Source organism: Mytilus californianus, unplaced genomic scaffold, assembly GCF_021869535.1.
Source record: "Mytilus californianus isolate M0D057914Y unplaced genomic scaffold, xbMytCali1.0.p SCAF_6, whole genome shotgun sequence".
Lineage (NCBI taxonomy): Eukaryota > Metazoa > Mollusca > Bivalvia > Mytilida > Mytilidae > Mytilus > Mytilus californianus.
This window is the reverse complement of record NW_026262712.1, coordinates 17,468,307-17,612,485: the sequence shown is the minus strand read 5'-3', so window position 1 is coordinate 17,612,485 and position 144,179 is coordinate 17,468,307. Positions and strand designations below refer to the sequence as shown.

At 32.4% G+C, this 144,179-nt stretch overlaps 1 protein-coding gene across 1 annotated transcript; it reads right to left on the bottom strand.

Moving 5' to 3' along the window:
* Nucleotides 1-38,926: 38,926 nt before the first annotated feature.
* On the bottom strand, nt 38,927-143,586 carry LOC127705763 (uncharacterized). Its single transcript, XM_052210123.1, has 5 exons — nt 143,559-143,586; nt 62,292-62,533; nt 61,103-61,244; nt 57,719-57,885; nt 38,927-39,242 (listed from the first exon to the last, which is right to left on the bottom strand). Exons 2-5 carry the CDS (start codon nt 62,497-62,499, stop codon nt 38,995-38,997), a joined length of 765 nt encoding a protein of 254 aa, XP_052066083.1. The 5' UTR covers nt 62,500-62,533; nt 143,559-143,586; the 3' UTR covers nt 38,927-38,994.
* Nucleotides 143,587-144,179: the final 593 nt, after the last annotated feature.

The following is a 144,179-nucleotide window of genomic DNA, read 5'->3' as shown; positions in this document are numbered from 1 at the left end:
GGGTCTTCAACGAGGAAAAGAACCATTCATACCCTGAAAACAACAGCCACACACTTGGCTATGTGGATTACAATGTTTTGCTTTATCCTACACCCTGGATTTTTTCTCCAGAAGACCTCAGGTACCCAGCTTCCCTTTACACCTAGTGCGGACAAAAGTATTCCCGTAGATTTTTTTATTAACTTTTCGGTAATGGTGTGGTAGGGTGGGTAGCTGAGGTCTACTTGAGAAAAAATCCAGAGTGATGTTCGGCTTAGTCTTTTTTTATAATAATAAGCTGGCAAATTATGAAAGCTCATGTCTTAACTGATAGGCATAGAAATAAAAAGAAAACGTATGAAACCAATAACATTCTACCGGAGACAAAATAACGTTGGTTTAGGCAACTAGTATGATGGTCTGGATGCGTATTTCTTCATTTCTGTATTCTTTGATATTCTATTCCATTTTTCTCTATTCTTTAATCAGTGTTTCAGTCCATTTTTCTCTATTCTTTATTATGTTTATTTCTTCATACTTTTTGCAAATTATTCTATTCTTTTTATATTTTAACACATCATTATTCTATTTTTTTTTAATTTCTTGGTCCATTGTCTCTATAAATTATATTTTTTGCCCACTATTCTCTATTCCGTAAACCCCCATCCACACCCAGGCTCTAGTTAAGGTCACCATATAGCTTTCAAAAATAAGCAAAACTAATACCGAAGTAGTCTCCGAATGGCAAAATGATTGAATGCTAATCCCGGTTTGAATTGTGAAATTACGGAAATTTGTTTTTCAATCAACTGATCAAGCAAAACACATTATCGTCCTGAATGTTCGTATAATGGACCTGGGTCATGAATTCCAATCATCTGAGATCAACCTTTCTAAATTTAAAAGTAAAGATCACGCACTCTTATTGTTCAGATTGATAAAGCCTTTTGCATCCGTCGACATTATCTTCGATTAAAGATCTGATAATCACAGTGACTGTGCATGTACATTTTAACGACCGGGGTAGTATTCTTCTAAGTTTTTAAAAAGTAGTAACCTCCCTTGTTAATGTGATGTTGTAATCAATCTATTTATTTGTACCATCTTTATAAAATATTATATTGTACAATTTAAATTTATGATTCGTTTAATATTTAAATATAATAATTTATTTTTTATTAAAGATATAAACAAGGTACTATTATTTGTCTATTTGTCTTTTTATTTTTGGCCATGATGTTGTCAGTTTGTTTTCGATCTATGAGTTTGACTGTCCCTCTGGTATCTTTTGTCCCTCTTCAGTAACATGACAGTTGTTTTTCCTTTTGGTCAGTTGGTTGTTATAGTCTTGAGAAATGAAACGGGGAATGTGTCAAAGCAACAACAACCCGACCAAAGAGCAGAAAACAGCCCAAGGCCACCAATGGGTCTGCAACACAGCGAGAAAATCGCACACCCGGAGGCGGGCTTCAAATGGCCCCTACACAATGATGTATACTAGTTCAGCAAAAATGGACGCCACATTCAACTCCAAAACATATAAATAAACCAAAATAAAAAAACATACAAGACTAACAAAGGTCAGAGGTTCCGTACTCCAAAAATGTGGCGCGGTTAAACATGTTTTGTGAGATCTCAACTTTCCCTCTATAACTTTAGCAAATGTGGAATAAACAAACACACAGCAATACGCACAGTAAATAATATAAAAAAGTCCGAGTCCGATGATAGAATAGGTAACAGAAGAAACTAAGTAAAATGCAATGATCAACATGAATTAACAAAGGACTACTAGCAATTACTGACATGCCAGCTCAAGACCTCAATTAAACTGATCGAAAGATTATGTCTTCATCATATGAAAATCAAGTACAATCCCTCCCGTTAGGGGTTTAGTATCATACCATCATAAAATATACGAGAAGAACATAACCTGTTTCATGCCAATAACTGGATTTAGAATAAATGTGTATATTTCCGATACAAAGATCCTATAAGTGAATCAATATTAATTCCAAAAAATGCCATCTTTAATGACTGAAAACAGTATCGTAACTATATCCCTGCTAAATAAGTCTGTTTGAAGGTTTGGTTAGCTTTTGAGGTGAATGACGACATTTTTGTGCTTTGTATAGAATATTACCGTAAAAGATTGGATGTGAAATACCTGAACGTATAAATAAACTCATCATAGATACAAGGATTGAAATTTTATATTTACGCCAGACGCGCGTTTCGTCTACAAAAGACTCATCAGTGACGCTCGAATCAAAAAATGATAAAATGCCAAATAAAGTACGAAGATGAAGAGCATTGAGGACCAAATATTCCTAAAAGTTTTGCCAAATACAGCTAAGGTAATCTATTCCTGAGGTAGAAAAGCCTTAGTATTTCAAAAATTCAAAGTTTTGTTAACAGTAAATTTCTGTACGTTGATTTATATTTACGAATGATGTCCTTGTCCGATGATAAAATTTAGTAAATGTTTTGACAAGTTTGTGATATCGAAAATCCTGGTGTAGTAATTTTTCAGTTATACAGAGATTACTTTCGTTAAAATCAAATACGTTGTTACATACACTAGCGAATCGAACAAGTTCAGATACATAAACACCATAAGATGGTGAGAAGGGAACGTCACTATCTAAAAATGGATAATTAACAATAGGAAATGAAAAAAATTATCCTTATAATGTGTCCACTAACAACTGTTGCCATGTTGACTTATAAGAAGATCTTATCTAGGTAATGAATTTGCTGTTTAAAGTTTCTCTTTACCTATCATAGTTTTCAAGATTATAGTCAAACACAAAGAGTTGGGTTAATATTGTCATTTTCGTGCATTAATTTCTATAAGGAATCAACGGATGATTTTTTTTTAATTTTACTTATTTGTAGATATTGTTTTGCAGATAATTTTTGCTAGTCAAATTTTCTACTTTATCTGTCACAGTTTTGAAGATAATAGGCAAAAAAGCAAAAATTGGTAAACATAATCGTCATTAAAGAGCAATAAAGGCAACAGTAGTATACCGCTATACGAAATACATAAATCGATTGAGAAAAAAACAAATTGGGGTTACAAACTAAAACTGAGGGAAACACATCAAATATAAGAGGAGAACAACGACACAACAGAACTCAACACTAAAATGCAACATACACAGAAACGAACTATAATATAACAATGGCAATTTTCCTGACTTGGTACAGGACATTTTAAGAAAAAATGGTGGGTTGAACCTGGTTAGTTTTTTCCTCTATTGAAATAATTTTCATGCTGTGATGCCGGGGCTTTTCAATTGTAACTTATTATACGGTATATGTTGTGCTCGTCGTTGAATACTGTGATCTATTTTTTTCCTCCTCTTCCTTTGTTTCTAATGGATTAAGTTGTCTCATTATAATAATAATATATAATATATATAATAATAATAATAATAATAAATTCTTTATTTAAAGAGGGTAAACTCAGTTAGTTACAATAAACTAATCTTCCCTGAGGTCCTCATTGGCAATATTACTATATCTTCAGATCCTTTTAAGGTAGGAATATACCGATGACACATGTTTTCGAAATGACCTTCAACTCTAGACCAAAACTGTCTAAAGTAAACTTATCTTGAATAAGTAGCAACCATAGATTTTGCATAACAACATATATCACTAGCAAACGAAACAGTCATTTTAATCTGAACAGCTCTTAAAAGACTAAACAATAAGTTATTAAGTCATTTTCAGCTTTTCAGTCAATTTTCAGACGTATTCACTGCAGTGAATTCAGTAATGTTCAGACCATTTGCTTGCAGTCAATTAAGATCTGTCCAGTCAGTCTATGTTGAACTGTTCTGTTCAGTAGTGGTTATTCAATTGGACAGATTAACAACATACTGAATTGTCTGAAAAACCATTGAAAAGTACTGAATTGACTGCAAGCGAATTGTTTACACAGTACTGAATTTACCGCAGTCAATAAATCTGAATATTGACTTAATGACTGGACATGACTAAATAATATATTGTTCACACTTTGCAGATGATGTTGAGATCAAAATGACCGTTTCAGACTGAAATTCGTTTACTAGTGAAATGTTTATGAACAATGAAGCGAAATATTTCCACAGTATTTTACAGTATTTCTTTCTTGCCAAACAAAAATTTAAGGATCATAGTGTTCCCCTTACACCCACAAAACCAAACCTGATTACTTCAACGATAATACCACATCTGTCATTGCATATGCCTACATCAGAACCCATTGTAATCAAGATTTTCAACTAAAAGGGGAACATAAAAATCATTTCCTCATTTCATCGTCCCCATATCAATATAGTCACGTTGGCCATGTTATAACAGATGACTTTGCTATCGTCAACAATGTAAACTTGAGAGTTGTTAGTCAAAGGCCCAACATATCGATTTCACTACCCATCAAATGGAAAAAGAACTTCAGGATACTGATGGATGCAGGTGAGGACTATGCAAGCCAGATGAACCAAAACTGGATACTTCTGAATGGACAAAAGCTGTTTGGTCATGCATTTATAAGTTCATTCGAAATCAAAGATGTACAATGAACAAAAGATTTCTATCCAAAAAAATACCTTATTCTTGAAGGATATAAAATTAACACCGTAGTGAGATCTTTACATATTGTTTTTTGTCGGTACTAGTATTGATTTTGTTTTTGGTAAATTGAAACATAAATAAAATGTATTGCTAAACAGTATTGAAAATAGTGAAGTAATAACTTTTGGAGTGTCAAAAATTCATTGGAAGTACTTGATAAATTGCATGCTCATATTGGTGATTTCGAATCTGTTCAGTTTTTATTTTCTACCCTATATATCACTTTGCCTCAGGTTTTCACGAACTTGTCAAAATATTTAATAAATTTTATCATCGCTACAAGGACAACAATCGTAAATATAAATCATCTTATACGTTCAGGTATTTCACATCCAATCTTTTATGGTAATATTCTATACAAAGCACAAAAATGTCGTCATTTACCTCAAAAGCTAACAAAACCTTTAAACAGACTTATTCAGAAGGGACATAGTTACGATACTGTTGTCAGGTCATTAAAGATGGCATTTTTTTGAATTAATACCGATTCACTCAAAAGGTATTTGCATTGGAAATAAACACATTTATTCTAAAACCAGTAATTGGCATGAAACGGGTTATGTTCTTCTTGTATATTTAATGATGGTATGATACTAAACCCCTAACGGGAGGGATTGTACTTGATTTTCATATGATGAAGACATGAACTTTCAATCAGTTTAATTGAGGTCTTGATCTGGCATGTCAGTAACTGCTAGTAGTCCTTTGTTAGTCTATGTATCATTGTCATTTTGCTTAGTTTCTTCTGTTACCTATTCTGACATCGGACTCGGACTTCTTTTAAAACTGAGTTTTATTGTGCGTATTGCTGTGTGTTTGTTTATTCTACATTGGATACAGGTACAGGGGAAGAGTTGAGATCTCACAAAACATGTTTAACCCTGCCGCATTTTGCGCCTGTCCCAAGTGAAGAGCCTCTGGCCTTTGTTAGTCTTGTATGTTTTTTTTTAAATTTTGGTTCATTTATATGTTTCGGAGTTTAGTGTGACGTCCATTTTCGCTGAACTAGTACACATTTTTGTTTAGGGGCCAGTTGAAGCCCGCCTCCGGGTGCGGGATTTCCTCGCTGTGTTGAAGACCCATTGGTGACCTTGGGCAGTTTTCTGTTCTTTGGTGGGGTTGTTTTCGCTTTGACACATTCCCAGTTTCCATTCTCAATTTTAGTTATAAAACATTACAGTCCTACATCCTGTGGATATTACATACTTATTTTTTGGGCATTATTTCAGACTGTCTGTGACGTCTTTACACTAAATCCGTTGGATGTGTACAAATTGGTACTTACGATTTTATTTATTAGTTGTTATTTGCTTTGAACTAGCTTTCAGTTTTCTAAGATCGGTACTTTAGGTCTTTAGTCGTTATGTAGTAATTGATTTTTGGTGCTACGTGCCGATCTAATGCGTCAAGCTAATTCCAACATATTTTTACATTTATTTTTGTTGTTTTTTTTTGCGGTTATACCACTTGAGCGCTCACAAACATATCAAATCCCGCTACATTCTATATGTGCCTGTCCCAAGTCAGTGGTTGTCGTTGGTTGTTGTCAGTTTTTGTTTGTTAATGGTTTTTTTTGTTAATAAGGTTGTTGTTTTGGTTTTTTTTACTTTTCATTTGAACTTTTTCACATTTTGTCATATCGGCGTCATTAACAACTGACTGTACGGTATGGGTATCGTTCATTTTTCATTGTTAGAGGCCCTCCGATAACGTATAGTAAATCAACGCCATTTGGACACTGGTGGATAGTTGTTTCATTGGCCTTCATTTTACACGCGATAATATTGAAACTGCTCATTAATGCAACCAATTATCTGTACGTGGTTTCAAACTAATTCTACACATAGTTCGTATATTTTGGCAAACTGAAAAAAATAAAGAAAACAAAACATATTTAAGGAATAACCATTTAGGTTAAGCTAGCTTTAAAACAAATTTAACCCACAATTTTCTTCGGAAAATGCATGAATCAAATCAGGAATATTCCAGGTGCTTTTCACTCGTTCCGTTGATTTTGTCTGTTTTTATGGACTTCCCCTTTTCAATTTGCCTTGGAGTTTGATATTTTTGTTATACTTTTTTATATATACACTGTCTAGGAATATTCATATACCTTCAGATGTATACATAAATAGAGGCAATTGTATACTAGTAGTCTTATACTTGAAAATCAAAGATATACTGATCGTATGAGTCTTCTGTATGACCGCATGATTCAAATGTGAAAAAAAAATAATTCAGTCAAAAGGGAGATAATGATTTTTTCCGTTGTCCAGAGCTGTTTTTCACAAACAAATCTTATGCATTGAATATATAATACTGTAAATTCAGAAATTATTGCGTGCATTTATTATTTCGATATTGTCATTTTAGACTAAAATGCGATTCTAATTTTTGCGATATTGAGAACAATCCTGTTTAAATAATTCATATAAAATATTTCAAAATGCGAGTTAAAATTATTGCGATTATAACGGTCCGTGTATATTTGCGTCCATTTGTTTTTCATTTTGAAATATCAAAAACAAAAAACAAAAAACGAGAGTGTTTTCATTTTTCGTTTTTTATTTCTCAAAAAACCAAAATGAAAAACAAAAATGTTTTCGTTTTTCGTTTTTGATTTCTCTAAAACCAAAACGGAAAACGAAAGTGTTTTCATTTTTTGTTTTTGATTTCTTTAAAACCAAAATGAAAATCAAAAGTGTTTCCGTTTTTCGTTTTTGAATTCACTAAAGAAGAGTTTTGTATTTAATTTTAATTATTTCTCGTTTTATAATGTACAATGTTTTTCCTTTCTTGTTTCACAGTCATTGATAGTAAATATTGCCAATGTAAACACCCCGGTGTTCTTTCAACATAATGTAGACAAAATAGACCGCCTGACTTCTGAATTGATCTACGGTGATAAATGAATCAAAGACTTTCAAATTACCTTGTTTATATCTGTGATAAAAAATAAATGGTTATATCTAAATATTAAACGAATCCAAAATTTAAATTGTACAATTTAATATTATATACTAAAAGATGGTACAAATAAATAGATTGATTACAACATCATGCTAACAAGGGAGGTTACTACTTTTAAACCTGATAAGAAAACTAGCCAGGTCGTTAAAGTATACATTCATAGCGGTTATCAGATCAATAGTATTCAAATCGAAGATAAAGTCGAAGGATGCAAAAGACTTTATCAATCTGAAAAATAAGGGTGCGTCATCTTTACTTTTAAGTTTAAAAAAGTTGATCTAAGATGATAAGACAGGGCCGTAACAAGCCTCTGTTGCAAGAGAAGCAAAAAATACTTTTGGCGAGGGGTCTAGGGCTCAAGGCCCCCAGAAGATCGGAAGAAATGACGCATAATCGTACATTCTTAACGTTTCTTTCAGACCCCTTCTAATACGCAAGTTTTGTTTTATTTTTTGTTTGACAATGTTTTGGTCTCAGAGCAAAATACATAGATTCAGTGTAAGACTTTTAGTATTTAGGGACAACATCAAAAGACATATGTAGGATAAAGCAAAATATTGTAATCCACATAGTCAAGTGTGTGGCTGTTGTTTTTAGGGTATGAATGATTCGTTTCCTCGTTGAAGACCCTCCAGCTACTTTCAAGATGAAGAACAGGAATAAAAGCCCTGTTCATTGATAATTTGTATTTTTTCTATGTATTGTGTGCGATTTTGTCCCATGCACATTTACTCCACATCTCTTTATTTTCTATTTAGGGTCTGAACACGACTCAATGCAAGTTTAGCCCTTCAATGTTAAAGGTCATATGGTTATTTTAAAAGATTTGATGTCGGGAGATTGGGATTTCTAACTTTAATTTAACCCAAGTCAGCTTTTTATTTATATTTACAGACCAGTATTTACAGCAAAGAGCCTGTTTTGTGTTCTGTGATATACTGTAAAAGTTTAATATTCGTTGAAAAAAGGACACTTTTTTCTATGTCCGTTAGTATCGTACCTTCTCAAAACATTTTTCGAACAATATCTGGACATCGGTGGGCATGTACAATTGCCAAACCACACATGACCGTTCATTAGTGATGTTAGATCTATTCTAAGTCTTATTAAGTCTACGCAAAGCAGAAAATGAACTTTTACAACATGGAATATTAGACAACTGAAGCCATAGTCATAAAGATCGATTGCTTGATTGATGTTACTTAAACGTCGCCGCATATCAAAAAGGCGAGAGCAACTTTCGAACATTTCTACAATTTAAAGTAGTTTTTGAATTTAAATAAAAGGTCCTTATATATAATAAAACTCGAAATTTACTAATTATATAATTAACAAATGAAATTCAGCACTAGGAGAATAGTCATATAGAAGGGCAATCAATCAATGAACAAAAGACAATTTCAGGAACTGATATTAGAGAGCATAACGAAAACAATAGACAATCAACACTGAAAACTAAAAAGAAATAAGAAAAATATATTCGGAAAAAACAGGGGTGACGTCATAGGAGGAACAGAACTTGCTACTTGCAAGACACTTGCCGTTAAACAATTTGATATGAAGACAAGCTTTTGTTTCAATTTCTAAATTCCAACATGAGGCATTTGCCTCATTTACCTCAATGTAGTAAGAATTGATGACCAGAGTCCATCTGCCAGTATTATACAAACATCCAGGACGATAATGTGTTTTGCTTATTAACATCAATTGATTAAAAAATAAATTTCTGCAAGTTCACATTTCAAACCGGGATTAGCATTCAATCATTTTGCCATTCGGAGCCTATTCGGTATGAGTTTTGCTCATTTGTGAAGGCTATATGGTGACCTATACTAGAAGGTGTGGATAGGATTTTAAGGAAAAGAGAATAGCGGGGAAAATATAAATAATAGAGACAATGGACAAAAAAATGAATAAAATAGAATAATGAGGTGTTAAAATATAAAGAGAATAATTGGCAAAAAATATAAAGAACAGAGAAAATGGCCAACAATATTAACAAGTATATAGAGAAAAAACGACCTAACATATTAAGGAATACAGAAACGAAAATCCCCATCATACTAGTTGCTTAAAGCAACGTTATTTTGTCTCTGGTAGATTGTTATTGGTTATCATACGTTTTTTCATTATTTCTATGCCTATCAATTAACACGTGAGCTTTCATAATTTGCCAGCATGTGATTACTTAACTTCTTTTGCTTCCTTGTTACAAAATGGAACTTTCCTAAGAAATACAAAAGTCCCCCCCCCCCTCCCCCTCAACTTTTTAATAAGGAGATGTGGTATGATTGCCAATGAGACAACTATCCCCCAAAGTTCAAATGAAGTGGATGTAAGCAATTATATATAGGCAACCGTATAACCTTCAACAATGAGAAAAAACCATACTGTATAGTCGGCTATAAAAGGCCCTAACATGAAAAATATGAAATAGTTCAATTGAGAAAAATAACGGCCTAATTTATAACACAATAATTAACGAAAAACAAAAATCAACAAACGACAACCATTGATCGAACTACAGGCTCCTGACTTGGGGCAGGCACAAGCAGTATGTGGCGGGGTTTAACATGTTTGTGAGCGCTCAACCCTCCCCTTAACCTGGGACAGTTACGACACAACATAAAAAAAAAAACTATAAAAATCAGATCGATACAAAACAGTAAAAAAAACATCTAACAAAAACACATACTGGATGTAGCGGGGTATTTATACATCCTTAACAAACTAAAAAAGACAAAAAGTACAGACCCGAGAGTAATCACAGTTACTGACAGCTAGTTCAAAGCCAATAAAAACTAATACAAAAATCATGTATCTAAGACTAAAATATCAATCAGAACACATCCAACATCCAATGAATTAAGTTTAAAGACGTCATTACCAGTAAGAGAAAGACATGACCTTGTGCAATGCCAAATCATAGGTGTCAACAGATTGTAGTACCTTGATGTGTATAACAATAATATTTAGTATGATTTTAAGTTACTGATAACAAAATTAATATTTATGCCAATAAAAACAATATTCAAAGATATATTTACAGTGTTCAATTGGTAACCTTTTAAAATAAGTTTAATTAAAGGATTGACAAGTTTACCCTGATCATTGTTGATTTACATGCATACAATTTCTATTTTTATTATTATTGATAAATACAATATTGCAGAAGTAGTGGAAATAGATCTTCAAGTGAGGGAAGTTGTTTGTGACTTCTGGGAACTTTATTTGGATATGCCTGTTATAGTCTCATTGAGATTTACCAAACCTTCATTCAATTTCTGCACATTTTTTATGTCCTATTTATGGGCATTATGTTTTTTGGTCTGTGCGTCCGTTTGTTCTACCGTTCATCCGTCTATCCCACTTCAGGTTAAAGTTTTTGGTCAATGTAGCTTTTGATGAAGTTGAAGTCCAATCAACTTGAAACTCAGTACACATATTCCATATGATATGATCGTTCTAATTTTAATGCAAAATTAGAATTCTGACCCCAATTTCACGGTCATTCATGTACTGTGGACACATTCTTGTTCAAATCCTTTATTCAAAAAGTTAGTAAATTTACTTCAGATAAAAATATAACATTTGTAAATTAGACGAACCAATCTTATTAAAAGATATATAAGTAATCACATAATCAAAAACCCCACGAAGAGTCTCATTAAAGATGGCATATTTTGGTATTACTATTGATCCACTTATAGGGTCTTTGTATCGGAAATAAACAAATTAATTCTAAAACCAGTTGTTAGCATGATACGGGTTATTTTCTTCTCATATATTTTATGATGGTATGATACTAAACCCCTCACGGTAGGGATAGTGCTTGATATTCATGTGATGAAGACATCTGATGTTCAATAGTTGTCGTTTGTTGATGCGATTCATATTTGTTTCTCGTTTCTCGTTTTTTATATAGATTAGACCGTTGGTTATTCCGTTTGAATGGTTTTACACTAGCCATTTTTGGGGCCCTTCATAGCTTGCTGTTCGGTATGAGCCAATGCTCCGTGTTGAAGACCGTACTTTGACCTATAATGGTTTACTTTTACAAATTGTGACTTGGATGGACAGTTGTCTCATTGGCACTCATACCACATCTTCTTATATCTTTATAATCTTTCGATCGGTTTAATTGAGGTCTGGAGCTGGCATGTCAGTAACTGTTAGTAGTTCTTTGTTAATTTAAGAATCGTTGTCATTTTGCTTAGTTGCTTTTGTTACCTATTCTGACATCAGACTCGGACTTTTTTTAAACTGAGTTTTACTGTGCGTATTGTTGTGTGTTTGTTTATTCTATATTGGCTAGCTATAGTGGTATAGTGGGAGGGTTTAGATCTCACAAAACATGTTTAACCCCGCCGCATTTTTGCGCCTGTCCAAAGTCAGGAGACTCTGGCCTTTGTTAGTCTTGTATGTTTTTTTTATTTTATTTTAGTGTGACGTCCATTTTCACTGAACTAGTATACATTTTTATTTTGGGGCCAGCTGAAGCCCGCCTCTTGATCGGGATTTCCTTGTTGTGTTGAAGACTCATCGGTGGCCTTCAGGCTGTTTTCTGCTCTTTGGTTGGATTGTTGTCTCTTTGACACATTCTTTATTTCCATTCTCAATTTTATTGCTTGATTAATTGATTAATTGGTTTGTTAATTGATTGATTGATTGATTGTAAAGGGATTTGCTCATGTTCCTTCAAACAAAAGTCATGATCATTTGAGAATCCTTTGTTTATTGTTGTTATAATAATAATTATTTGTATTGCCGTCTTAATTAATTTCACCAATGAAACTTTACATTAATTTTTGACTTCGTATTAAATTAATTTGTAAACTTCTTGGAACTCTACAATGAACGTCTGATTACAACTAGATCCGCAAGAATGTGAAATATGAAAACTTATTTGGCCTCAATGCCTCAACCTTTTTTAATGTGGGTAACTTCTTTGTTCAGTTAGATGTCGATTTTGACATTTATTTTGCAAACTACCATAGATTTCCGGTAGTTGTTCTGTCTGAAAGCCCATGGGAAAGCACATTGACAATTTTCTAAACGTTTATTGGAACCCAATAATTTGGCAAGGTGTTGCAACCTGTAATGTGAAACGTTAATGAAAATGCGGAGTTTGTGAGACCAGGCTCAAGCAAGCAGCCACTAGATAGCAGCCACTTAGCTAACAGCCAGTTTTTAGATATTTCAATAAACCCAATGTTGCATAAGATTCAAACGTACTTCAAGCCGAACAACACCCTGGATTTTTTTCTAATTTAGACCTCAGCTACCCAGCTTCCTTTTGCACCTAGTGCGGACATTAGTATTGCAGTAGATTTTTTTTTATTGAATTTTCGGTAAGGGTGGGGTTGGGTATCCGACCCCAACTTTGGACCTAGTACTTAAAAAAAACTAAGCCCGAACAACAACCTGGATTGATTCCAGTAGACCTCAGCTACCGAGCTTCGAATTCCCTTTGCACATAGTGCGGACAAAAGTATTGCCGTAGAAATTTTTTTATTAACGTTTCGGTAATGGTGGGGTAGGGTGGGTAGCTGAGGTCTACTCGAGAAAAAATCCAGGGTGATGTTCGGCTTAGTCTTTTTTTATAATGTAATATGTAATATGCTGGCATATTATGAAAGCTCAGGCCTTAATTGATAGACTTAGACATGAATAGAAAACGTATGATAACCAAAACAATCTACCAGAGACAAAATAACGTTGGTTAAGGCAACTAGTATGATGGTCTGGATGCGGGATTCTTCATTTCTGTATTCTTTGATATTTTAGGCCATTTGTCTCTATTCTTTATACTTTTTGCCAATTATAAATCTCTTCTCTTTATATTTTAACACCATTATTCTATTTTATTTATTTCTTGGTCCATTGTCTCTATTATTTATATTTTTACCCACTATTCTCTATTCCGTAAACCCCCATCCAGGCCCTCTAGTTAAGGTCACCATATAGCCTTCACAATGCAAATAAGCAAAACTAATACCGAATAGGCTCTGAATGGCAAAAAGATTAAATGCTAATCCCGGTTTGAATTGTGAAATTGCGGAAATTTGTTTTTTAACAATTAATCAAGCAAAGCACATTATCGTCCTGAATGTTCGTATAATACAGGCAGATGGACCTTGGTGATCAATTCTAATCATCTTAGATCGGCCTTTCTAAACTTAAAAGTAAAGATCACGCACCGTTATTTTTTCAGATTGAGTGTTTTGCATCCGTCGACATTATCTTCGATTTGATAACCGCTGTGAATGGCATGTATACTTCTTAACAACCAACAACCGGGTTTAGTTTTCTTATTAGTTTTAAAAGTAGTAACCACCCTTATAATAGCCACGGTGTGATGTTGTAATCAATCTATTTATTTGTACCATCTTTATATAATATTATATTGTACAATTTATATTTGTGATTCGTTTAATATTTAAATATAATAATTTGTTTTTATCAAAGATATAAACAAGGTAATTTGAAAGTCTTTGATTCATTTATCACCGTAGATCAATTCATAAGTCAGGCGGTCTAATATTTTGTCTACTTTATGTTGAAAGAACACCGGAATGTTTACATTGGCATTATTTACTATCAATGACTGTGAAACAAGAAATAAAAACATTGTACATTATAAAACGAGAAATAATTAAAATTAAATACAAAACTCATCTTTAGTTAATACAAAAACGAAAAACGGAAACACTTTTGATTTTCATTTTGGATTTCGAGAAATCAAAAACAAAAAATGAAAACACTTTCGTTTTCCGTTTTGGTTTTAGAGAAATCAAAAACGAAAAACGAAAACATTTTTGTTTTTCATTTTGGTTTTTTGAGAAATCAAAAACGAAAAATGAAAACACTCTCGTTTTTTGTTTTTTGTTTTTGATATTTCAAAATGAAAAACGAATGAACGCAAATATACACGGACCCATAACACTGTCGCATTTTTCGCAAAAATAAAAACATAGCAATAATTTCTGAATTTACAGTAAGTTACTCTTAAATGTTAAAAACGTGGAAGAATTGTTTCTCATAAGAAATTTTTTATATCACCATATAAACTTAAATTTGCTTTAACAACGATAATCGAAATGTGATAATATATTTCACGATTATTTAATGATTCAATCTCTGAACATTAATTATTCTATAGATGAAACTGATGGTGTGATAATATAAAGAATATTTAAAACAAATTCCATAAAGTTTTGTGAAAAGAAAGATTTATATGTGTAACAAGTGATTATTTACCTCCCAACTGACAGACTGCGATTGCGTAAAACGATCGATAGCCGATGACAAATAAGTTAAAAGAAACTGATTCGGTTTTATTGATAAAATACAGGCTACGATTATCCACGCTTTTAAGATATTTTTTTCTATAAAATGGTTTTTGTACAAGGCTTAGAAACAAATAAAAATACGTGACTTTCAAGCATTCCCCTCCTGCTTCGTGCCGAGTACAAATATTTTTTACATCCGAGACAAAGTAGGATTGTTCCCTAAATACTGCAACGCTCAAAACTGAATATTTTAATAGAGAATTTTTGTTTGTTTTATACTTTCAATCATGAGATATCTTCTAGGCAATCTTATCAATAACAGTATTCAGTATTTAAAGGATCTTCACATTGTTAAATATATTCTCTTATCTAGATTCACATTTCAATAGATTAAGAGGAAGACGCCAAACCATCCATATGTAAATGTTCATGAGCGAATTATCTAAAATATATAGAGTTTAAACCAACAAATAAGTTGAATCATCCAACAATCTTTCAATAAAGAGCGTTTATTAAAGCAAACGGTTACGATTTTCATAAAGTTGAGGGCACTTCATTACATATAAAAACCAAACATTTAATTTGGCTGCATGTTTTTGCACGACTAAAGACAATCAATCATTTAGTGAATCTGGTGGTGAAGTCAGATCTTTGATTGTCTCTTTTAACTGTATTCATGACTTTTGAACAGTCGGGAGCTTGATGGAGACTTGCAGAATGGATTTACGGTTACAATTCTTTCATCTAAAGTATCCTTGAAATATTTGTCACTGGACGATGGGCAACTGACAATCAATTGATCGTTAAGTTTCTTATGATTCGTGTGGCTCTTTGATTATACTTAGGAAATTATGATCTCTTATCTGCGACTTAAATTGAATTATTTTCGAAAGGGTACAAATTGCTCTAGTTAGTGATAGTAAACAATCATAATTAACTTTTCTCTTTCTCGTGAGGGGCTTCGATGACAGAGTGGTCTAAATAGTCCTTCAACAGTATTCACTAGCATGTCAACAATGATGTTGTGAGTTCGAACCCCGCTTGTGGCAGGTGCATTCGACTTCTATCTTTATTGACAAAGATTGTCAGTTTATGTGTGGAAGTTATGTGGTTCACCTGCAGAGTACTCCGGTTTTCTAAATAAAAATTGGCTCCTACGATGTAGCCAAGAATGCTGAAAGTGGGGTAAAATTTCATTAATCACTCACTCATCATTCCTTCTCGTGTATTTTACAAATGTTTTTGCTGAATGTACTAATTATCACATTCAAGAAGTTTGTGTTAATATTGTATATGATCATAAAACTTCGCTTAAACAAAAATACAAAAAAAAATCAATGAATTTACAGAACACTGTGTCTAACTGCATCAAAAAGAGACGCCCAATTAATTTAGACTAAAATGTTTTTCTTTAGTATGTATTTATCATTTTTCTTTACTCAAACTTTAACGGTTACCTCTGATTTCTAAGTATGTAAGATTTTTTCCAACAGATAAAAGGTCTTTAGATTAAAAGGAAACATATTAGTATACTTTTAATACTTAAAATCTAAACCGCGCATACGTATTGCTGACTGTTAGAAACTTTATCAAATGAGCTTTTATACATTTCAAAAGTTTTTTTTTTCTTGCGAAATGCATTAGATGACACCATGAAACGAACATTTTAATGCGATATAAATTCCTGCATGTTGTCATGTCCACTTCATTAGAAAATTAAGGCAAAGCATAACAAATAAATAAGAAATGTGGTGAAAGAGCAGCCACAGTTCATTGGGAATGACGAGATCTGACATAGTTAATAGCAGAATGGCGTAATTAACTGAATTGACATGTCTGTGCACCATTCGTGACAATGAATGCTCAAGTTCCTCAGAGTTAATTCTAGAGAGAATGAATTCCAAATACGTCGACTCATATTCGCATCACCCAATGGTTAAGTTTTTCAGGGGAGAAAAGAGAGAAGAGGACAGTTAGATCGAACTGGTACCAATTCAGAACCAATCACTCATGGTTGACATTAGATGATCTCAACCGAATATTCCGCGTCCAAACCAGTGTGAGTAAGCCCCTCTGATTCAAAGACCAAGGTTCGGGCCCTTGTATTTTGATTTTGTGTTTTTCTGTGCTCGGAAAATAATTGATGATCCAATGAACCGGATCGCTATTGAACCTAAAATGAATATTATAATATAAAACGAAAGTAGTGCATTCGTGAGCTTTTATAAAAGAAAAAGTAAAATAACAAAAATACCGAACTCAAAGAAAAAATTAAAACGGAAAGTCCTTTATCAAATGGCAATATCAAAAGCTCAAACACATCAAACGAATGAAAAACAACTGTCGAATTCCTGACTCCTAATGTTAAAAATGGTGTATCAAACCTGGTTTTATACCTAGCCAAATATCTCACTTGTTTGAGTCATATGGAATTCCACCATATTGACAACACTATGTGACCAAAACAAATACACATAATAGGTAAAATGTCAAAAATTAGGGTACAGCAGTCAACCTTGTGTTATACTTTTAATCACTATGTGTAAATAACATTACAATTCAGCGAAAGTCTGCAATGGCCTATATCTGTACTCGACTGTACTAATTTTTACTCGACCAGTCTGAATTGGTCTGAATTTTACTTGATATTACTCGATCCTATTCTTAACCATACTCGACTGTAATGAATTGTACTTGACCATTTTCTTTGCCATTGAAAAAAGTCTGAACTATTATTCGACCAGTCTGAAACAGTCTTAACCCATTTTCGACCTGTTTTATTCAGTCTGAACCATACTTGACCAAAGGTCTGAACCAAACTCGACCAACGTCTGAACAATACTCGATCAGTCTAAACCATACTTGACCAAATAACCTCTTCTTATTTAATTTTAACTTTTTATATAACTATCTTTTTAACTGATATGACAACAGCCACAATAAAGTAAAGATACATTTACAAATTTTTATATTTTTGCTTGTTAAGGTGCTTCTTGTTTGCCGTGTGTTTTTTTAAACAAAACTTAATTCACCTAAATTCTTAAATAAAACTACATAGGTTTCATGGTTGCATACAATAGTTATATAACTATCTTTTTAACTAACGTAACAACAGCCAACAAAATCACTGAAATTATTTAACTCTATATCAGAAATATGTCTATTCTTATTATAATTTAGTTATATATATATAAACAAGTCTAAATTGAAAACAATATATATATTTAACATTGTTGTGCTGATATTTAGAGTAGTTATGGATATAAAATGTGTTTTCAGCCGTGTATCACCTTCACTGGTGATCCAATGGATGGATCTGTCGTAGAGTTGTCACTTGTTTAGACGTAATATCAAAATAATTATTTCTGTGACTGTATCATACGATCCTTTACGATAAATATTTAGCTAATATGCAATCAATTCCATCTTCATGCCTAATAGATCATGTACTGTGTTACAACTCTAGATTCTACTGACGAGGAAAAATAACACTAGGCCACCGAAAGCTGAATTAATAGTTCAGTCTAGGTGGCCGAGTGGTCTAGAGCTCTGGACACAGTGCAGACGGTGTTGTCTCGATATCCCAATAGCATGAGTTCGAATCCCGGCGAGGGAAAAACAAAAATTTGCTTCCGCAAATTTGCAGATTTAACATTGTTGTGCTGATATTTAGAGTTGTTATGAATATAAAATGTGTTTTCAGTCGTGTATCACCTTCACTGGTAATCCAGTGCATGGATCTGTCGTAGAGTTGTCACTTGTTTAAACGTACTGTGACTGTATCATACGATCCTTTTTTGATAAGACTGTCGTACAAGTGAGAGGTTTAGCGCTATAAAACCAGGTTCAATCCACCATTTTCTACATTTGAAAATGCCTGTACCAAGTCAGGAATATGACAGTTGTTGTCTATTCGTTTGATGTGTTTTGTCATTTGATTTTGCCATGTGATTAGGGACTTTCCGATTGAATTTTCCTCGGAGTTCAGTATTTTTGTGATTTTACTTTTTACGATATATGTTTAGCTAATCTGCAATCAATTTCATCTTCATGCCTAATATATCATGTACTGTGTTACAACTCTAGATTCTACTGATGAGGTGTTGTCTCGATATCCCAGTAGCATGAGTTCGAATCCCGGAGAGGGAAAACAAAAATTTGCTTTCGCAAATTTGCATATTTAACATTGTTGTGCTTATATTTAGAGTAGTTATTATGTATATATATAGACATTAATTATCGAAATCCGGTTATGGTGTACTAATATTTGCACCTATTATTGCGGTATACCATCAAGTCTGTTTTCTGTTTGGTAATAAAATAATAGTTAAGATCCATTTTGTTACATCATGTGATCCGTTTATTTGGCAATCGCCAATGGCATTCAGCAGGGTTTAAGAACATCCGTTGTTCGACCTGCTAGTCAAATGCATGAAGATGGAATATTATAGATCAGCTGAATTGTCTATCGTAGAGGAGACGATATATGTATACAGAATGTGTTTTCAGCCTTGTATCACCATCACTGGTGATCCGATGGATAAAATCTGTCGTAGAGTTGTCACTGGTTCAGACGTACTTATATATATATATAAACAAGTCTAAATAGGAAACAACGTTGAAACCTATGATTGCAAATTTTTATACGTGTGCATGCAAAACAAATATCTTGGTAGAGGGGTTTAAATACAGCACAAACAACATTTTCCAAAAGACCAAAAAAGTGAAAAAGTATATTTTTACATATATAAACGCCTAAAAAGTGAACAAAACAACACCAATACTAGAAAAAGGAAACATTAAATGTAATTATCTATAACTATTTCGGATAACAGATATCCTTTATCAGTATGATATCCCGTAGTCTTGCATTCGTAGTCGCTATGATGTAAGATGAATCATATCAATCTATTCTGATTAAACTATAACAATCTTGAAATTTATACAATAAAACAGTTAAAACCGAACATCATAGAGACGCTTGTACAATTCTAAAATTTCAAAAATGACTTAAGTTATATAGCTATTTATAACAGAGACTGCAGAGATATGCTTCAAATAAAAATAGTAATGTGTGATATGAATTGGTACAATTCTAAAATTTCACAGGTGACGACAGTTAAGATGTTACAACAACGAAGGGAGGAAATACATTTCCAATAAACAGCACTGACTGATCTAAGCTGGTATACTATTTCAAATTTGACAACAGTAGAGTAGTTACAACAGAGGCTGCGTATTTAAACATCCAAAATGAATAGCAGTTTGATAATGATTAAAACAATAATAATAAATTTTTGGCAAAGGTTAAATAATTGAACGTGACTGCGTACTTGTTTATCCCTCCAAAATGAATAGAACCAAGCAAATTTAAACTGGTATAATTACAAAAAATTAAGGAGTTGACAAAGGTAAAGAAATAGAAACAGAGACTGTGTAGTAATAAATAATATAACCCAAATGTAAAGCACTACGCGAATTCGAACTACAACTTTTCATTTATCCCATTTGGTGTCAAAGTTTTTAATTTTCCGAGTGAGTTGTCAAATTTGGGATGGTAAGTCAACACAAAAGGCACCCTCTTTTTGACCTTTTTGTCTTTATATTGTAAAAGTTTTGACAAGGCTTCTCTCGTGCTAACAACATCAGAAGATATGAACTTTTACAATATAAAGACAAGAGGATGCCTTTGTGTTGACTTACCATCCCAAATTTGACATCTTATCACACCTAATCCTCGAAAATTAGAAAGAAATCGAAAAACATTCTTAACTATCCAAGATCTTTCCCGAACCACCTGTACTGGCTTTCCGTAGGCCCAAAAGCCTTAAAGACTTGCTGGTGAGAGCTGATTTATCCTCTAAAGCAGGCTCTTCGTCTGTGGGCTCTTGCAAGGGTTGTGGAAACAAACGATGTCTGACTTGCAAACAAATACTGAATACCCAAACTTTTAACAGTCACTCCACTGGTACAGACTACACCATATTTTGCAATGTTAATTGCAAGACTACAAATGCTGTGTATCTTCTACAGTGTAAATGTGGTAAACAGTATGTTGGCGAGTCAGAACAGCCATTTCACAAACGAATGAACGGCCATCGTAACGACTACGAATGCAAGCCATACCTCCCTCTCAGTCGACATTTGAGATCCCCTGGACACACTAAGGCAGATCTCAATCGACTGACCATTGCAATCATAGACCACAACACTGCTTGGTCTAGGGAGGATAGACTCACTCGGGAAAGATTTTGGATAAGAAAATTAAAAACTTTGACACCAAATGGGATAAATGAAAAGATGTAGTTCGAATTCGCGCAGTGCTTTACATTTAGGTTATATTACTTATTACTACACAGTCTCTGTTTCTATTTCTTTACCTTTGTCAACTCCTTAATTTTTTGTAATTATACCAGTTTAAATTTGCTTGGTTCTATTCATTTTTGAGGGAAGAACAAGTACGCAGTCACGTTCAATTATTTAACCTTTGCCAAAATTTATTATTATTGTTTTAATCATTATCGAACTGCTATTCATTTTGGATGTTTAAATACGCAGCCTCTGTTGTAACTACTCTACTGTTGTCAAATTTGAAATAGTATACCAGCGTTGATCAGTCAGTGCTGTTTATTGGAAATAATCTCTATAGGATGGAGTATACAAATAACCTTGAAATGACTGATGATTACTTTTCGTTACTGACGGAATCTGAATACAAAACCTCTCTAACGCAGGCATAACAATTTCGTTTTACATTATTAAAAATGTACTTGCATCCTCCATTTAAAATGTTGTAAAAAAGGCCTGATTTAATTGGTCAATTAGTATTCTCCAGCAGACGAGTTCATTGTGCATAGAGTATAAAGGTTATTCCGCATACGTGAACAAATAGTTACGAGTACTTCTAGGGTACGTGAACAAAAAGTTACGCGTAACTCTAAGGTACGTGAACAAAGTGTTACGTGTACCTCTATGGTACGTGAACAAAGTTTAACGTGTACCTCTAGGGTACGTTAATGACCTGTTACGTGTACCTCTAGGGTACGTGAACGACCTGTTACGTGTACCTTTAGGGTCCGTAAACGACCTGTTACGCGTACCTCTAGCGTACGTGTAACATTATGAATAATGACCCGAACGGCCCTTCATAAAACCAAGCCCTTTAGTTTTTAAGATCGACAAGCTGTGAAAGGGTGACATCAATTACGAGCATTTATGAACATATTTTTAGTTCTTGTCAGATGTACAATCACCCTTTTAAATGCATTGGATGTAAAGGTGTAAAGATGTCCTAGTGCCTACATTGTGACCCATAGCCCAAATTATAGAAGAATTGCCACTGTGTAAAGGTTGGTTATTTTCATTTGAAAGTCCTGTATTAAAAGAGGGACCAACAGTAGGAGTAGAAATACATAAAATCCACAGGTCCATATTAACACCTCCTCATGAAAAATAGGAAAAGAGAGCTATCCGTAATCGAAACTTCTCATCATATTGAACCGAGCCTTCTGAGCAACCTCTTGAGTCTGCCATATGACTGTTTGAATGTATTTGAGGAACTCAAGACTTTTATTAGGCCATTTTTCTAACATATAACACTTCCGTGAATCATGAAGACGGAAGTCCATACATGCGATTGGACTTCTCTTTTGATTCACTATGGACGTTTTGATGGTAGACCAACCTGTAAATGTGGCTCCTTAACAATGTAAAGAGTAGATTAAAAAGTATATTCAGGTCAAGGAACTCACCACTCCATATTTTGTTTTTTAATTTTGACCAGAATGTGAGATGAATTGGATCGACAACGCTTGAAATATATAAAGGGAATTAGTCCACTTGTAAACGAGTATCAACAGAACAAAAAATGTTCCCGACGTATCTTGTGTATTATGTAGATACCTTTCACATACCATCTGCAAACTGGTAACACCAGGTTGTGAAATTACTGGATCATCCCCTTGAACTTTGAAGGATAACAATGCCTTTTCGGCGGTTTCATTTTTTTTAAAGAAAAACAGATGGCGTAGATTTTGTTTCTTTCAACTAATCTACAAGGTTGGCCAGATCAATGAAAGGGTAAAGTGTCACATGCTATTAATGGGGAAAAGAAGAAACGGATCCGAATGACGCAAGAGTTACATTTACGGAAAATGAAAATATCATTAAATTGGTTGATCTTATAAATGAGATATACAGCATTATTTTGACACTTGTTCAGAAAAATAGACTAATATCAATTATAAACTGATGAACAACAAATATATGTTTATTCGAAATCCCAATAGATTTAGCGATGAATAACAAAATAAAAGTGTGCCTTTTGTAGCAATCTTATTTCTTATCCAATTGATTAGCGATACCTTAGCCATCAGTTGAAGCAACGTTTAACAAATATTGCCAAAATACTCCCATGTGATCAATCCAAACACTCTAATATAATTGCACGGTGTAGGAGTAAGGTCACTCGTGTCGACTTTTATGACTTTGAAAAAAATTACGGAAATCAGCAGTTTTGGCATATAAGACAAAAGGGAAAGGATATCGATCCTAAAAAGAATGAAGTTATAAGTAAATTAAAGATATTTGTTTAGCTGATTAAATCCTAGAGAATAGTTGTTTATCGCTCTTGTGAATCATTTTCTGTTATAACGTCAATATTAAGTATTTATGTAAAAGGAATTATATATATGACAAGTTTAATAGCATCAGACATGATATATACAAAGAAAGTACAGATTATATCAGAATGTCTGGACATTAAGTCTGGTAAAATGCAAACATTTATAGCTTGAAAAGTCAAACAATGACTAAACACTTTACAAACAACACAATTTTTCGAAAAGTCACAAAAATGTAAAACGATAAATCTGAATATCATATCATACATGTACTCGAAGGCTTACGCAAAAAAAAAACACCGATAAAACAGAGGTACATGCAATAAATTAGAAAAAGGTACTAAAAATTGATAATGAACACAAAATTGATAATTTATTATAGGTACAATTTTAAGTCTTGGTAATCAAATTTCTTAAGAGTTCCTTTTTTCGATCTGATTTGACACAGTTCTTTTGAATTTTAAGATAAAACCATAAACTGATTAACGGGAACTATAAAGATACTGGACTGCATTGTACTCAATTGCACAAAAAACCAAAAACAAAAAAAAACAAAAAAAAATCAATCAAAAGCGCTCATCATTTCAGTTATGATAAAACAACCTTATATCTATATTTCAAACATTCAACTTTAAACATTACATAAATTTAAGCAATTAACCTCTGAAGCCACTTGTTCCTCCACCAATGGTTTATTATTTCAGTTTCTCACCAAGCAGGGATTGCATATACTCGGGTTTTAAAGGAGTCTTATTCTTCTTTAAACATCTCAGTCGTTTTACAACGATGACGGTACTGCACGTAAGATTACGATTATAACCTCCGATTAGAAATGACCTAAACATAAATCTAATGTTATGCCCTACTTTCAATTTGTACATACAGTCCGATAGAATGTAAGGTGCAAGTGGGTGAAGTCACAGTTAAACGAAACTTTGAACGGCGCTGTGGAAGAAAGTTTTGCTCTCTAGGAAATTAAATGCTAGTAAGATCATTCAAAAAGTGACTATACATGCATCTGCAGATTTACACTTATTTACCGTGAAACGGTTCGTTTTCTAGAACAGTATTGTTTCATCAAATAAAAATGGCTATCTTTGCAACGTGTCGTATCGGTCCCCTTCGATGTACAAAAGTTCTAAATGTAATCGAAATAATCTCATACTAGTGCAAATTGTAAAGATAGTGGCAACGGCTAAGACCTGCTTCTGCTCATATTTTATTAATTCTAAATGTTTCATAAAACATAGTTATGATATATATGTAAAATTTTTGAAAGCTGTAAAATACGAAATTTTAAGTGCAACAATTTCAAAATTGATGAGAACATGAATAAAATAGACTTATCATTTTTTTGTACATATACTATGAGGAAACATGAGTCACAGAAGTGATATTATTTTTGCGTTCATTTGATTTAAAATAATGATTTTTTTGGCAACCCCAGACAAGATTTGCACAGAAAACCAAAAGATCTTTTAACAGGGATTTTAGTTGTAACATTTGGAAAATAAATAGACTACTCGTGTGTTTGCACAAAAAAAGTAAAATAACAAAAATACCGAACGCCAAGGAAAATTCAAAATGGAAAGTCCCTTATCAAATGGCAAAATCAAAAACTCAAACACATCAAACGAATGGAAAACAACTGTCATATTCCTGACTTGGCACAGACATTTCCTTATGTAGAAAATGGTGGATTAAACCTATTAATGCGATTGTTTTTGTTTACAGACGCTTAACTACCTTTATAGTCAAACCAACTTCGTCGTAGTCTCTTTAGTTGACCACACACTAACAGATGTTCTTGAATTTTGTCCATATTTGTACATGTTTTAACATATTGTAAAATAAAACCATTCCAAGGCTACTATTGGCTTTACATGCAAAACTCTTTATTGATTTAGTACAAAATCAAAATTTGGGAGTACAGTAGGAAACGTAGATTTTCTGTAAAATTCCCGTATGATTGATATTGACACAAAAAGGTGTACAAAATCCTTAAGTAAGACATGGCTTAAGACATAACATTTAGTTCCTGCGACTTAAAAACATTGTTATGTCATTTATTGCTACATGTGACACATTGTACATATTGAAGCATGCTACTAATACAAGAAATCACACTATTACAAGTTTTAATGACTTCATGAGTTACTCCTCCTTCTTGAACAGGCAACGTACACCAGAATCTGAAGTTAATTTTTCTTACGCTGTATCGCTCACTTATCAATGTACAATAATTGTCTTTGCAATCATGTCATTCACTGCCATTGTACATACGACAGATAGACGCGACTACTCTCAGGTGAACATACAAGGTATATCAATAACAGGAAAACTCTGCTTAATCAATTTTGAGTTCTAATATAATTTTACATAATATTACACCAGCATAACTAAGTAACCTTGGCAACACTTATATTAAAGCAAAACAGATATCCATCTTCTTTTTCTTAGGGCTTCGGTGGCTGAGTGGTCTAAGTACTTCATCTACAGTATCATTAGCCAGTAAACACTGATGTTGTGAGTTCCAATGCCCTCAAAGTGGAGTAACCCATATATTTATCAAGGATCTCAGGGGAAAAGGCCCATTGACTCATATTGATAGCAACAGATATCAAGTTACCAGAACAAAAAATCCAAAACCTTTATGAAAAGATAAAATAATCGAAGAAAAAATATATGAAGGGTAATTCAGACATGTATTACATAGTTTAGCTGACAAAGATTGTCGACCCATATTACTATACTCAGGGCAAAATATTGAATTCGGATATTGCTCATTTAAGCAAAAAAATAAAACATAAAATAAAATAGATTTATCTTCTTAAAAATTGCGAAAAATACAAAAATGCAGTATGCCTAACTGAAAATTTTAAACAAAATTAACAGCATTTTTGTGATTGTCTTCTTGTCATTAAAAGGTCACGTCATCTTCACTTCCGGTCACAATCTTAAAAAAAAAACCTTAATAACAGTAAAAAAATCAATGAAAACAAAAATTCGGTGTTAAAATCAATATACTAATGAATCAAAATGGTTACCTTTTTTCAGCCTTCTGCAATTGCGCAGATATCCTTTTGATATCGTTTCTCCTATCGGTTCCGTTTCTCCCTTTCGGTATCGTTTCTGAGCGGAATTTGCGTAAAACGCCATAAAGAAAAATACGATTTTCTGCAATATTGTATCTGATTACATTATAAAGGACATACAATTTGTCGCAATTTTGAAAATAAAGTAGATACAATGGATAAGCGTTGGTTCGTTAAAAAGATACCACGAACCCACAGGGTAAGTGCTATCTTTTAAACGATCCAACGCTTATCCATTGTGTCTATAACTAATAACTATTGTTGAGACGTCTTTTCAAATTTACGGTTCTTTCATGTCCCTTTCATTAATTAGACCCTTTTGTCAGTGACTTTAAATAGCCACTTTATTATCTTGAACTATTGACAAGAAACAATCAATAATTAGAAGTATACAGGTAGTGGATTTAAATCATGAAATAATATCAAAAATAAAATGGCATTCAGTATAATGTACTGAAATTTCTATTGCACTATTATGAATCTGACTGATATTATCCGTATTTCACAAAATCAGGCACATTCGAATTAGTTTCGAAGTGAAAATAATATGTTTGTTACCGAAACTACATCACGCTTTTCTCTCATATAGATTTGCGCATATGCATTTGTAAAGATATGTTTTAAAACAGGTGAAATCATCTCTATATATATTTTTTTTAAATTGGACAAACTGGATGTAATCATTTCCTTTTAAAATAGTGAAATAGCCGATAATAAACCAAAAATAAACGGGATTAATACAAAACATATCAAAAATAAAATACTTAATCAGAAAAACGGAAAAACGAAAGAAAATTGACAACAAAGAGAATCAGGCATTCGAACCTTAACCATTCGGACAATATCCACTAACTTTGACTCTTCAATTCATTCATCTGAACCTCGCGGCTGCCAACTCATACTGTACGATTGTCTATTATGTATATTACTATAAATGTGTCCATTGTACTTGTGTGTATCATATTTTAAAATTAATTTATGTTCATTAATATATATATTATTTATATTATGGTGTTAGCCCTGTATAACCACGTTTTATCCGATGGAGAATGTCTGTCATAAAATTGTCACATGTTTAGACGTGAATAACTAGAGGCTCTCAAGAGCCTGTGTCGCTCACCTGATTCTACTTTGGTTTTGGAAATCATGTGAAATAGATTAAAATCATAACAGATACCCTAATAATGAGTGAGGCCAAATTCGGTTTAATATTGGTCCTGTAATTTAATAAAAAATCCTGGTGGTCATCTTGAACAGTAAATCGGCAACAAAGTAGCAACACTTAATCAGCACCTCATAAGAAACATGTATGCCATGTTTTGGTTTCATTCCATTCAGTGCACCTCTAGAAGAAGCATTTGTATGTATTTCCCATAGGGTCTTATGTTAAAGGAAGTCCCCCCATTGGCCGCCATCATGGATGAAGGATCAGCTTCAAAGTAACAAAACTTAGTCAGCACCTCATAAGGAACATTCATGCCATGTTTGGTATCAATCCATTCAGTATGTGGTTCTCTAAAAGAAGACTTTTGTATGTATTGTCCATAGGGTCCTATGTTAAACTAAGTCCTCCGCTGGCGGCCATCTTAGATTATGGATCGGCTTCATAGAAACAACACTTGGTCAACACCTCATAAGGAACATTCATGCCATGTTTGGTTTCATTGCATTCAGTGGTTCTCTAAAAGAAGCCATTTGTATGTATTTCTCATAGGGTCCCATGTTAAACTAAGTCCCCTGCAGGCGGCCATCTTGGATTATGGATCGGCTTCAAAGTAACAACACTCGGTCAGCACCTCATAAGAAACATTCATGCCATGTTTGGTTTCATTACATTCAGTGGTTCTCTAAATGAAGACATTTGTATGTATTTCCCATAGGGTCCTATGTTAAACTAGGTCCCCTGCTGGCGGCCATCTTGGATTATGGATCAGCTTCATAGTAACAACACTTGGTCAGCACCTCATAAGGAACATTCATGCCATGTTTGGTTTCATTCCATTCAGTGGTTCTCTAAAAGAAGACATTTGTATGTATTTCCCATAGGGTCCTATGTTAAACTAGGTCCCCTGCTGGCGGCCATCTTGGATTATGGATCAGCTTCATAGTAACAACACTCGGTCAGCACCTCATAAGGAAAATTCATACCATGTTTGGTTTCATTCCATTCAGTGGTTCTCTAAAAGAAGACATTTGTATGTATTTCCCATAGAGTCCTATGTTAAACTAAGTCCCCCGCTGGCGGCCATCTTGGATGATGGATCCGCTACAAAGTAACAACACTTGGTCAGCACCTCATAAGGAACATTCATGCCATGTTTTGTTTCATTCCATTCAGTGGTTCTCTAGAAGAAGTTCAAAATGTGAAAAGTTAACGCCGACGACGGACGACGCCGGACGACGACGGACGACGGACGCCAAGTGATGAGAAAAGTTCACTTGGCCCTTAGGGCCAGGTGAGCTAATAAAATTAAAATGTGATGTGGCGGCATGGTAATTAACATTGTCATCGTTTAAGACAGACAAAATAGCTGATCTGAAAGGTACACCATCTACTTGCAACTATACATCATGTACTGTGTTACATTCCTAGATAAAGCTGACGAGGAAAGGCATTACATCGACCACCGAAAGCTGTATTTTTATGTAGCCTAGGTGGACGAGTGATCTAGGGCGCTGGACACGGTGCAGGTGGTGTCGCCACGATGTCACAGAAGGAAGGGTTCGAATCCCGCTGAGGGAAGAACAAAAATTTGCTAACGCAAATTTGAAGATCTAACATTGTTGGGCTAAATTTGAGACGAATTATATATATATATATATATATATATATATATATATATATATGCAATTACTTTGTACACAAAAAGTGTGTACATGTATTATGAAACCTTGTGAAGGAAAATGATCATAAATGCAACTTGACGATGATTTTTTTTTTAAACTTTCTTAAGGAATTTGATCCATTTGATCATGAAAATTAAGCATAGCTTTAGTTTTACTGTGTGTTTTCAAAACGTGCAAATCTCTAACTGCGATTTAATCATATATGCCTGCTTTGGTCAATTTATATCAAAGTGGAGTAACCCATATATTTATCAAGGATCTCAGGGGAAAAGGCCCATTGACTCATATTGATAGCAACAGATATCAAGTTACCAGAACAAAAAATCCAAAACCTTTATGAAAAGATAAAATAATCGAAGAAAAAATATATGAAGGGTAATTCAGACATGTTTCACATAGTTTAGCTGACAAAGATTGTCGACCCATATTACTATACTCAGGGCAAAATATTAAAATCGGATATTGTTCATTTAAGCAAAAAAATAAAACATAAAATAAAATAGATTTATCTTCTTAAAAATTGCGAAAAATACAAAAATGCAGTATGCTTAACTGAAAATTTTAAACAAAATTAACAGCATTTTTGTGATTGTCTTCTTGTCATTAAAAGGTCACGTCATCTTCACTTCCGGTCACAATCTTCAAAAAAAAAATCCTTAATAACAGTAAAAAAATCAATGAAAACAAAAATTCGGTGTTAAAATCAATATACTAATGAATCAAAATGGTTACCTTTTTTCAGCCTTCTGCAATTGCGCAGATATCCTTTTGATATCGTTTCTCCTATCGGTTCCGTTTCTCCCTTTCGGTATCGTTTCTGAGCGGAATTTGCGTAAAACGCCATAAAGAAAAATACGATTTTCTGCTATATTGTATCTGATTACATTATAAAGGACATACAATTTGTCGCAATTTTGAAAATAAAGTAGATACAATGGATAAGCGTTGGTTCGTTAAAACGATACCACGAACCCACAGGGTAAGTGCTATCTTTTTAACGATCCAGCGCTTATCCATTGTGTCTATAACTAATAACCATTGTTGAGACGTCTTTTCAAATTTACGGTTCTTTTATGTCCCTTTCATTAATTAGACCCTTTTGTCAGTGACTTTAAATAGCCACTTTATTATCTTGAACTATTGACAAGAAACAATCAATAATTAGAAGTATACAGGTAGTGGATTTAAATCATGAAATAATATCAAAAATAAAATGGCATTCAGTATAATGTACTGAAATTTCTATTGCACTATTATGAATCTGACTGATATTATCCGTATTTCACAAAATAAGGCACATTCGAATTAATTTCGAAGTGAAAATAATATGTTTGTTACCGAAACTACATCACGCTTTTCTCTCATATAGATTTGCGCATATGCATTTGTAAAGATATGTTTTAAAACAGGTGAAATCATCTCTATATATTTTTTTTTAAATTGGACAAACTGGATGTAATCATTTTCTTTTAAAATACGTGAAATAGCCGATAATAAACCAAAAATAAACGGGATTAATACAAAACATATCAATAATAAAATACTTAATCAGAAAAACGGAAAAACGAAAGAAAATTGACAACAAAGAGAATCAGGAATTCGAACCTTAACCATCCGGACAATATCTACTAACTTTAACTCTTCAACTCATTCATCTGAACCTCGCGGCTGCCAACTCATACTGTACGATTGTCTATTATGTATATTACTATAAATGTGCCCATTGTACTTGTGTGTATCATATTTTAAAATTAATTTATGTTCATTAATATATATGTTATTTATATTATGGTGTTAGCCCTAAAAAACCACGTTTTATCCGATGGAGAATGTCTGTCATAAAATTGTCACATGTTTGGACGTGTATAATGAAATTAAAATGTGATGTGGCGGCATGGTATTTAACATTGTCATCGTTTAAGACAGACAAAATAGCTGATCTGAAAGGTACACCATCTACTTGCAACTATACATCATGTACTGTGTTACATTCCAAAAAAAGCTGACGAGGAAATGCATTACATCGACCACCGAAAGCTGTATTTTTATGTAGCCTAGGTGGACGAGGGATCTAGGGCGCTGGACACGGTGCAGGTGGTGTCGCCACGATGTCACAGAAGGAAGGGTTCGAATCCCGCTGACGGAAGAACAAAAATTTGCTAACGCAAATTTGAAGATCCAACATTGTTGGGCTAAATTTGGGACGAATTATATATATATATATTATAAATATATATATATATATATAATATATACTTTTTATTTCTAACTTCTACGACAACACAGCCTAGCATTGCGCAGACGCCTTATCCCCTCCTCTAACTATAGCTAAACAACACCGCCTAGCATTGCGCAGACGCCTTATCCCCTCCTCTAACTATAGCTGATAGTTAGAGGAGGGGATGCTAGGCGGTGTTGTCGTAGAAGTTAGAAATAAAAAGTCCAGGTTCCAGCCCCGCTCGGGGAGGAAGTAAAGAATCAGATCTACTCTAACATCGTTAGGTTGATTTTTAGGCACTTTATATATAATATATACATATATATATATAAAAAATAGACATCTAAATTGCAACCTATTGGTAGCTGAGAGAGGTAGTCGATGTGTTTGATATCTGTCATACATAACAGAATTCAAGGAGGAGTTCACTTCCCAGTGAAAAAAAATAAAAATCGTAATCAAGATTTTTAAACAAAAATTGCCACTGACTATTTTGGAATAAAATGCTGTGTCCCAAATTGAAAAAAAATATTATGTTTGTAATTAGTTTTCAAATTGATGTTTATATATCCTGCTATTAAAATCTTTGGTTTTAAAAAATATTTTTGACAATTGCAAGTTTCTTTTATTTAAATAAAGAATAACAAATATGGTCCTTAATATCTTGATGATTAAAAGTAAAACGCTATCTTATATTTGTGGTAATTTATCATCCATGCAATTACTTTGTACACAAAAAGTGTGTACATGTATTATGAAACCTTGTGATGGAAAATGATCATAAATGCAACTTGACGATGATTTTTTTTTAAACTTTCTTAAGGAATTGGATCCATTTGATCATGAAAATTAAGTATAGCTTTAGTTTTACTGTGTGTTTTCAAAACGTGCAAATCAAACTGCGATTTAATCATATATGCCTGCTTTGATCAATTTATTTGACATTTTATCATGTGAAGAAATACATGTAGTAAAAGACCAATTTATATCAAGTACATACTTACACAAGCAGTTACCATCTTTTCATTCTGGTGTCAAAGGCCCTTTGAAAAAACATAAAAAAGCCAAATAGCAGGAAGTTAAATAGCATTGAAAACCCAAAATTCCGAAAGGTAAAGGAGCAAGATTGGTTACGTCGACAGGGAAAGAGTTTTCCTGCTTAGCATTTATCACCAGCCATGCGAATGAACACTCATTCAAATTGTTACAATCAGGAACAGGACACAATGGGTAAAATTACAGTTCAGAGGACTATTCTAGTATCTAACAAAAGATCTAAGACTGCATAATATCGCTAGTAAGCTAAGACACGGGCACATAAAATCGGCCAACCAATTCGTGATGTTGACCGTAAAACCTATGAAGTTTCGATTTCAGTCATTCTTTCTCATAACTTTATAGGAGCAGTTTTTTTGTGTAAAGAGCACAATCCTGTTCGTTTAGTTTGAATGTAAGTTATCGTATATAATTGTTTACTCACCAAGTATTGTCATTCTGTGGTTTATTCTTAGGACCTGATTATATATTGTGTTTTAATATTATGTCTTCGTTTATTTTGTTTATCTTAGTTTTTGATTTTTTCCGATGCTCCTCTAGTTTGTTCATAATATTATGCCTATATGTTAAAATTGTAATTGCTGAAAGTAACATTTGTATATGATACATATGTAATTTCAAATTGATTATTTTAAAACATAAACAAACAACATAAGATATAACTATACCAAAGCATCATGATTCTGGAGACATGATAACAAAAATATAGCCGTGTTTGCGAGATGAAAAATGAAAATATTGTTGTTGTTTAAAGATTTAAAGGTATAACTATGCAACTATCTATACGGTCAATCGAGTGTAGCAAATAGAAAACTGTCAAATATGCATGTACAAAATAGGCCCAGACCTAAATAAATTAACCCATGCATTAACACTTACTTTTATCTTTTCGACTTTTGTCTGATCAATGAAGGATTTTCTTGGAACATTTCATATTGCACTGTTGTGTTAAAGCAAATGTGCACAAACTACCATATTTACTGCGATCTTGCTGTTTATTGTTTAATTGTAAGCTGATCTAAAGCTTTAATCGAAGGATAACCAAATGGACCTTACAACCGTCAAGTAAAAGAAAGCGACAACTAAAATATTTATTATACTGAGTTTTCTTGTGTTTTAATTCATCTTGACTTTACTGTTGCTTTACTTTGATTGTCCTATCAAAAATTTGCAATCGTTAATCATAAAAAGGAATCATAGAGATAATCAAATTCACATTTTGTCTGTCTTTCAATCCTGATGGTGTGAAACAAGAAAACTATAAAAATGTAAATAGTCGCTTAAGTCCTATCAACCATTGTCATTAACATTGTTCGACCAATCAATCTAGAAACGTCATGGGAACAGGAGTGCTATGTGAATGTGTGACGTCATATTTTATGAAGGTATTTGATACTGCTGGTACAAATTAGACTTGACATTGATGTTTTTTATTTAAATAAATACATTTCAAGAATACACTAGACGTATTAATGCGTCTCGTGTGGTCATATGCGTCTCCACTTAAGAATACATTTATTAGGAAAACGTGGATGAATATTTATTTGAGTGAATCATCACTTCCTCGTGTTTTTCAGACAGAATATGTTTGTACTAAAATAGAAACAGAAATATTTATCAATAGAATAACTTGAAAAGAAGAAAAAATATAAATGATAAGAAGAGCAATGAAAAAGAAAAAAATTAACATAGAATTCAACACTACTTAACACAAAGGGGGAGGCATGGTAAGCCATTATACGGACGTTGAAATAGCGAACATTTGACCGTTATTGAATATCTGTGTCACAGATAACGACGGATATGTTCCAATTGTCGTAACAATTTTTCCCCAAATATGACCTACCGAATTACCGGATTTGTATTAACATGAGCAACACGAATATAGCCACACGTGGAGCAGGATATGCTTATCCTCCGGAGCACCTGAGATCACCCCCGGTTTTTGGTAGGGTTCGTGTTGCTAATTTAGTTGTCTATGTTGTGTTTTGAGAACTGTTGCTTGTCGTTTGACCTTTTTTTCAGTTTACGTTCAACTTATGAGTTTGAATGTTCCTTTAGTATCTTTCTCTTTTATATTTTTTTTGAATGGCGTTATCTGTGTGCAAGCACATGTATTTGCATAGTATATATGATATTGCTTATACATTTTACCATAATTTCTGTCGTCGGTTTAATGACATTTCACTTTACAAATCATTTAACATGTATATTATGCATCTTATTGATACTATACATCTTGTAATACAGTCCCATTGTTAAAATATATTCCATATACAAAAGTAAATGAGATGCGGTACTATCATTTTTAACTTAACAGACACCACGGTCCCATTGAAAATGTTGTCATAAACGGTAGATATTTCTTCAAGACTAACATTTAAATCTATGACAGTGCTGTTTATTATAGTTATTGTGGTTATGCTTCAACTTGCAGAGTATTCGCTGCAGTTCGTGTATAAACAACTAAGAGGATGTCGTATAATTGCAAATGAGACGACAATCTACCAAAGACCAAATGACGTAAAATATGCTAACTATAGGTCACCGTACGTTCCTTAAAAATGTGCAAAACAAATACCGTATAGAAAGCTATAAAAAGTTTCTCCTTAGCATCACTTAAAAGCACGAAGAAAAAATAAGCTGGCATATCAAATTACAACAGTTTAATGGCAACAAACTGTCAAGAAATAAAGTTAACCGTATATCTATGGAAATAGAATAGAGAATAGAAACGTGGAATGTGTCATAGAGACAGCAACCCCACCAAAGAGCAGAAAACAGCCAAAGGCTACCAATGGGGTTTCAACGCAAAGGGAAAAGCCTGCTTCCGAAGAAGGGTTTTAGCTGGTACCAAACAATAATGTATATTAGTTCAGCGAAACTGTGGTCACACTTTACTCCGAAACATACAAATAAACCACACACTATTAACAAAGGTTAAGGTTTCTGATTTAGGACAGGCGCAAAAATGCGACGGGGTTAATTAAGTTTTGTGAGATCTCAACCCTCCCCTTTAACTATAGCCAATGTGGAACAAACAAACACACAGCAAAACGTACAGTAAAAAGTAAAATAACAAAAATACGGAACTCCAAGGAAAATTCAAAACAGAAAGTCCCTTATCAAATGGCAAAATCAAAATCTAAAAACACATCAAACGAATGGAAAACAATTGTCATATTCATTCCTGACTCGGTACAGGTGTAGAAAATGGTGGATTACACATTTTTTAAATTCAGTTTAAAAGAAGTCCGAGTCCGATGTTCGAAAAGGTAACAGAAGAAACCAAGCAAAATGACAATGATCAACATAAATTATCAAAGGATTACTAGCAGTTACTGAGATGCCAGCTCCAGACTTAAATTAAACTGGTTGAAAGATTATGTCTTCATCATATGAAATCAATAACAATCCCTGTCGTTAGGTATTTAGTATCATGCTATCACAAATTATACGAGAAGAACATAACCCGTATCATGCCAATAACTGGTTTTAGAATAAATGTGTTTATTTCCGACGCAAAGACCCTATGAATGAATCAATATTATTTCCCAAAAATGATGTCCCCTTTAAAGACCTGACAACAGTATCGTCACCATAAAAGCAACTAACATAAAAACAATAGACACAAATCACTGGTCTAAAAGTATTCGCAGTTACTGAAAGCTAGTCTAAAGCCAACAACAACTATAAATAAATTATGTTCTTCCAGACTAAAGTATCAATCAGTACTCTCATTTCGGTGCTTTGTGTATATTGTTTTATGTTAGTTGTTTTTGTTTCTCGTACCGATCCTTTAAGTTAAGCCCATTGAAACTGGTCTCTACAGTTTTTCTTATGTTGTGCTGTAACACCACTGTCCCAGGTTAGGGGAAGTGTTGAGCTCTCAAAAACATGTTTAACCCCGCTTCATTATTTATGTGCCGTTCCCAAGTCAGGAGTCTGTTGTTCAGTGGTTGTTTGTTTATACCTGTCATACTTGATTTTTTTGTAAATTGTTTTGTTGTAAATTAGGCCGCTAGTTTTTTGAATTGAATTATTTTCACATTTTTTAATGTCGGGGCCTTTTGTAGCCGACTATACGATATGGGTTATGCTCCTTGTCGAAGGCCGTACGGCTGCCTATAATTGCTTACGTCCATTCCATTTGAACCTTAGTGGAAAGTTGTCTCATTGGCAATCATACCACATCTCCTCATTTTTGTAGTAACGATAGGATGTAGGATCATGATAACTCATAACTGTCCATATATATTTAGTTATATTTGAATTTTTAAAAATAAGATCGATGTAAGTACCGATAGCACAATATTGGAAGATTTAACTACGGTGTGAAATTGATAACTTCTAAGAATAAGTTTATTCAAAGAGTCAATGAGTTTACATGGAACGTCACCGTTAAAAATAGGACACGTAATCCTGCTTTTAATAAGAATTCTACAGGTACAACCAAACGTTCAAACAAAATCTTTGTATCTATAAAAGAATTTTGTAAAAGGATGAATTAATTTGTGGTAATGAAATCCTTGACTTGATTATTTACCTGTGATGAATAAATTATATTAATTAAAATCTAAAACGTCGTTACAGACACGGGCATAGCAAACAAGTTGTGACACACATAAGATGGGGTCAAAAGGAACATCACCGTCCAAAAAGGGAAAATTAACAATAGGGAATAGCAGTCCAATACTTTTTGTCGAATTATAGAAAAAAAATAAGTACATATATTAAATGTACCTTCATAGTATTACACAACGGAGGTACAAAACTGCGGTATAATTTTGATACTCAAATAGAACAATAATTTGGGACTAGTACATCTACAACATTTAGGTATATTTTCAGTACTTGGAAATTATAGTACTAAAAAAGTAGACATGCAAAATTAGCTGTGTCACAATAGCAGAACAAGTCTGCTTATAAAGGGGAAAAAGTATACCATGCATACTGCTCTTGTTAAGCGATAAGAATTGCGTGCATAGTATTAAAGGCAGTTCGCTAAAGCTGATAAAGTGATTCTTTTTGCTTTTTGTAAGCCGCGTTGGAGTCAATGAAGTGATACTTAGTCGGAATAAATCTGCATTAGTGTCATCATGACTAAGATCACAAATGTCGACAGAAAGAGGGGGTCTGCTTAACAATCAGTTACTACGATGACCAATCATATATTTATAAATGGATGTTCTGCACATGTGAAGTTGGAGGTATAAGGTGAATGTGCATTCGTTCGTTCGTCCTTCCATCCCGCTTTTATATCAGCAAAAAACTGCTTGAGATCATTTTGTGAAACTTTTGTAGAAGTTTACTCACATTATATTCTTTTGGACTGCCAATTTCATTTCTTTATACCAAAGGTTTTTGGGGTTTTGTGGTTTACTTTGGCACAATTGATGCTATTATGCACTTCTTAATTCGATAAATGATTCGAAAAGGTTCACTGAGCAATTCATGGACTTCGCAATTGCTTTATTGTTTGTATCCTTAGCTCTTCCTTAACCCCTTAATAAGATTTATTGAAAATTTCTCAGTGACCTGATAATACTTATAGTGCCATTGCGAATATCTATCTCGTTATTTATTCTATGTTTTGCCTTTTAATATGGGAGCGGGGGTTTCATTTTTTATAACTATTCCAACAGCAGTTGTTGCTTATCTTTTGTAAAATATACTGCAATTATACATGTATTTTGAATGTTATATATATATATATATATGTTCAGATAACAGTGCACACATTGAAATGGTTGACATGCTTAGGTAAGGTTTAACTACAGATAACAAATACGCCTCACATTATCCATTATCTATGAAATGACGTCTAGATCAGATGAAACCTGTCAAATGAATGTATACCTTAAAATCATTACATTTACCAAATGTAGTTTAAAAATTGTTCAAAGTAACTTATAAACGGACCTGGGGATTTTTTGGCGGAAGAACTTTTTTTTAACTTTTTACTTTGCCGGCTTATTTATTTTGCGCTGCAAAGCTGTGGGAATTTTTCCCCCCTCACTTTTGTCAACAATAACTTCCTGCATTTAATTGGACAGAATATTAACTTTCATCTTGTCTTGGGCAAGGTGAACCCCTTTCCTATATTTTGAACGGTCTCCCTTAAAAAATTCTCCAGTAATTTATTCAAAACAGTAGCATAACATATCTTTTTATTCGCATAATTTCTTCTTCGTAAATATTTTAATACTCCTAATTTATAGTTGATACAACGGCTCACTCTTAATCATGTTTCCTTCACTTTGCTTTACGTTTCTCGTCTTTAAAAGTTATACTCCAAGGTAATAGCTAATGCCACCACCAGATTGAAACATGCAGTTCATATCTCCTCTATAAACCTCTTGTATAGGCTGGTGAATTGTATTATACGTTACAATAAAAGTAGTATATGCTCCAAATGTTTCTGTGGTATAACTAGTTAAAATAATATATTCAAAGTTTGCAATATCACCTCTTATCGTACATTTCTTGCTTGTCTTTATTACCGTTACGTTGTTGACCTTTGTAATATCAAAGTCTGCAAAAGATGTATAATACAAAATGTATTCTAAAAGCTCAGAGTTATAAGTTATAAGTATGAAATGCAACGTAGATCGCTTATTATACAACTTTTTAAGATTAATAAAGGTATTTTTAGTGATAATGGTGAAGTGATGAAGGATACCTTTGTTCAGTTTACGTTTATACTTCAATTACTCTTTAATTTGATAGAATTGGTTATGAACAACAAAAAACTTCGTGCAAATGTCAATGAGACGACAACATAAGTAAACAGAAAGATATCAAAAGGTAAACAACCGGTTTTCAATTAAATTCTACATTTGTGGTGAATGGATTACAGCGGCTATTTTTAGAAAATAACAATCACTGAAAAAAAAATGTTACTGTGAGGTGAGTCAGAGTGTGGCGAAGTGAGGAAAAGTAATATATGGCGAGGATAAGCAAAATAATATGTGGCGAGGTAAAACAATGTCTACATCAATAACTTATTTTTCTCTCATTTATTGATCAATATAATGACAAAATATGTAGAAAAACATTAAAAATCGCTTCAGAAAAAGTATTTAATGAATAAACCATTAAAACCACATCCAACTGAAAAAAAAGACAACTGTAGAAAAAAAATGACAAAATAATATCGATGTAGCTGGTAAAAAACTAGAGGCTCTAAAGAGCCTGTGTCGCTCACCTTGGTCTATTTGCATATTCAATGAAGGACACTTTCCAACATTGTAGACGTGAATAGAATTCATGACAAAAATCTGTTTTGTTGATCTTGTGTTGCTGATCAATTAGTCTGTTTAGTTTCTCTCTATCTTCTTTAGTTTTTGCGCAAAACACAAAACGGTAATAAAAAATCCTCATTTAAGGACAATCACTCCTATAAAGAGTGAAAGTCTACTTACTTTATTTGACTTCTTAGTGAATCTTACCTTCCTGGTCATTTTTGTGATTTAAAGTGTCTAGTTATCTATTATAATTTTTATCATATAAGGCAAAACGCAAAAAATTAGTAAAATACTCATTAAAGGGCAATAACTCCAAAAAGGAGTCGTCAGACGATTGTCTCCATTTGTTTTAATTGTAGATCTTGTCTTGCTGATCATTTTTGCTTATTTAAGTTTCTTTCTATTTACTATAATTATTAAGATATAAAGCAAAAGCGCAAAAATTTGTAAAAATCGTCATCAAAGGGCAATAACTCTATAAGGAATCGACTGACGATTTCGATCATTCAGACTTATTTGTATATCTTGTCTTGCTGATCATTTTTGCGATTTAATGTTACTCTCTATCTATTATACTTTTCAAGATAATTGGCAAAAATGAAAACTAGAGGCTCTCAATAGCCTGTGTCGCTCACCTGTATCTTCTGTGGTTTTGGATATCATGTAAAATAAGATTTAAATCATAATAAATAGTATTAGATACCCTAATAATGATTGAGGCTAAGTTTGGTTTAATTTGGCCCAGTAGTTAAATTAAAAGCAGGTCATCCCACTAGTAACTAGACTTACAATAGTTACTGAAGACCCCTTATCATTTTTTAAAGTAGTTTTCAAGTTGTGAACATTTGAAATTGTTTTTTTTACAATTTTCCCTTAGACTTCTATAGTAAATCCCTATGTTCTATTTTTAGCCATGGCGGCCATGTTGGTTGGATGACAGGGTCTTCGGATACATTTTTCAAACCAGATACCCTATTGAAAATTGTGGCTAAGTTTAATTCTATTTGTCCCAGTAAATTCAATGGAGAAGATTTTTGTAAAAGGTTAAAACAATTTACGAAAAAAATTGTTAAAAATTTGACTATAAAGGGCAATAACTCATTAAGGGGTCAATTGAAAATTTTGGTCATTTGACTTATTTATAGATCGTACTTTGCTGAACATTATTAATGTTTACAGTTTATCTCTATCTATAATAATATTTAAGATAATAAACAAAAACTGCAAAATTTCCTTAAAATTACCAATATTAAGAGGCAGCAACCCAACAGGTTGTCTGATTCGTCTAAAAATTTCAGGGCAGATAGATCTAAACCTGCTGAACATTTTTACCCCTGTCAGATTTGCTCTAAATGCTTTAGTTTCAGAGATATAAGCCAAAGACTGCATTTTACCCATATGTCCTATTTTTAGCCATGCGGCCACCTTGGTTGGCAGGCGGGGTCATCGGACACATTTTTTAAACTAAATACCCTAATGATGATTGTGGCCAAGTTTGGATAAATTTGGCCTAATAGTTTCAGAGGTGAAGATTTTTGTAAAAGTTAACAGACGACGACGACGGACAACGACGACGACGGACGATGGACGACGGACGCCAAGTGATGAGAAAAGCTCACTTGGCCTTTTGGGCCAGGTGAGCTAAAAAGCACAGATAGGAAGTTAACAAAAATAAAATTGATTCAAAATACAGCTAGCTTAATGTACTTAACTTTTGAAGTATAATTTCATACAGTCTAATAACAGGCATTGTATTTTTAAAAAGATATTAAACATCTTTCTTTCTTGACTTCAAATCTTAACATTTTGATTGCACCTGTGTAAGTTCTCCATTCATTTATTTTCCGGCTAGCCACGTTATAACGTGGAAATTTTCAACAACACTTTCATGCGAAGTGTGTTAATTAAAGGGTTGAAATACAACGAGTCTAAATCCATAAACTGGAAACACAACTTTAAAATACCAATGGCTTCAGTTATGCTAGGTGAGGGCAAACGTGAAAAAGGAGACATAGATACGGTCTGTAAGGACGTTGATACAATCCAGAATTTGAACAATTATTGGGTCTGTGAACACATTTATTCTGAAAAATTCAAATGATGTTGGTCAGAACATGTCATACCTCTATTAAAATATGTTGTCGTCCCTGCCGACAAAGCCCCCAACAATATAGTTTTTGTCTGTAAATCACATTAAATTAACTGCTAATAAAGGAATTGGGTATTAACAATTCACTTGAAACCTAACATGTACGTCCATGACACTTACCAAATAGGAAATTCTAAACAATTGTAGGTCTGTTCTAAATTCCCTAGAATTTCAACCAAAGATGAAGAAACTGGATATTGATTCACTGTAATGGATGCCTAAATTACAAACGAAGTTATATTGCTGGGTCTGTTTAATGCTCAACAAAACCTCTTTCCAAATTATAAACAAATATTTAACTAGAAATCAAACTTGGCTTAAGAGTAACTGTGAAACTGCCTACTCTAGGTGTTAAATTAAAAGATATACAAGAGAACATCGAATTGTAGGTAACATTACAATCATAAAATAAATGTTCTATTGTTTCCATTTCCTCATTACAGAAGGTACATAGACTTGTTTCCTTTTGCTTAATAGTCTAGGGATGTCAACGAGTACTCGAGTATTCCAGTATCGCTCGGTAGTACCGAGTATCGATTACCAAAACGATACTCGACAAATCGGTTTCCTGTTAGAATATTGCTGTCTTCTTTATATAAAATTGATCTTTATGAGAACCTCTTTCGGAAAATTAAATAGGTCGTTTCGGCCAAAACTGTCTATAAAAAACTCTTTGTTTAACTGATTAATCAGATTAGTAAATAAAATACATTTTGTTTCGAATGCTTGTGTAAAATTGCCATTTAAAATGCCGAAAATACGTGGGCTATACCTAGCCTAACACTTTAAACTAGAGTAAATATTTTCGTCTGCAAGACTGTAATTTACAAAGTTGCAAAACAGACTGTCCCCAATAATAGTTGACAAGAAAATGTTTCCAAATAAAATAAATTCGTTGCATCCTCTGGTGACTCTCAGTGAATAGTTAAACTTCTAATCCTTACGCCTTTGTAAACATTAAATGTGTTTTCTGAACGATTACCAAATACTATTGTTTGATATGGCTTTTCCTTGTTATAATTTTTAAATTAAGTTATATTGATTAGATTATTGTTTTTTTTTTTACTTAATTAGAAATTGTAGGTAATGAGCTATTAATTATGGTATGTAATTCCTTCTCCCAGATACTTATGTAGATGGTTTTTCGTCTGTTAAACAACAAACCACAAAATGTAAAGTACGTGTTTTTGTGTTTCCGTATTGTAGATATATTCCCGAGCGAGTATCGCTCGATAAAACCAACGAGTACTCGATTAGTCATTGTTCACCGATTTGACATCCCTACTTAATACTATATAAAAATATATTTGTAGGTATAATTCTATGTTATACTTTATACTGGAAATTCTTTAAATATGTATCTCTACAACATCTTTTCAGAAGAGAAAAATACTTAGACCATTCAGAATTTGTTACTTCCTCCCATTTAAAAAAAAATTCTCATTTGGGAGTATGCATATTTTATCTACAAGATCTCTGTACACGAATTTCAACTTCTTATTTTCCATGATCTTTTTTAGAAAATGCTTCAAAAGGAACAGAAATTCCTAAGTTCAAATCACAATAATCTTTATTGTATCTTTTGATATATTTTGGAATATTTCAATATTAAGTTTTTGTCTTACTTGTTGGAATGTTAACAATGATTTGCTTTGACTATCTACAATATCCTTTATAAATTGTATACCATATAACTTCAATTTCATATAAAAAGAATATTCAGACACTGGTATAAAGTTTAAAATTTACAATGATAAAATTTCTGGAACACATAACTTTGTAAAGGTTTGGCCATGTGTAAACAACAAAATATGTCTTTCAAAAATGTTTTTTTAAGCAATTAGAAATTTCTTTAATCTTATCCTTTTGTAATGTAAAGACTCTGTCACCACCTAACTGTTTTAGTTCTGCAAGTACTAAATTCTGTCAAGTACCGTCTGAATTTAATAAAAATCTTTTTACCCAAGATAATTTAAGATATGAACAGAAAGACTGCAAATGCGCCATATTTAATCCTCCCTGCGGAAAATCTCCAATAGAGTACTACGCTTGACTCTATCAGTCTTACCATTCTATATGAAATTAAAAAAAAATAGTATTTAGTTCATTAAATTGTGAATGAGGTACATTCGGCAGAGCAGTCAACAAATGACCCATTCTTGGCAATACCAGAGTCTTAATTACAGTGATTTAAGCTAGTAATGTTAATTTTCTATGTTGCCAGCTTTTTAATATAGCTGAAACCTCTTTGATCTTTCTTCTAAAATTAATACCGAGAATAATTTTAAATAAAGAGAAACATCTATTCCTAAAAGTCTAAAGTTGGTATGTGACCACATAAGAATATTTTTTGGTACCAATCCAAACAGCTCTTTGATTTGTTCATTTTTAATCCAGATAACATGTAAAAAGAATAAAAAAAATATGAAACATGCCACGGAGGCACTCCACCCCGAGACTATCACATACCCAGTAGTCAGTACTTCTGTGTTGACATGAATCATTATTGATATGGTCATAATTATAAATTAACTGTTTTCGAAATACTTAGGATTTTCTACCACAGGAATAGATTACCTTTGCTGTATTTGGCAAAACTTTTCGGAATTTTATGTCTTAAATGCTCTTGAACTTCGTATTTTATTTTATCTGTATTATTGATGCGTCTTTTGTGGACAAACGCGCGTCTGGCGTACAAATATGTAACTCTGGTATCTTCTTAAGAGTTTATTTACCGAGGATTTGGCGCAAAAAAAAAATGGTAGGTACTGATAATTCTATATCTAAACCAATCAACAATATGATATTTACAATGGGTTAATTAAATGTTCATATATAGAGAGTTCGTCCTTATGAAAGAGTAAAAAACTAGTATAGTCCGCAGAAATAGGGATGGCATTATATACAATGTTATAAGTGTAGCTCACGCTGTAGTTACGCACAAATTGTGCCCAAGAAGTCGGTACTCCTACAATAGTATTTTCTCAGTGTTACTTGTGAAACTTGAAATAAAAGGAACCGCAGAGACGAAGGGGATTTCAGCTTCAAATTTATTTCCATTTCAATGTAGCAGCATTCTAGCAGCGCATGTATATGAAGTATATACCTCAAAGAGCTTGCGTTTCCTATCATGATTTCCTTAATAGACGGCTGATGCTTACAAGGAAGCGATTGGACCATGGGTTACAAGTGGTTAAGTTAAAGCTATCCCTGTGAAAGATTTATGTACGCCATCACGAGTTGGGTAACCGTTATGAAATATCTCTTTCACATATGAACACGTTTTGTTCCAATGTTCGCTACTACAATTCCGAAATCTTTTCCTAGTTTGTGACATCATCGATTTAGACTGACACTTGTCACAGTATTTGTAGCATAACGGGGGTCACTAGAGGAGCCAAATATGTGCAATCTTCAATAGCACCGTAGATCACCCATAGTTTTGGTAAGGGTTCGTGTTGCTTAGTCCTTGGGATTCGAAATTGTGTTTTCAATAGCTTTATTTCAGTAAAGGTAATGTGATCCATCGCACTTAGTCCTACTCTGTACTTTAGAGCCCATCTAGTTTATGATTCATCATTGTCAAAGATTCCCTAAACTCTAAATAAAAGAAATTCATCTAGTTGCCCTGAAATGTTTCTTAGATTGTAGAAAGAGACTCATTAATGACCTCTTTAGTTGACAAATCTAATAACGATCGCATCTTCCTATACCCGATTCATTCATCTCGGGATTCAGTTCGGCTCTTAGAAATTGTTATTTAACGTAATTTTAATTAACGGAAACGCTTACAATTATCATATTGTGACAGACTAAACTTAGACATTTTAAATACTAATAACTGTCCTTGGCACTTGCAGTACCTTAAAATTGCCTGGTTACCTTTAAATCTTACATGGTATAGGAATTTAAAGGGACACCCGACAATGTCGCAGTAGGATACAGTCTTTGTCTATTGTATTGAAACAAATATGTCCTTCCCACGACAGTAAACTTAAAACGTTTGTTTATGTGTATGGCCTCGAATAGGTTTACTATACCCGTAAATTTGCTAATTATTAACTGATGATTCTACCAGTAAACAAAAACTCCAATTTGTTTTAACTACGGGCTAACTTGGGTATTAAGTAGTTGGTCCTATTTCAAAGTTTGATATTTGCAATCAATTCAAATTATAAAATTGGAAGAACACTAGACATGACATACTTATGTACTAAGAACGATAACTCTAATCTATTTCAAAGATAAATAAAAGTGAATGATAGTTTAACCATGAGCCCGGAGGGCGAATGGTTTGTTTTTCATGAATCAACGTTTATCCATTATGTATTGCTGCATTTCATTTACACATTGTTGATACATTTTTTTCAACTTATTGTTTGTTCCTGGGACATATACAAAAAGTAAATATATTGATCAAGGTTCCGCGCTGATACATTTAGAATCGCGATTCACAATTCTAAACTATTTTTCACATATCTTCTGTAGCTGTTCTCTTGGTTTGTTATATCACCAGGAAAATTAAAACATTTATATGATAACGCTGTGTTTACTCTGATTTTGTTTATATCATAACGGTTATATTCTCGCCATAATCAACGTATATACAAAATGTAGTCCTACTTTGGCATATTTTCGAATATCTGACCCAATTTCAATACCGCTATATGTAGTCCTACTGAGACACAATCCAGATGCAACCTGTCAGATTGGCGTTATACTTTCAAATAACCCTTATATCTTGTATTGTTGTTCTACCTGGTTTCATATTAACTAAGGAACTGTAGTAAAAAAGCAAAAATCTAAGTATGACTACGATAATAAGGTTTTGGATGCTATAAATATTTCCACCAAGAATCTGTAGAGAAAATGATACCTGACTACTTCAAAATTACACCTGTCATTTCCTATACCTTCACCTACACAAGAACACTTGCATCCTAGACTTTCAACTAAACAAGAGGCTCATGAGAGCCTGATATCGCTCAACCGTAATTTCAGTTTCAGGCATTTGACTTATTTGTAGATTATGTCATTTACACTTTCTCTCATTCTATAATAATATTAAAGATAATACATAACCCAAAACTGTAAAATTTCCTAAAAATTAACTATTTCTGAACAGTAACCCAACAATAAGTTGTCCTATTGGTCTGAAGATTACTTGACAGATAGATCTTAACCTATATAACACTTTCGCCTATGTCAGTTTTGCTCTTACTGCTTTAGTTTTTGAGATGAAAGCCAAACACTTCATTTGACCCCTATGTTCTATTTTTACAAACTGCCGCTATGTTTTTGAATGGATCAAATCCCCGAAGACAGTCTATAAACTAGATACCCTAACAACATTCAATTAAAGTTTTTAAGTATTTGGCCAAGTAGTTTCAGAGAAGAAGATTCTTGAAAAAGTTATTAGACTTTCACAAAAATTTTAAAAAAAATAACGTTTTAAGGGCAATAACTCCTTAAGGGTTCAATTGACTATTTTGACTATGTTGACTTATTTGTAGATCTCAGTTAGCTGAACATTTATTGCCATTTACACTTTCTCTCTATCTATTATAATATTAAAGAAAATAACAAAAAAACAGTTAAATTTAATAAAAATAACTATTTCCAACAGTAACCAAACAATGGGTTGTCGAACTTGTCTGAAAATTTCATAACTGATAGATCATGACCCATTTATCACTTAAACACCCTTTCACTTTTGCTCTAACTGCTGTAGTTTTTGAGATATAAGCCAAAAACTGCTTTTGTCCCCCATGTTCCATTTTTAGCCATGGCGGCCATGTTTGTTGATGGATCAAAACTTCAGATATAATTCACAAACTAAATACCCTAAGGAACATCGAGTGCAAGTTTGGAAGTATTTGTCCAAGTTTTTTCAGAGAAGAAGATTTTTGAAAAAGGAATAGACTTGCACGAAAAAATGTAAAAAATTAAACGTTTCAAGGGCAATAACTCCTTGAGGAGTCAATTGACTATTTTGATCATTTAACTTATTTGTAGATCCTACTTAGCTGAATATTTTTACCGTCTACACTTTTCTCTATCTATCACAATATTAAAGATAATAACCAAAAACAGTAAAATTTCATAAAAATAAACTATTTCGGACAGTAACCTTACAATGGGTGGTCCAATTGATCTGAAAATTTCACAGCAGATAGATTTTGACTTATTGACCACTTTAACTCCGTCACTTTTGCTCTAACTGCTATTGTGTTTGAGAAAAAAAGCCAAAAACTGCATCTGACCCCTATGTTCTATTTTTAGCCATGACGGCCATGTTTGTTAATGGTTAAAAACTTCGGATACAATTTATAAACCAGTTACCCTAAGGAACATTCAGCTAAAGTTTAGAAGTATTAGGCTCAGTAGTTTCAGAGGAGAAGGTTTTTAAATGTTAGCAAACATGATGAACAAATTGTGTAAAATTGTATTTTAAGGGCAATAACTCCTTAAGGGGTCAATTGAAATTTTTGGTCATTTAACTTTTTTGTAGTTCTTACGTTGCTGAACATGTTTGTTGTTTACAGTTTATCTTTATCTTCAATAATATTCAAGATAATAACCAAAAACAGCAAAATTTCCTTAAAATTACCAATTTAGTGGCAGCAACCCAACAATGGGTTGTTCGGTTCGTCTGAAAATGTCAGGGCTTATAGACCTATTGAACATTTTGTACCCCTGTACGATTTGCTCTAAATGCTTTAAGTTTTGAGATATAAGCCAAAAACTGCATTTCACCCTTATGTTCTATTTATAGCCATGGCGGTTATGTTTGTTGATGGATCAAAACTTCGGATACAATTTACAAACTAGATATCTTAAGGAACATTCAGTTAAAGTTTGAAGGTATTCGGTTCAGTAGTTTCAGAGGAAAAGATTCTTGAAATAGATTACGACGACGACGACGGACGCCAAGTGATGGCATAAGCTCACATTGCCCTTTGGGCCAGATGAGCTAAAAAGCGAATACTAATGACATCTACCCTTTAAGAAGTAACCTACCTTTTGCTCTTGTTAATCGTTCCGATACAAATGCTGGACTTGTTAATCGACAACATATCGTTGAATTTGATGGATCGATATGGCAACAATTCTAATTGGTACTAATTGTGCACCCCTACTGACCGACAAGTTTTTTTGTACTCAAATAAAGCAGAATGCATGCAGTACCATCTCAAAGACTAAAAGAGTAAGCATCTTTTCATATCCTGTAAATTCACTTTCAGATATGCTGATGTAGTAATGTCACTCCTCAATAACCCTCATTTCAGTGAGTGATTATATGTTATAAACCAGACGAACTTAAAGTAAAGGATTATATAGGAACTAGAAGATCTGCTTTACATCTTTATGGTTTCCTTAATAATGACACAGGTTGACGAGTTCAAACTTAAACCTTTGATAAACATGATGATTACAGCTTTCCATTGTCAACTTCCCATTTCACAATAGTAACTTACCCTTCTGTTCCATCGCTTGGCGTTAACATATCTCATTTAATACACGCTCGTGCAGGTTCACCTTATACAGATTTTTTTAAACAAGGGTCGGCTTCTTACCCAAACTGCTCTGACAGAATTATGAAGAACAATGACTGAAATCGACACTACGCCAACACGAATTTGTTGACCGATACGATGTGTCTGTGTTTCAACTCAATAACGATATGTTTTCGCAGTCTTAGATAATTATCGTCTGGTCTGTACCGATTGTGTCCTATTATCGAATGCTACATTATGATAGAGTGCATGGCGAGTGATGTATGCATAGCATTTTAAGATTACCCTTCGACCCACCCGATCATGTTCCTTTTGGAGTTGATGATATATCCTCACTTCTTTTTAATGATTTTTCTCCTTTTAGTTATAAGATTTGTAGCGAATGACAGGTTTCAACCGTCACACTTCAATATTCAAGATCAAATACAGTTGTATTTACAATGCATAGTCACGGAGAAACTGATTAAAGAAAACCTGAATGTCGTCACTGAATCTAAAATGAAGTTCAAGGTCAAATGGAAAGTAACCGATTGAAAAGAACAGGTCATACTCTACAGTTTTTTTCAAATTTTCTTAACGAAGGTCTTCAACCGAGACTATTTCCGATATATATAATGGCCAAAACTATTCGTTAAATATGACTGCTTATGTATGGACAATCGTTAGCATCGTAAAATCATTTTTGTACAATAAATAAACATAACTAAAGCAAAACCTTATTTTAATCATACAGACTTCTTATATAATTTAATGGAATACTTATACAGGTGAGAAACATTCTACGATGCTGGTCATTGTTTGAATTTATTTAAACACAGCTGTTTAAAAATATACAACCATACATTTTCAAATTCATTTATATCAAGAGATTGTGCTAGCCCTCATACCTTTAGGTTTGTTCTGGCAACTAAGTATTCATTGGTTGAACGAACCCTATGAACTTTGTTTCGCCTTTTAACATTTTTTATTTGAACGTCACTGATGAGTCTTTTCAAGACGAAAATCGCATCTTGCGTACAAAATTTTAATCCTGGTATCTGTGATGAGTTTATTTGCATCCTAGAAAGTGGTGGGATAATATTAACAGTATTTTACATCAATTTTAATGCACCAGATGCGCATTTCGACAATTAATGTCTCTTCAGTGATGCTCGAGGTCAAAATATTTGAAAATCAAAGTGAAAATATAAATACAGAAAACTTAGATGTTAATGTCCTTGAAAATGAAAGTGCAGGATTGGGTTGCTTACAACGTTGGATAGTGTTAACAGTTGTTAAACTGCTTATCCACTGGTCAACTTTAAACCAATGGATTATTTCTATTGCTAAAAAATTATCCAGTGGATAAAACGTGCTATCAATTTAGCCAGTACTTTTTGGTTGGTTAAGTATTAGCCATTGGTTAAACACGGCGTTGCGATTGATTTACAACGGCCTTTTTTTAAAACAAATTTGAAATTTCAGATAATTTCTTTGTTTATAACAGACTGTACAAAATCAAGATTGATAAAATAAAAAAAAATGGTTGAGTACATGTCAACCTTTGGTCGAGTGCGGTTCATACTTTAAAAACAGGTTAAGAACTGGTCAAGTAGTCAAGAATTGGTTAACACTATAATAGACTAGCCGATTACTAGTTCGGACTTTTAAGTATGGCCCAGATAAGGGTCCTGTACAAATAAGTAGTATTTGAGGACCTAGGACAAATTATATATAGCGTTACAATTAAAAGAAATGATACATGGTGAGATCGACTATACAATTAAAGCTACAGTCAATCAGTACAAATCTGAAATAGATAGGCTTTCTATGGAAAATAAAAAGTTACGTGATGATTTAGATGCGCTTAATCAATACGATCGTCGGGACCTCATTCGTGTCAATGGCATTCCTGATGGAGGGAAAGAAGAAATATCAGAGAAAACAACTGAGCTGGTAATTGAAATGTTCAAGTCCATAGACAACGAATTGGCTCCCTGAGATGTAATTCGAGCACACAGAATTGGTCGACCTTACAACCCCGAAGATGCCGGCGAAAACAGGACAAACAATGTTTTGAAACGTCCGAGACAATTAATAGTCAAGCTCCAGGACCATGATGTCAAAAAAAGGATCCTAAGATGCAAAAAACACCTGAAAGAAAGGAGAGATCTGAAATATATCAGAATTAACGAGGAGAAACGCTATCGCTTACAAAGCTAGACAGCTTAGCATAGAACATTTGATGAGAGACACTTGAACGGTGGATGGAAAAATTTTCGTTAAGGACAATCAACTACAAGTCCATGTTGTCAATACCATCTCATCTTTCCTTCACTTCGTATCAATATACTGCTGTCCCGGTGCTATGGATTTTCTACAGAGGCCGCAGCAACAACATCAACGACAAGGTCTTCAGACACAAACAATCAAATCTCTGGTGACCACATGTCTTAATAAATTACATTTCATCTTACTGTTAATATTAAAACAATTGTATATATTTCTATGATTATTAAGATTTAAATCCTATTTGACATCATCCATAAATTAAAATAATCACATAATCTTCCATAGTTGTAATCAAAAGGGTCAAGGTACAATTTAATTAAATCATTACTATAATTATATTCTTTTCTTCCAAGGACCTCTTAAATCTGTTCTACCATGTAGCTTGTCGTTTAATTCAGAATGCTCTTGATAATTTTATAAGTATGAACTGCTCTAATATATGATGATGTCAAATAGTTTGCTATTGTTTCTATTGTTTCTTTTGTTTCTTGTGTTTAATTCGTTTTTTTTTTTCTCTCTCATTTTCGAATGTACATATATCTGATTATTACTAATACAGCTAGGTCTTGTTAATTACTCGTGATCGCTGATCTGTCACGTGATAGACGTAAACGTATTGAATTTACAACACAAGCTCGCATAGTAAAATTTATTACTCATGCGTGAAATGATAAAAAGTATAAAATGTTGTTTTACATGATGTTAAAATCCTCGCTTAGTATAAAAATAGAACAAAATCAACCTTCAGGCACACCAGTCCTTTAACATCGTATTCAATTTGTTAATTTCGTCGTAGACAAGCGAACTTTAAACAACATGTACAGCGAATTGCACTGCTGATTAACGTGCATGCTTACTTTATTGTAAAATGTATAGTCAGCTCTTGACAATTTCAGCGATCAAACAATCAATCAATCATAACTAAAATAGAGATGATTTGACACGGTTGTCTCTAACATATGTTTTGAATTAATATGTAGATGAAAGTGTTATCATTCATCAATTATAGTTATACATGTGTATACTCATTCCTCCAAACTATTTGTTCAATCCATGTACATGTCCATCCCTTTTCTTTTTTTTTTCATGCATATTACATATTGTTATTCAATTTTTGTTCTCACAAGTTTTTTTATATTTTGTAGCTGCACTCTTTTCACAAAACAGATGAAATTCTATGGTTTATTCAACTTTGTATACGGCCGCTCTCAGTTTGACCAATTTCAACCAGATGTAACATAACTCATGGGGATAGGAATTGAATTATATCGTATGAGAGTTTGTCTAGACTCACCAGGCAAAAACATCAAACACAGACTAACTTATTTTTTTTTTATTGATTTTATCTGTATCAACTTATTTCTCGTTTGTAAAAGTGTTTCGCAGGCATTGATGTTATCAATATTAATCTTCATGTTGACGCATCAACTAGGCGTGTGCCCTAAAACCTCAGAGATGAAGCACGCAGACTCATATGTACAAAAAACACCCAGTGTAAATGTGAATCTTTCACTATCTATTATTTCATTTTTACTATTTGTTATACAAATTTTGCTAATTCTAGCAGGAATAGAGGTAAATCCAGGTCCAAGTGACGATATCGATTCCTCTCAAAGTTCAATTAACTCAACTGACATGTCGGATTTCGGTGAACTTTTTTCAAAATCAGTCTCAATTCTTCACTTAAATGTACAAAGCCTAGCCCCTAAAATAGATTTGATACAAGCTGAATACTCTGACTTTGACATTTTAGAGTTTAGTGTAAACTGGTAAAACAATAATCATACAGACGAATCAATTAAAATCTTAAATTACCAGAACCCCTTCCGTCGTGACAGAGGTCCTCACAAGGCTGGAGGGAGGATAATTGTGTATGTCAAAAAATATATACATGTTCAACGTCGAACTGACCTCGAAAGCGCAAATTTGGAAGCAATATGGTTATATACCTCCAAATAGTGGATCCGGATCGGAAATCTGGGAAAAAATTGCATATTCTCTTGATATGGCGTCTAGTGATATTCTATTAATGACATAATGGCCACAGTCGATTTTAACGAAAACCAACTGGCCTCTGTCAATTCAAAATTTACATCTTTGTTAAGCCAATTAATCTTACTCAAATGATAGATGAACCGACTCATTTTACGTGATGAAAGAAATCGTTTGTACCTGGGTACGCCAGTACTTCACGGGTTAGTTGACACGAGGTTAAATAAGGTCACACTTTTTTACCTTTTGTCTTGAAAATTTGTATTTTAACGTTATAACAGATCGTATAGATAAGTCAACGAAATTAAATTTTCGTTTGAACAACCTGTATCATGACAAATATTAATCTATGTACACTTAACATGCAAAATAATGAAAAAGAATATAAGGGTGATAGAGTGGGTTAAACGTAATAAGCAAAGGTTAGACTTGAAAAGGAAACTGATTTTATTTTTTAATGCAGTAATGGAGCTACAGCAAATAGAGGTTAGCAATAGGTATCAACAAATATGCAGATATTGAGGTGATTAATGAATTCTGCGATAATGACGGAAGGCTTATTTTATCAAATGTGAAAATGGACAATGTAATATTGTCTTTAGTTTGTCTTTATGCGCCAAATTACAGAACTTGGAACAGATAGAAATTCTTTCTCCAAGAAAGTAAACAATTTTAAAAAGGAAAGTTCTATAGGCATTACTCTGATTGCTGGAAAGGATATTTAAATCTCCCGTTGAATATTGTAAAATTATACCGGAATGGGTCAAAATGACTGACCATAAAGGGATAGTATTAAACTTTCGGACAGGGGCTTCTGAAAGAGGGAATGGGTACTGGAAATTAAATAATTCTATTTTAAAAGGTATTGAATATAAAAGAACAATCAATAGAGAGTAATTGATGAGTTCGAAAATCGTTTAATCAATAGTGACAGTAGCGATATCCGTCTATTATGGGAAAATCTAAAAATCGAAATTAGGGACGAATCTATTCTCTACTGTAAAAGAACAGAACATCGAAATTATCAAGGGAGACAATAAGAAAATTAGAAAGCAAATTATAACACTTTACGACACTTAGAGATGAACAATTAAACTAAAAAAGCTTCTTTCTAAACTAATTAAATATATAAATGAAGATCAAACCGGATATGTAAAAAATCGTTTTATTGGATTTAATTTAGGAACTCCAAGATATAATTGACCATGCAGAGTCATACGGAATAGATGGGGCTATTATTTTTGTTGATTTTACAAAAGATTTTGATTTTTTGAAATGGGAATTCATGTTAAGCGTTCTAAAGCATTTCGGTTTTAATGAATAATTCATATCATGGGTGGAAACACTATATAAGGAAATACAGACATGTGATATAAATAATGAATGGATATCCGAAATTTTTGAAAACTCTGGAGGAATCCGTCAGGGTTGTCCTTTATCTGCTCTACTTTGTGTTTTATCAGTCGAAATTATGGCCGGACGATGAAGGCAAACCTCAGACATTAAATGTATTCGGATTACTATAGATAATAAAACACATAGCGTCAAAATATCACAATTGGCTGATGATACAAAACTTTTTTGTAGTTCAAAAACAGATATATCAAAAGCTATGAATATAATTGAAACATTTGGTTCTTTCTCGGGTTTGAGGTTAAATCGTAGTAAAACAGAATGAATTTGGGTTGGGTCGCTTAAAAATAGCATAGATAAAATTGAGGACATACGCTGAACGGACAAACCCGTTAAATCTTTAGGCATTTATTTTGGTCATGACAGACACGAATGTGAAAAGCTAAATTGGATACCTAAAAAAGATAACATGAAATCCTTATTCAAAACATGGGAAAAATTAACAATGGTTGGGAAAATAGTGATCATAAAATCTTTAATACTTCCAAAATTTATATTTTTGGCTACTTCGTGTAAAGTTCCAGACAATTACCTTAAAGAAATTGTAAGCTGCTATTTGAAATATGTTTGGGAAGGTAAAAATGACAAAGTAAAAAGAAACACACTTATCGGCAAAAATCAAAAAGGGGAGGGTTAAGAATGGCTGATTTTGACAGTTATTTTACAGCATTGAAAGCTTCATTGGGGGAGGTAAAACTAGGTTACAAGTAGATTGGTTTATATCAATGACGTATTAGATCGTGAGGGAAAATTATCAGAAAGTTTTATCTTAGAAAAGTTGATTAATAAGTCAAACTGGATTGCAGAGTTTAAGATGTTAAAATTTTCCATCCCAAAAGAATGGCAGCAAGTTTTAAAAAAAGAAAACCCCGTTAAGAGACAAATCAATATATGTAAGGATAAATTGAGATGGCGATATAAACAAATTGAAGCAAAAGATATTAACAATAAAATGCTTTTCAATATTTTAGTAGATCAAAAATACAAAAAGCCAATCGGTATCAATATTTGGACAAGATATTTAAAATTGGAATACACACCACATAAGTCATCTGTAAATAAACTCATCATAGATACCAGGATTGAAATTTTGTATTTACGCCAGACGCGCGTTTCGTCTACAAAAGACTCATCAGTGACGCTCGTATCAAAACAAGTTAAAAAGGCCAAAAAAGTACGAAGTTGAAGAGCAGTGAGGACCAAAAATTCCTAAAAGTTTTGCCAAATACAGTTAAGGTTATCTATTCCTGAGGTAGAAAAGCCTTAGTATTTCAAAAATAATAACGATTTTATATTTGAAATTTTAAAAGAAAACAAGTTGAAATTTTTCAGATGGATTGATTGATTGATTTTTGGTGTTTTAACGCCACTTTTGAGCACCGCTTTTGGGCTATTTCGTGGCGGCCAGTTTTTATTGGTGGAGGAAGCCCGGAGAAAACTACCGACCTTTCATAGGAAAACTGACAATCCTAGTCAATTAAGATTGGAGTCGAGTGCACCCGCACAAGCGGGGTTCGAACTCACAACCTCAGTGTTGACTGGCTAGTGATAACAGTAGTAACTACTTAGACCACTCGGCCACCGAGGCCCCTTTTCAGATGGAAACTGCTCCGGTATATTATTCCTACAAAGCAGTTACTATTAAAATGGAAAGTTTCTGAGGATAATAAATGTATTTTTTGTAAAACAGAAAAAGAAGATTACTTGCATTTCTTTATTGCATGTTCATTTTTGAAAGAATTTTGGGAGAAAGTATATTATCTTCTAGCAAAAATCAATTCTCAAAACAAGATATTATCAAAACATATAGTATGTGGATGCAAAATATGAGATCAGGGGTATTATGGTTTTAACTATTTTTTTACATTTTAGGTTTTTGTATTTACAAGTCCTACTATGTTTCCGAGCAAAAATTGAAATTCTTAGATGTGTATGATATGTTTACATAAGAACTACCAAGGGGTATGAATGAGAACAAAACAGTATCTCCTTTTACAATTTTCATAAATTTAAAAAGATTGATATAATAGACAATAAATTTTTATACTTCATTATAGTCTGAGTATTTATTTTCCTAGATACTCAGAAAGCATTTCACAGGGATACTTTAATGGAGCTTGGACAGTGAAGTAAAATTGTAACAGGTAATCTGAAGAATAAAGAATATTTATTTGTTGTTCAAAAAAAGATATTCAGTATTGCCGTTATGCAAAAAAAAGTAGTTTCCTTCTTTTTGCCACATAATTTGATGATAACTTTAGGAAACCCTCTTTAAATTCGCGGGGTAAACAAGGCACAGGTTATTTCATGGAAAAACCTACCCGGCATCGTCTCACCCTTTTATTATGTTTAACGGCTACTTTGAGTGTTTGTTCCATTATAAGTGTTCCTTGTAATGTATAACTCATTTTTTAACAAGTACCTGTTATTTCCGCTCCTAAAGCTTCCCATTTCAAATCTCCCCGACAGTTAATGAAAGACGTGCTGTATCGTAAATGGCCTCCGGTCATCAGCGCTGTCTTAATATCATCCAAAAACACTACTTTGATAGGTTTAACATCAGTTGCGTAAAACTTCAATTGGGGTGCCCTATAAAATAGAGACGGAAGATACCAAAAGGATATTCAAACTCATAAGAAAACGGAAAACGACCCAAAAGACAGTATACAAAACACAACAAAGAAAACTCAAGACTGAACAACACGATCCCCAACCAAATCTCATGTGCTCATGCACGTATGCACTCGGTTGTTAGTCTTAATCGAGAAAAGAGGACGGGATTGTAGTTACGACAAATAGAACCTATCCGTCGTCATCTGTGAAACAATTATTTAATAATGGTCAACAAACTCGTGATGGCGTCCGTAAAATTTTAAAAGGGATGAGCTCAGGTTCACCACTTGGAATTCTTGGTTTAATAGCTTCCTTGTAAAACACTCAATCAAGGAAATCATAATAGGAAATGCAAGCTCTGGAATATTGTATTTACTGTGAGATATATACTCCATATGCAGATGCTGCTGGAATATTGCTACATAGAAATGAAAAGTTCACAATTGGGAAGCTGAAATCATCACTTTTGTCGTAAAGTTTTATTCTCAACCCTCATTATAAAAATAAGAATATGTGGTATGATTGCCAATGTGACAACTCTTCACCACAGACCAAATGACATAGAAGTTAACATTTATAGGGCACCGTAAGTCCTTCAACAATGAGCAAAACCCATACCGCATAATAAGCTATAAAAGGCCCCGAAATGACAAATGTATTACAATTCAAATAAGAAAACTAATGGTTTGATTTATGTACAAAACAATAAATTAAAAACAAATATGATATACAGCAATAAACGACAACCACTGAACTACAAGATCCTGACTTGGAACAGTCACATACAGAATGTGGCGTGGTTAAACATGGTTGCTGGTGCCAAACTCTCCCCTTAACACGACACAGTGGTGTAACAGTATGACATTAGAACAAACTATAAAAATCAGTTGAAAAGGGCTTAACTCATCAGATCGATACAAAGCACATAAAACCCCAAACAAAAAAAAGACAGATCTGAGAGTACTTTCAGTTACTGAAAGTTAATTCAAATCCAATAAAAAAATTAAAATTCATGACTAAAATATCAATGGATTTAGTGATAAAGACATCATTAACATTCAGAGAAAAAAAATGACCTTGTGAATGCCAAAATATAGGTATCGACAGATTGTAGAACCGTAAATGTACATATGTGTACAACAATGATATTTAGTTTGGTTTTAACTTATTGATAACAAAAACAATATTTTTACGGATAAAACAATGTTCAAAGACCTAATTACAGTATTGTTTTTTTTTTAAATTGGTAAACATTTAGAATAAGTTTATTTAAAGGATCGAAATTTAACGGCTTGGTAAAACAACATCACCATAAAATTTAGGATGTCCTAGCACTATCTCGTTTGTAATAAGTCATCTACGGGAATAACTTAACTTTCAATACAAATCTTTGTATCTATGGAAGAATTTTGTAAAAGTTTTAAGTAATTTGTGGAAAGAAAATCCTTGACTCAATAATTTACCAGTAATACATAGATTACGTTCATTGAAATCGTCACTACAACCACGGGCATAGTGAACGAGTTGTGATACTAGTATTATCAATTTCTAGATGTAAGTCAAGATATGGGGCAAACTTAGCATTACAGTTAAGTCTGCCTCATATCTTCTTTATTTTGAGTTCAACGGGATAGGTGCGTTCAACTTAGACACTAAACTTTGAATTATCTAGTGAGAGGACATCATCTATATAGCGGAACGTGAAGTTATATCATGATGGTAGTGTTTTTTTAATTCTTCCTAAGAAGCTATTGTATGAAGTTTCTTTGAATATAGCAACAGGTCGGCAAGACGAGGAACACAGTTGGATGCCATGGGAATGCCAACTTTTAGTTGACAAACACGCACCCCCCCCCCCCCGCCCCCATGTAACAAATATGTTGTCAATCAAGAATTCAAGCATCTTGATAATGTCAGTTTTCGAGTATTTTTTGTAAGAACTGGGTGTTTTTTTACAGGGTATGATTTGTCATCTAGTATTAGTATCTACGTCGATCATTCTTTTTATTGAACGAAGCATGACCAATTCTTACAATTTGCCTTTAAGTTTGGAAACAAGTCAAATTTAATTTTATAATATTACAAGATACTTAGATTGTATGTACTCTAACAGATCTTTGGAATTTTAAAGTTTTACAGGATATATTGTGAATAAATCATGTTCACCATTATGTCGTTAAGTCTTTAATTACAAGGACTTTATGTCCATAACGGGTAAAGTCTTAATTACCTCGAAGGTATATTGTTTTATCAAAAAATCAAGTATTCACAGCTTTCCGCAATTTAGTTGATATTATCTTATTTATTTCTTGGTTTTTGGTAGTGCAAATAAACTCAACATAGATACCAAGATTAAAATTTTGTACCCCAGACGCGCATTTCGTCTACAAAAGACTCATCGGAGACGCAAAATTATTTCCTTATTTTGTAACTGTAATAAAGGGAGAAATTGACGAAAAGTATTTGTTTTTTATCTGTTTCATATAAAAAATCAGTAAATTTATACAACACTCTTTGATAGAATTATATCATGCGAATCATCTCCCGTCATTTTGTAATACATCATTTTTTTTTTTAATTTGTTTTTACTTACTACCACTAAAGATTTAGAGGCAGGCTAGTTTACAAGGTACACATCAACATAAACAAGTAAAACAAAAACGAACTGCATTCAAAAGAAGCGAAACTGGGTACTTCGACTAAATAAGCGTCTCCCGATATCCATGCATCACTCGGCCATGTGAATCTACACTCGGTCAAAATGTCACAGATCAAACGATATAAGAATAGCATCTACATAGTGCTCTAGAAATAAATATCCTGAAATAAACTGTCGTTTGTCATAATTATTTTTCGTAATTTTATTAGTTTTAATCAGGTCGGCCGTTTCATGTATTTTGATGAATGGCTATTTGCCTTTTATGATCTGCTATACGGTATTTGTCCTGCTCATCGTTTAAGATCGTTGTACGTTAACCTGTGGTTGATTCTAGCTTGGCCTTTGATTTTGGTAGACAATTGTCTCGATCTAAATAATTCCACGTCTCCTATTGTATACGCATTTCTAATTTCAGTAAAAAAATCACAGCAATCTTTTCAGATGCGAATGATTTTATAATGATTGTGCGATACAAAGTGTTATAAGAAAAAAAAAGAAAAAGAAGTGTACTTGTAAAGAAAATTGTATACATACTCGTTTCCTGTGCCATTTCCGAAATAGCAAGTGAAGTTCCAGGAATCTAAAACATGACCAAAGTTCCTTTCAGTGACTGAAATATTCCAGTGAGCTATATCGTTTCTATCAATCACAGCTTGTCGGAGAATTATTTCTTGTCCTAAAAAATAAAAGATTATAAGAAAAATGATAGGAAGCATACATTTGTATATTTATTACGTTCTTTTTTCGTGTGAAGCAGACGAAGCAAATTTGGTAAATCGATTAAGGAAGAAACACACCAAGATAACAAACAGAAACAGAGGGAATCGCATGAACTCAATATGGAGCGAGACCGGGCGCATCGACAGGGTGTAACATACTGTTTTTAGTACATTTTTATTACTAGTCGAACCAGTAAATTCCAAAACATACAGAATACTGAATTTTGATTTAAATGAGTTGAATATGTAGAGATGCAAGATTTTTTGTGTTAAAAATATAATAAAATTACATTACAGGTATGTATTATTAAGGTATGTGTTTTTAGAATCCGTAATTTTGATTGGCTGACAACAATCACGAGGCACTCCAATATCATAAAATACAACATCTATGACCACACGTGCTATCCGTCACAATTTTAAAAGAATGCATAGAAAAACAAGCAAAATATTGATATAGCTCTTAATTTCATGGTTGTAGCATAAAAATGTAGTTATAAGAATTAAATACTTCTTTTTATAATTTTATAGGGGTGAAAAAGCATTGATCATGCGCTTCCGCGTTTCATAGAAAATGTGCTTCGATCAACGCTTTTACACTCCAATAAAATTATAAAAAGAAACATTCAATTCTTAACTAAATCAATATCTTTATAGAAAAGAGTCTTAAAAATATACAATGAAAAAATGTTCAAGTTTTGAGTGTATAGGCGACATCACAATCCTCCATATAGATTTAAATATAATATTGCAATCACTTAAGATAAAAATTATATAAAAGCGCAAGCACAAGTTGTCTATTTTCAAATGTAAATCCCTCCGGATTTTTGTTATGTTCCTGTTACTCAGTTTTCAGTTTTTGATGTAGTGAGCTTATACTTGTCTTTTAGTTTTCCCTGCGTGTGTGTATGTTTGATGTTTTCTTTGACTGTTGTTTTCAATTGTCCCTTAGGTTTCTTTTTACCTTTTCTTATCATGTACAGAATGACGATAATTAACTTAACCATACAAATGAGTTCCTCCACCAAAACCTTGTGAAATGAGTTTCTGAGAGGTGAACTGGGTTGCCCATATACCATTATAGCTAAACTCGAAGTAGAAATCAACGCTATCTCCAAATGGAACATGAAATTGCTGTTGACTGAAAGACGTATTGCAATCTGGTGTCATCATGTAGTAAGATACACGATAACCAGCCTGTAGATGTGTCATAACATCCTGGTAACCAAATAATTCTTTCTGCAAACTAAACAATACTGACAATAAACTGTTTAATTCCAATGGCTTTTAAATTATAACAAATAACGTTTAAAAATTGCCAAGAAAACATATTCTCATATGATTTTGTTCAACAAGTACTTTTTAACTTACTTTTATAGACTTTGCAAGTGAAATAATAAAGAAAAAACAATTACTAGTATGACAACTGATACAAATCAACTAGAGGCTCTACAGCCTGTGTAGCTCACCTTGGTCTATGTGCATATTCAACAAAGGACACTCTCCAACATTGTAGACGAGAATAGAATTCATAACATAAATATCTGTTTTGTTAATCTTGTATTGTTGATCATTTAGTCTCTTTAGTTTCTCTCTATCTTCTTTAGTTTTTGCTCAAAACACAAAAGTGGGTAAAAAAAATCCTCATTTAAGGGCAATCACTCCTATAAAGAGTGACAGTCTACTAACTATATCGGCAAAATTTGACCTGTTAGTAGATCTTGCCTTGCTGATCATTTTTGTGATTAAAGTGTCTATTTATCTATTATATTTTTTATCATATAAGGTAAAACGACAAGAAAAATGGAAATAATCGTCATTAATGGGCCAAAACTCCAATAGGGAGTTGTTGGAAGATTTCCTCCATATTGTTTTAATTGTAGATCTTGTCTTGCTGATCATTTTTGCTTATTTAATTTTCTATCTATCTATTATAATTTTTTAGATAGTAGGAAAAAAAAAAAAAAAGGTAAAACTTGTCATTTAAGGGCAATAACTCCTATAAGAAGTCGTCTGACAGTTTTGATGTGTATGGACAATTGGTAGAGCTCAACATTCTGAACATACTTGCTTTTGTTAGATTTTCTCTATTTATAACGGTTTTCAAAATAATAGACAAAACTTGCATTTTACCTCTATGTTCCATTTTTAGCTATGTCGGCCATTTTGGTTGACAGCTGGGGTCAGCGGACACATTTTTTAAACTAGATACCCCAATGATGATTGTGACCAAGTTTGGTTAAATTTGATTGAGTTTTTTCAGAGGAGAAGATTTTTGTGAAAGTTAACGGACGACGGACGCCAAGTGATGAAAAAAGCTGACATGGCCCTTTGGGCCAGGTGAGCTAAAAAAGGGGCACTCAATCCAAATTTGCAATTGATTTCGTACCCCGTGTCGATATAGCATTGGCGAATTTCAGAGGGGGTTGAACTCGCCCCTTCTCTTATTTTTTTAAAAATTATATCATTAACAATGCTTCAATTCCTCTTTTCGGGATGAACCCTGTATAAGACATCCCCTTTCTAAGAACTTTTGGGTTCTTGCATGCTTAGTGTAATTAATCGTAAGCATTTGGTTTTGTATTTAATTGCGGGGGAGGATAGAAGCATAGCTTATGATAATGTTTAAAAACGTGTGTCTGCATACCTTTTTAATCATGCAACAATAGATAGAAAATGTTACTATAATAAACATGTACTATGCCAGTCGCCAAATAATTCAATGACACTTTTCTATTATCTTAATTTATAAACTTTATTGAATAAAAAATACTTTACTCCCAAAAGAGCCAATGGTTTACAAGCGTGAACAAACAAATGCAAAAAATACATATAAATCATACGATTATATATTTATAATTCAAATATATTTTCAATGATCCCCTTCCATCAGTCCAAGTGACTTTTTTTAAAAGGAACCCAACTTATTGAATCCTGTTTTGATTCAGGATTGAGAATTAATTCCTGTATACAATCAATGTTATCAGATTTATTTTTAATTATAAGATATTTCCAAGATGGTGGATTCAATAATTCAGCTCCTGGTGTAACACCACTAATGCAGACCCGGTGTGAAAGTACCTATCAGAAAGCTGTACAAACACAATAGCAATAAAAATTTTGAAATAAATAAAAAATGCATGAAATTTGAAATGGAGGGCATATTTGGCCTGTTTCTCAGATATTAAGGATGTACTTAGGTCATGTTTAGGAATTTTTGTCAGATGTTCGGACTCCTTGTTTTTTCCCTACGATACAAGATAAAATAGTTGCCCCATTACACCAATTTTTCTTTTCATATAGCCCAAAAAAGGTCATTTACCAAAATTTAAGTAGATTCTAGATTTCTTTTCTTTCGATTTGGGACCTAAATAATAATAATACCAATGCAAATATAAGGTAAAAGTCTGAGTCAGCTTTTCCCCGCCATTTAAAAAAAATTAAATATCTGGAAAGGAGCTCCATAACCTATCAATATTTTTAGCTTATTTTGTTCCTTAACTGATGCTCTTCTGATTTATAATATCAATTTTAAATTCTAGATTTTTTTAATTTCACCTAAGTACATCCTTAAACCATGTATTGGTACTTCCTACTTTCCGGGAACCAGTAAGCTCTTAATTGCAACTAAAGGTATGTTGATTTTCTTCAGCACAAAACAAGTTAAGATAGTGCTTTGAATGGAAAAGGTTATCACTTTATTGGTTCTTAAGACAAAAGAGGTAAGCAATTGTGCAAAGGATTGGTGGTGTACCATCTCCTGGTACGTGACTTGTCGTTATGCATGTGCATTAAAAATGTCCAGTCACGCATGCGCAGAGTAATTTCCGGTCCCTTGGTGGAAGACAAAACAAATAATGATGACAAATACAAAAAGTGTGTTCTGATTTCAACAATATACTTCTTATCATAAATGTTCCAAATTTATATTATAATCATAATAAAACAAGACAGCAAAATTAAATGTCTGAAAAAGACGCAGTTACTGTGTTAACGGAATCTAGTTTTATGTACAATTCGTATATTCCGAAGATAATTTACAGGGTGAATATTGTTTAACGTTAAAAATGATTTCATCCTGTATTAACAAATATTTAGAAAGGAATCTATTGTGCAATGGAAGAAAATATGAAAAATACTATTCTATTATTTCCTATTTATATTTTCGGTTGATGATTTGTGTTAGGCTATTCATGAGGTGTTGCTCTGCAATATATATATATATATATATAGCAAAACAACTAAATATTTCATGTTGGAATTCTTACGCTGTTTGTTGCTTCATTTGTTGTTGAAATCCATAAGAAATCTCAATAGTGAGAGCTAAATATAACCAAAAAAAAATAAAATAAAAACAATCACTTGTAGATAAACTTTGAAATCAAAATAAGAAAATTTATAAACATGCAGAATATAGACTTCTTTCCATATATCATATTTTCATAGTGTTCTTCGTGGTCCTAATTTTCCCCAAATCTACCTTATCAATAACTTAGTTTTTAGCACACCAGTCCGCTCATTGTCACTGCAACTTTAAAAAATAAGTCTCTGTGTAAATATAAGGATTTAAATGTCATGTTAAAAAATGAAAGGAAATTAAAAAAAAGATTACCCGTCAAAAGGTTTTTCTACTTTCTGAACAGTGTTTTGATTGGTTCTTCTCTATTATGAACATTTTGTTCAAGGTTCTTAATTTATTTGCATTAAATGTTTATATTACATATGGTTTCATTTATCTTGTTTCTCATTGGTTAATTTGTGATTCCAAATATATATATTTTGTATTTTTGCTTGTTTTGACATATACCAAATATAGTGGCCCTATTGTACACCTTGCAATCATTACATACACAAAATATAGTGGCCCTATTGTACACCTTGCAATCATTACATACACAAAATATAGTGGCCCTATTGTACACCTTGCAATCATTACATACACAAAATATAGTGGCCCTATTGTACACCTTGCAATCATTACATACACAAAATATAGTGGCCCTATTGTACACCTTGCAATCATTACATACACAAAATATAGTAGACCTATTGCTTATAGTATATGAGATATGGACTTGACCACGAAAACTTAACCATGTTCACTGATTCATGAAATGAGGTCGATGTCATGTGAAAACTGTTTGACAGGCATGAGGGCCTTACAAGGTACAAATGTACGTACATACCAAATATAGTTATCATATTGCTCATAATAAAACAGGCGAAAACAAAAATGATATTGACCTCATGTTACTAAAAAATAGTAGAATCGAGTAAAATTCAATTTTTAACTTACACTATTTACATATGTAATGTATAATTTAAGGACTTTCACTCAGTCAATACGTTATATATGGACCTGTTAGATTATATTGAAACTCGGACTTCGTCATCAGTCAATATACTCTGAACAGGTCCATATATAACGAACTGACTTCGTAAATGTAAATGAAAAAAGGGTCCATTTGAAAATACATAGTGTCTTAAATTCGAAAGTGGTAGTCTTTTCTTTTTATTCTTTCGATTTTGTTGACATTATCATCTTGAACTTGATTTGGTCTAGATGTATACATATAAACAGAATTGGCTTGTTCCTGTGTTATATATAAAACCAGTAGGACATTACACTGTTGGTTTGCTGAAAAATTTGCATATCAATATTTTAACCAAATTTTTATAAAACTCATTAATAACCTAATGTTTACACATCTTTTAACGTGTGTAATATACCTGACTTAGGTTTAGGGGACTAAAGACAAGTATAAAATATAAATCAAACGCAGAGCTTAAAGCTGCTTTTTTAATTACATCCTTTTTTACTTTGGATTCAAACACAAAAAGAGGCTGATACATGTAATAATTACAACAATCATGGATAAGGCAATAATACAGTTCCGGAAAATACGGATTCAACATACAGATATACAACACATGTTTATTTTGGTACATGATATTGTGAACAACGATACTTCAGTTAACCATTATGATAGGTAACCCCAAACTTAATCATACATACCTGTTATGAAAAAAACGCCCAAAATTATATCCATCATAAAAGTTGAGTGTCAGAAGTTAATATTATTAATAATACACTACGTTATAAAAGCCCATTGAAATCAAAATTATCTTATTATACTTAGCTGTTATTGTGGGCTTATTATGGTACTTTTCTCCATTAGTCCAATGACATATCACTGATCGAGTTCTTTATTTGTCCGTATTTGATTTACTGATTGCTTTTGAGGTACATTTTAATTTGGTCCAGAGGACATATGTCAGTTTAGTAAGGAGAGTAGACACTCCATCTATCTAAAGGAATTACAAAGGGCATTCATTAGCTTATCGTAATATTTTTCATCCGGCAATCAACCTAACAAATAATGCTTGGGCGATATTCATATAATGTTTCTTTTACGAGCGAATGGTATTATTCACAATACTGTTTACGTCACATGACAAATAGAAACACACACAAAAACACAAACAAACAAAACAAAACAAAACAAACAATGACTGGAAGTAGGCTGAACATCTGAGCCTCAATACTTAATTACAAGAGAAAATAAATATACAACATGGGTGAATATTTGAATTTGCATAAAGCTGGTACAAATACAATTCATATTTTCCGATAATGTACGTACATATCATATTATTTAGATTATGAAGTTTCATTGGTATTTTTAAATCTAGTGTAATAATCTTGTCGATGATTATAATACATCAGGTGAATTTGTATATGATAAGAAGATAACAAAACATAGTATTAGCTTAAACTATTATTATATTTCAGCAATATTAAAACAACTATATGAATACACTCAGACAAAAGTTAAGCACCACCAATTATAAATTTTAGAACACTGTGTCTAAACTACCCCGGCAAAAATGGTATCTGATAACCGTTATTCGACGGACCATCAACAAACAGAGAAAGGGTAGGATTTCTGTTTATTTATTTGTTATTTTTATGACACTGAAGAATATAAATACATATATAACTATTTTCGATTGTGAGATGTAATATTTTCAACAAACGTTTTGATTAACGGAGAAATAAGTAAAAAGGCACGTTAAAATGATGAACTGAGTGAAACTTGTCTGGAATTTGTTTAATTTCTCGTTAAATTGTACACGTTGTACGGAAAAAAGATATTGACATAGAGATTGCATGATTAGTCACTTTGAGCACCTCAATATTTGTATTTCTGTGCATGGAACGAAAGTAATGGGTCATGTCAAAATGGGAGGACCTGGTTTTGTCAATGTTGTTTAATATACAATTACCCTGTTTTGTCTTTGTATAGGACCCGGTTTTGTTTAGTTTTAAAACCACAGATTTATTGAAAGCGACATTAACACGGATCTGAACATTGTCTGTCGAAAGAAATTCAATATATATGTTATTGTAAAACAAACCTGTCGTTTTAAAATGTATTTTAAATGGGTACTTTTCGAAAAAGGGAGTACACATTTTTCAAATCCAAAACATATGCCTATTGCAATTACCTTCGAACTAATTTTAATAAGTACATTAAATATTTTATAACGTTATTATTTTTGTTTGTTTACTATACTAGTATGTAATGATGTAAAAATAAGAAGATGTGGTATGATTGTGTCACCTTATCAATTTATTAAAAGAGTAAAGTTAGTATGCTTTACTATACTATACGCTTTATCTACAATATTTACTATCTTTTACTCATTTATTCATTCATGTCGGATAGTCAGAAAAAGATCCTATTCTGCACGAATTAATCATGCATTCAACACCGCCAAATTTTCTGGTACTATCTATATACTGTGCAACTCTTAGAACATACTCATCCATTCTCGTCCAATGGAAAATCAGTATTTTCCCCTCTATTTTTCATAGTACATGGGTTTCCATGCACTATAAAATTCTACACATGAACGACTTTTCATTGTAGATTAATTATGAAAGTGAACTCTTAAAAATAGCACTAACGAAGTGTACAACTCCCCAAGGCAATGTCCACGGGAAAAGAGCAAAAGAAAAAAATCTTGAGTACTGTTGTTTGTTTAATTACCCGGTATTATAAATGAAATCACGAGAATAGAACTACAAAATTATTATAAGTTGAGATTTCAACATTTTTATTTAATGGTACATATATAGACCCCCTCAAAAAAAATGAAAAGGGGGCAAAAGTGTAGGTAAAATACATGTAATATTTAATATATTTTTATACCATACCTCAAGAAACAATATGTTGATAAAAAAATCAAAGGAAGTTCTTGAAAACAAAAACCAATACATTCGTCAATAAAAAAAGCAAGCATCTGATGTTAAAACGATTGTAAATTAAAATCTGCTGATGAAGTATTTTCCTTATTAAAAATTATACAATTTTAGAAAAGCTGATTTTACATAACATTTTGTGCTTTCTAAAATGAAGGAATTTTAGATATATAAGATTAAATTGTACCTGAAGCAGAAGAAATTTCCATTTTGACTAATTTATCTTTTTGTTATCTCAACACTAACGCATTGCTTTTTCATTCTGTTGAAATGACCATTATATCATTAACATCCCTTTATCTAAACATTTTAAGACTTAAAGTGAACTAATATCAAAGTTTGATTATTACAGTGAGAAGCTAATTTTGTTATGTCACTCGAAGGTGTGAATATGTTCTAAATTGGTCAGACAATACTTGGTCATGTTTTATGAACATTTAAAACCCTCGGCTACGCCTCGGGTTTTAAATATTAAAAAGCTAAAGTAAAACCGTACAATAACGGGTGTTACATAAACACTTTTTTGACGTTACACAAACACTTTTTATGAATAGAGGCATTCGTGCATTCAGTGAGTTCATAGGCATTTTTCGTACACCTTGTGGCCATATTATCTGTTTTCATAAATATAATTTATATGAAAAGTATTCATAAAAATTATATTTATAAAAATGCTAACTTTGTCCCAAAATGCTGAAATTAAATAAAGTGTCTACGAAATTACTGCAAGAGTAACTGTAACCATAAAATGTTTCCATGTATAAAACCTCTCTTCGGTTTGCTAAGTAGTTCAGCTGAAATCTTTCGAATCGTCTAAATCGAACAATACTGAAGATTACACCTTTTCTCTTCAAGTTGAAGGAATTTGTTTAAGTCGAATTATGATAGTGCAAAATCAATCTCAACGTCAAATAACCTACCACTCATTTTGAACATTGGAATGGAAAATGAAAAAACAATTTGTCACATGATCAATACTTGGGTCTACTCGAGTATTGCATTACTGTAATGAGCATGAAAATAAACTAAAAAATTCGTAAGGGTTCCGCGGTACCAAGTGTCTCACCTACTTTTGTTGTTAATCGCAGGCTCAACAAAAATGAAAAAAATTAATAAAAATATTCCTCTCTATACTATCTTTTGATTGTAAGTAGCTTCTGTCCAAGTTTGGTAAAAATCCAGGATAATTTATGAATCTAATAAATGTTTTAAAAACTTAAACTGCAGAATGTATGTAATGTTGAATGGAAGAAAAACTAAGTCCATTTATAAGTAAAATACGGAAAAAATGGAACAAAATTTTATCAAAATTTCCTTCTAGATACTAGCTTTTGATCATAAACAAGCTTCTGTCCAAGTGTGGTACAAATCCAGGATAGTTTAAGAAAATTGTTAAAATTTTAAAAACTTTAACCACAGAGTAAATGTAATGTTAACTGGCAGAAAAACTAAGTCCATTTATAAGTAAAATACGGAAAAAATGGAATTTTTTTTTTAACAAAATTTACTTCTGGATACTGTCTTATGATCATAAACAAGCTTCTTTCCAAGTTCTTATGATCATAAACAAGCTTCTGTCCAAGTTTGGTAGAAATCCAGGATAGTTTAAAAAAGTTATTAAAATTTCAAAAACTTTAACCACAGAGTGAATATTTGTGGACGCCGCCGCCGACGACGACGACGACGACGACGGAATGTAGGATCGCTATGTCTCGCTTTTTCGACAAAAGTCGAAGGCTCGACAAAAAGATGATTTCCAAAATATGTAGATCCCAAAATTTAAATCCATTATTTTTCAATACATGTTATTTTTGTTTTTTTTGTTTATTTATTTTGTTTGTTTGTTTGTTTGTTTTTCTTTTTTTATTGGGGTGGGGGGATATGAGGTGGGGAAGGAAGGCAATTGCCCTCAGCACTTTCAAAATTAAGGGAGGGGGCAAAACAGGTTACTTTGTTTGTTTGTACGTACATATGATTTTTATGTATGTGGAGGGGTATATATGAATGCTGGGGCGTAGGAACCTGGAGAGGGGACAATACCCGCTCCACACACTTTCATAAGTGATGTTTTGCCCCCCCCCCCCCCCCAGCCCTGATCGCCTCAGAAATTGACCTGACTACTAGTGCAGAAAAACTATACGGCACCGGTTGTTACCAGCCTGTTTTTTTTTTGTTTTTTTGTTACCTTTGTTTTGTATCTATTACCTAATGCGAATTTGGGCTCTCACATAACATAACTGTGAAATTTTCAAATTTTCCCCTATTTTCAGGCAAGCACATCTAATTTTATAGGGCCTTTTAACGAATATTTTTCATACCATGTTAACAGTTCAAATTCCAATTAAATTTCAAGTTAACATTTGAAATAAATGTATATTACAATTATGTATCTTCTATATTATATATTCAGAGCTTTCAATACCAACATAAGATTGTGGACTAGTTGGTTAAATTTGGCCCAGTAATTTCAGAGGAGAAGGTTTTTGTAAAAATTAACGGACGACGACGGACGACGGAAGACAGGAAACCAACCAAGAATTCCAAACAAGATTGCAATGTTCTTGAATTAAAAAAAAGTCAAATAATTCATAATTGTGTCTCACACAAACGAGATAAACGAATAAGCAAAATTAAAATTATTTGTGTTCCAATAAAGCAGGAGTTCAAATGTTTACGGATTCAGATAAATAATAAGTTGTCTTCTAAAAGAAATCGTTTTCCAACGAGCCATCAAACTCCTTTTGAACGCCGGAGTTTAATTTACGTATGCGATTATGCTTATTTTCAATGAAAAAACCGGGTCCTGCTTTGTGAAATTTAAGACGAGACCGGGCCGTACAAATTGACAAAACCGGGTCCTTCCATTTTGACATGACCAATTTCTTTCGTTCCATGCACAGACATACACATATTTAGGTGCTCAAAGTGACTAGTCATGAAAAATCCAGGTTTATATTTTTTTTTCAATACCTTTCTTTCCGTAAAACGTGCACAATTTAATGAGAAATTAATCAAATTTGAGACAAGGTTCACTCAATTCATCATTTTGACGTGCATTTTTACTTATTTCTCCGTTAATCTAGAACGGTATTAGAAAATATTACATTTCACTATCGAAAATAGTTATATATGTATTTATATTCTTCAATATCATAAAAATAACAAATAAATAAACGGAAATTCTACCTTTTCTCTGTCTGTTGACCGTCGCCGTTCCGGATATTAGATACCATTGAGTCCAAACATTTTTTGCCGGGGTAGTTTAGACACAGTGTAAACTATTTCTTTCAAAAAACAATTTTTTAAAATCAGAGTGTCTCATTTGAAAATGTAAACAAAAGGGACCTGACAGATACATGATTGTTTTTTATTAAAAACACGTGTTGGGCAATTTTCCTGTTCCTGATTTGTGAGAATATGAGGACTGTTATACAGAGGCTGTAAAGTTTCCGCCTTCCACTCAACGACCAATCAAACAACCAGAACTTATTGTGAGGCATCGTAGGGAACCAATACAGTGGGCTAGAAACTATCAAAAATGGATTATTTGCCATTGGAGACGAATCCATTGGACAGACTAGTTTACCTGTGTATTGTTCTATTTAACGCCATTTTGTCCCAGGTAAGAGTTGTCTTATTGACACTCTTTCTAAATCTTATTTATTCCTATCTGTAATGTCTAGGTTATATAGGCACCTACGTTTTAATATTGCATTTATATTGTGTCATAGATCAAACTTATTCGTTCAGTGTATGTTTACTTGTTTTTGTTTTAATGTCTTTTTGATCGATTTAAGCCATTTCAATTGATATTTTTATGTTGTAATGTTACACTACTGTCTCAGGTTAGGTGAAGGTTTGCGCCTGTTAAAACGTTTAAACCCGCTGCAATTTTATGCACCTGTCCTAAGTAGGGAGCCTGTTGTTCAGTGGTTGTCGTTTGTTGGTGTGGTTCATAGGTGTTTCTCGTTTCTCGTTTTTTATATAGATTAGACCGTTGGTTTTCCTGTTTAAATTGTTTTACACTATTTTTGGGGCCCTTTATAGCTTGTTGTTCGGTGTGAGCCAAGGCTCCGTGTTGAAGGCCGTACTTTGACCTATAATTGTCAACGTTTTATACATTGTGACTCGGATGGAGAGTTGTCTCATTGGCACTCATACCACATCTTCTTATCTATATAGTGTCGATTCTGATTTGAACCGGTTGGCGGTAGAATTCGCGTTTGGAGAGCGAAAACGCGGCATAGTAGAAAATAATGTTCTTAGAACAACAGCGTTTGGAGGCCAAAACCATGTGTGTATGCTTTTCACATGAACGCAAATTAGATCTTCCAACTCTTGATGGCACCCTGAATGGTCAGCAGTGCCAGGAAGACATTCTTGATTGGACTGTATCGCCATATTGTGATGATCATACTTTGACCATGAAAATGATGTGCACATTTAAACTTTTTACTGGTATTTTATTTGTTGTTTATTCTCCTGGAATAAAAATGGAAGAAATATTACAAATTCAGACATAACTTTGCAACCCTTTTCGCCAGTGTATTGTATTGATTACATGTATTGATTTGTATTATCTCCCTTACTCCATGTGTCATATACATGTATGATTATTGATGGGTTATTTCCCTTTATTGTTTACCGCCTCACGATCATTATTAAATGTGCCTTTCTAACGATCACATGTGTTATAGTTTTCTCTGCTTACTGGCGTGGTGGCAGCGGTTGTTGTAGCGCGTGATGGCGAATGGTGTTTCATCAAAAAATTTTCAGGCAATCAACTCCCCGCCTCGTCCTACAAAGTAAAACTTTCGGAATGTTATAAAGTTTTAAACACTATAAGTGTCCACCGAAATCCAAGATATTCTCAGAACGAATACAATCAGGAGTCTGATTGTGATGACTATGCTGAAGATAGCCTTCCTGGGCCTATCTGTGACCTACCACCAGCTCGCGCGGAGCCCCCGCCTATTCTTATTTGCGAAAATATCGACGATGTTGAAAATTTGGACGAGCTGACTGGGCAACCTGATAATAGTCTCGAACGTGACTTGACACATAGTAAGTCAAGCAATGAACAAGATAATAAACGCGTTCTCCGTAAGCGCTCCGAATTGAAAACGCCAGCGCGGTTTAAAGATTTCATTGCCTTTTAAATTTAATGCTCACTCGTCCTTAGGTTGTTAACTTAGAGATACGTCATATTTCTTTCTGTATTTTATTTACTGCTCATTTTATGTTTATTACAATGTGCATGCACAGTAATTTTTGTTTAACTACTTATACAATATATATATATACATTCATTTGATTGCATTCGATGAAGATATAGAAAAGACTTTAAAGAAGAAAAGAAATGTCAGAATTATTTTGTTTCTTATTGATAGTTATGTGTTTAGTTTATGCATATTGATCACATTTATTTTCATATATGTTCTTACGATAACAGAGATTATTAGTTAACAATTGTGAGGATATTAGATGTAAAGAGAGAGAGAGAGAGAGAGACTTTAAAGGAGAAAAGAAGTTGCGCCAGTGTATTGTATTGATTACATGTATTGATTTGTATTATCTCCCTTACTCCATGTGTCATATACATGTATGATTATTGATGGGTTATTTCCCTTTATTGTTTACCGCCTCACGATCATTATTAAATGTGCCTTTCTAACGATCACATGTGTTATAGTTTTCTCTGCTTACTGGCGTTTAATACAAAAAGTATTGTAAATTTCTGTGATACACTGTGTTTGCATGATTCTTGACGGGACTGTTACTTGAACATATATGAGTGTATATATAAAGCACTCTGAAAATATCAGATTTCATTTTTCAAATGTTTTTCTCTTTAGTTTGGATTTAGCCATTTTCCTTAAAACGTCTGGTCATTGGAGTGAATAGTGAAATTTCTATACTAGAATCAGTGTTAAGAGTTCATATTTTCTAAACATTCAATATAACACCAAGAAAAAATATACATTTTTGTGGATTAAGAAAAACTTACACATTTGTGTATATTCAGTTTCGTGGTTTTGCTGAAGTCTGCATTCTAGAGTATAGAAAATTTGTTATTCGTTGAACTTTTAATTTTCCTCATTCATTGTTTTTTTTTCCTAAACTGCTTGATGAAATTATGCTTTTTGTTTCTCTACGCCTTATGTATTAAATTTACAGGATAAAAAAAAAAAACATATCTTAAGTCTCATATTTCTATAAATACACAGATTATATGGATCTCAAAATAATTTTTCAGTCTAAATTTCACTTTCTGTGAGGAAGCTTCTCTTTCAGACAACTAAAGAAATTTTGAGGATGAAGTCAACTTTGAAGATTGTGGCCTTTTTTTTTTGACCAGTTTTTAATGGTTTATTAATGAAAATTACAGAAAAAGTCTGATACCCAATCGATACGTGGGATTTGAGTAAATGTGTGCTTACAAACTCGTCTTCATTAAAATGCATCCATTAGTCCATGTCGCATAACAATGATGCCAAAGAGATTATATTTAGTAAACAAAGAACTGTTACAGTTCATAAGGTTGAAGAACTAACCCAACATATCAATACTACAGTCACAAAGTTAACTCAGTAATTGGATACCATCAATATCCTGTAAATTTAATACATAAGGCGTAGAGAAACAAAAAGCATAATTTCATCAAGCAGTTTAGGAAAAAAAAACAAATTTGTTTTGTGACGATTGTAGCCACTGATGAAGCAGGAGTTTAATTGTGTTGATCAGTTTTTAGTTTTTTGTGTATCGTTCTGTTGACATTGTTTGTCTTTTCGTCATTTTCTATTTTGTCATGGTATTGTCTGTTTTTCTTTCACGTTTGATTATTGATTGTCCCTATGATATATTCTGCCTCTTTTTCAAGTTGTCTTCCACCTGACTGTCGTGACCAACAATTTGTGTTGTATTAAGTATAATTTTTACACCCCCTAGTACTATGTAGTATGCATGATTTCGTGTCCTTTCCTCTGTTGTAACAGTTTTGTTCTTGTTTACAAAATTTGGATTCGCATGACAGATAAGCAGGCGTAGCACGAAACTCTTACCCTGTAGACGCACGTAATCTCGTTCCTTTTGGAATACATGAGATTCTCTCAGGTTTTAAATCCAAATTGATGGATGAATTCAGATCATGGGTAAACTACATTTATTTGGACCCCCTCATTTCAAGTCACAATCACCTGTCTGTCTTGGAAACATCTGACAACAACATCTGGACTTACAGACGGACATGGGCAAAACTCAAAAATAACCCCAATGCCTTACAGCGAACAAACTTAGTTGTTTTGTTTCCACCAATTTTTGAGAGAGTAAAACACTTCATTTATCTTAGAACTATTTTATTTGCAAAGTAGTTACCTTGGAGTAGAAAACACAAGTGTTTCGAATGATTCAAAATTTAAAAAGACAGAAAATTTAAAGAAAAAAAAATGACCATATCAATGATCTTTCATGTCAACACATATTGATGAACTCGTAACTGACCTCGGTTTAAGTTTGAATTATACCACTTAGGCTACTACTCTCACAGCTGTCTATGTACTTTCACAATTGATCTGAGACGACTGAAACAGCAACACATTCAGCATAAAATCGGTCTTAGTATGTGTCCATGGGATTACTTTCGTGATGTATGTTAATACAGTCAAACCTGTATTAAGCAGTCACTCTTGGAAAGTATCAAAAGTGACCGCTCAAGAGAGGTGATCTTAGAAACGAGGTCCCAAAAAATTCCGATTCCAACATCACCCGTGGTCGGAATCTGGTCAAAATGTTTTAGAGTTTTCAATCGGTAGAGTTATCGTACTTGCGAGCAGTGAAATAAAAAAAATGGCGAATCCCGGCGCTGTAAATTTGAAGAAAATTTGTAAAATGTTAATATTCGTAGAGAAATAACTTCAAATAAGTAGTTGATACTGTTTTTAATTGAAACTGAAAAGAGTGGAAGGCGAATTAAAAAATTACCTTTCGATTTTATGATGACATTGTACTCATAAGGGTTAATATCTTAAAACAGCGAGAACTCGTCGTTATAACCTTCGTGTTATAATATAAGATTTATGTACAATATTTGCTGGGAGTTGTCCAAGTACATGAGAACGAAGTTGGGAACCTATCACTTCAATTGATAATAAACATTTTCATAGTAACAGTAACATGACATGATCAGGCCGTTTGTTTTTATGGAACGCCATGACTGCCTTATGTTGATGATCATCATTATATGCAGTGGTCACAGCATTATATGCAGCCGTGACAGCATTATATGCAGTGGTTACAACATTATATGCAGTGGTCACAACATTATATGCAGTCGTGCCAACATTATATGCAGTTGTCGGAACATTATATGCAGTGGTTAAAACATTATATGCAGTGGTCACAACATTATATGCAGTCGTGATAGCATTATAATGCAGTTGTCGGAACATTATATGCAGTGGTCACAACATTATACGTGTTTTGTTGATGAAGGTGATGATCAGTGATGATGATAATGATGATGATGATTGATGATAGTGATGGTGGTGGTTCAGATTGGGCAAACTTCGTAATTTTTTTATCGGAAATTGCCGAATCCAGTCATAATTGATAATGCCCCGCAAACAAAATGAAACAGTTATTGAAGTCATGTAAATTAGGCAATTCGATTGAAAATTTTATCAGAGAAAAAATAACGCCTGCTATTGTCTGCAAATTGGACAGACATAATTTTATAAATTAAGGGGAAGTTCATTCCGAGGAAATGATGAAACTAAGAGTTGAATGGATTAACTAGTTCTGTTCGTCTTAAGATATACGCATGGCATAATGTAAGTAAAATAATGATAAATAATAATGAAATATCAAAGGACAGTTTGTATACTATATGCCTCGAGTTCATTTCCTACTGAAGAACTATAGCTAAGTGCCACTTTATAGTCATTATTCAGTTTAAATTGCATAAATACATTTTGAATAAAATAGTCAGCTGTCTATAAGACCTAAGTCCCATATCTCGCTAGCTTATATATGTTATGATAGAGCCATTATTTGGCTTCGATTTTCAGAATTATGCATTTTTACATGATTTAGTATCTAACAGATATGAAAAAATGCAGTTTAAAGCATTTCATTGTAGGCGTTTAACATAACTTTACATCAATCGTATCCAACTTTTACAAGCTTTTTAGCACGTAAAGCAGTTTGTCTTCTAAATATGAGCAGCAGCCTTATTACAAAATACAAACTTTCATTAGGAAAATTTACCCCTTTCCAGACCCAGTTTAACATTTTTATTTATAGTTATCATCTCTTTATCATTCCTTCGGAAAACGGAGTTTTGGAGTGGATATCGCGTTTACTACGTTTGTTCGTCAGTCTGTCACGGCTAAGTTTTGCATTTAGGTCAAGATCGAAACAAACTGTGAGTCAAAGAGGAATGATTTACTATTAGTGCGCACATCTTGGATAGTAACGAATGTCCATGAAAAAATGGGTCAACTCGACCTAATTTAATTATGGTTAAGTTTTGCATTAAGATACAAAATATAATCAACTTCAAGTCATAGAGGAATGATATCTTTTAGATCGCACATCTTTGATAACAACAAAGGACAATGAAAAAAAGTTGGTCGCCTCGACCTATATTTTACACATGAGTGATTCTGATTAAGATTTGTGTTAAGGTCCAGATGAAAGCAACAACAAGTAAATGAGGAATAATATTTGTTACTGAGCACTTCTTTGATTTTAATGAAGGTCCGCACAAAAATTCACCTCAAAACAAAAAAAAAACAAAAAAAATCTCGCCACTCGTTATTATGTCTCTTAATGGAGAACTATTGTTTTACTGTGAATTCTTCTCGTTGTTGTTATTGACGTTCTTATTCTTCTCACATACAAGCTTGTCTTGTTGTTATCTATAGTCTTTGGATTTCTGTTATTTTTGCTAAAAAAAATGTTTTCCATATCCCATGTTAGGATCCTTGTCTGAAGTTAAAAATTTCATATCTGAATATTTTTCGTTATCTGAGTACTTTACTTTTGATGGTGGATCTTGATATTTTTCTGTGGGGCTTCTTTCTCCTGTATATGTTTCACTCACGGGTAAAAAATTGGAAAATTGTCGAAACTTATTGGATTTTTATATATTGCATAGTCCGAATTATATACTTAAAAATAGTTATTTGCACTAAAAATTGCTGTTCCATGCCTTTTTAAAACAATATTGCAAATCTTATATGTTTTTTATTGTACCAAGTGTACTAGTAAGTAGAATAGACAGTTTAGTAGTGGAACAATTGCTTGAAGACGAAATAAATCTATATTTGTAAGGTGTTTTTTGCAGCTTCGGAAGCCAGTACATGGTTGGAACTTTCATTGTATTTAGTTCTGCTTGTTAAGAAGTAGCTATTAGTTTATGTTTGTTACAGATGTCATTTTCTGAAAATGGAGTCAGTTAGAATGTTGGTGTATTCGTGATTTCCTTTTGCAGAACTTCAATGTAAAATTTACGTCAAACAAGAATGATATTATTAGCAGCCTTAATATCAGCCGGGACAAAAACAAATTCCTTGACGAATTATTTTAGCTTATGTTTGATACGAGAAATAGGGTATCACTGAACTAGTATATGTATTTGTTTAGGGGCCAGCTGAAGGACGCCTCCGGGTGCGGGAAATTCTCGCTGCATTGAAGACCTGTTGGTGACCTTCTGCTGTTGTCTGTTCTATGGTCGGGTTGTTGTCTCTTTGACACATTCCCCATTTCCATTCTCAATTTTATTATTATGATTATTTTTAGGAGTAAAATGTTCTTTAAAATGTTGTAATTACTATACGTATATCAACTATATTCATCACTGAATTAAAAAAAGAACCTAAGGATTTCTTGTCAGCTTTTTCTCGTTTTATTCATTTCGAGCAGTAAGTACGGAGTGAGTCGTGGATGATGTTACGACACTCATTCCAAGTAATAATTGACAGGGGACGATATTTAGGTACTTTGCTGAGGAATGATTTCAACTCTCGGTCACGAGCGATGTTAAGGACTCCTGTTATAACATGGGAACAGGGGCCATAAATGTATTCGGAATTACTGAAATTTCATGACGTAGGTGTATTGTCACTGATATTTACATCTTTACACACTTCGCTGTAATTAAACACATTTTCCCGGGTAGATTTTTTGTAAACATAACAAATAAGAGAGAGTTCAGTATTATCAAAATAGCCAGGAATTTGTTCTTTAACAGAATGATCATTAAAAATACCGGCAATATTTACAAAATCGAAACCTTTATTAACATATTTGATTTTAATAAAATGTTTTTTATGATCTTCAGGGCGATCAATTTTTGAAAACAGTTTAGAGTAACAATATGCAATTATCATTTGGACGATTTCATACTTAGGACTGCAATATTGAATTGTGTTGCAATCCTCTAAAATTTGATGTAATTTATTAACAGGTAAAGAACAGAGCTTGGTTACCAGATAATGTCTGCTGTTGTTTTTTGAAATAGAAATTAGGTCCGAAATATTTGTATTGTGTTATGAAATTTTCTTTGGATGCGATTTATTCTACGTCCATGAGAACGGGTTTTACGAACAGTTTTAGAAACTATATCCAAAATGTTAACAGAATCGGTTCTTGATATATTACCAATTCCCATGATATTATCATTAAGACCGAGAGGATAGACTGTCTGTAATTTTTTAATGCATAATTAATGCATTCAACTCTTAGTTTCACCATTTCCTTGGAATGAACTATCCCTAAATGGATAAAATAATGTCTGTTCAATTTGCAGACAATAGCAGGCGTTATTTTTTCTCTGATAAAGTTTTCAATCGAATTGACTAAATTACATGACTCCAATAACTGTTTCATTTTATTTGCGGGGCATTATCAATTATGACTGGATTCGGCAATTTCCGATAAAAAATTTACGAAGTTTGCCGAATCTGAAGCACCACCATAACTATCATCAATCATCATCATCACCATCACTGATCATCACCTTCATCAACAAAACACGTATAATGTTGTGACCACTGCATATAATGTTCCGACAACTGCATATAATGCTATCTCGACTGCATATAATGTTGTGACCACTGCATATAATGTTTTAACCACTGCATATAATGTTCCGACAACTGCATATAATGCTACCACGACTGCATATAATATTGTGGCCACTGCGTATACTGTTTTAACCACTGCATATAATGTTGTGACCACTGCATATATTGTTTTAACCACTACATATAATGTTCCGACAACTGCATATAATGTTGGCACGACTGCATATAATGTTGTGACCACTGCATATAATGTTGTAACCACTGCATATAATGTTGTGACCTCTGCATGTAATGCTGTCACGACTGCATATAATGCTGTGACCACTGCATATAATGATGATCATCAACATAAGGCATGTTGTTTCATAAGTTTTCTCGTTTGAATTGTTTTACATTTGTCATTTCGGGGCCTTTTATAGCTGACTATGCAGTATGGGTTTAACTCTTTGTTCAAGGCCGTAAGCTGATCTATAGTTGTTAATTTCTGTGTCATTTGGTCTCTTGTGGAGAGTTGTCTCATTGGCATTCATACCACATCTTCTTACTTTCATATTTATGTTATCATTGAATACATTGACACATTAGTATGGCATAGGATACATATAAGTGACACATTAGTATGACATAGGGTACACATAAGTGGCACATTAGTATGGCTTAGGATACATATAAGTGACACATTAGTATGACATAGGATACATATAAGTGACACATTAGTATGGCATAGGGTACATATAAGTGACACATTAGTATGACATAGGATACATATAAGTGACACATTAGTATGGCATAGGGTACATATAAGTGACACATTAGTATGGCATAGGGTACATATAAGTGACGCATTAGTATGGCATAGGGTACATATAAGTGACACATTAGTATGGCATAGGGTACATATAAGTGACACATTAGTATGACATAGGGTACATATAAGTGACACATTAGTATGACATAGGGTACATATAAGTGACACATTAGTATGGCATAGGGTACATATAAGTGACACATTAGTATGGCATAGGGTACATATAAGTGGCACATCTATTGTATTGAAGTGGAAATCATCTATGGATTTTACCACTTTATATGTAACTTTTTACAAAATAGTGTAAATGTTTTACAATAAGTTATATAATAAATAAGGTATGACCTGTGCATGGCATTCCTCACTGATAAGTTGGATCATCAGGTCGTTTAAACTTTTATAGCTTTCTCAATTACAACAGACTGATGAAAGAAAGAATATGATATTTAGAATCAGCGAGATTTTTCTTTTGTCATTTGGTATAGCTTGAAAGAGAATCAGAGCAACATAACGGATGCCACTCGTGGAGAAGGAATATTTAATCTTTTGGAGCACATGTGTTCATTCCCGGTTTTTTGTTGTGGGGTTTGTTTGTCCAATCTTGAGTGTTGTCTATGTAGTGGTTTATGGGTGTTCGTTTGTTTGTTTGTTCTTTCTTTCTATTGACTTATAATTTTTCTTTCAATCTTGGTATCTTCTTCCCTTTTACAAAACATAATACATGTTGAGAAGAACATGTAACTCTATGAGAAAAATAGTCATCAATACATAACTTATCATATAATTTCAAACGACCTGTCGGGCCGTTTTTTATTTTATTTCAGATACATCACCTTTTATAAACGAACCATTCCAACCTTTCAGGACTATATGACAAACAGTATGCCTTATGTGGTTATCTGATAGGATTAAGATAAATGACTTATATTTCTAATTGGAGAGATATGGAATAAAACAATCTGATTTAAATACAGATCCTGTGACAAAGCTTTGCTTTGAATGATCTGAGAACACTACGTTGGTAATTATTACATTAGCCAATGAAATTTCAACCTTCAGATTTTTAAAGGTGTGTATTAAACAAACAAAACAAGATGATCCCGAAAGGTCTTAAAAACAGAAAGCAGAATGGATCGTTTTCAGATCCTTGTAAGCAATTCTTCGACACAGGATTGGTTTTTAATCAAATTGGAAATAAAAGAGAATTTACCCCTTTGGTTTCATACATGTAGTTACTTCAAGGGCGGACGTATAGAGTTATTTTAAAAAAATGTAACTCTTTAATTAGTTTGAAATCTCAATATGGTTCACGATTTTTTCAAGGATCCATTTTAAACCATTATAATGAAATAGCCAACGACAATGGCTTAATCAGACTATTTGCTGGCGATACATCTATAAAACACATTATGTGTTGCATGACAAAATCTACACTATATACTCTATATATGGCTTATGTCGATTTATATAATATACGTCGTTTGTTTGTAATTCTTAATGATGAAATATGTACCTGTCGAAGAGAGGGTAAATGGGCTATGTCACAGATTTTGGTAAAATTCAGCATATTACTTTGATTCGATGAACTTTAACTGAAAATCCAAAAGATGATGCATTTATATCTTATTATATCTTACATAATACTGATTGAATTCTTTCCAAATAGGTGAAATATCTTGTATAGAAAGCATAAAAAATCGGCGAAAAACGTTCTTAAATTTGTATTAAAACCATGATCTATTTCAAGTCCATAGTTTTTTTCGTAAAAGTTGAAATGTTGTTGAAATCATAAATTTCCATTTAAATGATGTAAAATAAAAATAAGATCACCGACTTCGTTTTTACGGTATACATCATTAAAAGTGGTGTTCTAAGTGAAAAAAAAACCACAAACGTCGAAATAAGCGTAACATCATCTCGTTGTAAACCGTAAAAAATAGATACTACCAAATAGGTAATAATTTGTTAATACACCAAAAACAAAGTCAGTGACCCTAATATGATTACTGTAAATTCAGAAATTATTGCGAGGTTTTTATTAATGCTATTAATGCGACTTGGTAATTGGCTCAATAATAAAAACTCACATTTTGATATCAGATACATACATTTGTATGCAGATTTTCCAGAAATTGCAATAATTAATCTCGCATTTTTATCTTTTTTTCAAAAACTGCAATAATAAATGCACGCAATAATTTTTACAGTACTTTAAATCAATCAAACAGAAATTTGTATGTCAACAACATATCAATTTTAAGAAAAATCTAAGGATTTGAAATTGGAGATTTGATGATTTTTGCGGATCGGAACTGGAACTGCCGGGTCGCATTTGATCTAAGAACAGTTAATCAGTATAAAACACTGTTCATACACTGAAAACAATGCGCCTAATCATTTTTTTTTTTCCATTTTCTAATCATTTATATTAAAATTTCAACCATTATTTGAATTTAATATTGTATACCAATCTGCGTTGATATATTTTCCAGTAAACTGTACAATTGTTTTTCATCTTCATGCGTATTTGTGCAGTGATTTATTTACAGTAGAGTGTACACTGTTTTCATTCTCATGCGTATCTGCGCTGATATATTTTAAACGTACGCGAGAAAGCCGAAAGCAAGCACCAGCGCTTTTATTGCCAGCCTTTTAAATTGCGCAAAAACTCAAACCACACTACAAGTTAAAGACGTCCACGTAGGAGCGGTTTTGTTGGAAATCATTACAAGACGTCGACCAACAAATTACACATATGAACGGGCTAAAAAAAGCTAGTTGAAAATTGTCCTAATTTTCCCCACAATCACATTGTAAATGAAAAAGGTTGACAAAGGGCACATCTAGATATTTGTAAGATTGCATAGCAGGGAGTAATGTATAATAAATAATCTATTATTCGGAAGGACTGCAAAACAATTTTGATAAACAAACAGACCAAAAGTAAATAAGTTCACGTGGGAGGAGTTCATATCAAGGATGAATATTCCATAACTGTAAAAATCACTATGTGAGTACACACCTCTCCGGCCTCCAAACAGCATGGGAAACAAGCTAACTGAGTAAAAGGGGATGGGATGGTGTTGCAATTCATTTCACAAAATTTCTTTACACATATTACGATACAGTTCACTAAAGAACATCGGGCCTTTTATAGCTGACTGTACGGTATTATTTGCTCATTGTTGAAGGCCGTATTGGGGACCTATAGTTGTTAACTTCTATGTTATTTGGTCTCTGATGGATTGTTGTCTCATAGGCAATTATACCACGTCTTCTTATTTTCATATAGACCCTGGGTAATTGTTTAGCCATTCCTTTAAACAAATTCCTGCTTACAGCTTGAGGGATATTACGTATATAATGAGGAAGGAAAACTAATTATTACACAACATTAAATTAAATGTAAGAAATTAGTAAAACATAGGAGTCATATAATTGACACGATATCAATAATAATCATATTTATTAATTATATTGTGAGAGGAATCCTGACAATGCTCCTTTGCTTGTAGAGATTCTGTCTGAACTCTTTGTAGAAACATTTTTGTTAATGTTTTATTAAGTTTTGCCGGCTTTGTCTACGGTAGTTTATTTGCTTCAATGACAGAGAATGACAAAATTGAAGTTTAAAGGCTTCTCTAAAGATATTTATCACGTTAAAAGTTGCATGGCTTCATTTCAGCAACTTTCTCCTTACTTGTTGTATACCAACAAATTTAATATATAATATTGTAAATTCAAATTGATCTTTGTCTGCCTTTTAATTCTTTGCCATAGCTTCTAGTTACTCTGTATGGAAATTGTCTATTTTAAACAGTCTAATCTGTAAATAAGGAAGTTAATTGCATGATGAATAGTTATGTTTATTCCGTAATGTAAAAAAAGGCGCAAAATCTTGAAAATTAGCGTAAACTTTGAATATTTTATATTTTTTTCTGAACATGAATTGCTTTAAAAAATAATATCTATTGAAACGTACGTCTCTATGTACATTAGCGTAAACGTTAAACATCTCATTCCTCATTTTACAAATCGAAGACAGGTTAAAAGATTTAGTTGAACTTTGTTTCATAAAATATTATTGCAGACGTTGATACACATATCTTGTTTTGGGGGAAAACAATCATACTATGTAAAAAAATAAGTTCAGAAATTTGATTTTTTTTACAGCATATTTGTTACGTTTATAACATTTGTAAACGTGCCCATTAACAGACACATGGCATTATCATGGGAATCAACTGGGCTCCTCTTTTCGCCGACTGTTTTTTTTTTAATTCTTTGAGGAAGAATTCATACAAGGGTTTCCTCAGCAGGGTGAAGAAAAGCTTGCATTATCCTTGAACTTCACGTTCCGCTATAAAAATGATGTATTCTCAGTGAGAAGAGTTTAAGTATTCACTTCTAGTCATAATTTGGTTGACCGTTTTAGAATAACTGTGACCACGTATATGTTCCACTTAATTGTAGCCACATTCATTTTCTTTGATTATAACTCTGGATATGTACTTGCATGCCATATGCAACACGGAGGCACAATTATTGGAGCAGGAAATGCTTACCCTTCCAGCCAACCTGGGTTTATCCTAAGTTGTCTGTGGAGTTCATGATGCTTTAGTTTTCTGTGTAGTGTTTTGTGGACCGTTATTTAACTTTTAAGCTAATGTATTTGATAGATATGTTATATTGTGTAGTTTTCGGTGTAGTGTTGTGTGGACCGTTATTTAACTTTTAGGCTAATGTATTTGATAGATATGTTATATTGTGTAGTTTTCTGTGTAGCGTTGTGTGGACCGTTATTTAACATTTAAGCTAATGTATTTTATAGATATGTTATATTGTGTAGTTTTCTGTGTAGTGTTTTGTGGACCGTTATTTAACTTTTAAGCTAATGTATTTGATAGATATGTTATATTGTGTAGTTTTCTGTGTAGTGTTGTGTGGACCGTTATTTAACTTTTAGGCTAATGTATTTGAGAGATATGTTATATTGTGTAGTTTTCTGTGTAGCGTTGTGTGGACCGTTATTTAACTTTTAAGCTAATGTATTTGATAGATATGTTATATTGTGTAGTTTTCTGTGTAGTGTTTTGTGGACCGTTATTTAACTTTTAAGCTAATGTATTTGATAGATATGTTATATTGTGTAGTTTTCTGTGTAGTGTTTTGTGGACCGTTATTTAACTTTTAAGCTAATGTATTTGATAGATATGTTATATTGTGTAGTTTTCTGTGTAGTGTTGTGTGGACCGTTATTTAACTTTTAGGCTAATGTATTTGAGAGATATGTTATATTGTGTAGTTTTCTGTGTAGCGTTGTGTGGACCGTTATTTAACTTTTAAGCTAATGTATTTGATAGATATGTTATATTGTGTAGTTTTCTGTGTAGTGTTTTGTGGACCGTTATTTAACTTTTAAACTAATGTATTTGATAGATATGTTATATTGTGTAGTTTTCTGTGTAGTGTTGTGTGGACCGTTATTTAACTTTTAAGCTAATGTATTTGATAGATATGTTATATTGTGTAGTTTTCTGTGTAGTGTTGTGTGGACTGTTATTTAACTTTTAAGCTAATGTATTTGATAGATATGTTATATTGTGTAGTTTTCTGTGTAGTGTTGTGTGGACCGTTATTTAACTTTTAAGCTAATGTATTTGATAGATATGTTATATTGTGTAGTTTTCTGTGTAGTGTTGTGTGGACCGTTATTTAACTTTTAAGCTAATGTATTTGATAGATATGTTATATTGTGTAGTTTTCTGTGTAGTGTTGTGTGGACCGTTATTTAACTTTTAAGCTAATGTATTTGATAGATATGTTATATTGTGTAGTTTTCTGTGTAGTGTTGTGTGGACCGTTATTTAACTTTTAAGCTAATGTATTTGATAGATATGTTATATTGTGTAGTTTTCTGTGTAGTGTTGTGTGGACCGTTATTTAACTTTTAAGCTAATGTATTTGATAGATATGTTATATTGTGTAGTTTTTTGTGTAGTGTTGTGTGGACCGTTATTTAACTTTTAAGCTAATGTATTTGATAGATATGTTATATTGTGAAGTTTTTTGTGTAGTGTTGTGTGGACCGTTATTTAACTTTTAGGCTAATGTATTTGATAGATATGTTATATTGTGTAGTTTTCTGTGTAGTGTTGTGTGGACCGTTATTTAACTTTTAAGCTAATGTATTTGATAGATATGTTATATTGTGTAGTTTTCTGTGTAGTGTTGTGTGGACCGTTATTTAACTTTTAAGCTAATGTATTTGATAGATATGTTATATTGTGTAGTTTTCTGTGTAGTGTTTTGTGGACCGTTATTTAACTTTTAAGCTAATGTATTTGATAGATATGTTATATTGTGTAGTTTTCTGTGTAGTGTTTTGTGGACCGTTATTTAATTTTTAAATAATGTATTTGATAGATATGTTATATTGTGTAGTTTTCTGTGTAGTGTTGTGTGGACCGTTATTTAACTTTTAACCTAATGTATTTGATAGATATGTTATATTGTGTAGTTTTCTGTGTAGTGTTTTGTGGACCGTTATTTAACTTTTAAGCTAATGTATTTGATAGATATGTTATATTGTGTCGTTTTCTGTGTAACGTTGTGTGGACCGTTATTTATTATTTAAATGTATTTGATAGATATGTTATATTGTGTAGTTTTCTGTGTAGTGTTGTGTGGACCGTTATTTAACTTTTAACCTAATGTATTTGATAGATATGTTATATTGTGTAGTTTTCTGTGTAGTGTTGTGTGGACCGTTATTTAACTTTTAAGCTAATGTATTTGATAGATATGTTATATTGTGTAGTTTTCTGTGTAGTGTTGTGTGGACCGTTATTTAACTTTTAAGCTAATGTATTTGATAGATATGTTATTTTGTGTAGTTTTCTGTGTAGTGTTGTGTGGACCGTTATTTAACTTTTAAGCTAATGTATTTGATAGATATGTTATATTGTGTAGTTTTCTGTGTAGTGTTGTGTGGACCGTTATTTAACTTTTAAGCTAATGTATTTGATAGATATGTTATATTGTGTAGTTTTCTGTGTAGTGTTGTGTGGACCGTTATTTAACTTTTAAGCTAATGTATTTGATAGATATGTTATATTGTGTAGTTTTCTGTGTAGTGTTGTGTGGACCGTTATTTAACTTTTAAGCTAATGTATTTGATAGATATGTTATATTGTGTAGTTTTCTGTGTAGTGTTTTGTGGACCGTTATTTAACTTTTAAGCTAATGTATTTGATAGATATGTTATATTGTGTAGTTTTCTGTGTAGTGTTGTGTGGACCGTTATTTAACTTTTAAGCTAATGTATTTGATAGATATGTTATATTGTGTAGTTTTCTGTGTAGTGTTGTGTGGACCGTTATTTAACTTTTAAGCTAATGTATTTGATAGATATGTTATATTGTGTAGTTTTCTGTGTTGCGTTTTGTGGACCGTTATTTAATATTTAAATGTATTTGATAGATATGTTATATTGTGTAGTTTTCTGTGTAGTGTTGTGTGGACCGTTATTTAACTTTTAAGCTAATGTATTTGATAGATATGTTATATTGTGTAGTTTTCTGTGTTGCGTTTTGTGGACCGTTATTTAATATTTAAATGTATTTGATAGATATGTTATATTGTGTAGTTTTCTGTGTAGTGTTGTGTGGACCGTTATTTAACTTTTAAGCTAATGTATTTGATAGATATGTTATATTGTGTAGTTCTCTGTGTAGTGTTGTGTGGACCGTTATTTAACTTTTAAGCTAATGTATTTGATAGATATGTTATATTGTGTTGTTTTCTGTGTAGTGTTGTATGGACCGTTATTTAACTTTTAAGCTAATGTATTTGATAGATATGTTATATTGTGTAGTTTTCTGTGTAGTGTTGTGTGGACCGTTATTTAACTTTTAAGCTAATGTATTTGATAGATATGTTATATTGTGTAGTTTTCTGTGTTGCGTTTTGTGGACCGTTATTTAATATTTGAATGTATTTGATAGATATGTTATATTGTGTAGTTTTCTGTGTAGTGTTGTGTGGACCGTTATTTAACTTTTAAGCTAATGTATTTGATAGATATGTTATATTGTGTAGTTTTCTGTGTAGTGTTTTGTGGACCGTTATTTAACTTTTAAGCTAATGTATTTCATAGATATGTTATATTGTGTAGTTTTCTGTGTAGCGTTGTGTGGACCGTTATTTAACTTTTAGGCTAATGTATTTGATAGATATGTTATATTGTGTAGTTTTCTGTGTAGCGTTGTGTGGACCGTTATTTAATATTTAAATGTATTTGATAGATATGTTATATTGTGTAGTTTTCTGTGTAGTGTTGTGTGGACCGTTATTCAACTTTTAGGCTAATGTATTTGATAGATATGTTATATTGTGTAGTTTTCTGTGTAGTGTTGTGTGGACCGTTATTTAACTTTTAAGCTAATGTATTTGATAGATATGTTATATTGTGTAGTTTTCTGTGTAGTGTTTTGTGGACCGTTATTTAACTTTTAAGCTAATGTATTTGATAGATATGTTATATTGTGTAGTTTTTTGTATAGTGTTGTGTGGACCGTTATTTAACTTTTAAGCTAATGTATTTGATAGATATGTTATATTGTGTAGTTTTCTGTGTAGTGTTGTGTGGACCGTTATTTAACTTTTAAGCTAATGTATTTGATAGATATGTTATATTGTGTAGTTTTCTGTGTAGTGTTGTGTGGACCGTTATTTAACTTTTAAGCTAATGTATTTGATAGATATGTTATATTGTGTAGTTTTCTGTGTAGCGTTTTGTGGACCGTTATTTAATATTTAAATGTATTTGATAGATATGTTATATTGTGTAGTTTTCTGTGTAGTGTTGTGTGGACCGTTATTTAACTTTTAAGCTAATGTATTTGATAGATATGTTATATTGTGTAGTTTTCTGTGTAGTGTTTTGTGGACCGTTATTTAACTTTTAAGCTAATGTATTTGATAGATATGTTATATTGTGTAGTTTTCTGTGTAGCGTTGTGTGGACCGTTATTTAACTTTTAGGCTAATGTATTTGATAGATATGTTATATTGTGTAGTTTTCTGTGTAGCGTTGTGTGGACCGTTATTTAATATTTAAATGTATTTGATAGATATGTTATATTGTGTAGTTTTCTGTGTAGTGTTGTGTGGACCGTTATTTAACTTTTAAGCTAATGTATTTGATAGATATGTTATATTGTGTAGTTTTCTGTGTAGTGTTTTGTGGACCGTTATTTAACTTTTAAGCTAATGTATTTGATAGATATGTTATATTGTGTAGTTTTCTGTGTAGCGTTGTGTGGACCGTTATTTAATATTTAAATGTATTTGATAGATATGTTATATTGTGTAGTTTTCTGTGTAGTGTTGTGTGGATCGTTATTTAACTTTTAGGCTAATGTATTTGATAGATATGTTATATTGTGTAGTTTTCTGTGTAGCGTTGTGTGGACCGTTATTAAATATTTAAATGTATTTGATAGATATGTTATATTGTGTAGTTTTCTGTGTAGTGTTGTGTGGACCGTTATTTAACTTTTAGGCTAATGTATTTGATAGATATGTTATATTGTGTAGTTTACTGTGTAGTGTTTTGTGGACCGTTATTTAACTTTTATGCTAATGTATTTGATAGATATGTTATATTGTGTAGTTTTCTGTGTAGCGTTGTGTGGACCGTTATTTAATATTTAAATGTATTTGATAGATATGTTATATTGTGTAGTTTTCTGTGTAGTGTTGTGTGGACCGTTATTTAACTTTTAGGCTAATGTATTTGATAGATATGTTATACTGTGTAGTTTTCTGTGTAGTGTTGTGTGGACCGTTATTTAACTTTTAGGCTAATGTATTTGATAGATATGTTATATTGTGTAGTTTTCTGTGTAGTGTTGTGTGGACCGTTATTTAACTTTTAGGCTAATGTATTTGATAGATATGTTATATTGTGTAGTTTTCTGTGTAGTGTTTTGTGGACCGTTATTTAACTTTTGAGCTAATGTATTTGATAGATATGTTATATTGTGTAGTTTTCTGTGTAACGTTGTGTGGACCGTTATTTAATATTTAAATGTATTTGATAGATATGTTATATTGTGTAGTTTTCTGTGTAGTGTTGTGTGGACCGTTATTTAACTTTTAAGCTAATGTATTTGACAGATATGTTATATTGTGTAGTTTTCTGTGTAGTGTTGTGTGGACCGTTATTTAACTTTTAAGCTAATGTATTTGATAGATATGTTGTATTGTGTAGTTTTCTGTGTAGTGTTTTGTGGACCGTTATTTAATATTTAAATGTATTTGATAGATATGTTATATTGTGTAGTTTTCTGTGTAGTGTTGTGTGGACCGTTATTTAACTTTTAAGCTAATGTATTTGACAGATATGTTATATTGTGTAGTTTTCTGTGTAGTGTTGTGTGGACCGTTATTTAACTTTTAAGCTAATGTATTTGATAGATATGTTATATTGTGTAGTTTTCTGTGTAGTGTTTTGTGGACCGTTATTTAACTTTTAAGCTCATGTATTTGATAGATATGTTATATTGTGTAGTTTTCTGTGTAGCGTTGTGTGGACCGTTATTTAACTTTTAGGCTAATGTATTTGATAGATATGTTATATTGTGTAGTTTTCTGTGTAGCGTTGTGTGGACCGTTATTTAATATTTAAATGTATTTGATAGATATGTTATATTGTGTAGTTTTCTGTGTAGTGTTGTGTGGACCGTTATTTAACTTTTAGGCTAATGTATTTGATAGATATGTTATATTGTGTAGTTTTCTGTGTAGCGTTGTGTGGACCGTTATTTAATATTTAAATGTATTTGATAGATATGTTATATTGTTTAGTTTTCTGTGTAGTGTTGTGTGAATCGTTATTTAACTTTTAGGCTAATGTATTTGATAGATATGTTATATTGTGTAGTTTTCTGTGTAGTGTTTTGTGGACCGTTATTTAACTTTTAGGCTAATTTTATTTATAGATATGTTATATTGTGTAGTTTTCTGTGTAGCGTTGTGTGGACCGTTATTTAATATTTAAATGTATTTGATAGATATGTTATATTGTGTAGTTTTCTGTGTAGTGTTGTGTGGACCGTTATTTAACTTTTAGGCTAATGTATTTGATAGGTATGTTATACTGTGTAGTTTTCTGTGTAGTGTTGTGTGAACCGTTATTTAACTTTTAGGCTAATGCATTTGATAGATATGTTATATTGTGTAGTTTTCTGTGTAGTGTTGTGTGGACCGTTATTTAACTTTTAGGCTAATGTATTTGATAGATATGTTATATTGTGTAGTTTTCTGTGTAGTGTTTTGTGGACCGTTATTTAACTTTTAAGCTAATGTATTTGATAGATATGTTATATTGTGTAGTTTTCTGTGGAACGTTGTGTGGACCGTTATTTAATATTTAAATGTATTTGATAGATATGTTATATTGTGTAGTTTTCTGTGTAGTGTTGTGTGGACCGTTATTTAACTTTTAAGCTAATGTATTTGACAGATATGTTATATTGTGTAGTTTTCTGTGTAGTGTTGTGTGGACCGTTATTTAACTTTTAAGCTAATGTATTTGATAGATATGTTGTATTGTGTAGTTTTCTGTGTAGTGTTTTGTGGACCGTTATTTAACTTTTAGGCTAATGTATTTGATAGATATGTTATATTGTGTAGTTTTCTGTGTAGTGTTGTGTGGACCGTTATTTAACTTTTAAGGTAATGTATTTGATAGATATGTTATATTGTGTAGTTTTCTGTGTAGTGTTGTGTGGACCGTTATTTAACTTTTAAGCTAATGTATTTGATAGATATGTAATATTGTGTAGTTTTCTCTGTAGTGTTTTGTGGACCGTTATTTAACTTTAAGGCTAATGTATTTGATAGATTTGTTATATTGTGTAGTTTTCTGTGTAGTGTTTTGTGGACCGTTATTTAACTTCTAAGCTAATGTATTTGATAGATATGTTATATTGTGTAGTGTTGTGTGGACCGTTATTTAACTTTTAAGCTAATGTATTTGATAGATATGTTATATTGTGTAGTTTTCTGTGTAGTGTTGTATGGACCGTTATTTAACTTTTAAGCTAATGTATTTGATAGATATGTTATATTGTGTAGTTTTCTGTGTAGTGTTGTGTGGACCGTTATTTAACTTTTAAGCTAATGTATTGGATAGATATGTTATATTGTGTAGTTTTCTGTGTAGTGTTGTGTGGACCGTTATTTAACTTTTAAGCTAATGTATTTGATAGATATGTTATATTGTGTAGTTTTCTGTGTAGTGTTTTGTGAACCGTTATTTAACTCTTAGGCTAATGTATTTGATAGATATGTTATATTGTGTAGTTTTCTGTGAAGTCTTTTGTGGACCGCTATTTAACTTTTAAGCTAATGTATTTGATAGATATGTTATATTGTGTAGTTTTCTGTGTAGTGTTGTGTGGATCGTTATTTAACTTTTAAGCTAATTTACTTGATAGATATGTTATATTGTGTAGTTTTTTTGTGTAGTGTTGTGTGGACTATTATTCAACTTTTAAGCTAATGTATTTGATAGATATGTTATATTGTGTAGTTTTCTGTGTAGTGTTGTGTGGACCGTTATTTAACTTTTAAGCTAATGTATTTGATAGATATGTTATATTGTGTAGTTTTCTGTGTAGCGTTTTGTGGACCGTTATTTAATATTTAAATGTATTTGATAGATATGTTATATTGTGTAGTTTTCTGTGTAGCGTTGTGTGGACCGTTATTTAATATTTAAATGTATTTGATAGATATGTTATATTGTGTAGTTTTCTGTGTAGTGTTGTGTGGATCGTTATTTAACTTTTAGGCTAATGTATTTGATAGATATGTTATATTGTGTAGTTTTCTGTGTAGCGTTGTGTGGACCGTTATTAAATATTTAAATGTATTTGATAGATATGTTATATTGTGTAGTTTTCTGTGTAGTGTTGTGTGGACCGTTATTTAACTTTTAGGCTAATGTATTTGATAGATATGTTATATTGTGTAGTTTACTGTGTAGTGTTTTGTGGACCGTTATTTAACTTTTATGCTAATGTATTTGATAGATATGTTATATTGTGTAGTTTTCTGTGTAGCGTTGTGTGGACCGTTATTTAATATTTAAATGTATTTGATAGATATGTTATATTGTGTAGTTTTCTGTGTAGTGTTGTGTGGACCGTTATTTAACTTTTAGGCTAATGTATTTGATAGATATGTTATACTGTGTAGTTTTCTGTGTAGTGTTGTGTGGACCGTTATTTAACTTTTAGGCTAATGTATTTGATAGATATGTTATATTGTGTAGTTTTCTGTGTAGTGTTGTGTGGACCGTTATTTAACTTTTAGGCTAATGTATTTGATAGATATGTTATATTGTGTAGTTTTCTGTGTAGTGTTTTGTGGACCGTTATTTAACTTTTGAGCTAATGTATTTGATAGATATGTTATATTGTGTAGTTTTCTGTGTAACGTTGTGTGGACCGTTATTTAATATTTAAATGTATTTGATAGATATGTTATATTGTGTAGTTTTCTGTGTAGTGTTGTGTGGACCGTTATTTAACTTTTAAGCTAATGTATTTGACAGATATGTTATATTGTGTAGTTTTCTGTGTAGTGTTGTGTGGACCGTTATTTAACTTTTAAGCTAATGTATTTGATAGATATGTTGTATTGTGTAGTTTTCTGTGTAGTGTTTTGTGGACCGTTATTTAATATTTAAATGTATTTGATAGATATGTTATATTGTGTAGTTTTCTGTGTAGTGTTGTGTGGACCGTTATTTAACTTTTAAGCGAATGTATTTGACAGATATGTTATATTGTGTAGTTTTCTGTGTAGTGTTGTGTGGACCGTTATTTAACTTTTAAGCTAATGTATTTGATAGATATGTTGTATTGTGTAGTTTTCTGTGTAGTGTTTTGTGGACCGTTATTTAACTTTTAGGCTAATGTATTTGATAGATATGTTATATTGTGTAGTTTTCTGTGTAGTGTTGTGTGGACCGTTATTTAACTTTTAAGCTAATGTATTTGATAGATATGTTATATTGTGTAGTTTTCTGTGTAGTGTTGTGTGGACCGTTATTTAACTTTTAAGCTAATGTATTTGATAGATATGTAATATTGTGTAGTTTTCTCTGTAGTGTTTTGTGGACCGTTATTTAACTTTAAGGCTAATGTATTTGATAGATATGTTATATTGTGTAGTTTTCTGTGTAGTGTTTTGTGGACCGTTATTTAACTTCTAAGCTAATGTATTTGATAGATATGTTATATTGTGTAGTGTTGTGTGGACCGTTATTTAACTTTTAAGCTAATGTATTTGATAGATATGTTATATTGTGTAGTTTTCTGTGTAGTGTTGTATGGACCGTTATTTAACTTTTAAGCTAATGTATTTGATAGATATGTTATATTGTGTAGTTTTCTGTGTAGTGTTGTGTGGACCGTTATTTAACTTTTAAGCTAATGTATTGGATAGATATGTTATATTGTGTAGTTTTCTGTGTAGTGTTGTGTGGACCGTTATTTAACTTTTAAGCTAATGTATTTGATAGATATGTTATATTGTGTAGTTTTCTGTGTAGTGTTTTGTGAACCGTTATTTAACTCTTAGGCTAATGTATTTGATAGATATGTTATATTGTGTAGTTTTCTGTGAAGTGTTTTGTGGACCGCTATTTAACTTTTAAGCTAATGTATTTGATAGATATGTTATATTGTGTAGTTTTCTGTGTAGTGTTGTGTGGATCGTTATTTAACTTTTAAGCTAATGTACTTGATAGATATGTTATATTGTGTAGTTTTTTTGTGTAGTGTTGTGTGGACTATTATTCAACTTTTAAGCTAATGTATTTGATAGATATGTTATATTGTGTAGTTTTCTGTGTAGTGTTGTGTGGACCGTTATTTAACTTTTAAGCTAATGTATTTGATAGATATGTTATATTGTGTAGTTTTCTGTGTAGCGTTTTGTGGACCGTTATTTAATATTTAAATGTATTTGATAGATATGTTATATTGTGTAGTTTTCTGTGTAGCGTTGTGTGGACCGTTATTTAATATTTAAATGTATTTGATAGATATGTTATATTGTGTAGTTTTCTGTGTAGTGTTGTGTGGATCGTTATTTAACTTTTAGGCTAATGTATTTGATAGATATGTTATATTGTGTAGTTTTCTGTGTAGCGTTGTGTGGACCGTTATTAAATATTTAAATGTATTTGATAGATATGTTATATTGTGTAGTTTTCTGTGTAGTGTTGTGTGGACCGTTATTTAACTTTTAGGCTAATGTATTTGATAGATATGTTATATTGTGTAGTTTACTGTGTAGTGTTTTGTGGACCGTTATTTAACTTTTATGCTAATGTATTTGATAGATATGTTATATTGTGTAGTTTTCTGTGTAGCGTTGTGTGGACCGTTATTTAATATTTAAATGTATTTGATAGATATGTTATATTGTGTAGTTTTCTGTGTAGTGTTGTGTGGACCGTTATTTAACTTTTAGGCTAATGTATTTGATAGATATGTTATACTGTGTAGTTTTCTGTGTAGTGTTGTGTGGACCGTTATTTAACTTTTAGGCTAATGTATTTGATAGATATGTTATATTGTGTAGTTTTCTGTGTAGTGTTGTGTGGACCGTTATTTAACTTTTAGGCTAATGTATTTGATAGATATGTTATATTGTGTAGTTTTCTGTGTAGTGTTTTGTGGACCGTTATTTAACTTTTGAGCTAATGTATTTGATAGATATGTTATATTGTGTAGTTTTCTGTGTAACGTTGTGTGGACCGTTATTTAATATTTAAATGTATTTGATAGATATGTTATATTGTGTAGTTTTCTGTGTAGTGTTGTGTGGACCGTTATTTAACTTTTAAGCTAATGTATTTGACAGATATGTTATATTGTGTAGTTTTCTGTGTAGTGTTGTGTGGACCGTTATTTAACTTTTAAGCTAATGTATTTGATAGATATGTTGTATTGTGTAGTTTTCTGTGTAGTGTTTTGTGGACCGTTATTTAATATTTAAATGTATTTGATAGATATGTTATATTGTGTAGTTTTCTGTGTAGTGTTGTGTGGACCGTTATTTAACTTTTAAGCGAATGTATTTGACAGATATGTTATATTGTGTAGTTTTCTGTGTAGTGTTGTGTGGACCGTTATTTAACTTTTAAGCTAATGTATTTGATAGATATGTTGTATTGTGTATTTTTCTGTGTAGTGTTTTGTGGACCGTTATTTAACTTTTAGGCTAATGTATTTGATAGATATGTTATATTGTGTAGTTTTCTGTGTAGTGTTGTGTGGACCGTTATTTAACTTTTAAGCTAATGTATTTGATAGATATGTTATATTGTGTAGTTTTCTGTGTAGTGTTGTGTGGACCGTTATTTAACTTTTAAGCTAATGTATTTGATAGATATGTAATATTGTGTAGTTTTCTCTGTAGTGTTTTGTGGACCGTTATTTAACTTTAAGGCTAATGTATTTGATAGATATGTTATATTGTGTAGTTTTCTGTGTAGTGTTTTGTGGACCGTTATTTAACTTCTAAGCTAATGTATTTGATAGATATGTTATATTGTGTAGTGTTGTGTGGACCGTTATTTAACTTTTAAGCTAATGTATTTGATAGATATGTTATATTGTGTAGTTTTCTGTGTAGTGTTGTATGGACCGTTATTTAACTTTTAAGCTAATGTATTTGATAGATATGTTATATTGTGTAGTTTTCTGTGTAGTGTTGTGTGGACCGTTATTTAACTTTTAAGCTAATGTATTGGATAGATATGTTATATTGTGTAGTTTTCTGTGTAGTGTTGTGTGGACCGTTATTTAACTTTTAAGCTAATGTATTTGATAGATATGTTATATTGTGTAGTTTTCTGTGTAGTGTTTTGTGAACCGTTATTTAACTCTTAGGCTAATGTATTTGATAGATATGTTATATTGTGTAGTTTTCTGTGAAGTGTTTTGTGGACCGCTATTTAACTTTTAAGCTAATGTATTTGATAGATATGTTATATTGTGTAGTTTTCTGTGTAGTGTTGTGTGGATCGTTATTTAACTTTTAAGCTAATGTACTTGATAGATATGTTATATTGTGTAGTTTTTTTGTGTAGTGTTGTGTGGACTATTATTCAACTTTTAAGCTAATGTATTTGATAGATATGTTATATTGTGTAGTTTTCTGTGTAGTGTTGTGTGGACCGTTATTTAACTTTTAAGCTAATGTATTTGATAGATATGTTATATTGTGTAGTTTTCTGTGTAGCGTTTTGTGGACCGTTATTTAATATTTAAATGTATTTGATAGATATGTTATATTGTGTAGTTTTCTGTGTAGCGTTGTGTGGACCGTTATTTAATATTTAAATGTATTTGATAGATATGTTATATTGTGTAGTTTTCTGTGTAGTGTTGTGTGGATCGTTATTTAACTTTTAGGCTAATGTATTTGATAGATATGTTATATTGTGTAGTTTTCTGTGTAGCGTTGTGTGGACCGTTATTAAATATTTAAATGTATTTGATAGATATGTTATATTGTGTAGTTTTCTGTGTAGTGTTGTGTGGACCGTTATTTAACTTTTAGGCTAATGTATTTGATAGATATGTTATATTGTGTAGTTTACTGTGTAGTGTTTTGTGGACCGTTATTTAACTTTTATGCTAATGTATTTGATAGATATGTTATATTGTGTAGTTTTCTGTGTAGCGTTGTGTGGACCGTTATTTAATATTTAAATGTATTTGATAGATATGTTATATTGTGTAGTTTTCTGTGTAGTGTTGTGTGGACCGTTATTTAACTTTTAGGCTAATGTATTTGATAGATATGTTATACTGTGTAGTTTTCTGTGTAGTGTTGTGTGGACCGTTATTTAACTTTTAGGCTAATGTATTTGATAGATATGTTATATTGTGTAGTTTTCTGTGTAGTGTTGTGTGGACCGTTATTTAACTTTTAGGCTAATGTATTTGATAGATATGTTATATTGTGTAGTTTTCTGTGTAGTGTTTTGTGGACCGTTATTTAACTTTTGAGCTAATGTATTTGATAGATATGTTATATTGTGTAGTTTTCTGTGTAACGTTGTGTGGACCGTTATTTAATATTTAAATGTATTTGATAGATATGTTATATTGTGTAGTTTTCTGTGTAGTGTTGTGTGGACCGTTATTTAACTTTTAAGCTAATGTATTTGACAGATATGTTATATTGTGTAGTTTTCTGTGTAGTGTTGTGTGGACCGTTATTTAACTTTTAAGCTAATGTATTTGATAGATATGTTGTATTGTGTAGTTTTCTGTGTAGTGTTTTGTGGACCGTTATTTAATATTTAAATGTATTTGATAGATATGTTATATTGTGTAGTTTTCTGTGTAGCGTTGTGTGAACCGTTATTTAATATTTAAATGTATTTGATAGATATGTTATATTGTGTAGTTTTCTGTGTAGTGTTGTGTGGACCGTTATTTAACTTTTAGGCTAATGTATTTGATAGATATGTTATACTGTGTAGTTTTCTGTGTAGTGTTGTGTGGACCGTTATTTAACTTTTAGGCTAATGTATTCGATAGATATGTTATATTGTGTAGTTTTCGAATTCAAAGGGCAAAAACATAGAGGTCGCAAATATATTTTTTTCTTCGCATCTGTTCTTGACAACGAATTTCATCTTAAAAAACCCGAAAATAATATTTTTCCCTAATTTTTAGCGTTTTTTTTTACAACCGCTGGTTGATTATTTGGTATAATCAACTATTGGTTCTTTTATTCTCATTTCTTCGTTCCAAGCTCATTGATCAAAATTAGATTATGACGTCTAAAGTTCTGACTTTCCTGCTTAATTTGTTATTATGACGTCACGGGAAAAGGGAACATGCTTCATGACGGCATCCTTTCCTGGATCTTGATATCTATATCTTTAACTGGAAGCTTAATTCCAAAATTTATGATAAAAGAGATGATTTTTCATTTCCTATTGTTAATTATCCATTTTTAGATGGTATTTATATATCTTAACTTGTTCGATTCGCTCGTGTATGTAACAACGTATTTGATTTCAACTGAAGAAATCTCTGTATTACTGAAAAATAATTACACCAGGGTTTTCGATATCACTAACTAGTCAAAACATTTACTAAATTTTATCATCGGTACAAGGACACTATTCGTAAATATAAATCAACATGCAGACATCTTATACGTTTAGGTATTTCACATCCAATATTTTATGGCAATATTCTTTACAAAGCACAAAAATGTCGGCATTCACCTCAAAAGCTAACCAAACCTTTAAACAGACTTATTCGGATAGGATATAGTTACGATACCGTTGTCAAGTCATTGAGGATTGCATATTTTGGTATTGATATTGATTCACTCATAGGGTCTTTGCATCGGAAATAAACACATTTATTCTAAAACCAGTTATTGGCATGAAACGGGTTATGTTCTTCTCATATATTTTATGATGGTATGATACTAAACCCCTTACGGGAGGGATTGTACTTGATTTTCATATGATGAAGACATAATCTTTCAATCAGTTTAATTGAGGTCTGGAGCTGGCATGTCAGTAACTGCTAGTAGTCCTTTGTTCATTTATGTATCATTGTCATTTTGCTTAGTTTCTTTTGTTACCTTTTCTGACATCGGACTCTGACTTCTTTTGAACTGAGTTTTACTGTGCATATTGCTATTTGTTTCTTTATTCTACATTTGCTAGAGGTATAGGGGGAGGGTTGAGATCTAACAAAACATGTTTAACCCCGCCGCATTTTTGCGCCTGTCCCAAGTTAGGAGCCTCTAGCCTATGTTAGTCTTGTATGTTTTTTTTAATTTTAGTTCATTTGTATATTTGGAGTTTAGTGTGACGTCCATTTTCACTGAACTAGTACACAATTTTATTTAAGAGCCAGCTGAGGACCACCTCCGGGGGCGGGATTTTCTCGCTGCGTTGGTGGCCTTTGGCTGTTGTCTGCTCTTTGGTCGGGTTATTGTCTCTTTGACATTCCCCATTTCTATTTTATATATATTAAATTTGCTTGCATATCATATAAATATCACTGGGAAAAACAGATTCCGCCACCGATTTTTGTGCAAAACGATATTTCTCCACTCTCGTCAGTTAAACATATATATAAAATGCTCGGCAAATTTTAAATTTGAAAATTCGATGTTGTGGTATAAATAAGATATGTCAATGAAAATACTTAAACTTTACTATGCTCTTCGGTAGATTTCTCTAAAACTATTGGTCAATACTTAAGAAATGTTTCAGAGTAGCTGGTGTCATGTTCTGTAATGGAACTGTTTTTGGCAATGTTTCGATGTACACATGCCATTAAAAATTAAGACGTTTGAGTCTTGAAGTTCTAATGGTCGAAAGCAATCAAGAAATACCAAAACGAAGGGTTATTTAAAGTTTAAATTTACATAAATAAAGCTGATATTTTCTGGTTAATTATAACCACCAACCTGGCAAGCAATTATATAAAACTCATTACCAGCTTAAAATGTGTTTATGTTAGGAAGTAATGTTTTGCTATCAATATGTTTGGCAGAAGGATAAGGACAAATACTCTCAACAATACGTCAGTAATTATATCTGACTTTAATACGACGGAGGGGAACATTAACATAGCATAGTTCCACAACCTGTGAAACACTACAGTATAAAGGTGATACAACAACAAAACAAAACTTCCGACCTAAGCAGTACACCTTTAAATACTTGCGTCTAAGAAGCACCAATATTCCGTAAATCTAATTGGTTGTGCAGAAGAATTACTATACCATGATGCTCATCACCGGGTAACAGTACTCAACGTATCTCTCCGGGAGTATTACAGCGGTTGTCACTAGTGGAGGAGGAAGTACTTGTCCGTCTACAGCACATGAATTCAATCCCTTCCTGTATTGGTGGGTATCGTATTACTTTTTTTACCGGAGCTAGCTATCCTGTTTAGTTTTTATTGTAAAACTCCATTGTAATTTTCTTCAGTGATTCTATGTAATTGTGAATATCATTTTTTCTTACAGTTTTTGGTATAGTTATTCACTAAAATCAACCTAAATTAAGTCATGAGAATATATACCACCAAAAACCACGAAGGATACAACCAAAATTATCGACAATACCTAAAACAACGACAATGATCTGTATATTGTCATATTGATGACTAAACCTTCAAAACAGGGTATATGTAAGCTCTCGTTTCTATTATAGTTCGATCCTGAGTCTTTGACTCCTCCTGGTAGTTAGATATATATTCAAATAAAGTCAAGCAAGTTTACATACTTTAATAAAGACAAATCTACATGTCATAGAATTCAATATTACATATCAAATTATAAACACACCTTATGAAACACTATATATAAGGAAAATTGAGAAAACTTATCTCCCCTTTTGTTAAATAATTTTGAAAAACCTTAATTTCCTTCTTAATTAAAATTATTTGACTTAACTGTTTCTATAAAAACAATTGGACTACATAATAGAATTTAGGTAAGGAAAACCAGATGTGGAAAATTAACAAATTTAAAGCATTAGCCAAAGTTTTGTATCGTAACATGCCAAAAGTTGTAACGTATCAGCCAAATTGCATAGTCGAAGATTAAAACTGGCTAGGAGGCAAAACGTTCTAATTAATAGGAACCTTCCTTGTGAGTCTGTTACAGACAGATGACTCTTGCAAGAAAAAGCAATGATTTAAAGAATTACTGGGCCTTATATACTAATTAAGTTCTAATTATAGAAACCATTTCTAAATTTAGTAAATCCAATAAGAAGTATCATTACAAAATTAAACCAATGAAAATTACTTTCTAAAACTTGTTATGCCTCGATTTAGAAAAATGTACTCAGTAAGATCTCCGAACGCACCCAAATGTAAATTCTAGAGAAATAATTTCGGAACTCCTCTAAATAAAAAGTATGGCTATTTTCAAGGGAAATTCAACAGTTTGGAATATAAAAGATACTAAATGACTAATTTAAAAGGTGAAGTCAATATTTAAAGTTCAAAGAGCATTTCCTAAGCGTAAATATTACAATTACAAACGAAAAAGTGGAAATTCCCATGAAATGATATAACTAACGTTTCCAAAATAAGGCTCAACTACCACTGTTTAATGGTCTGTGCTGTGTTTTGTTGACAGGTGTTTGTCGTTTCGTCGAGTTCAGTTTTGGTCATGGTGTTCTCTGTTTTTATTTGACTTAAGGTTTTTTATTGTCCCTTGGTATCTTCTCCCTTTTTTCACAAATGTCGTTCAAATTAATTTTTTAGTTTTGGTGAACACCTATCTACGTGTTCTCAAGGTAAGAGTGTTCACCTATACACTCGTTCTCGCGATAAGATTATAAACTTATTTGCTTGTTCACGGTGTAAGATTATACACCAATGTACTCGTTCTCGCGGTAAGATTGCACACCTATTCCATCATTCTCGCTGTAAGATCTACTTAGATCGCGGTAAGATTATAAACCTATCACAATAATATAATTGTATCAACCCGTCTATTTATCTGTCCGTCCATTCGTTCGACTATCGGATATATACAGTATAAAGTCTGTATAACTACCCTATACCACGGCTGTCATTCGGTATATCGAAAAAAAAATATCGTGAAAGAATAAGTAACCTGGTCAAGTATTGCGATAGGATAGTGAAAGTTCTGGTACAGAACCGTGCAGAAAATCTTATCGAGAAAGGTCAATAAATAATCTAATATTTTGAATTATAAGGTCCTATTTTGAAAAAAAAATAATAAAACTGTCTGTCAAAATTGTTCAACAATATGATCAGTATCTTTGAAAATCAGAGGTTAAAAGATCGCAAGTTTTACAAAACTACAAAACGCAGATAGCTCTTCAACATTTCAATGACCGTGATAAAAAATGTAAACAACTTGGATGGAGAGTTGTCTCATTGGCACTAATACCACATCTTCTAATTTATTAGCCTGATTTTTATTTCATCATATGAATAACTAAATTACTATTCTCTCGTTTTGAATTAATGTTTCAAATATATCTCAAAATTATTTTGTAGTAGCTTATTCAGAAAGTGGGTCAAAATTGGAATAGTTGTATGAATTTTAAATTTATGATCGTGAAAGAATGTGTATCACTATGCTGTGCTCGTGAAAAGGGTCGTTAAAGATCTGGGGCCTGTTTATCGAAGCGCTCTTAGGCTAGGACATGTCCTAAGATCTTCTTAGGACGTATCTTAGTCCTAAGTGGGTTTATCAAACATGTCGTAACTTAGGAAAAGTCATAGGAATCGTCCTAACTTTAGGATACCTATTTAGGTGTTTAAGATGGTCATAACTTATTTTTATGATGGTTAACTTGTAAACAAATACGACCGCCACCTATATATGTTTATTTATAGGGAGCAGTATTAATATTTTTGTAGCAATAGACCACTTAATTCGAACCTAAACCGACAAGACCTTTAACTTGACTCTTTAACTCATTTATCTTAACCATGCTAACCTCGCGGCTACCAACTTATACTATACGATTGCCTATTATGTATATATAAAAGTACAAGCCCTGTGTGTCCGTTGTATATCGTATAAAATTGAGAATGGAAATGGGGAATGTGTCAAAGAGACAAAAACCCGACCATAGAGCAGACAACAGCCGAAGGTCACCAATGGGTCTTCAATGCAGCGAGAAACTCCCGCACCCGGAGGCGTCCTTCAGCTGGCCCCTAAACAAATATGTATACTAGTTCAGTGATAATGGACGTCATACTAAACTCCAAATTATACACAAGAAACTAAAATTAAAAATGATACAAGACTAGCAAAGGCCAGAGGCTCCTGACTTGGGACAGGCGCAAAAATGCAGCGGGGTTAAACATGTTTTTTGAGATCTCAACCCTCCCCCTATACCTCTAGCCAATGTAGAAAAAACAAACGTACAACAGTACGCACAGTAAAACTCAGTTTAAGAGAAGTCCGAGTCCGATGTCAGAATAGGAAACAAAAGAAAATAAACAAAATGACAATAATACATAAATAACAACAGACTACTAGCAGTTACTGACATGCCAGCTCCAGACCTTAATTAAACTGATTGAAAGATTATGTCTTCATCATATGAATATCAGGCACAATCCCTCCTGTTAGGGGTTTAGTATTATACCGTCATAAAATATATGAGAAAAACATAACCCGTGTCATGCCAACAACTGGTTTTAGAATAAATATGTTTAATTCCGATGCAACGACCCTATAAGTGAATCAATATTAAAGCCAAAATATGCAATTTTTAATGACCTGACAACAGTATCGTAACTATATCCCTTCTTAATAAGTCTGTTTAAAGGTTTTGTTAGCTTTTGAGGTGAATACTGACATTTTTGTGCTTTGTAAAGAATATTACCATAAAAGATTGGATGTGAAATACCCGAACGTATAAGATGTCTGCATGTTGAGTTACATTTACGAATGATGTCCTTATATATATATAAAATAGACATTTCAATTGCAACCAATTGGTAGCCGAGAGGTTTCGTCGATATGTTGATGTCAGTCACACATAACAGATTTCAAGGGCGGGTTCGATTCCCAGTGAAGGCATATAAAAATTACAAAAATTAAAGCTAAGTTTTTAAATTAATTCCATTAGTGAACAGAAATCAGTAAATTAGCTAATTCAAACTTAATGAAAGTAGGCACACAAAGGAAACAATTGAATATAATTTGGTGAATCCATTTCAGCGACAGATTTAGAAAGCGTTGATTCTAGAAAAAGAATCCACGAAAATGTCCAGTCAATCTAGAATAAACCTTAAACTAATTGCAACAGAAAGTTTTTCTGCTCAGACCCGTCAATAATGTCATTATATTTAACATACTAAAAGTCCTAAGAAATCGGAATGATCTTATGTCTTTTTTGGGGGGATTTCATATCATGGTCACAAAACGTCTAAAATATGTTCAAAAAAGGCCGCCATACGTACAAAGGGGAATAATCGCAACAGACGAACATTTTGTTTTGGTTGACTCTTAAACGCTGTTCTGACGAATTTCATGAAAACAGAATGACAAGAAATATTTATCAAAGGTAAGTTACTATATTAATACAAAAATTGGTACATTAAACCCGTATGAGTAGTGAATTTAGTGCATATTTACAAAACAAAAAAAGATAAATGAGGTCATCAAATTCATGTTTGAAAACGCTTACCTACAATTTACAGTATTGTTTACAGTTAAAAAGTTGATTAATTGTAGTGATAAATCGTAAATAATACTAGGCTGAACAAATTCTCCGTCAATGACCGTCCATCGTTAAAATGAAACACATTTCTGTAACAGACGTCCGGTAACAACAAAAAAATCTATGGAAAGCCAATCTGGACATTAATCCACGCATTTAACGTTTATCAATAAAAAACAGAACGGCAACATTTAAAAGGTGTATTCTAACATGACGTTCTTCAAGCGCTTTGGGTACACACCCGTGGTAAAATATGAATATATTGTTTGGGCTGTTCCGATCGTACTCCCGCGTCATATGCTTTTTTATGAATGAGCTACCCGACGTCATAGAACGATGACGTAAGAATATAAGCATTTTACGGGAAAATACACGCTTGTGAAACCGAAAATCATCACAACAAAGAAACGTAAATAAACGATGCTAACATGTGTTATATAAGCCATTTTTTGTTTCCATATAAGATATATAAATACAATTATCATTTAGATTCATTCAAACCTATCTAAATATGTCATTGTAAATAGTTTAAGCATGCCATTTATTCAGTTTGCTCCGTTCTTTTACGTCAATTTAATAGTGCGTTTATTTATTGGAACGGCAAATAATGCCTTCACCTAGAGCGCTTCAATCCAAAAGAATTGCCGTATTTGTCCTATTAGAATCGAAGTAATTCATGGGGGCTTGAATATATCGTGATTTTACCACGGGTTGTCCCTTTATGCCGATAGTTTACCCCTCGCTATCGCTCATAAAGGGCCAACCCGTGGTAAAATCACGATATATTCAAGCCCCCATGAATTATTTCTTAATTATTCTTAACAAAAAGAAAAATAGCAAAAAATGAGAATTTGTACATTGTGTTTTTACTATTTAAAAGAAATGTAAGTATAAACTGAATGAAATTTGAAGAAAAAAAAGATAAAATTCGAATAAAACAAATAATGAAAGTAACATATTTATTATTTTTTTCAGCATGTTCAAATTGAAGACTGCATTTGTCAAAGTGTACTCCAGAGAATTATATTGATTTTAATCACCATAAGATGCTGATGATGATTGTCTTGGTAAGTTAATTCATAAATTCATAAATAAGCAATGTATCGGAATAACTAAATTATAGTGTGGTGTTTACAAAATGACCGTTAAAATAATAAAAAAATAAAACCCATAAAAAATAACCTGACGTACGATACATAGCAACTGATGGGATGTTAAGAAACAAAGAAACGAAACAAACAGATCTGAATCGAAATAAAATACTGTTCACAACACACTTAGTCCTAAGAAGAAGGGTAAATGAAAAACCACTGAAAATGCAACTTAATAAAACATTTTCCTTAATGAAAAACATGACATTGTATGACTTCTACTTGAATATCAGGTGTTGGCGCTTAGAAGAATTTTGTTTTCATAAACCTATTAAACTGGCCAATTTTAACTTTTTTCCTTTTCAGGTTATAACTGCTATGAGTATGGCAAAATGTGGAATTTGTCTTAAAGATGAAAACAGAGAATCCCTGGTTAAGTTGCGAGTCATGGTATTGCTAGAGCAAGCAGCGAGAGAGGGGATGATTTGAATGTAGAGTCAGGTCAGTTTGTTCACCAATCCTGCAGAAGAACATATACTAATCCAACAGAAATTCTTAAATTTAATAGACAGAAAAACATTCTGAAGGAAATTAAAGTCAATACTCCTTGTTTGTGTTCCAAGTCGCAATTCAATTTCCATGATCACTGCTTTCTCTGTGGCAGAGAAGCAACGAAAAGTAAAAGGAAAGGTAGTGAAGTTTTTCCTGTACGAACAGATGACTTTCAGACTAGAGTAATTCAAGTATGCAATGAACGTGACGATGAATGGGCATCAGAAATCCAAGGAAGACTTCAATCAATAGGTGATCTGCATGCTGCAGATGCGCTGTACCATCGAGCATGCAGCGTGAATTTCAGGACAAACAAAAAGATTCCATTAGCGTTTTCACGTGAACCCAAGAAAAAAGAAAACAGTAGTAGGGGTAGGCCAGCAGCTTATGAGGATTACTTCTTAAACATTGTTGAATACCTAAAACATCATGATGACGATCAAATTACAATTAAGGAACTCGTTGATAAGATGAACGATTCATGTGGAGAACAAGCTTACAGTTCTGTTTATTTGAAGAGAAAACTTAAGAACCATTTTAAAGATGATATTCCTACCACAGATATATCCGGAAAAAGTAGTATTGTTACACTAAGAGATAATGCGACAACCATTCTACAAAATTTTTACCATCGACCAAGGCATCAAAATTCTGAAGATGAGAAACAAGCAATTATTCTAGCAGCGGCAAAGCTGATCAAAAGTGACATTCGATCAGTTGAAACTTCGAAGGAGTACTACCCATTTCCCTCAGACGTTGCATCGATAGATCGGAATTTGCAATATGTCCCAGATAGTTTAAGACTCCTTATGAAAACAATTTTCGTTGAAAAAGACTCAAAACTGAAGATTGCCTCAATTGGACAGGCTGTTATGCAAGCGTCTAGACCTCGCATACTTCTTACAACTTTGCAGCTCGGGCTTGGGATACAGCTTCACCATAATTTTTCCTCCCGCTTTCTTGTGTCGACCATACACAGTCTTGGATTTTGTACATCATACTCCGAGATTCAAAGATTTGAATCATCTGCCGCTATATCTCAGGGGGTGGACCTGCCAGGAGATGTCAGCAATAGTTTTATTCAATTTGTTGCTGACAATGTTGATCATAATATTAGAACACTGGATGGTAATGATACTTTTCATGGGATGGGGCTTATTGCAGGAATTACACCTGGAACAATGAAAACTGATGCTATTCAACTAAGGGATGTTTCTGCAGAAAATATCAAGGCAGCCGCGAAAATCAACATCCAATATTACAACCCCAAAATGACTTTATGGCAAAAATGACATATTCTGAGTTAGAAGAAATCAAAACTATAGATAATACAGTCCGTCTAGATTTACTATCACTTGTAGTTTGGCCTTTGAAAAATCCTACTCCAGGATGGTCAGGAACGATGCAGATGGTACATAAAGGAGAATATCCAGGGAAATCAACAGTATCCTTTCTCCCAATGATAGACATGAGCGCAACAGATATGTCTTGTATCTACTCAACATTGACATTCGTTTCCAATCTAGCTAATCGGTATGATATATCACCTGTACTAACATTCGACCAACCATTGTATTGGAAAGCACTGACCATTGTGCAGAATGAGCAACCAAACAGTCAACTGAAGTCATTAGTCTTGCGGTCAGGAGGTTTTCATACAGAAATGAGTTTTTTGGGTAGCATAAGTCATATTATGAGTAACTCTGGGATTCAAGAAATTCTTGAACTGATCTTCGCTCCAAATGCTGTCTCACATATACTCAACGGCAAAGCTGTAGCACGTGCATTAAGAGGACACATGCTTATTGACACAGCTTTACACTGTATTCTGGCATCTGATATTTTTGGCATTCAGATCCGAGGCCAAGAGGAAGATGATTTAGATCAAGTGAACGACAACAGAAGTGAAATATTACATAAAGCAGCTGATTTACATATAAAGTTATTAGAAGGAGACATTTCCACATCTGAGGCGTGAAACAGTACAATTTTGGAAACAATAGAGAACACTATGGTAACAGAACTTGAGTCAAAGAAGAAAAATAGAACATCAAAGCTTTGGATCCAGTACATAACAATGGTACAAATTCTGAGAAAATTCATCAAAGCTGAAAGGACAGGTGATTGGAACTTGCATTTGGAAGCTATAAGTGCAATGATACCTTATCTAGTAGCTTCAGGTCACAATTTGTACACAAAATCTACTTATGTATATTTGATGAAAATGCAACAACTCCCAAAAGATCATCCAGAAGTATTTGCAGCATTCCAAAAAGGGCATCACGTCATGCCTAGAAGCGAAAGGTACTGGGCTGGACTGTCCTTCGATCTAATGATTGAACAAGTGCTTATGCGAAGTGTAAAAACTGCGGGAGGTCTAACAAGAGGTCGTGGTATGGGTGATGTTCAGAGGTCACAATGGCTGTTGTCGATGCCAGCATGTGGAGAAATGAACCAAGCTGTGAAAGATCTAACAGTAACAGGTATAGGATATCACACGAGTGAGCAACACAAAGAGGAATGTCAGGCTAGACATAGAGAGGCCAGTTTATTGTATTTACGTCCGCCATTTTGTTTTCCGGTCGCGATATTTTTCAAAATATACACATTTGAAACGGGTTGTTTTGTCGGATTTTTGCCACCATCAAGAATAAAAAGATAACCTTAATATAAGAAAAATATAAAGTTTATCAAAAAGAATAACTTTATATAATATTTTAAAATGAAGTCGAACGTAATATTTGATCAATCGCGACGCATTTCCAATGAAAACGTTGCCGGCGGCACGGTTTTTTCCAGAGGATTACCCACTTCAAACAGAAATAGAAATATGTTCCTGACGTCAGAAATTTATAAAATTACTATCCAATGAAAAAGGAGATTCCCATTTCTCTCACCTGCGCAGTGAAGATTTATTTCCGGTTACTGCGTCCTTGACTTTCACGTTTGAAATCTTCAAAGAATATAAACAACCAGATAAGTAATTCGAACCGAAATTTCACGTCAATAATCGTTTACCTTGACACTTTTTCTATCAAAACACCCCAATTTGGTAGCAATAAATAATCAGGAACATATTTCTTTTTTAAGATTAAGCGATCAAACCAAAACGCAAGTGGAAGTAAGAAAATGAACGTCGTCGTCAATATGAAAACTGACTCGAGTGACTGTAACGTCAGTACACAGAACGGTAAGTTTAGCAAATCATATATTGTTTTTGTTAAATATTCGAACTAACTTGGTTTTTTATTTGTTTTAAAAATATTTGGCATCTTTCTATTTGTTTTAAGCGAACAAAAGTCATTAGACATTACTATATAATTTAGTTGAAAAAAAATAAGTGCCCCCTTTTTAAACAATCATATTTTAGAAAGAAATGATCATACAAGATTTGATATCCTTATAACCTGGATACCTAATCTGCAGTTGACTCCTGGCAAGTTTTCTTTCAATTTGGTTAGTTCATATGAAACATTTGTATTGCTTATTATTAATAATAAACTGATAATGCTTTGTTCCTTCACAGTAAGTGATATAAAACAAGTTTTGTTTCTTTATTTAAAATAACGAGTTTAATCTTTTAATGACATGAAGTAATTGAATAAGGAGCGTAATCATGATAAATTAGGCTATTGCTTTTCTATTTTTCATTCTTGGCACTTGTTATGTTTCAGGGAATTAAATCACTTACCCAAATCTGTTTACTATTTATGGTCAGATCATATGTTTACGTAGGTCATATAAATTCGTACTATGCTTGCTTTTGCAGTGGAAATTGTGATGTCACAATGCATTCTTAATCACACGAAAACCCATGAGACAAGGATGAGAGTTTGCGACATTTCAACATACAATTTGGGACACTTGAACTATGACGTTAAACAACAGTCACTTTTTGTATCACCAATCTTCCATTTACTTGCTACAGTTAGCATCAAATGAGCCTTTATTTTTTATTGTCATTCGTCAAATCTCATTTTGTAGCTACCGTTAGCATCAAATGGAGTTAAATATTTATCGTTAAGGTTATTCGAACAAATATTTTACTGTCATTTGTCATGTGGGATACCCAATTACTACCCGCTTTAAAGGTGTCTGACTTTTCTCTTTTGATGTAATTTCACGGGAACGTGTGGAATATTCAATAAAGTCAGACATATAGATATCAAATTTATTCTTTACAATGGATTATATTTCTGTGTTTCAGGACTGGGAATGTTTCAGGAATATTTGTCGGAGTCCAACATATCTGGTGAAATATTGCAGGGTTTACTTACTAATGAGACATATGCCGGTTAGTAAAATACTTATTGATGTACTGATTAAAAATATTACATCATGCAAATTGAAAAAAAAACAACATTTTATTGATATAAGAAGATGTGGTATGAGTGCCATTGAGACAACTCTCCATCCAAGTCAAAATTTATAAAAGTAAACCATAATAGGTCAAAGTACAGTCTTCATCACGGAGCCTTGGCTCACACCGAACAGTAAGCTATAAAGGGCCCCAAAAATTACAACTTATCAGTTGAATATGTTGATAACGCTTAAAAGGACTTGTAAAGTGAAAATGAATTGAAAGTAATTCATTGAAAAATAACATTCATATTAATGACAAATAATATGTTATAAGAGCTATTTCTTTGTGGTTCCTTTTGTTTTCTTTTTCAGTACAAACCTTTCTTCCATATGCTGGTCATAGGATTTTAGATGTGTCAAAGAAGATTTTATTGCTGGACGATATGTGTGGGTCATAGATAAATCAATGCCTTAACCTCGTAATAATATGGTAAATTAAATATATGACATTCCCTTTTTTTAGTGAAATGCTAGTTATTTCACAAAAGAGGGAGAGTCAGATTCGGTTATGTACACCATTTATAATTTTTGGGATATTTTTTTTAATTTTAGATGATTGGGCCATTACCAAATTTCAAGAACCTGTTTGGAGGCAATATTTTTTTTGGGATACTGTTCTGAAGACAATTGAAGATTCACAGTCATTAACATTTAAAGACAATTTGCCTATAGTTTTAAGTAATTTAGGGTATAACGATGTAAAGATTTCTCCATTTGTAAGGAAAATAAGAAATAGGGTTACGGTAATTGTTAAAAAAAATAATAAGCTACTTGGTAAAGAGTTTGCACTTAATCTGAAAAGTGAACTAAATAATTTAGGTCCTTTCTGTAATGAAGTAGGGATAACTCTTCAATGGTTAGAAAATCCCTGTAAAATTCCAATTAAAAGTGAACAAATTAAGAAAGGGCTTATTTTAGAGTTAAGGAAGGCAAAGGTCAGGTTTGGATTTACTGTAAAAAAATGTTCACAATGGGTTTTTTATTTGTGTAGTTTAGATGTGGCCCCAAATATGGGTGCACTCCATAATCAGTGGGAGTCTATATATAAGAGACAGCTTTCACAACATAAATTGAGTAACGAAAGGAAAAGGCAATATCTTAACACGCTGTATTTGGCACCTGAAAGGAAATTTCTTCAAAATAAGGCAAAGCAAACAAATTCACCAAAAAATGTTGGTTCTGAAAATAAATATATCAATGAAAATGAGAATAGAGAACAAAAAATAGTCACAGACATGAGAAAAAAACTTGCTAAATCAAGAACAGAGAGATTACAATATAATGTTAATATTTACAAACTTAAACAGGAGAATTTAAGATTAAAGAAAAAACATCATGTTTGTGAAAAAAAATTATCTGAGTTGTCTGTACGTAACGTTAACAAACGCATAAAGCGTAAACAAAAGAAAATTGTTGGCCTTCAAAAGGAGAATAATAAAATGAAAAAAGAAATCTTGTTAACAAAATTGAGAGCTAATGAAATAAGGAAAAAATACAAAGTTCAGTCTGCTTTAATGAGATATTATAAATCTTTGAAATTTAAAAAAATACAAAATACAAATAACTTGAATGAGACTACTGATTTAAAAGAAACAATTCAGAGTAGTAAGGAAAGAATTGAATATTTAGAAAATGAAAATATGAATTTACAGGAGGAAATTAATGAATTTAAAATGTCTTTTGAATTAAACCAAATAGTTCAGACTTTCCATAATGGAAAATATAATGATTCAGTTAGAGAGGTTTATGCTGCATTACTAAGTTTAAATGTTGGTGTTAACAATGTAGAAAAGGTCGTTAGGACAGTTTTAGAAAAGTTAGGGGGTTTGAAAGTAGAAAGGTTACCAAAACGGACCTTTTCAGAAATAATGCTTGTTGAAGCTAAAGCTCTTGCTCAAATGCAAGCAGCTGAGGCAATGCTTACCAGTAATTTCAATACATTGCATACTGATGGCACGAAAAGAGGGGGTCATGAATTTGGTGGTGTTCAGGTTGGAACCTCTTCTGGTCAGTTCAGTTTAGGAATAAATGAAATGGTTCGTGGAGATGCCGAAAGTTTTAAATCTTTAATAGATTCTGTATTAACAGACATGTCAAAAATTCTTGAAAAAAATTCAGATTCTAAATGTAAAGAAAGTAGGTCAAAACTTATTTTATCAATTAAAAACATGATGACTGATCGCCATATTGTAAATCAGTCATTAAAATCATTATTAGAAAAAATGAAAATAGAGTGTTTACCATGTGATGATGATACTGATATGGATTTAATTAAAAAGATGTCAGCTATAAATGGATTTAAATGTAACCTGCATGTACTTGTAAATTTTGCTACTCAGGCTGAGTCTGGTTTGAAATTATGGGAACAAAATATTTTAGAATCGGATGATTGTAGTAGTTATTTTAGTCCTAGTTCTTGTGATTTTATCAGAGCTTCTACAAAGCTGTGTGTGCCGGGTGCAGATGAAAAATCTGGTTATGGTTTACTTTTTAAAACATTTTTAAACCAGTTGGAACCTCCTGTTGATTTGCAACTAACCACTTTTCATGGGCATAGAATTAATTTACTGTTTTCAATGGGTGCAAGTGTTTTTCACCATAGAAATCATATTAAATTATTTATTGAGAATTATTTTAATAAAGAGGACCGAAATAGATTACTTTGTGCTGTTTATAACTATGTAAACAATCCTGTTTATTTAGCAGGTTGTAGAGCTTTAGGTATTGTAGATAAGCTTCTTACTGGTCCTTTATGGAGAATTATAGAAAATGTTGAGCATATTTTAGATTTAAATGATACTTGGTTGGTTTTCAAAAATACTATTGAACTCCTTTCAAAGGATGCTTCAGAGCTTATTGAAGGGAAAATTTTTTATCCAGAATTTACAAAAAAAGATGAAGTTTTTAATAGTTTATTTATTGATAATGATCCTGATGAAGAATTAAACCTCTTAACCATTGAGGCTCTTCATATTATTTTGATAAATTTTTTGATTATAATAGAAAGACAGCTTTCTGACTGTCTACCTGGTGGTATTTTTAACGAAAACACAGAAGGTGTACATAAAGATTTGCGTGTTGAATCAAGAACTGTATCAACAACAAATATAGTATCTGAGAGAGATTTTGCTAATCTGGATCGCTTGAGGCGTGAAAAGCCTAACGCTAATACCATCGCATTAGAAGGCATAATTTTATTTTCAAATAATAAAACATTAAAATGGTTAGACAGCATGAGTGTAGAAAAAAAAGCGGAGGTATTTAAAATAGCAAGGGAGAAAACTCCAGAAATTATAAAACAATTTAGGAAAAGAAAAGAGGAAATTAAAAAAAGTCATATGCTTTTATTAAAGCAAAGAAAAGAAGAAAAAGAGAGAAAAGCTTTGAAAAAGCAGGATGAAGTTAAAACTTTGACAATGGAAATTCAAAAATATGGAGGGTTGTGGTTAAATTTGAAAGATTTAAATCTAAACTTGAAAAAATGTAATAGAAGTGAAGATAAATCAGAAGCTGTTAAAACACAAATTAAATTTCACAAAAAGGTTTTAAAAACAAACACTGATGATAAAACATTGCTTCAGTTTTCTGCAAATAATATACAGTTTAATTTTGAAGAACTTTTATCTCATTTAAAGATTTTAATTAAATTTTCAAGAAATTCAAAAGAGATGGAGAATGAAGAAGATTTTTCAAATAATGAAACTTTTATAATAAAATCTGCAAGTGATAGATTAATTTTTATGGAAAAACAAAGGGAGATAATTTTAGAAAAAATCTGTCTTATAAAAAATAAGAAAAGGAAAGATGTAATTGAATCTCAAGAACCTGTTACAAAAAAGGCACGAGGAAAGGATAGTTCAGTTATAAATTCTGTAATTTCGTGTAATAATACTAATATTACTACTTATGATATTGATTCCAGCAGTGACTATGTTTTACCAAACTTAAATTTTCAGTGTGGACAATATGTTGCAGTGGCTTATGCAGATACATGGTATCCTGGACAAATTTTATGTATTAATGATAATTTTTTAGATATTAAATTTTTACATCATTCTAAAAAAACAAAAAATCTTTTCAAATGGCCTGAAATTAATGATAGACAAAAGGTTGAAAACATTTTTGTTTTTTTCTTAGATGTTGGTGTATTACCAAAAGATGTTAGTGGAAGGTCTTGGTATGTTACCAATTTTGAAGAAGTTTCAGAGGAGTACAAAAAATATGCAGAAACATACTTCAGTTGAAATCCAACTATTAATACTTCATTGTTTTATTTTTTGTAGGTCATTCAATTATTTATTTACATGTTGTTTTGAATATATATTGGAACCAGTTTAGTTTAGAATATAATTTTCTACTCTTGTTTAGCATATTAATTTTGCATGTAAAAAATAATGGTGATGGAAATAAGTGATTCATCTCGGAACTGGCTACAACCTGGACAACATTGTATAGTTAAATGTATCGATTATATTCTTATTCATTAAATGATAGGGAAAAAAATATGTTTTAGGCACCTAAAATTTTTGTATGTTTCAGGCACCAAAAAATTTGGAATAATGTTTCAGGAACTAAATAATTAAACTTTCTTTAGATTCAAGGGTCGGTCAGTTGAGGAATGATTCACTCAATTGTTGCTTGTGTTTATAAGAGGTGATGGGAAAAACTAAATGCATGTTTATTAAGTTAACATTTATGTATGTCTTGGATGGAGAGTTATCTAACTGTCAATCAATCTGCATCTTCTGAATTTCTTGTTAATAAAATCTTAAGCAAGTATTAAGAATTTGTTTTGATTTAAGCCATCCTCTTTTGAGAATTGAATATAAACAGATGAATATTCCTGAAAAATCATTTATCAGTGTATACATGGACATAGCCCTTGGAAATCTCGCACTGTTTTGGTTCAGCATACAGGATGTTACTAGATATTAAATGGAAAGATCCACATTAAGAATTGAAATTTGGTATTTGCTGTATCTTTGGTTAGATTTAGTTTAAATAAGTGCAGGATACTGGTTATTCAAACAGCAGGTCAAAGGTACGATTTTAAAATTTGGTATTTGCTTTATCTTTACTTAGATTTAGTTTGAATGTAGCATTTAGTATGCCTTTTAGCTAGGCCAATCAGAATATCTATTAGGATAGGACTGTTACCTTGTGAATCAGCATTTAAAAAATCATCTATTGAAACTTAGTACCACACCACATCAAAACAACATGCTCTCTTTGAAGATTACGCACAGTTTTTATGCAACTTTACATTTTCAAAAAAATCAGTGAAGCTCTTTATTGATAGCAGAAATGAAATATGCATCATTAGCAATGAAAAGATGGATTAAAGACCATTATTTTGGTACGAAGATTTTCAAAATCGGTCAAGAAATGAGCGAGTTATGTAGGAAAACATGTTTTTTTCTGGTAAAAATTGACAAAATGTCGGCCATCTTGATTCAAAATGGCCGCCATTTCCCCGGTCAAACATCTATATTTATCATCATCATGCCTATTGACTTTTCACAATGTTGAATTTCAAATTTCATCCCAATACATTGCACAGTTTTAGAGATATGATAATTTTGGTCTGTTTTCTATTCAATAAAAGCTGCTCTATGTCTTAGCTTATCGGTGCCATTTAGATTTTTCAGGAAAAATTATAGCGACTACATGTTGAGAGACCATGAACTCTTTGATTTTTCCATTTTATCACACAAAGTTCTCATAATTCAACAAATCAGGCAAGGTTCTACAGTTAGTATAGTGTAAATCTATACATTAATTTGTAATTTCACAGAAAAATATGGTTCAACTTGGCTGTTCGGGCATTTTGTGCCATGCCAGAATGGAGGAATCTAGGCTGTTGGATGCTGAAAAAAATCGATTAAAAACATATGTAAATGAGTATTATTGAATTTCTGTGAAGAATAGAGTGTATTCTGATAGAAAATGGTGTTTAAAGGCAAAGTACTAACTACTTGCCACAAAATATGCCTATTAAAATTGAAATCTACTTGATTTTATTGGCGGCCATCTTGGAGAAAAAAGGGGGGCCGAATATCAACTTTGAATCGATCATAACTTTGTAACCGTACATTGGATTTTTAAAAACAAGGGCTTAAAATGCTCGTCTTGACAAGATCTTTACAAATAAGTCAATTATACACTATATTTTCATGTAATTATATAGGCCTGGCCTCTCTACTAGACAAAAACGAGATAAGGATGACATAATGACTGTTCTTTCCTTCATAAAGGATCGGGACCCAATTAAAGGGGATAATTCCCTACGGAACATTGAAAGTGGTATTACAGCAGACAGTTCTGTAAACGCAGATAGCGCAGAGGAAGTTGGGAAAGGAATTATACAGTCTTTAGTAGGGAAACACATTATGGACTATACCTTCCGTAAGAAACAACAGCTTATCACACTGAGCAACAAAACAAGCGTCAAAATAGTTGGTGAACTTGTAGAGGTGGACCCACAATTATTGTTTCAAAGATGCACGGCAGTTGCAAATACACTTTTGGACGATATATCAGTCATTTTCCAATATGAGCTTTTCAGCGTTTCCTCTTCCCTTTTCGATAGTAACGGACTCCCAAGAGAAGCGCATAAATCTGTACTTTCTGACTCAATTTGGAATTTGGTAAAAGGTGAAGCTACAGAAATAATCACAGAACATGTTAGGTATGTTTTAGATGGTGGATCGTTAATACACCGCATACCATGGGTAAAGGGACAGACTTTCAGTAGTATTTGTGAGTCCTATGTTCAATATGTCATGAAACATTATTCAGATGCAACCATCGTTTTTGATGGTTATCCTGATACATCAACCTTGAAAGATGTAACACATATACGCCGTACAAAGGGAATCTTGACTCCAAAGGTGGAATTCACTGCTGATATGCCATGTAGTTCGAAAAAGGAGGTTTTCTTGTCAAATTCATACAATAAACAGAGATTTATTGAAATGCTAAACTTGAAATTACAAGATTGTAATTATATAAGGTAGTAAATGCGCCTGATGATGCAGATGTAACCATCGTCCAGACAGCTGTCCAACATGCGCAAAATAGTCAGGTAATAGTTATCGGAGAAGATCGACACTGATTTGCTGGTGATACTCTGTTTCAGGTCACAATCCGAGTATCATAACATTTACTTCAAATCTGAGCCGAAACAAAACACCCTAAGAATTAGGATATTGGACATAAATAAAACAACAAAAATTAGGGAAGACTATATGCAACATTTTGCTTGTAATTCATGCATTTACTGGCTGTGACACCGTGTCGCATATATTTGGACACGGAAAGGGTGCTGTTCTGAAAAAATTCATGTCATCACATTATCTGCAAGAGAAAGCCATGGCATTTCTGAACGACTCGAATCATGACGAAATAGCAAAAGCGGGTGAGGAAATATTTCTTCATCTGTATGGAGGATTAGAGTTAGTAAATTTAGATCTTCTCAGATATAGGAAATTTGCCTCCAAGGTTCTAGTTGGGAACATTTACGTACATGTACACTCTCTGCCGCCTACATCCAATGCAGCCAAATTCCATTCTCTTAGAACGTTCTACCAAAGTAAAATCTGGATAGAAGATGATGTAGAAATAAACCCAATCAATTGGGGTTGGTATACATCAGGAAATAAACTGCTTCCAATTCGGTCAACATTACCACCTGCACAAGACAAACTATTGAAAATTATTCGTTGTAATTGTAAGCAGAATTGTGATAACAAGCGATGCACTTGCAGGAAACATGGAATTGACTGTTCGATAGGCTGTGGTGAATGTCGAGGTATAAACTGTACAAATTCAACAAATCTTACACAGTGTGACTTAGACATTCAACATAAATATTGAAATAACAACGATTGAACAGGCTTTTGACTTTGATAAACTATGTGTATAATTATCAAAATGATATGTTGTGAAAATTTGATTCAGAATTTCATTTTAACTAAAAAAAATACCAATTTTCAACGATTTTTTGACAAAATCACCAATTTTTACCCCAAAAATGGCTTGACTTGGTCTAATACCTTTTAATTCGTATATATGGTATGATTTAAGAAGTTATAACTATTTGAAATCATGTCATTTGAAGATTTTATTCATAATTTCATTATATACAAGTCCAGTTTTCAGCGGTTTTTTTTACAAAATCACCAATTTTTACCCCAAAAATGGCTTGACTTGGTCTAATACCTTTTAATTCGCATATATGGCATTATTTAAGAAGTTATAATTATTTGAAATCATACCATTCGAAGATTTTATTCATAATTTCATTATATACAACAAGTCCAGTTTTCAGCGATTTTTTTGACAAAATCATCAATTTTTACCCAAAAATGGCTTGTATTGGTCTATTACCTTTTAATTCGCATATATGGCATTATTTAAGAAGTTATAACTATTTGAAATCATATCATTTGAAGATTTTATTCATAATTTTATTCATAATTTCATTAAATACAACAAATCCAGTTTTCAGCGATTTTTCATTAAAATTATGGTTTTTTGCCCCAAAAAGGTGTCTTGGGCAACTCCGATTTCTTAGGACTTTTGATATTTGATAAAGGACATGTATAGCTTTCAAATGATACCAAATTTGATTATGTTGCAATTTGTTTAAGGTTGGTCCAAATTTCACTTAGATGACGTCACGACAATGGTTTAAGAAACAGTGACACTTCGAATTACTCAAAAATATATAATGATTGTTACTGATTATCGTTTATTAGTTTTCACTATCTACAAAAAAAATTTTCAATTATAATATAAAAGGTTGTTATATTTTTTGTGTGTTTTTTGTTTTGTTTCATAAAGTTTGAATGTCCAATTATTAGATAAATATTATTAAATATCTTTATAATAATACTAATAACGTTTCTAATTTTTAATCTTATAATTATTTACTACTGGTGAGATTCGATGCATTCTCAAACATTTAAAATTTTAAAATTCTATTTTTCTTTACGCTCACACTTAGAACAACGGGTTAGGTCATCCTAGCTTGGATAGTCCTAAGATAGCTTCGATGTGCACGATGAGACATGTCGTAAGTCGGTCCTAACATAATCCTGATTTATTCCTAAGATAGGCCTTAGGACAGATCCTAGGACAGCTTCGATAAATAGGCCCCTGGTGTTGCTTAATTGAAATCATTGAAAGTGTTCAAATCATTTTTAATCATATGAAAATTTAGTATGTTATTGCAGGGGCGCATTGCATTTGCACCATTTTTTACAAAATCCCATCTTATATTTGCGCCACAAGGTTATATTTCATTTGCGCAAAAAAAAAAAAAAAAAAAAAATAAGCGCCATTTTACAGGTAACATATAACGGAAAAGTTTAAATAGTCATTGCTATTTCGCGTATTAGTATTTTTTTAATAGTATTCCCCCTGGGTAAACAATTGAGTTAAAACTCATTTCTAATACACAATTGAGAGTCACTTTGATTTAAAAACATAGAGAGATTCCCATGTTTGAGGTGTCAAAATGGACATTGTCAATTCGGGACAAACAGAGAAAATTAGTCTGAAATTTATGATGACCACACATATAGGTTATCTTATGTTCTGAAAAATGAAGACAAGTCGTTTAGGGGTACCAACAAATCTTGCAACGCCAGAATAACAACATAAATAAACAACAACAAAAACATAAAAACTTTGAACTAACACAACCATGGTTTACAGTGCAACGTACCAGTGTAAAGTGCTTTCATTATGGTTCTATGATGACTAATTTCTGATGATTATGTTTTATAATGCAAACAAAAACTGTGTTTTAGAATTATTAGAAAAAGTTTCTTTTGAATAAACCTATTTTTTATCTTATTTGCCTGTATTTACCTGTAATATTGGCGCAAATGATATGTTTTATTTTTGGCGCAAATGAAATATGGTTTGTGGCGCAAATGAAAGTTCTTTTTGGCGCAAATGAAATGCCAATTGGCGCAAAAGCAAAGCACCGAATTGCAGGCTGATATCCAGTTGAAATTAATCAAAAGAAATGGAACTCTTTATTAGAGAAGGTAAACAAGGCCAAGTTGGTATATTTGAATTGTTTACATCTGTTTCTATGGGCTTTAAAAGTTTAATTTATGTTCATTATTTAGGATTTTATGCATGTTATATACGATTTATTACTTGAATTATAGTATAGAGCTTCGAGATATTTGTAACCTTTTGAATTACATACAAATTTCCACAAAACTGTCGATTATGGTAGGTGCAAATACATGTGGATCTTTTTTGTGCATAAGCATAAATTTCCACGAAAAAAATTGCAAAGAAAGATAAAATATTGATATATTTAAAGCATAAATATGCATTTCTTCGCACGGCGGCAGTTTTTGGAAAAAAATCATAAAAATGGGCAATAATTTCATCGAAAAGAGAAAGTCGAGTATACCTTTTTATGTTCAGGCGTGCTTGAGAAGACTATTTTGTCTTGAAAACGTATAAGGCAAAAGTGTTTTGATACATCATCTCGCTTCAAATTCTATTACTTAAATATATTTAGGCTACAGGTTGATATAATAACATTAAAAATTCACAGTACTAAAAATGAAATATATTGGTTAAGTGAAATACCTTTCTAATGAGTCATAACAACAGAGAAGGTGTGTTTAAATAGGAAATAAATACTAAAAGTACTTGACGACAGACTTTACTTGTCGATCTTTTTTGTGCATAACTTAAAAAAAATCAATTTTTGTGTTTTCTATCTAGGGTCTTCAACCTCTGAATTTTTTTAGTCTGCCCTTCCACGAAATAGAATATTTTAGTGCTTTTGAACTTTCAAAAAATACCTCTGACAACCGCTCAGACAATAGTTTTATGTTGACCCCAGGCCTAAAAGTACATTAAATGATGCTTAATAGCTAGTAGATACATTTGACTTTTAAAATACAACTGTCATATAAGGATCGTGATGATGCTTTGTGTATCTATTTATCGGTTTTCAATAGCTAAATTGACAGCAAGACATCCCTACAATGGCTTCCACTTTTTGCGATTGAAAAAAAATAGGTGGCGTAATGGGGAGATAATTTTGACGAAGTAGAATCCTGACTGATTAATACCGTAAAACGCTGGACTTCCATGACTTTACCGGTTCACTTTTGTTGTGGAATAAAACTGTTAGGCTAATACGGCCGAATGCCATTTGGTCTGGTTTTTTAATAAGACCATGCCGACTAGTCCGTGGTGCCCTAAAGCAATTATTGTTTGTCTGACCGTTCGTCTGTCAACATTTTTATGACGTTATTAGATAAGAAGTCAGATAGCCTCATCTGTTATCAATATTTTTTCATAAACAGTGTTTATATCTAGCTTTTATAAAAAAAAATCACGAAATTTCTGTGTTAGATTATCCGATGAAAATTGAATGACATGTATAATCCCAATTCTGAATTGATTCCCGGTGTCAAAAATTATTCGTTGGCGGCCATTTTCGAAATGACCGAAAATATAGAAGAAAATTGTCTATATAAACAGTATCCTTAAATAAATTCTGGTTTAAATATGTTATGTTTAAACATTGTAATGCCACGCAATGGCTTAACAGCGGTGGTGGCATCAATGTAATGATTGATACGATTAAAAGAAAGTCATACCTTTATTGTGTTAGATACGCCGAGCTTACTTATTTACGTTCGAGATGAAAAAGGAAAATGTAAACCGTTCGCAGGATCCCTAAATCTGGATATAGGATATTGACTTAGTGTTAGATAATGTTAGCTGTTATTACTAGCGCTGCGTCGTTGGCGTAAAAGAATTGACTATCCCTTTAGATTAAAAACATTTTTTGAAGGTACTTCCCATGAGAAAAAAACTCCATATAAACCCACAAGACAGGCGTCTTCTGCTATGCATCTCATCAACAGGCAAGCGAATCCATATTTGTTACGATCGTGAATAGAACACTGGTTGTAAATTTACAGACAAAGTTAGGAAATCAATCCCACCACATTCGAGGAACGTAGTTTGAAGATTTCACCACCTAGTTGGACAAAAACTACGCGTTGCTGATCTTTCACGATAATTTTTGATTAAAAATCAACAAAATAGATCTTTTAAAAAAATAATCTAAACCTTTTAAAGGAAAACATCATTTTCATTTTACTCTACTATCTGACAAACAAAAGGTTTAGTTTGACATATATCATGATTTATTGGAATGTGACCATATGTATATCCAAAACTTGTTTTCTCTTTAATGATTCGCATACGGTTATGTGTCGTCTTTTGTATTTTCTTGAAAAGTATACTGCAATTTTTCTTTACCTTAATGCACAGAATTAATAACGAAGATGAACCATTTTGTTAGACATATTTCTTTTTTTTTCTATTTTTCTGTCTTTTTGGTAATAGGACGGATGTTTTCACAGATTTTGAGGTTGAATTGTATTTAAAAAAAAAATGCATTCACGATCCGATCGCAATGCTTGACCACCGTTGCTTATTCATTCACGATCATTTTTCTCGATATACCGAATGACAGCCGTGTATAAAATTTTCAAGGTGAACCCTTTAGCCTTTTTATTCTATAGAACAGTTGAACATATATTGAAAATGACTTTGTACATGTGGTTTATAGAATAGTTGAAAATACATTGAACATATACATTTGAATAGGATTTAAGTTTTTAACTATTAATGTTTCCTAAATTACCTGTTGCTGAACCAAGTTCATTTTGAGAAAAAAATAAAGCACAGGCTTTGTGCAATTCCGTATACGGATTACAAAATAGAACCTCATTATTAATCAGGAGATATGCAATTTGGAAAAGGATTTCAATTTTCTTATACAATTGCCAGTCCCATTTTTTGGGGGGTGGAGGGGTAACCATATATATAGGGAACAGGATTTTTTTATAAAAATAAGACTTAATATTTACAAGCTATTTGCTCTGTATTTGCAAAACATTTATACATGTATAAATAAATGTCATGTGTGAAAAGGCATTTTGATTTTCCTGAGTTTTCCAAACCAATTAATTATGAATTTAAGTTGTTAGACTTAGTCAAATTTGGTGTAATTTGTTTTGGTACATGGCTTGTCGATCTTGCTTCTCTTACAGTTTACAACCTTGAGTAGTTTTATCTATAGATCATTTGTAAACAACATGCTAAAGGTATTGATATCAAAGTTTTTCCACATTTTTTTTTCTTAAAATGACCAGATGTTGAAATTTGGGTTATATCTTTAATCAGAGTACATGGCTTATTCTTATAAATACAAACAATATCACATGCTAGAGCACATTCAGTATATGAAAAACACACAATTATTATGTACATGAAACAAAATCCCTCGTATTTCTTCAAATTTCTGTTTCCATTTATACTGTGCCGCGGTATACTTCAGCCAAGTGTACTTTTATTTACATGGTCATCAACATTTCCAATCAATCTTAAGATAAAGAGTTTCTTCCACTGAGTTATACTATAAATGGATAAAAATGTATGTTTTCTTTAACTTGATTTATTTTGATAAGCTTCGAAAGCAACACTAGCATTTCTTTCTGAACGTTATCAAAAGTATCCTAGTATGGTGATTTTAAAATGCCTTAAAGCATTTTTAACTTTGTTGGCTTATTTCTATTCTGCAAAAGAGTAACGCTCTGTTTTTAAAACAAAATATCAAATTACCTCAGACGCTCTTGGAGATCAACGTAGCACTCCTAGGATTTCTTCTATTCAAATTTAGAACAAAATTACAGGTTACAAAAAATAAAAATGAGGAAAAATGCGGGAAATGAATTGATTGACTGGTGACTATTTACTTAACGTCCAATGGGAAACATTTGCATGTTCTTGACGAGAACAAATTCAACAAACATCTATTATGAACTTCAAGGTGGGAACACCGAGATGAATGTCTGATTATTGTTGTTATTTATTCAAGTGATATACCATTTACCATTCATAGTGTTGATATTACATTAATGTTTCTTCATTTGACGTTTCCTGAATAATTAAAATTATTGCGTACTTTGTCAATAAATGCTTATTAATAAACTATCTATTACATAATAAACAGCTCTTATGGAAAATCTGAAATTTTAGTATTCGGTAGTAGAAAACAATCTATAAATTTACGAGTTGCCTCTGTCATTTCAGATTATAATAGAATAATTAAACCTCAATAATGACTTGTCATACCATTTGTATATAAATAACGGTCATTTAATTGGTCTTTTCATCTGATAAATAACGGATGTCATCCATCAAAAAGCATCCGGTACAAAACTAGGGATTTTTCATTTTATCATTCCATTATTTATAGTTTCTCGAGAGAAATAATTGTTCAGGTGTTTTTGCATAACATGTCTGATATATATACGTTTTGTTAAAATATACTTTTTCACTTTTCTGGTCTTTTGGAAAATGTTGTTTGTGCTGTAATTGTGCTCTAACAAGAAATTTGTTTTGCATGCACACGTATAAAAATTGCGGTTTTTATCCAACGCAATCATAGGTTTGAACGTTGTTTTCAATTTAGACTTGTTTATATTTTCGTTTGGGCTTGTATTATATTTGCCTTAGGGTTTATATGATCCGTTCATCCTATTTTGACTCCTCAAAATTCAAGAGTCTATCCTAAATTGAGGTAAATTGTTGGGCTTTCTAAATACCGTTTCGATTTCTAACATCACTGAAGAGACATTATTTGTCGAAATCCAGATATGGTGTACAAAAACCTTTGCATCTTTTGTTTGCGGTATAACATCTTTTCCGCAAGTTTATTGTTTTCTGTTTAGTATTAAATTTAAAATTAAGATCCATTTACTTCATCGGTGATCCGTTTATTTGACAATCGCCAATGGCAGTCAGCAGGGTTTAAGAACATTTGTTGTTCGACCTGTTAGTCAATTGCGTTTTGTTAAAATATACTTTTTCACTTTTTTGGTCTATGTTGTTTGTGCTGTATTTAGACCCCTCTAACAAGAAATTTGTTTTGCATGCACACGTATAAAAATTGCGGTTTTTATCCAACGCAATCATAGGTTTGAACGTTGTTTTCAATTTAGACTTGTTTATATATATATATAGTATATTCCATGGTTTCCATTACTTATTCTTTTATATAATTGATTTTTTATAATTTATACGAAATGAACGCAAACTGAGACGATCACATTTTGCATTAAACGAGGAAGCGCTTCTTTCTAAAAGTGTGATGGTCAATTGGTTTCATTCTATATAAATTCAAAAAAGAACAAAACAAAAACACATCGTTCAATTCTTATATTTACAGATTATCGAAGTAAAAAAAATATATGATTTTCACATTTTTTTTTTGAAAGTAAAACATTAAACCACAAAAATACGGCAGAAATTGTCAGTGAGATGGAAGCAGTATCATTCCTCCACGTGAAACCAATTATCATAATACGTCATATAGCTGAAATTGGCATATGGAGATGTCGATTTCAAAGTAAATAGCTTGTAACTTGTAAAATATTTATCACTGAAATTTCAATCCGTATCACAATGTATATCATGGGATAATGGTTTATATTCATATTTTTTTTTCAATTATTCATAAATATATCAACTACTTTTTTTCAAATGAATAAAAATTGCAATTGCAATTTTTTAAAAGCATAATCGATATATCGTTTGCACGAAGTTCACGAACAATGCGAAACAATACTTTTACTTTTACTGTTGATTAATAAATTGGGCGGAGTTAATTGTTCTATAATCTTGGGTTGCTTTTATACGGCATCATCATGGCTTGTTTCATATGTTTCATACAGATATATTATAAAAATGTTAGACATGATGAGCAAAACGGTTTTCGTTGTGGTAGAAGTACTATTGATCATTTGAGTACGCTTACATTTACTATTGAAACAAGAAAATTACGAAAATTGTCTACGTTTGCAGTGTTTGTAGATTTTAAAAAGGCATATGCCACGGTTAATAGAAATTTATTGTTTAATGATCTTAATGATCTTGGTATAAGTAAACATTTTTTGTGTGTTATTAAAGCTATTTATTTCAAGTTGAATGTGCTATTAAACTAAATGGGAATATGACTGAAAGGTTAAGTGTTAATTCAGGCCTAAAACAAGGCTGTGTTTTGTCTCCAATATTGTTCAATATTTTTATAAACAGCTTAGTTTCAGATATTACAGCATTAGATATTGGTATTGATGGTGAAAAGTTGGTATTTCATTATATGCAGATGACATTGTACTGATTGCAGATAATGAAAACGCTTTGCAATTACTCCTAGATGTTTTAAATACATGGTGTATAAATAAGTTATTAAATATTAATCATGAGAAAACTAAAATTGTACATTTTAGAAATCCGTCTGTACAACAAACAAAAACATCATTTTTTTTAATGATAAGCAAATATGTATTGTACAAAGCTATCAATATCTGGATTTACTATTAACTGAATTTTTAAACTATGATGTAATGGCTAAAGCTGTAGCCAAGTCAGCTAACAGGGCATTAAGTTTGATTATTGTAAAGAGTGAGGCACATTGAGGTTTCCAGTACAGTACATTTACTTAACTATTTGATACCCTGGTCTGACCTGTTATAAGTTATGGTGCAGCCATTTGGGGCACCAGAGATTTTTCGTGTATTAATGCGGACCAGAACTATCAGGTCTTTTATGGGTGTGGGTAAATATGCCCCGAACGATGCAATCCAAGGGGCTATGGGCTGGAAACTTCCGAGTGTTAACCAGTAGACTTGTGTTTTTCGACACTGAGCTAGATGTAACATAATGTGCACAGATAGATTGAATTATAGAATATTTAAATGGTGTTACAGTAATGCTCTTAATAAGAGACGGAATTGGTGTTTAAGAATTGTGGCTAAGTTTAAAGAATGTAATTTAGATTTCTATGTTAATTTAAGTAATGTATTGTATAAACAAGAGATTACACAAATAGAAGAAGTTTTATTTGATAATTATATAGAAAACTGGCAAAATAGAATATTGACACAAAATGTTGGTAAAAAATTACGGACTTATAAATTGTTTAAAGACAGTTATGGAAGTGAATTATGTTTATCTAACAATTTATCGTATAGATAGAGAAGTGCATTTGCAAAATTTAGATGCGGAGTAGCTCCGTTGAGAATCGAAACGGGGCGATATGAAAATAAAAATGTAGACGAAAGAGTGTGTTTTATGTGTAGTGATAAAATAGAAGATGAAACACATGTCATATTATCATGCCCGTTATATGCAGATTTGCGTTTTTGTTTATAGAGTGAAGCTATGAAGTATAATGTAGATTTTTATGATTTGTCTGATGATGATAAATGTGTGTATTTACTTCAAAATATTAATTGTTATGATATGGTTGCCAAAACCTGCTTTAATATTTCAAGTAGAAGAAATACCTTTTTATATTCTTAAAATAAAATTATTATAACAGTAGTATGTATTAAAATAGTTTTATATAGAATTTATTTTACAGTCTCTCATAATTCTTAATAGAATGGTACTTGTATTTTATATTTGTAAATTGTCTGTTTTATATTGTGTATATACTCTGTATGTACCGTATATTTATGTATTGCAAGTAGTGAGACTTTACTAAAATATTGAATCTGAATCTATTGCTATCTGTATACAGTTACATGTTAACAGCTGTCTTTTTTGTTATCTGTATAGAGTTACGTGTGAACATACGTCTATATTGTTATCTGTATACATTAACATGTGTACATATGTCTATATTGTTATATATGTACAGTTACATGTGTACAGATGTCTATATTTGTGTTCTGTATACAGTTATATGTGTTCAAACGTCGATATTGTTACATTACAATTGTACAGTTACATGTGTACAGATGTCTATGTTGTTATCTGTATACAGTTACATGTGTACATATGTCTATATTGTTATATGTATACAGTTACATTTGTACATATGTTTATATTGTTATATGTATACAGTTACATGTGTAAATATGTTTATATTGATAACTGGTATATTTATATGTGTACAGATGTCTATATTAATATACGTATACAGACGATATTGTTACATTACAATTGTACAGTTACATGTGTACAGATGTCTATGTTGTTATCTGTATACAGTTACATGTGTACATATGTCTATAGTGTTATATGTATACAGTTACATTTGTACATATGTTTATATTGTTATATGTATACAGTTACATGTGTAAATATGTTTATATTGTTATCTGTATACAGTTACATGTGTACAGATGTCTTTATTGTTATCTGTGTACAGTAACATCTGTACATACGTCTATATTGTTATCTGTATACAGTTACATGTGTACAGATGTCTATAGTATGTGTTTATTGTAAAAGTTACATGTCTATAGATGTCTATAATGTTGTCTGTGTTTGTGCTATTAAACCGTTTGTTTAAGATATAGTAGACATTTTAAAATTATTGACGATGTTCATTTCAAATTCTATCTGGTCAACATTTTGATTATTTCAAAGAAAATGGTTTTTGAAAAACGACTAAAATATTGAAGATCTCATGCTTTTCCGGAAACTCCTTGACATCCCGAACACATTAGTATTCATTGTCACACGTTCGTGTGGTGAAGTATTCTATAGGATCTTTAATTAGTATATTTACATATCGTTACACGAATTACAAAATAAACATAAAATCCTGATAAATATTGTATCAATATTCTTTAAAGTCGAAATCATCACGAGGAAATAGTCTCTAGTTATAGGTGAATAAGTATTTCAAAATAATGTCTTTGTTTACGTAGAAATAAAACCTTTTGACCAAAAAGATCACTACTGTTTTGTTATGTGTCGATTAGACAATGATTGATGTCAGTTAAATGCATTAAGAGATCTTTCTACAACACATGTCTAGGATAGAGATCATTATGAAACTGATCAAGGGATTTGTACTCATTCGGCGCTTCTACACAATAATGACTGCAACATTTTTCAATCACTAAAACAGCAAAAGACTAGTATCAATATTTACCAAAAATTAAGATAACACGAAACAAAACAATAGTATAAACAAATCTCACAATTCGCTGATATTTCAGGCGGCAGTTAAATTATATGATATGTTATTAACTGACTGGATGATCCCACCCCAAACACTAAAAATGTACGGGAGAAAATCCACAGTAATAGTGTAACGAGCCTAACCGAGTATATATACAATCTGGTACAATATATACGTAGATCAGTAATATATATCCGATTTCAATATGCAGAATATTTCTGGTGTATTCGCAAAACTACACTAGACTATGACAAGTTTGAAAGACTGAGGTATGAGCGAAGGGCTTTGTGTCATGTAACTAAAAAACTTTCGTAAAATTAGAAGTTTTGCGCCATTAACCCTTATCTAAAATATCAGAAAGTCATTATTCGATGTTTGAAACAGCTGACACAAACATTTTTTTCTCATTGTCAAAGCTTTGGACCGCGATGATTTTTTTAAATGGCACATGAATTTCATTTTATACATGTCTAACGTCTAATAGTTACGAATTTGAAGGCGTCGGATCTATACTCTATATCACAAGCAAGTTTATTTTAATTTCAGTATAATTAGTTATTCTTTCTTGATGATGATATAGGGTAACAAATATGTTCTAACATGAACAATTGTCAACATTTAAATTTTACTTGAATGTTTACACATGGAATGTATCTATAGATTATCAGAAGAAAAATTTGCACCTTCTTTGGCAGAAGAGAGCAGAGCAAACGAGGTCTACTGTTGTACAATTTGATCTGTTTAAAAAAACTTTTGTTGTCTTGTTGAAAGATCATAGGTAGATATAAAAGGATGGGTATAGATTAAATCTGTAAATTGAATTTCGGATGCAAAATTTAAATCTGACGAACAGATAAAAGAATGTCGGACAAAACAAAAAACATAATATCATACAGACGCATCAATAAGCAAAGTTAAAATAAATGGAAAACTGTTGAACTGTGTATCAAGTATGTTGTATACTGACCGCGTTGTTAACCAAGTATGTTGTATACTGACCGCGTTGTTAACCAAGTATGTTGTATACTGACCGCGTTGTTAACTGTGTAAAGTGTTTATCAAGTATGTTGTATAATGACCGCGTTGTTAACCAATTATATTGTATACTGACCGCGTTGTTAACCAAGTATGTTGTATACTGACCGCGCTGTTAACTGTGTATCAAGTATGTTGTATACTGACCGCGTTGTTAACTGTGTACCAAGTATGTTGTATACTGACCGCGTTGTTAACCAAGTATGTTGTATACTGACCGCGTTGTTAACTGTGTATCAAGTATTTAGGTCCCTTTTGGTCATACAGCTCTTCCCTAGTCTCGGTACTTATACACCATTGTCTTTCAAAATATTTGGTTTTCAGCGTTCCTGATGAAAGTCAATCCAGAAAAGAGCTTCGGACGCATACAATTTACAAATGGTTATTTTTAGTTTTTTCTTACAATAAGTTGAGTTACTTTCCTGTCATCTGATATTAGAAGGAATGTTTAAATCTGTTTTTAAATATAACATGCAGCTAAATACCCATGCAGAGATTTAATCAAAGTACTAAGATACTGTCCACTCGGATGACCTAAAGATCAGTTGGTAGAGGAATAAATGATAGGGATTTTATTCTTGCAGTAATACTGACTGTACTGTTGTGATAATATTAGTCACATAGTGTGCTAGTGACATAATACGATATATATGGGGTCAGTAAATTCCATATGGGATTTGAGCGAAACCCCATATGGAATTTACTGACCCTATATATATCGTATTAGGTCACTAGCACACTGTGTAACAAATTTATCTTACCGACTATCTTAACATGTGGCATTTAGACTAGTGGCCTATCACAGTGATCGAGTCTTCAATATTAAGAACCTACTTCCATTGGTCTATACAAAAATAAATGCCAGCAATAACTGGTTTCACTCGTTCATCATCAATTTCTTCGTCTGTTGAAACCTTTCAGATTTTTCCTCAAAATCATGTTGTTTTTACAAAGAGACGTAACACCACCAACTCAAACTAAGTTTAATTTTGGACCATTTGGACCTTAATGTGGACTAATTTGCAAAAATAAAAAAAAATCTATATACACTGTTAGATTTGGCATATCAAAGAACCCAATAATTCAATTTTTGATGAAATAAAAAAAAGTTTAATGGGACCCTTTGGACCTCAATGTGGACCAATTTAAAAATGGGGCCCAAAACACAAAATCTGTATATGCTGTTGGATTTATCATATTAAAGAACGCCAAGAATTCAAAACTTTGAATTAAACACCAGTGGAATTGGCCAAGAAATAAGCGATTTATACAAAGTATTTGGAAAGTATTGTTTTGGCCCCTTTTGTCATAAACAGTAAGGCCTATAACGCCCAAAATTAATACCATCCTTTCTTTATTGGTATAGAACCTTGTGGTACATTTTCAGAGATTCCATAGACATATCCTCAAGTTATTGTCCGGAAACCAGAAAATCATTGTTTTCTGGCCCCTAATTCCTAAACGGTTTGGGCCATAACCCCAAAAATTAATCCCAACCTTCCTTGTGGGTACATAACCTTATGGTACAATTTCATAGAGATCCACACAGTGGCACTTATACACAAGTTATTGTCCTTAAACAAGAAAAATGCTTGTCTTTGGCATCATCTTCGTATATTACCATCTTATATTAGTACCGTTGTGCAAATCTTTAGACTTATATAACTATTTTCCTTATCTGCGCAGCATCGTCTATTCTAGACGATCCGATACATATTAAATTAAAATACAGGCATAAGGGCTAACCATACATACGGAGTAGTCTATCGTTAACGGGTGGAGACCGTATGAAGATCAAAATAAGTCTATTGTGTTGATACATTTATAGGTCTTAAGTTTACCATACCAAAAAACTATATATAACCATCTTTGCTATCTAGCCTACACATAAAACAGCATAACGCTTTTAGGAGAAAAATAATCGTCATAATCAAAGTTTGGTAATTTCTTTAAACAAGAATTAACAACCTTCATAGTTAAAAGCCAATATATCAAAGCGTGTGAAAATTTAAACTGATAATATGCTTTCGTCATCATATGTGGTCTTTTTGAATGTTGACACTGCTAATGGACTGCCTACTTAAAATACTAGTAGATAAAAATTTAATGACGAATACAACCACATTATTGACAAGTTTTGTTAAGTGTCAAATCTGAGGAAATCATATTCAGGCTTGCTCACCTGTTCCGAGTATCAAGTGCCCGCTAAAATATATATGATAAATAACTGGATCCATCGAAATCTAACATGTCTTCAATTATCTTCACGATATCTACTTCAAAACCACAGATAAGCAACCAGTAAGAACGTTATAACACGTTATAAAACCAACAGGGTAAACCGTCAAAAAGGTAGTTTTTATCAACTTCTCTAGTTTGTCAATATATTTCGCTTCAAAATTATAGTCTATCATCATGGATGTTTTATAAGTAGTGTTTCAGCGCGACACTTGGTTTATAGTTGTAAAATCACACCGTATAACCCCAATACAAATGAATCCGGACGTTGATGGGTTCAATGCGATAATCAGGACAACATAAAAATTTAATTTTTGGATAACAATAATTTCGAATGTCTTTCTAGAACTTATGTGATGTGTATGAACATGGTTGTTTATCTAATCAATTATAAAGCTGTTGCAATTTACAGATTTTGTATAAAACGTTTGATAGAACTGGACTGATGCAAACACGCTGCGATTTTGTACGTTTAATAAGGTATTTAAAACAGTGTTTTCAATATCTTTTCTGACATTAGTTTTTGAGTCTCAATACTTAAAGCAATAATAAATAACAACATGTAAAATTACCACATACCTTCAACTGAACATTCCCTAGAACTCAGAATAAACACGATATCATACTAAATAAGTTTATCGTATGCTGTATCGTTCGTTTCGCCAAATGTGTCAAGTTTTTTCATCTCTTAGGGAGCTACCATTTGAATTTTATGGGGGCTAGGATGAAATTAAAAAAAGGCAGGACAGGAGTTTTGAGTAAAAAAGAAGGCAGGATGAGCAACTTGGCAAGAAAAAAGGCAGGATGACAATTTATGTAAAGAAAGTCAGGATAAACTAATAAAAAAAGGGCAGGACTAAATAGAGTGAAAAATAAAAAGGCAGGACAGAGATTACAACTAAAAAAAAATGCAGGACAAAATTTTTCATCCTAGCCCACCCCCATAAAAATCAAATGGTAGCTCCCTTACAAATGATCATTGTACAATTCGTTGACCGTAACAAATCTCTTTCTTTAAGGTATTCGTGATGGCAGCTTTTTCTCTGTTTTGTTGTAAATTTTTATCTGTTAACTTTGTCGAAATAGTACAAATTGAAATTATAAGTCATTCAAGCCAGAATTGAAATGCTTTATTCAGCGCACATCTGACGGCAATTGTTCTTCTTCATTAAGGACTAAGAATTTCCACGTTATTCAATATGACATAGAATACAAAAAAATATAGCAACTAATAAACCAATGGAATTCTTTATTGAGAACGTAAAAATGACCAAATTGGTATGGACTTTAAAAAGAGTTTACTGTAGGTCACAATCTAGGACTTTTTGCATCTAATTATATACGTTTTTCTATTCAAATTATATAATCATGGAGCTTCGAGATATTTGTAAACTTAAAAAAAAAAAATTTCACAAAACACATACATCATTTCTGGATATTTTTTTTATGCATAAGCATTTTGTCTTGAAAAATTAGAAAGCAAAACATATTTGATAAATCATCTCGCTTCAAATTCTCTCATTTTTTATAATTATTTAGGCTAAATGTTGATATCATAACATGAAAAATTCACAGTACCAAAAAAAATGAAATATATTGGTCAAGCGAAATACCTTTCTAAGGGGTCCTTACAGCAATGACAAAAAGCCTGAAACTAAATTAAACGAATCGGATGCTTTATATATAGTAGATACAGTTGTCTTTTAAATACAACTGTCGGGTAAGGATCGTACATTGTAATGATGCCATGCAGGGGCGGATTTAGGATTTTTGAAAGGGGCATAATCCCATAAAACTGATTCTATACTGCAAAAAAAATGAACGATTTTATGCTAAAAATCATATAAATCATGAAAAACATAATATAATTATTTTTTATGTCGATCAAAGGGAGTGGGTGTAGAGGGCGCACCCCTAGATCCACCACTGTCATGTGAATAAATTTAGCGATTTTCAAGAGCTAAATTGACAGCTCGTCATCTCTACCATGGCTTCCATTTTCACGGTGGCGTAATGGGTAGGTAATTTTGACGAAGTAGAATGCTTACTGAGAGGAGCTCGTTGAACATTGTTATCCGGATGTATTAGATGACGAGTCAAGTCCTTTCCAACTGGGTTTTTTTTTGGGGGGGGAGGGCACAAGACAATGGGCTAAATCATAAGCGTGGCCATTATATTATTTTTGAAGTCAAGTTTACGTTTTGGCTAATTATTTCTGTTTTCTGTACAGGTAAAATTTATCTATATCAACTGTAACTGTAAATCGAATCTTTCTCCAATGAAGGAGCACCTCATATGATGAGTAATCCTCCACCAATATAAAAATTAATGTACATTTGATGAGTTGTCCTCCACCAGTAGTAAAAGTTACTTAATTCTAACATTAAAAGTGCCATCTATATACATCTAAGTTCAACACTGCTCAGCTTTATATAATAGAATATAAAATACGTCTCCATTAATTATAGTTTATTAGTACATTTATATACACCAAAAGAAATTATAATGTTGCAAGTTCAATGACTTGGACTGGTAGGTTAACTATGATCATCTTCATAAATCAGTTATCCACGCTCACTGTCTCACAAGTTGAAAATGGGTTGGGTATTAAACGTAAAGTTTAACAGCAAATTAGCATAGTGTGGCATAAACCACGCTCATTATAATAAATCATTTTGAACATTTGATATGAAATACTTGTATATAAAATATGTATTAAAAATTGTTTTATAAATACAACTTACATATATTTACGGCATTTGGAAACCATGCTTGTTTAAATAAAAACAAGTTTTACACCCTTTATGGAAATGAGTTTACTGTTGAGATCAGGCATTATCACAAGATTATATCTTTTAATTTTTAAAGGCTATAAATTCAGGACCTAAACCTGGAAATAGTGTACTGACAATCTATTAGATGTACCTTTTATATCTTATCTTATAGCTGTTTCACACCTTCAAGTTGGGCCTAATTTTAAACAATATTTAGTGTCATTGAGACTTATGTTACTCAAACTAATCTTTCACCTCCCTGTGTGTGGTGAGCATCCACGGTCTGACAATCGGAAGGGGTATATAAAACAAGAGCATGTTGTAAATATATGTCATTTATTTCATATCGAATATTAATGTTTAATTGAAATAAAGATATTTTACATATTACATATTGAGGATTAGCCCAAATGTCAACTTTAATATTTAGCCCAAATATCGACTTGCTATTGGCCCAAATGTACCATATTTTTAGCCCGAATGTAACATCAATTAGCCCAAACGTGCATCTTCCTGTTTGTGCAGTCTATTTTCATCTGGTGTTTTTACACCACTGCCCAAGTGGACTGGTCATTTTATTTCATTGGGGGACCTTGGAGGAAACATTGAAAATATTCTTATTCTTTTCAAGTCCCAACCTTAAAAAATGGAAATAAATTCAAGATCCCCTTCCAAAGACATGAAAATTCCACCCCTTCCCAATATTTTTCATTACGTGTATTCTTCATAACAAAAAAATACATGCATACATGCATACAATTTCTATTGTCATTCTATAAAATAATGCGTCAGTAGTGGGTCAAGAGCTTAAATCAGAAGCGGGTCTAGAGCTTAAATCAGAAGCGGATCCAGAATTTGTGAAAAGGGTGTGCGTAATTCTAGAAAATGGACTATATACCACAGAAACATTTTTTGAACAATTTAATGCTCAGATTAAATATAAACATGATACATTTTGCGATCAGCGGATGGCATATGCCCTCTACACCCCCTGGAGCTGCCCCTGTCAGGAGGGAAAGCTGCAGGTGACGTTAAAGAAGTTAGTAACTTCAGATAGAAAATACTTTCCTTGAATAACATGTTGAAACTTAGGATTTGGATCTTATCAATTGAAAAAAACTGATGTCTTTCGTGTCAAAAAATTTGTATTGTTTTTATTGTGGGGGGAAGCATTTGGTGTTGGTCGTCTAAGTTTGAATTTCAAGGTCATAAAGAAAAAATAATTCATGTAAAGACATGTTACAACTACAACGTTTGACTCCCAGATAGTATCTACAACCAAGAAAATATATGCTACACTCATACCACTTCTTCTTATTTATAAATCATGTAAGGAAGCAGCTATAAGCATTATCAGTATTTTTATTATATGGAAAAGGGTATAATTAGAAAAGCTTCGAGAAAACCTGCAAAAAATAAAATATTCCAACCATCAATCCCTGATAGTGTTGTTCTTACTAAAACATTTAAACCATCAATCCCTGATAGGTTGTTTTTACTAAAACATTTAAACCATTAATCCCACATATTGTTGTTCTTACTAAAACATTTAAACCATCAATCCCTGATAGTGTTGTTCTTATTGAAACATTTTAACCATCAATCACTGATAGTGTTGCTTATACTAAAACATTTTAACCATCAATCCCTGATAGTGTTGTTCTTACTAAAACATTTTAACCATGAATCCCTGATAGTGTTGTTCTTACTAAAACATTTTAACCATCCATCCCTGATAGTGTTGTTCTTACTAAAACATTTTAACCATCAATCCCTGATAGTGTTGTTCTTACTAAAACATTTTAACCATCAATCCCTGATAGTGTTGTTCTTACTAAAACATTTAAACCATCCATTCCTGATAGTGTTGTTCTTACTAAAACATTTTAACCATGAATCCCTGATAGTTTTGTTCTTACTAAAACATTTTAACCATCAATCCCTGATAGTGTTGTTCTTACTAAAACATTTAAACCATCCATCCCTGATAGTGTTGTTCTTACTAAAACATTTTAACCACCCATCCCTGATAGTGTTGTTCTTACTAAAACATTTAAACCATCAATCCTGATAGTAAAACTGAGAATGGAAATGGGGAATGTGTCAAAGAGACAACAACCCGACCAAAGAGCAGACAACAGCCGAAGGCCACCAATGGGTCTTCAACGCAGCGAGAAAATCCCGCACTTGGAGGTGGTCCTCAGCTGGCCCCTAAATAAAATTGTGTACTAGTTCAGTGAAAATGGACGTCATACTAAACTCCAAAACATATAAATGAACTAAAATTAAAAAAAAACATACAAGACTAACAAAGGCTAGAGGCTCCTGACTTGGGACAGGCGCAAAAATGCGGCGGGGTTAAACATGTTTTGTGAGATCTCAACCCTCCCCCTATACCTCTAGCCAATGTAGAATAAAGAAACACATAGCAATACGCACAGTAAAACTCAGTTTAAAAGAGGTCCGAGTCCGATGTCAGAATAGGTAACAAAAGAAACTAAGCAAAACGACAATGATACATAAATGAACAAAGGACTACTAGCAGTTACTGACGTGCCAGCTCCAGACCTCAATTAAACTGATTGAAAGATTATGTCTTCATCATATGAAAATCAAGTACCATCCCTCCCGTTAGGGATTTAATATCATACCATCATATAATATATGAGAAGAACATAACCCGTATCATGCCAACAACTGGTTTTAGAATAAATGTGTTTATTTCCGATGCAAAGTCCCTATGAGTGAATCAATATTAATACCAAAATATGCAATCCTTAATGACTTGACAACAGTATCGTAACTATATCCTTTCCGAATAAGTCTGTTTAAAGGTTTGGTTAGCTTTTGAGGTGAATGCCGACATTTTGTGCTTTGTAAAGAATATTACCATAAAATATTGGATGTGAAATACCTGAACGTATAAGATGTCTGCATGTTGATTTATATTTACAAATGATGTCCTTGTACCGATGATAAAATTTAGTAAATGTTTTGACTAGTTTGTGATATCGAAAACCCTGGTGTAATAATTTTTCAGTAATACAGAGATTTAGAGTTTAAATCAAATTAGCTTTGCCCTTCCCCAAACTGAAGTCATTTCCTTAAAATGTTCAAGCCCCCTTAATTTACCCCCCCTTTTTTTTGAATGTTACAAATGATTGGTCCCTAGGTTAGGTAAATGATTGACTTACAAACATGTTTAACCCCGCCGCATTATGTATCGGTATCAAGTCAAGAGTCTGTAATGTTTAACCTCGCTGCATTATGTACCGATATCAAGCCAAGAGTCTGTAATGTTTAACCCCGCCGCATTATGAACTGGTATCAAGCCAAGAGTCTGTAATGTTGAACCCCGCCGCATTATGAACCGATATCAAGTCAAGAGTCTGTAATGTTTAACCCCACCAATTTATGTACCGGTATCAAGCCAAGAGTCTGTCATTTTTAACCCCGCCGCATTATGAACTGGTATCAAGCCAAGAGTCTGTAATGTTGAACCCCGCCGCATTATGAACCGATATCAAGTCAAGAGTCTGTAATGTTTAACCCCACCGATTTATGTACCGGTATCAAGCCAAGAGTCTGTCATTTTTAACCCCGCCGCATTATGAACCGGTATCAAGCCAAGAGTCTGTAATGTTTAACCCCGCCGCATTATGTACCGATATCAAGTCAAGAGTCTGTAATGTTTAACCCCACCGCATTGTGTACCGGTATCAAGCCAAGAGTCTGTAATGTTTAACACCGCACATTATGAATCGGCATCAAGCCAAGAGTCTGTAATATTTAACCCCGCCGCATTATTTACCGGTATCAAGCCAAGAGTTTGTAATCCATTGGTCGCCTTTGATAGCTGTCTGCCATGTTTTGATTGTTTTCGTTTTTTGTTGTAGTATATATTAGGCCTCTTGCTGTTGGTAGTTCTTTTAATTAGGTTACGTTTATTCATTCTATACGATATGGGATTCGCTCATTGTAGAAAGTCGATAAACAAAACGGTTATGATTTGAAAAAGAAATGCTACCAAGAGTCGCACGAGTCTATCCGTACGCTTGGCCATTGATATCTGTAATTTGTTGAGCGATTGTATTTCTAACCAATTTACACTTTCATCTAGGTAATGAAACTTCTTATCTGTACAAAATAACTCAATGAAAACTTCTTATATGTACAAAATAACTCAAATTACCTCGAACTGTATTTCAACTATACAACGGAGATTATATATTGGCTTATGGTGGCAATTTTTTTTACATGTATATTGTTATCAATATTCGAAAACATATTTTAATACATGCAAAATTCATTTGACAAATACAATATTGTCGCCACGAATCTTACAGTATAAAAAAGTGTATAGATAACAAACCGTACACAATTTGAAACTGAAGACACGTAAAAACATGCATTTTTGTTTGTTTCTAGATACATGTAACATATAAACCTACAATCTTTATTAGTTTGTGAAGTTTAATTGATGATATTTTCGAAAATGTATGTTTCAAAAAATATGAGGTATGGTAAACTTAAAATTCATAACTATTAAAAAAAGAAAGCATGCTTTTATCAGAGGCAAGGTAGTGCGTTTTTTAATATTTGCCTTGAAAATATTACATATTTAGAAAAACCTTGCAGTATGTAATGAGTAGTATAGCAAAGAATATATTGAAGCAAATTATCCGAGGAATAAATATTGGACTTTACTTACCTCTGTCTGAACTCACTGGTACACGGTGTGTTCGATTCGAACGCGTCATCGTCCAGATTGATTTGTATCGGGGTTATACGTGGTGATAATGAACTGTACATTTTCACATAAGAGTCTTGTTTAAGTTGTTCTACGTTTGACTTTATTACGGAATTTAATCCTTTTCTTCCTTTGGGCTGGTGGGGTTCTATTGCATAAAATCAAACAATTATTTAAAATAATTGTTCTTGTAGCATGCAGGAGTGGAATGTTTTTACTGTTCACAGAATTCCAGCAAAGATTGAATCTGGCTAGATTTCAGGATTTTGGGATAAGCCCTACTACTTAACGTGAGGTTATAAGTGTTATGAGATGGTTTCATGAGTTATTGGATATGTCTACCTACAGCCCTTTAGTCAAACTTGACAACTCATATACGGGGGTGTTTAACGATCTTCAGTTCCTTTGATTGTTTCGTACGGTCGACTATCAGCATTTTTAACAGAAAAATAAATATTTATCTAGAGCTTATTTTCTGTAATTTGACATTAAAGTACGCAAAAATTATTTATTAAATGCAAAATTTACTTTTGAATTACAAAAGAAAAAAAAAGAGCTATTGATTAAAAACTACATAATATA

Excerpts from the sequence above, each read along its gene's own strand:
- LOC127705763 (XM_052210123.1), bottom strand. The coding sequence starts at position 62,499 with ATGACACATCTACAGGCTGGTTATCGTGTATCTTACTACATGATGACA. Across the intron at positions 61,245-62,291 it reads TGGAGGAACTCATTTGTATG|GACAAGAAATAATTCTCCGA; the intron begins GTTAAGTTAATT and ends TTTATTTTTTAG. Across the intron at positions 57,886-61,102 it reads GGAAATGGCACAGGAAACGA|GGCACCCCAATTGAAGTTTT; the intron begins GTATGTATACAA and ends TCTATTTTATAG.